Raw genomic sequence first — 101,278 nt, forward strand, 5'->3', positions numbered from 1 at the left:
TCTTCATCAGCTATGCTCAATAATTGCTGGGCACTGGGGATATAGAAATAAAATTCAGGGTCTGGGAATGTAGCTCAGTGGTAGAGTGCTTGCCTCAGTTGTACAAGACTTAGGTTCCATCTCCACCACTATAATAATAATAATAATAAATTCATCATAATCCTTGTGATCAGGAAATCTACCCTTGGCCTTGGAAATAAGACCTAAAATACTGAGCCTGAGAAGTGCTATAGAAGAAGCTCGGGTATGGCCTGGGGTTCCTACATATGATCTCTAGGATAGTGAGTTCCTGTCTTATGTTTGTCCCAAATGTCCTTGGTCTTCTGGCGGAAGAAAGTCTTCTCCTTTATTACCCCTAGTCACTGACCCCAGGAATGGTGTTCTCTTTCTACATGTTGCCTTTGCCGGAAAACTTTTCTTATCGGCTCCTGGGTCTCCTTTTGGTCTTTTTCTTCTCTGCTCTAGTTTCCCCCTCCCCACCCCCAAAATTGCTCTGGAGCCCACTCAGTTGGCCCCCTTCCCCCCTGCCTTAGTCAGCTCCTCACCCTGACAATAACTGCACTTAAAGATTCATTGATTGGGGCTGGGGATGTGGCTCAAGCGGTAGCGAGCTCGCCTGGCATGCGTGCGGCCCGGGTTCGATCCTCAGCACCACATACCAACAAAGATGTTGTGTCATTGTGTCCGCCGAGAACTAAAAAATAAATATTAAAAAAAAAAAAACTCTCTCTCTCTCTCTCTCTCTCTCTCTCTCTCTCTCTCTCTCTCCCTCCTCTCTCACTCTCTCTTAAAGAAAAAAAAAAAAAAAGATTCATTGATTCTGGGCTGGGGATGTGGCTCAAGTGGTAGGTAGCGCGCTCGCCTGGCATGCGTTCGGCCGGGTTCCATCCTCAGCACCACATACAAAACAAAGATATGTTGTGTCCGCCCATAACTAAAAAATAAATATTAAAATTCTCTCCCTCTCTCACTCTCTCTTAAAAAAAAATTCATTGATTCATTTGCATGTAAAAGATAATCCTTTTGGCCCCAGAGCAATTCATTTCTTGTTTTACAACTTTAAAATTATTTAAGACCCCTGAATTTGCATTTTAACAGAGACCTGCTGGGTTCCACTTTTGAGGGGTGGAGTCATCCCAAATTGTGACATTTGCATTAGGGGTGAAGAAATGTCACCTAGGAGATTGTTCTGGCATACCTACGAAACATTGTAGATGCAAATGGATGTTCTTGGTTGGTGGGGGAGGGTCAGCACACAGGCTCCTACAGCCCCAAGCCCTGATCTTGAGCCTTCGCATATCATTGTCTTCAGATTGCTTTTTTCTGTGGACCTTGGTTTCTCTCTATAAAATGGGACCACCAGCCTCCCCAGAACCTGTTCTCTCCACAGGAGGAGCTGAATGTACCTGTGTGCCAGCCTTGGGAGACAGAGAGCATGGGTCACAGAGCAGAGTTGTTCACTCCATGTATCATGGCCTCCCTGTGTATCCTGCAGCAGCTTTCATGACCCTTCTGTGAGCAGAGGAACCAAGCATCACCTTCTAAAGTGCAGTTCCAAGCTGGACACACAGGATGGAGACTCCTGATGACTGGTGGTGAAGCACAAGGTAGAAAACCTGATATGTTAGAAGGAGGAAGGGGAGCAAGGAGGAAAGGTGAGGGAGAGAGCGTCCCTCCCATCCTCCTTCCTGTCATTTCCTCCTAAGTCTCCTTCTTCATTCTTCTGCATTGCTGCTCAGGGTCACCTCTTTGACGACGTGCTCACCTACTTCCCTTCCAGGCTCCTAAAGAATTTCTCTTTAAACTGGGAGTGGTGGGGTAGGCCTGTAATCCCGGTGACTTGGAGAAGCTGAGGCAGGAAGATAACAAGTTCAAAGCCATTCTCAGCAAAAACAAGGTACTAAGCAACACAGTGAGAACCTGTCTCTAAATAACATGCAAAGTAGGGCTGGGGATATGACTCAGTGGTCAAGTACCTCTGAGTTTAATCCCCAGTACCCTCCACACACACACCAAAAAAAAAAAAAAAAAAAAAAAAAAATATATATATATATATATAGATAGATAGATAGATAGATAGATAGATAGATTAAATACCATCTATTGTTTTTAGCATTTTCATGCATGTGGCCTTTCTCCTGAAATGTAGTGGTTTTAACTTCAGCTGCAAATAAGAATCACTAGGGAAGTTTAAAACAAAAATTGGTCTGGGGTTGTAGCTCAGTGGTAGAGCACTTGCATAGAACATGTGAGGCACTGGGTTTGATCCTCAGTACCACCCAAAAATAAATAAATAATCTAAAGGTATTGTGTCCATCTACAGCTAAAAATATTTAAACAAATAAAAAAAAAAATCCCAGAGCTGCTGGGTGCTGTGGCCCATGTCTGTAATCCCAGCAATTTAGGAGGCTAAAACTGGAGGATTGCAAGTTTGAGGCCAGCCTGGAAAATCTAGGGAGACCCTCAGCAATTTAACGAGAACCTGTCTCAAAATAAAAATAAATAGGTCATGGGGCGTGGTGGCGCACACCTGTAATTCCAGTGGTTTGGAAGTTTGAGGCACCAGAATTGGGAGTTTGAAGCTAGCCTCAGCAATTTAGTGAAGCCCTAAACAACTCAGCAAGATTCTGTCTCCAAATAAAATACAAAAAAAAAAAAAAAAAAAAAATGGTTGGGGATGTGGCTTAGTGGTTAAGTGCCCCTGGATTCAATGTCTCTGGCACCAAAAAAAAAAAAAAAAAAAAAAAGTAAATAAAAATAAAACAAAATAAATAAATAAGGTCTGGGGATGTAGCTCAGTGGCAGAGTGCTTGCCTAACATGAGCGAGGCTCTGGATTCAATTCCCAGTACTGCAAAAGAATTTAAAAGTTAAAAAAAAAAATCCTAGAACCCAAGCCCCATCTGATTTAAGTCCAATGTAAGGCTGTCACCTGTGGCTGAAGTATTCCCCAGGCGCAATGAAGGCTTAAGGGCAGGACCTTGCCCAGTAGTTCAGCATTTGAGAAGATTTTAAGACTATATGGGGCAGGCGTGGTAGTTCACACCAGCAATTCCAGCTACTCAAGAGTCTGTGGCAGGAGGATCAAAAATTTGAGGTCAGCCTTGGCAAGTTAGTGAGATGTAGCTCAGTCTAGGTGATAGATCAACCCTTATGCCCTGCCCCTTTTAATTCCTCACTTCCTACTGCCCAAAAGACTGTGGATTGGAGGGTGGATTAAAAGGTCCTTTACAAAGCAAGTGTCTGAGGCCTGAGAAGATCATCTGGACAATGGCCAGGGGAAGGACACACAGAAGTGCCCAGTGGGAAGTGGTGGAGGTGAGGTGTGGTGGGATTCCCGTTGCTCAGTCTTTGGAGCAGCAGGTGGGCACTCCTGAGAAGGGTATGTAATACAAACATGGCCACCTAGGCCCCCGGCCCCAAAACTAAGTTCCTGGTGAAGGAGATTGTGGTCCCTCGGGGTCCATGCTGTAGAATCCCCTCCCCCTCTGAATGATGCTTTCTAGGGCTGGGGCTGTAACTCAGTGGGAGTACGCTTGCCTAGCTTGTGCAAGGTTCTGGGTTCCATCCCCAGCATCCAAAGTCAAATACTGTGTTTTCATTAGTTTAATTTTGCAGTAATAGGATTGAACCCAGCGTTGCTCCACCGCTGAGCTACATCCTGTTATGCTCAAATTCGGGACCCCCAAAAGACCACCAGAGATCAAGATCGATGTAAACAGCAAAGAGGTGTTTATTGCGAGCTAGCTCGGTCCTCCACGCACACAGCAACTGGTGACGCTGAGAGGCCCAAGCCCAGGGTTTGCAGCAGTCTTATACACTCTTTGGGGAAGGCAGGGACCCCCACATACATCATAGCATCTCTTAGCAAATCATCACACACCGTGGGAAAATCATAAAACAACTCTAAAACCTGATTAGCACATTCACTGGCAGGAACAAGTTGGGTAGGGGTGATTGGTTACTACAAGAGGGGGATTCGCTTGAACTGATTGGTTTAAGCCACGAGGGGAGTACTTGCTGAACTACATGGTTTCCCAACACGTTATCAACCACCATAAACTACTGGGAGGGTCATCTGGCATCCCAGGTATTTCCCTGTCTCATGCTGATTGGTGGCTGCTAAGGGGTTGCTATGGATCCTCACCTAGCCTGACTGAGTCAGGGATACCTGTTGCAGCAGATCTCTCCTGTTATTTGTAGATAAACAACTTAGCAGGGTGAGAATGTGCCTAGGAGTGCTCTGTGGGTCTTTCCAAGGACAAAGGTCATGTCCCTTCCTTGGACAGGCTTTGCTCTGAGATAGAGGCTGGTTTTTCAATCCCACCGTTTTTGAGTTGGGGACTCTCTCAATTGTCCAGGCTGGCCTTGAATTTAAGATCCTCCTGTCTCAGGCTCCCAGGTTGCTGGGATTATAGGCATGCATCTCCATGCCTGGCCTTCCTGTGCTGTATTTATTTTTCACATACTATTTAGTCTCTTTTCTCTCCCTAGGAGGCTTTAATTTAAGCAAAGGGCAGGTTTAGTTTGATGGTCCCTGATAAGCCATCTACTGTGCAACCTGAATGCAGATTATTAACTTCTCTGAGCTTCAGGTTCCTCAACTGTCAGATGGGGACCAAACTCCTGCCCACCTGGTAGGGCAACAGTGAAGATTACAGGAGATAATTTGTGTCTGTGTTAAGTCCACCATAAAGGCTGGGGGGGGGGGAGGGGGATATCAGTCATTACTATTGTTTTTACCTGGTGTCATGGCTTGGTACCTGCAGAACTGACCCTTGAGGCCTTGCTTTCCACATCTTACACAATAGGGACAATAAGAGGTCTTCATAGAATTGGAAAGACTTAGGAGGTAAAGGGCAGAGTACAAAAGAGGCAGTCAAGAAGCACTCACTGGGGGCTGGGGATGTGGCTCAAGCGGTAGCCTGCGGCCCAGTTGGATCCTCAGCACCACATACAAACAAAGTTGTGTTGGCCAAAAACTAAAAAAAATAAATAAATAAAAATAAATTCTCTCTCTCTCTCTAAAAAAAAAAAAAGAAGAAGAAGAAGCACTCACTGGCTCCTCCACTCCCCTTACTCCCCCATCTCCCAGTCATTTCTCCCCAGGCCTCTTCTCTCCCTCTCTCCCCCCCACCCTCACTCTCTCCCTCCCTCCCTCCCCTCAGCCTCCTCCCTTGATCTTCTTGAATAGTCATTGATTTGGAGGCACTGGATGGAGCTTTTTGGTTTAAAGCAGAGGTAGAGAGATGTAGAACAGAGATAAGAAAATGCACTTTAGGGATAAAGCACCTGCTTAAATCAGAGGAACAAAGACCTGGCAAAGAACTCTTCTGAGTCCCCTGTCAGAAGACTGTTCCATCAGTGGCAGGAACAGAAGCCTGAAAGAGGAAAGGAACTATGCAGCTTCCTTCATCCACTCATTCATCTGCTGAACAAACACTGGTCTCATAGTTATAAAGTGTCACTCATGATTGTTTGGTGGAGACAGCTTCTGCCACCCAAGAAGCTTCTAGGTGTAGAAACAGAGTATCTGGGTCATTTCAGGACAGCATGGCCTGTGCTAAAATAGGGGGCTGGGGGTGTAGCTGAGTGGTAGAGCACTGTGCTAGCCATTGCCATGCCTGGGGTTCCATCCCCAGCTCCTCAAGAACCCCACAGCTACTGTTAACAGATGGTAGTGACCACCCCCTCTGCCTCCTCCTCAACAAAGGCCACAGACCCCCTGAGGCTATTTTTTGTCTTTGGATTCAGACCCCATTTTGAAGACTACAGGACACAAGTATTTTTTTTAAGAGAGAATTTTTAATATTTATTTTTCAGTTTTCGGCAGACACAACATCTTTATTTTATTTTATGTGGTGCTGACAATCGAACCCAGCGCCCTACGCATGCCAGGCGAGCACATTACCGCTTGAGTCACATCCCCAAGCCTCGAGGACACAAATATTGGCATGACTGATGCTGAATCCCTGGCCTAGCCAGGATGTGAAAGGAAAAAGCCTCTCAGCCAGGTGCGGTGGAACAACCCTGTAATCCCAGCTACTCTGGAGGCTGAGGCTGGAGGATCACAAGTTCAAAGTCAGCCTTAGCAACTAGGTGAGACCCTTTCTAAAATAAAAACAATAAGATAAAAAGGGGCTGGGAGTGTAGCTCAGTGATAGAGTACCTGCTCAGTAAGCACAAGGCCCTGGGTTTCATCCCCAGTATTTAATTTGAAATTTCAAAGTTTGCTCCCAACAAAAAAAGGACAATAAAAGCAAACATTTATTGAGCATCTTTGTATGCCAACAATGTGCAAGATACTGGAATTTAGCAGGAAACAGATAATAAGAAAAACAGTAGAATATCGTTGTGGGTGGCATGGCCCCTGAAGATTGTCTGCCTGAGTTAAAATATGTCACCTAATTTATTTAGGGCATGCTTAGCAGGCATAATGCCCTGGGTTCAATCCCTGGCACTTCCCACCAACCAAAAAAAATTTTTTTGGTACCAGGGATTGAACGCCGGGGCACTGAACCACTGAGCCACATCCCTAGTCCTTTTCATATATTTTATTTAGAGAAAGGGTCTCTCTGAATTGCTAAGCCTGGCTTTGAACTCATGATTTTTCTGCCTCAGCCTCCCCAGCCACTGGGATTACAGGCGTGTGCCACTGTGCTTGGCCCCACCCACCAACATTTTTACTTCACTGGAGGCTCACTTTTGCATCTGTCAAATAGTAGAATCACTTATGACACAGAGTTGTCCTGAGGCTGAGGACTATATAAAATAATGTTCAGAAAGCTTTTTTTTTGTACTGGTATTGAACCCAGGGATGCTTTAATTTTAAGAGAGGGTCTCATGAAGTTGCTTAGGGCCTTGCCAACTTGCTGAGGCTAGCTTCAAACTTGTGATCCTCCTATCTTAGCCTCCCATCACTGGAAGTTCAGCTCTGCACCACCATGCCCAGCACGGAGCAATTTTGAACAAATATTTAGTGAATATTGCATTTTAATGGGGGAAACTAGATATTGAGCAGAAAAATTTCCTTCTCTCCTTCCCTTCTTCCCTCTTACTTTCTAGCTGTTCAATCTGATCTCAAACTCCTGGGCTTAAGTGATCCTCCTGCCTCAGTCCCCTAAGTGCCGAGATTGTAGTCATATGCCACTATATTCATAAACAAATAATGTCAGGAATGACAGTAGTTGCATCCCTTAGTCTTGTGTTTCAGAGTTTGATTCTTAGAATGATGAAGTAATTTCTCTGTAGACATTCTGTACTTCTTGGTTCGTGATGGTCTGTTGGGCTCTGCTGGGGTGTAACGCCTGTGGTTTGTGTATGACACCATTCGTTTCTCCATTCTGCTCAGAGGCCACTTTACTGGCAAACACAACTGCCTGAAAAACAGGAAGAAGGTACTCCAACTGTTCACACTATGGTGAAGAGTCAGAGCACGGGTTCAACCCGTGCCCATCAGCCTTCATGCCAACAATTCTGGGCTTTCTAGACACAGCAATTTTCAAGTCTTAGCTGAATGTTCTACTATCTCCCTCTAGGTCCCCAACAACTCATGTTCATGTCACCACACTTGATTCCCCCCCCCCCCTTTTTTTTCTTTCCAGAGCAGGAGGTGGAACACAAGGTCTTGTGCATGCTAGGTAAATGGTCTACCATTAGCTACACACTGGCCCCTATTGACTTCCCCCTCCCCATTTTAGGCTGACCTCCGAATATAGAAGGTAAAGCTTTAGCCCTCACTCAGCTCTGTGTCCTACTCTTGATCACCACACATGTTATTTGTCCTTTCATCATCCCAATATTTATGTCTTCATTTTCTTAACTCTATATTCAGTGCTTATATTAGAAGGTTGAGCTGAGTAGTTGATTATCCCTTTTTCTTTTCTGCACAACACTTTGTATTTCATGGAATTAATCATTATATATAAATATATATTATTTTTTCTTTATATATTCTTTTTTTTTTTTTTTTGATACTGGGGATTGAACTCAGGGGCACTTGACCACTGAGCTATATCCTCAGCTCTGTTTTTCATTTTATTTAGAGACAGGGTCTCACCGAGTTGCTCAGTGCTTGCTTTTGCTGAGGCTGGCTTTGAACTTGTTATCCTTCTACTTTAGCCTCCCAAGCCATTGAGATTAAAGGCATGCAACATTGTGCCCAGCTCTTTATATAATCTTATATAAAAGTTATGTATATTACTTTTTCTTTTCTTTCTTTTTTTTTTTTTTGTTTTGTTTGTGGTTCTGGGAGTAGAACCCAGGGCTTCACGTAAGTTAGGCAGGTTCTCTGCTACTGAGCCACATCTCAGCACTTGATATAATTAATTTTCATACATTGTGCTAAATTCTTCAAATGGCCTTTAAATCTGGACCTCATGTATTTTGGTTCTAAGTGGTCTTCTTGAAATTTTTTGTAATTTCTTTTGTTCTTTCTTTTTTTTTTTTTAGTAGTAGTTGGACACACTATCTTTATTTTATTTATTTATTTTTTTATGGGGTGCTGAGGATTGAACCCAGTACCTCGCACGTGCTAGGCGAGCGCTCTACTGCTGAGTCCCAGCCCCAGCCCCAGCACCTTGAAGTATTTCTTTGATGATTTTCTTTACTGTTTTCTCCTTCTGAAATATGGAATTTTCGAATATTGAATTTCTCGAAATCATCTTTAAAAAAATACTTTTAGTTGTAGATGGCACAATACCTTTATTCTATTTATTTATATTTGTGTGGTGCTGAGGATCAAACCTGGTGCCTCACACATGCTAGACAAATACTCTACCACTGAGCTACAACCCCAGTCCCCGAAATCATCCCCTTTTTTTTAATATTTATTTTTCAGTTTTAGGTAGACACAATATCTTTATTTTTAATTTTTATGTGGTGCTGAGGAGTGCCTCATGAACGCTAGGTGAGTGCTCTACCACTGAGTCACAACCCCAGCCCTGAAATCATCCTTTTAAAATATCTTTTCTTATGCTGGAGGTGCACACCTGTAATCCTAGCAGTTTGGGAAGTTGAGACAGGAGGATCCCAAGTTCAAGGCCAGCCTTAGCAACTTATAAGTTGTAATCTCATTTTTTTTTTTTTAGAGAAAGTGAGAGAGGAGAGAGAGAGAGAATTTTTTAAATATTTATTATTTTTTAGTTCTCAGCGGACACAACATCTTTGTTGGTATGTGGTGCTGAGGATCGAACCCGGGCCGCACACATGCCGGGCGAGCGCGCTACCGCTTGAGCCACATCCCCAGCCCCAATAATCTCAAATTTTTAAAAAATTAAATAAAAAGGGTTGGGAATATAGCTCAGCAGCAGAATTCCCCTGGCTTCAATCCCCAGTACTGAAAATATAAATAAATAAATAAATAAATAAACAAACAAACAAACAAATAAATAAATAAATAAAATTGATTTTTGTATTGGTTTTGGAGAGAAACTAAATTTAACCCATGGGTCCCATCTGCCATTTTCTTCTTCTTTTTTCTTCCTTCTTCCTTCTTATTTTTTTCCCCAGCCCTGGTGATGGAACCCAGAGGTGCTCTACTGCTGAGCTACATCCCCAGTCCTTTTTGCTTTGTATTTTGAGACAGGGTCTTAATAAATCACTGAGGTTGGCCTTGAACTTGCAATCCTCGAGTGTGCCACCGTTCCCAGCTTCCTTTGCCATCTTTAACAGTCCACTCACCTGTGACTACGTCCTGATTCATAGGGTTTATACATAGTCCTTACGGGTTTGGTTATCCCACTGCCTGGTCCCTAGACGATGAGCAACACATTAGAGGCGGAGAGTCTCCAAAAGTAGCAAGTTAACCACTCGGGAAGGTATGAAAAAAATCATAGAAGACGTATATACAAGCAGAGCAATCTACAGCCATTAGAACAGAGCCTAGAGAACTAAAGAGCTCCACAGCATCCTAAATTTAGTGGCAGTGAAATAGAAGTAAAAAGTGTTATAATAGATTATCTCATGTCAACAACAAAAGGTCAGATTATGTTTACCATTCCCTAAGAAGTGAGGAAGAATACACTTCAGAAAAACTTGTGTGAGGGGATCATGAACTGTAATTGAATTTCATGCATATATGAATTCAATGGGATGAACCTAATTACTATGTATAACTACAAAGCTCTAATTTTTAAAAGGTTAAAAAAAAAAAGCTGGGCAAGGTATCACACACCTGTAATCTCAAGTGACTCAGGAGGCTAAGGCAGGAGGATTGCAAGTGTGAGGCCAGCTTCAGTACTTTAGTGAGGCCTTAAGCAACTCAGCAAGATGCTGTCTCAAAATAAAAAAATAAAAAAGGGCTGGGGATATGGCTTAGTGGCTAAGCACCCTTAGGTTTAATCCCTGGTACAAAAATAGATAAATAAATAAATAAATAAATAAATAAAAGTTAAAAAAAAAAAAAAGGATGCCCAAGGATGATAACAAATGGTTAGATATCTTTTTATATCTCAATGCTTAGGTTTACATGGTAATAAAATAAATAAATACCATATATAGAAAAAGACAGACTTATGTGAGGAATATTACTTATACTGTATAGTTTTAAAAATATTTTCAGGCTGGATTACATTTGTAATCCCAGGTACTCAGGATGCTGAGGCAGGAAGATCACAAGCTCAAGGCCAGCTTCAGCAACTTAGCAAATCCTGTCTCAAAATAAAATATAACTTCATATTTTATATATTCACATACTGAAAAACTTAGTTGGAAAAAAAAACTTAGTAAGAGGCACTTGGTACTTTCCTTTTGTTACAAATAAAGACATTAAGACTCATGAATGTTAAGGAATTTTTTCAAAAATCACATAGTAGTTCTGTGAAACAGCTAACTTTCCTGTTTCCTAAAAACATTTCCATAATTAAAAGCACAAGCTCTCAGTATTTGGAAAAATCCTTTTGTGCCATGTGGCTGTTCCCATGGCCCACCTTGGCTCACTGTGATCTCCTGCAAGGATCTGCTCTCAGGTGACTAGGTAACCTGCTAGAGGCCAGTGAAGACATTTGAAGACTTTGAAGACCTCTCCTCTCAGGCTACCAGGGAAGGCAGGATGGTGGAATCTACCTGGGACAACTGCACACTCTACTTGCTACCAGCTGTGTGATCTTAGGCAAGTTAACCAAGTAGCCCACAGGTGCTTCAGCATACTTACCACTCAAGCCAGGGAAGCAAGAGTAATAAGATGAATGCAAGGATCAAATGAATATGTAGTAGATATATAATTCTCAATAAGCTTTAACCATTATCCTCTCCATTTCCTTAACTGTGGAGATCAGAGACTCTCATTGTGTGGGAAAGGAATTCTTTTTTTTTTTAATGGATCTTTTTAAAAATTTTATTTACTTATTTACATACGGGTGCTGAGGACCAAACCCAGGGCCTCACACATGCCAGGCAAGTGCTCTACAACTGAGCCACAACTCCAGCCCCCTTTCATTTGATTTATATAAAAATGGTATAGAAGTCTGATGTTGTGGTGCATGTTGGGAATCCCAGTGATTCCTGGGATGCTGAGGCAGGAGAATTGCAAGTTCAAGGTCAGCCCCAGCAATTTAGTAAAACCCTATCTTAAATATGAAAAAGGATCTGGGGTTGTAGCTCAGTAGTAAAGAACCTCTGAGTTCAATCCCTACTACCAAAAAAAAAAAAAAAAAAAAAGTATAGAAGTTGGGCATGGTGGCACAGTCCTGTCATCCCAGTGAAACAGAAGGATTTCAAATTCCAAGCCAGCATCAGTAATTTAGTAAGACCCTCAACATTTAGACATTTTCTGTCTAAAAAGAAAAAAATAAAAAGGTCTGGGGAGCTGGGTGTGGTGGCGCAAGCTTATAATCCCAGCCTTATAAATATGATCATGAATTCAAAGCCACCTTAGCAACTTAGTGAGGTCCTAAGAAACTTAGCAAAACTCTGCCTCAAAAAAATTTTTTAAATTATTTATTTGGTACCAGGGATTAAACACCTACCTCTTTGGGGGAGCTGGGGATATAGCTCAGTGGTAGAATGTGTGCTTAGAATCAAAGAGGCCCTTTGTTCAATCTGGCATCAAAAACAAGACAAAAAAAGTACTGATTTTATCAGTACATATTGTATACATGTATTGAAATGTCACACTGTATTTCATAAATATATACAATCACTACTTTTTTTTTTTTTTTTTTTTTTTTTTTTTGGTACCAGGGATTTAACTCAAGGGAACTCAGCTACTAAGCCACATTCCCAGCCCCATTTTTTTTTTTTTAAAGAGAGAGAGATAATTTTAATATTTATTTTTTTAGTTTTCGGCAGACACAACATCTTTGTTTGTATGTGGTGCTGAGGATCGAACCCGGGCCACACGCATGCCAGGCGAGCGCGCTACCGCTTGAGCCACATCCCCAGCCCCCATCCCCATTTTTTTTTTTTTTTAATTTTTTATTGATTATTTAAAGCATTACATAGCTCATGATATATCATCTTTCATACATTAGACTCAAATTGTGTTTTGAACTCCCATTTTCACCCCAAATATAGATTGCAGAATCACATCTGTTACATATTCACATTTTTACATAATGCCATATTAGTGTCTGTTGTATTCTGCTACCTTTCCTAACCCCTCCCATTTTTTAATTTTATTTAGAGACAGGGTCTCACCAAGTTGCTTAGCACCTCCTTTTTTGTTGAGGTTGGCTTTGAACTTGTGATCCCCTGCCTCAGCTTCCCCAGCTACCGGGATTACAGGAGTGCACTGTGCCTGCCATACAATTACTACATGTTAATCAAAAATCTGAAAAAGGGGGCTGGGGATGTGGCTCAAGCGGTAGCGCGCTCGCCTGGCATGCGCGCGGCCCGGGTTCGAACCTCAGCACCACATACAAACAAAGATGTTGTGTCCGCCAAAACCTGAAAAATAAGTATTAAAATTCTCTCTCTCCTCTCTCTCTCTTAAAAAAAAAAAATCTGAAAAAGGGTTAGAGGTGTAGTTGGTAGAGCATGTGCCTAGTTTGCATGAGGTCTTGGGTTTTATCTCCAGCACCACAAAAATAAAATTTAAATATGTTTAAGGAGATGGAAATGTGTTTTTTTTTTACAGTAACTAATGTTTATTGGGCACTTTATATGTCGAGTACTGGGCTAAGTTCTTAGCAGACCCTATTCTTTATCTAATTTTCATATCCATAAGTGGTAGAGCTGTTGGCATATTTTACATTGATTTAAAAATGATTTTAAAAATCAGGATCAGGGGCTGGGGATGTGGCTCAAGCGGTAGCGTGCTCGCCTGTCATGCGTGCGACCCGGGTTCGATCCTCAGCACCACATACCAACAAAGATGTTGTGTCCACCGAGAACTAAAAAAATAAAAAATAAATATTAAAAATTCTCTCTGTCTCTCTCTTTCTCTCTCCTCTCTCACTCTCTCTTAAAAAAAAAATCAGGATCAGACGTAGATAGTAACATGAAAAATTCATTTGGTTGTTGTAGAGGCCAGAAGGGTGTCTGTGGTTTGGGTTTGCAAGCCTACATGGGGATGTGGAAATGTTAATTACTCTGATTTTATCATTGCACATTATATGTACATATTGAATGATCACACTTGAACCTCATAAATTTATACAGTTAAAATAATCGTTCAATAGAAAAATAAAATAAAAATAGTAATAGTATTTAAATCTTCAAACCTATAGATAATTCCTATATTCTGCTATAGGTTGTGTATAGCAACAGCATATGGTGTCAGTGGGAAGAAAAAGATGTTTCAGTGAAAATACCTTTTAGATATTTGTGTGGCCAGCAACTATCTTTAATTCTGAAAACCTCTCTGGTCTTCAGTTTTGGGGTTATAACCCACCTGTCTTTTAAGTTTCTGGGTGTGTCAATTGTCTTCAATAATTGTCAAAAACAGAGCCCTGTTTCACATTTTACAGTCTCTGCACTTGGCAGAATATTCTTCCAGAATGGCCTCATGTTTTACACGTGTGGCTCACTGTCGTCAGGTGCCACACCTTTCCTGCTAAACAATGCCCAGGGTATGCGTGGGAGGAGGCCCCTTGGAAGTGATTTCAGCCACAAAAGGCCTCCTTGGAGCAGGCTTTCACCACAGAGCCCAAGAGGTTGAATCTGGACAAGCTGTCTCTGCCCAAGCAGGCCCTACAGAGCCTGTGGTCAGCCTCTGGGATCTGGCCCTGCTGAGATTCACTGATTCTGACCTGTTTTCAGGTATGTGAGCCTAACCCTCCTCTCTGTCTCCACCTCAAGACCTGGGTCCTCCACTCCGCCAGCCCAAGTAGCTTCTGCCTGACTGACCATAACTCCAGCCTGTGGACTCAGCTGGCCTCTTACATTCCCTAGTCAAGGCCTGACCTGGGGTTCCCAGAGCTAGCCTTTTGAGATATGAAATTTAGCTTCACCTTTTAACCAAAGCTTTTCAAAAGAAAGGCTTTATATTCAGCTTTGATGAAGTATTTTAAAAAATTCAAATTATTTATTTCATATTTATAAAAAATGTATTTTGCATTTGGTACTGGGGGTTGAACCCAGGGCCTTATACATGCTAAGTTAGTGCTCTATCACTGAACAACATTCCCAGCCTATTGTTTTTTAAACTGGTGTTTCTTTTCTTTCTTTCTTTTTTCTTTTTTTTTTTAGAGAGAGAGAGAGAGAGAGAGAGAGAGAGAATTTTTAACATTTTTTTTTTTTTTAGTTCTCGGCGGACACAACATCTTTGTTTGTATGTGGTGCTGAGGATCGAACCTGGGCTGCACGAACGCCAGGCGAGCGCGCTACCGCTTGAGCCACATCCCCAGCCCTGGTGTTTATTTTCAATAACCTTATTTCCATTTTGATTAAGTGTCTTCAGAAGGAGACCACTCAGTGGATGTTCCCATGCACTAAGTGGCCTAAGCCACTGAGACTAGTCTTCAGTGGCCAGCTTCAGTAGGCAAGTGCTGGATAGGAATAGAGGGTGCCTGCACTCCTTCAGACCAGTCTGCACCTTCAGATTGAGTAGCAGTGACCTTGGGAGCAGTCCGCCATCCACTTACCATGAAATTCCTCCTCTGTTCTATTTTCTTGTCTTTTTTTTTTTTGGGGGGGGGGTACTGGGGATTGAACCCAGGGGTGCTTTACACTGAGCCACATCGCCAGTCCTTTTTGAGACAGGGTCTTTCTTTTTTTTTTTTTTTTTTTAAAGAGAGAGTGAGAGAGGAGAGAGAGAGAGAGAGAGAGAGAGAGAGAGAGAGAGAGAGAGAATTTTTAATATTTATTTTTTAGTTCTCGGTGGACACAACATCTTTGTTTGTATGTGGTGCTGAGGATCGAACCCAGGCCGCACGCATGCCAGGTGAGCGCGCTACCGCTTGAGCCACATCCCCAGCCCCAAGACAGGGTCTTTCTTATGTTGCTCAGGCTGGCCTCAAACTTGAGATACTCCTGCCTCAACCTCCTTCAGCTGGGATTACACACAAGCGTGGACCAAGGCACTTGGCATGCATTTATCATTTAAATCTCACAGTGGGAAGGCTGGGGGTGTGGCTCGGTGGTGCGCTTGTATTCCATGTATTAGGTCCTGGATTCAATCTCCAGCCTAAGGAAGGAAGGAAGGAAGGAAGGAAGAAAATAAACCTCACCAAAGAATATATGTAGCCTGGTACAGTGGCGCACGCCTGTAATCCCAGTGGCTGGGAGGCTGAAGCAGGAGGATCATGAGTTCCAAGCAGCCTTAGCAACTTGACAGGACCCTAAGCAACTCAGTGAGATCTTGTCTCTAAATGGTATAAAAAGGGGTTAGGGATGTAGCTCAGTGGTTAAGTACCCCTGGGTTCAATTTCCAGTACCAAAAAAGAATCTATGTGGTAGGTACTTTTTATCCCCATTTTCAGATCAGGAAACAGATGTGTAGAGAGTTTAGCCAGGCATGGTGGTCCATGCCTGTAATCCCAACAATTTGGAAGGCTGAGGCAAGAGAATAGGAAATTCAAGGCCAGCCTCTTAGCAAGGCCCTAAACAACTTAGAGAGGCCCTGTCTCAAAACATAAAATAAAAAGGACTGGGGATGTGGCTCAGTGGTAAAGTGCTCCTGGGTTCAATCCTCAGTTAAAAAAAAAGGCGAGGGGGCTGGGGTTATGGCTCAGTGGTAGAGCGCTGGCCTTGCACATGCAGTGCCCTGGGTTCGATCCTCAGCACCACATATAAATAAATAAAGTAAAGGTATTGTGTCCAACTACAACTACAAAAACAAAACAAAACAAAAAAACGTGTAGAGAGTTTAAATATCATGGCCAAGGTAAGGTGAGGTGCAAAGGAAAGCGACTGCAGCCCTCCTCAGGGCTTGATCTACTCCCCCCCCACGCCCCCACCCCCACTCCTCCCTTGGAGGTACTGTTCTTGACTTTCCCTACACCTAACTCTCTAGCTTCACACCTCTCCACACTTTCCACCTTCCTGTCTCCACAGCACTGATTTTCCACTAACCATTTACATTTTATTACCTCTACTCTTTTATCCTCTGCCCAGTAAATTGCTCCACAATCCAAGATCACTTTTTTTTTTTTTTTTTTTAATGCTGGGGATGGAATCCAGGGCCTTGAACATGCTAAGCATGCTCTCTCCACCAAGCTACACCCCCAACCCCTGCAATCACATTCTGAGAAAGGATACACTTGCCAAAGTTCACAGATTCTGGAGTGCCTCTTTCTGACACTTGCTGTCCATACCTTAGGAAGACACAGAACACATAAGCCCATAGGCTCATGCAGACACACACACACACACACACACACACACACCCTCACCGCAAACACAAATGTGTATAACCCTCCCTACAAACACATAAACATCAACACAAATATAAATACAACCTCCCACATAAATTCACATGCATACACAGAAACATTTATATACATAGCTCCCCACATAAATGGCACATGAAAACATTCAGCACATAAATATGCACATAGATACCCCCACAGACACAAAAATGCACAGACACAAGCCTAACTCACCCCTTATGAAGACACAGAGAAACCTACACAAATAAGTGTAAACCCCACGCCTGCCCCTCCCAGAACCCTCAGCCCTCAGGGCAGCTCTTCTCCAGCCTCTCCTCAGAGGCCTGTGCTACTAGGGGCTGGAGGGAAGTGAAACCTGCCCTGACAGAAAGTGAGACAGCTGGTGCTTTTCTGGTGCTTCTGACACAGCTGTTGGGAGCACTAAGCAAACAGCTAGTTTCTGGGGCTGCCCTGAGGTAACTGTGGAGCACTGGGGTTTGTTTATCTGGCACCCTTCTCTGACCTTCCCTAGGTGGGCGTTCAACTTTCTGTGGAGAAGGAATCCGTCTCTCCACAAAGGGTTTGTGAAAAACACTGTGGGTTCAAGGACACTGACTCCCAGCCACAGAGGCACATGGTCCCTTCCTTTCTTCTTAGTCTGAAAACTTTTCAGAGTTTTCGTGTACCTTCTTTTAAAATTGAAAGATGAAGGCAAGAAGATGAAGTAGGTATATCAATTAAGGGATTATTTTTCCTTACAGTAGACCAGGCTAATCTTTACTTTTTTTTTTTTTTTGTACTGGGGACTGCTGAGCCCAGGTGTGCTTTACCACTGAGCCACATCCCCAGCCCTTTTTTTATATTTTATTTAGAGACATGGTCTGACTAAATTGCTCAGTGCCTCCCTAATCTTCTGAAGCTGGCTTTGAACCTGCAATTCTCCTGCCTCAGCCTCTCAAATTGCTGGGATTACAGGCTGCACTACTGCATCTGTCATACCCAGGCTGATCTTGACCAGCGTTAGTAATAAATTTTGTCTGGTAGGCCAGGAAAAGTATCTAGATGCTGGGACACAAATGTTTGGTGGCCTCTGTTATGTATCACCAGAGAAGAGGGAGAAGGACCTGGAACCACTGAATGGAGGATGTAGCATTTGTGGTACCAGTGGGACAGTGATATGGGATTACTGACCTTTTGCCCTGGAAGTTTTGCTGTTGGCAATTACTGTATTCTAAGAAGAGATCTGAGGACTTGATGAAGTTGAGGGTTTTTCAAAAGTCTAACTCTAGGGGCTGGGGATGTGGCTCAAGCGGTAGCGCGCTCGCCTGGCATGCGTGCGGCCCGGGTTCGATCCTCAGCACCACATACAAACAAAGATGTTGTGTCCGCCGAAAACTAAAAAATAAATATTAAAAAATTCTCTCTCTCTCTCCTCTCTCACTAACTCTTAAAAAAAAAAAAGTCTAACTCTAGGGCTGAGGATGTAGCTCAGTTGGTAGAGTGCTTGCCTTGCATGCACAAGTCCCTGGGTTTGATACCCAGCACCTAAAAAAAAAAAAAAAGTCCAACTCTGCACCTGTGTGGTGATACATGCCTGTAATCTGTAATCCCAGTTACTCAGGAGGCTGAGGCAGAAGGATTGCAAATTCAAGGCCATCTTTTGCAACCTTTGGGTAAACCTGCTTCAAAATAAAATAAAAAGGGCTGGGATATAGTTCAGTAGTAGAGCATCCATGGGTTCAATCCCCAGGACCTCCAGAAAAAAGACAAAATCCAACTCTGATTCAAAGGGATTAGTCCCTACCATAATTATGATGTTGGTAAGACTAATTCTCTCTTAAAATTTCCTCTTGCTATCTGATATACCATAGAATAATGAATGGCAGAACTGATAAAAAGCTTGGATGTAATATACTGTAATGATTCCAAACTGGGAATTGGGAATTAAACTCAAGGGTACTTTACTACTGAGAAACATCCCCACCCCTTTTTTTGGGCTGGGGATATAGCTCAGTTGGTAGAGTGCTTGCCTTGCATGTACAAGGTCCTGGGTTTTATCACCAGCATCACAAAAAAAAAAAAAAAAGAGAAAGAAATACCCCCACCCCTTTATTTAATTTTTATTTTGAGACAGGATCTTGCTAAGTTGCCCAGGATGCCCTAGAACTTGTAATCTTTCTGCCTCAGCCTCCCAATTTGTTGGAATTATGTGTGTGTGATTGTGTCCCTCTCCCTTATTTATTTAATATATTTCTTTGAATTGACTTACTTTATTTTTCTTTTTAATTTTTTTGGTACTGGGGATTGAACCTGGGGGCACTTTACTGTCAAGCTATATCACCAGTCATTTTTATTTTTATTTTTATTTTTTTATTTTGAGACAGAGTATCCCTAAATTGCTGAGGTTGGCCTTGAACTTTCAATCTTCCTGCCTTAGCTTCCCAAGTCACTGGGAGTATAGGTGTGTACCACTGCACCCAGCTAAATTTTTAATAATTTAACCAAAACAGTAATAGTCATACTATTATGAGCTTAATATGCTAATACACATTTTTAAACTACATGTCTGGTTTGGGGTGCATCTTTTTTTTTTTTTTTAATATTTTTTTATTTTTTAGTTCTCGGCGGACACAACATTGGTATGTGGTGCTGAGGATCAAACCCGGGCCGCACGCATGCCAGGCGAGCGCGATACCGCTTGAGCCACATCCCCAGCCCTGGGGTGCATCTTAATGGTAGATTATATGCTTAGCATGTGTGAGGCTCTGGTTTCAATCCCCAGCACCACCAACAAAAACCCCACCTATCTATCAAAATAATTTATATCCATTTGTGAACTGCTTAAAAAATCATCATGCAGCCAGGTGTGGTAGTGCACACCTGTAATCCCAGTGGCTCAGGAGGCTGAGACAGGAGGATCAAAAGTTCAAAAGCCAGCCTTAGCAATGATGAAGTGCTAAGCAACTAGGTGAGACCCTGTCTCGAAATAAAATAGAAAATAGGGCTGGTGATGTGGCTCAGTGGTTGAGTGCCTCTGAGTTCAATCCCCAGTACCAAAAAATTTAAATAAATAAAATAAACCATATCATGCATCCTGATGATGTAGTCATCTTACTTGGGGAATCACTGATCTGGTCTAACATCACCATTTTTGAGTTGTTTGTTTGTTTGGGTTTTTTTTTTTTTTTTTTTTTTTTTTTTTTTTTTTTGGTGCTGGAGATTGAACCCAGGGCCTTGTGCATGTGAGGCAAGCACTCTAAACTAGCTATATCCCCAGCCCCACATCACCCTTTTTGCAGGTGAGGACACTGATGTCCATAGACATTAGTAATTTGTCTGCAGTCTCACAGTTAAATACTTAGATACTACTTTAAATCTGTTCCTAAAGTCTCCTAATTTACAATCTTTTTTTTTTTTTTCTCTTTTCAATGCTAGGTTCAGATCTAGGCTTTCACACAGGCTAGGTAAGCGCTCTACCACTGAACTACACCCCCAGTCCTCTGTATTATTATTTTTTTAGTGGTACTTGAGATTGAACCCAGGGGTACTGTACACAGTTACATCCCCAGTCTGCCCCACTCTTTTTTCTTTTGAGGCAGGGTCTCAGTGAACTCCCAAGGCCTCAAACTTTGATCATTTTTTTACAAAATCCTTTTCCCACTTGGTCGACACATTATCCTTTCTTATCCTTTTAAGAATATTAATTTTAGTTCTGTATTTTTCCCCCTCATTTCCCTGAATCACCTCTGTTTCCCCTTGGGTTCTTTTTTTTTTTTTTAAGAGAGAGAGAGAGAATTTATTTATTTATTTATTTATTTTTCGGCGGACACAACATCTTTGTATGTGGTGCTGAGAATCGAACCCGGGCCACACGCATGCCAGGCGAGCACACTACTGCTTGAGCCACATCCCCACCCCCTCCCCTTGGGTTCTTTATGTGTTTCTTTTCTTTTTTTGGTACTTGGGATTTAACCTAGGGGCACCTAACACTAAGCCACATCCCCATCCCACCCCCCCTTTTTTAAATATTTTTTTAGTTGTAGATGGACACAATTTCTTTAGTTATCTCTTTATTTTTATGTGGTGCTGAGGATCCGAACCCAGTGCCTCACTCATGCAAGGCAAGTGCTCTGCCACTGAGCCCCAGCCCCAGCACCCCACCCCTTTTTTATATTTTTCTTAGAGATAGAATCTTGATGCTTAGGGCATCACTAAGTTTTTGAGGTTGACCTTGAACTCATGATCCTCCTGCCTCAACCTCCCAAGTCACTGGGATTACAGGCATGTGCCACTGTGCCTGGCATCTCGGTGTGTTTCTTACTCATGTTAGAGATTTTCTTCAAATGTCTTGTGATTCTTTCTTCCCTAAAGTGGATCTCTAAAAATTGGATTGCAGTGTCTTTCTGTATTGCCTTCCTTCCTTCCTTTTCTTTGTAAGAGGGATTGACCCAGGGTCTGACGATCTATTTTTTTCTGAGGATTAGAGGTGAGCGCCACTGTACCCAGCATGCAGTATCTTTCTTTATTTGGGAGCAGGCTTATCCCCCAAAGCTTCAATGTAAAGAGACCTCATGATGACCTTTTATTAGGAAAGCCCCTACATGTCTGTATCTAGAGGTCTTTTTCTTCTGTGGTCTCAGAGAAGAATTAGTCAATATCCTACTCTGGGTAATCTGAGAATGGGTGGGAAAAAGAAAATCAGAGTTCAATATTTATTTTTTTATTTAGGAAGCTAGGGATTGAACCCAGGGCCTTGAACATAGAGTTGGATCTTTAGATCTGCAGATTTTCATTTGCTTATTTCCCTTTGTAGTCCTATTGAATGTCCTCTGAGCAGTTTCTCTTCCAGGCATCCCAATGCTGGTGGGTGATTCATCTGGGTGGCCAGCCCTGCTCGCCCTGGTTTTGGCTCTGGAAATATCCTTTGTCAGGTCCAACATATTTATGGATGAAGCACGAAGTCGGCTATTAGTGAAAGAGAAGAGAATCCGATTTGGGTCAGAGGTGTTGATGAATGGCCAAGAGAAGAAGGCCAATAGGAACCTCATGGCCATCAAAAAGAGGGAGATCATGGAGGCCATGGAGACCCACAAGTTTCCTCCCAGTATGCACTTCTTCAAGGCCAAGCATCTCATTGAGGACAGCCGGGTGTTTCATGTAATAAAGAAGATGCCTAAAGGTATAGTTTGGAGGACTGGGGCTGTAGTTCAGCGATAGATTGTTTGCCTTGAATGTGTGAGACACTGGGTTCGACCCTCAGCACTACATAAAAATAAATAAATAAATAAATAAATAAATAAATAAGATATCCTGTCCATCTACAACTAAAAAAATAAAAAATAAAAAAGGTAAAATTTGGAGAGGGATAGTTTTGGGGTGCTGGGACGTGAGAAGAAACTAAAATTGGAATTATCACTGTCATGAAAGTTGTCATTATCCTAAATGGAGTAGCAACTACAGTTCTCTTTGCTCTTATTGCCAACCTAAGAAGCAAGGATTCAACGGTGGTTATTGGTTCATCCTTGAATCAAAATTTTGCTTCCTCACAGACTCAGCCTCAGAGTAGGCTGGGATATTCCTGGTCTTCCCTAACACAGCATCCAGGGCCCAGAGAACTTTATTATTCCCTTCATAACTTTCCTCATGACAGTTTCTTCTAACCTTTCTCCAGGGACTATCACCAAATGGGATGCAATATGATACAGCATCCTGGAGTAGTGTAACTCCTTCCTATGATAAGAAAAATCATTTTAAAAAAAGAGAACAAAATCATGGCATTTGCAGGTAAATGGATGGTGTTGGAGAAGATAATGTTAAGTGAAGTTAGGCAATCCCCAAAAAACAAATGTCGAATGTTTTCTCTGTTATAAGGAGGCTAACTCATAGTGGGGTAGGGAGGGGGAGCATGGGAGGAATAGATGAATTCTAGATAGGGAAGAGAGGTGGGAGGGAAAGGGAGGAGGCAGGGGATTAGCAAGGATGGTGGACTGTGATAGACATTATTAGCCAAAGTAAATATATGAGGACTGGTGTCAACATACTTTATATACAACCAGAGATATGAAAAAATTGTGCTGTATACGTGTAATAAGAATTGTAATGTATTCCACTGTCATTTATTTTTTTAAACCAATTAATCAATCAATCAATACAATCATATTACAAAGATAAGAAAAAAAAAGAAAAGTCATTTTAAGTTTGCACATCTAAATAACTATTTAGCTACTTGTTGGAATGGAGATGTTCCTCAGTGGTATAATGCTTTCCTAGCATGCAGGAGGCCCTGGTTTGAATCCCCAGCACCTTCAAAACAAAACAAAACAAAACAAAACTCCCCAAAACCAACAAACAAAAAACCAAAATAGCTTCTTGCAGCTTATGAGGACTTTCCTATACCTCTTTTTTAAATGCTATAAAGAGAGGGGTTTTGTTTTTGTTTTGTTTTTTGTTTTTGGTACTAGGGATTGAACCCAGGAGCACTCAGCCACTGAGCCACATCTCCAGTCCTTTTTTGTATTTTATTTAGAGACAGGTCTCACTGACTTGTTTAGGGCATTGCTAAGTTGCTGAGACTGGCTTTGAACTTGTGATCCTCCTGTCTCAGCCTCCTGAACCACCGGGATTATAGGTCTGTACCTTGAACCCAGGAATTTGAGGCCAGTCTTTGCAACATAGAGAGACCCCCATCTCAAATAATAATAATTACTGAAGTCAATAAAGTAGCATCCCCAGCTTGTGGGGAATGTAAGGGTTAGAGAGGGTGTCATACCAGAGCTCACAGGGCTGGGACACCTGCTGAGAGGCTAATGTCAGGATCAGGTGCTAGATGGAGCAAGGAGAACAGGGGACAGTATGTAATATTTCTTGAGGAACACCAGAGTAAAACTCATGTTTGGTCTGAAGGACAAATGTAAGGTCTCAAATGGTAAAGCCTGCAGGCCAGAAGCCGCACAGATAGTGGCCCAAAGCAATGATTGAAATATCAGTGCAGGGAGAAGGGTTGGGGATCAGGACATGAGAATCAAGGACAAGTCTGGAAACAGGTCTGGGTTCCTGATGTTCAATTTCATTATATCCCTTCTTGGGGTGTTGAGTAACAAGGTCTCAAATTACTCTCAGGCTTCAACTGAGAAAGAAAAGCTGACAGAGACCCAACTTGAACCCCAGTCTTCTGATTCCAAGTCTGATGCCTGATACCCTCCCACCCTACCATGCTGCCTCTGTTGAATGAGACCACCCATGACATCTAACTAGTGCAGGAGGAAACCAAGGAAGCCCCACTCTTTTTTTTTTTTTTTTTAATGGTGTGGGAGATGGAACCAAGGCCTCAGACTTCCCAGGAAGTGCTGAACCATCAAGCATTAAGCTACATCCACAGCCCTTTTAATTTTTTATTTTGAGACAGCGTCTCATTAGGTTGCTCAGGCTGGTCTCAGACTTGCAATCCTCCTGGCTCAGCCTCCTGAGTAGCTAGGATTATGGGCCTGCACCACCGTGCTGAGTGTGAAGCACTACTCATAGCAAAGAAAACTATGGCCCTCCTGAGAAGACAAAGGCAAGAAGTAGGACAGTGGGGTCTTGGAATGGGAACAGGAAAGGTACATTACATTCAAGTCTGAGGAATTTGGCCAGAAAGATAGAAATTCACATGCTTCACACTTCTTCTTGTCCTTCTACACTGCCTTTACAGTCTCCTAATCCCTAGTATCTGGACTTCACCTCCTTTGTCCCTTCTCTGTTCTTCCCTTTCCAGGGGCTGCCTTACACCTCCATGAATTTGGCATGGCGAGTATGGAATGGCTGGTAAAAAACGTCACCTACAGGCCTCACTGCTATTTCTGTATCACCCCAGAGGGGATTCTGCAGTTCAGATTTGCTCAGTCAGCTCCCCAAAACCTTAAGGCAAGAGAATGTTCAAACTGGGTTTTGCTGGAGGATCACAGAAAAAAGCTAAAGGACACCGTTGAGTTTGATAAAAGGTGAGTGGTGGTTCAGAAAGCATGTGTCACAGACCTATCCTAGGCAATGAGCAGTATGTAGTTATGAAATCCTTGGTACCACCCATGAATAAAAATCTGAGCTCAGAGGGCTGGGGATATAGCTCAGTTGGTAGAATGCTTGCCTTGCATGCACAAGACCCTGGGTTCAATCCCCAGTACACACATATACACACAAAAGAAAGAAAGAAAAAAAAAAGTACTATCTCACAGTTATGGAGAGCCTGGAGTCCAAGGTCAAGGTGCACACAGGGTTAGTTTCTCCTGAGGCCTCTCTAATAGGTGTGCAGGTGGTTGCCTTTTCTCTGTATCCTCATGTGACTTTTCCTCTGTGAATGCACATCTGTGGTATCTCCTCCTCTTTTTCATAAGGACATCAGTCCTATTGGATCAGGTTCCTACCCTCACAACTTCAGTTAACCTCAATTACCTCCTTAAAAGGACCATTTTGACTGGGCATGATGACACACACCTGTAATCCCAATGGCTCCGGAGGCTGAAACTGGAGGGTTGCAAGTTCAAAGCCAGTCTCAGCAATTTAGCGAGGTCTTAAGCAACTTAATGAGACCCTGTCTCAAAATTCAAAAAATAAAAAATAAAAAGGGCTGAGCACGCCTAGGTTAAGCACGCCTAGGTTCAACCCCTAGTACCAATAAATAAATAAATAGACCTTCCTCTAAATATAGTCACATTGAAGGTTAGGACTTCAATATGTGCACTTGAGGGAGTGGTGTGACAAATACACTCACTTGTCCAAACCCAAAGAATAGAGACACAAGGTACAGCCAAAACAGCAAGGCTTTAGTGATGGTCTTGCAAGATTGGGTGTCTGGTGCACCCAAAGCAGTTACCATCAGCATTGTATCCTATAGAGCATGAGGTCCTTCCCCTGGTTCCTCATTGGCTGAGTACTATGGGGTGTACCATCTTCCCAAATGTCACCTAGGTTTTACTGTCTCCTATTAGGTTATTTAGAGAAATATACCTTTGATCGGTCCCACCTCCCTTTTGTTTCCTTGTGGGAAAATATTCTTGGGGCAGGAATATTTTGACATATGTGGAGCTCTTACTTCTTGACCTAAGTTACTATTTCTTAACAGAGAGATTTCTATTTTTTTTAAAGAGGGGGGCGGTATTTTAGTATTTATTTTTTAGTTATCGGCGGACAGAACATCTTTATATGTGGTGCTGAGGATCGAACCCTGGCCGCACGCATGCCAGGTAAGCACGCTACCGTTTGAGCCACATCCCCAGCCCCAAGAGATTTCTATTTTTTGATGGTTGGGCAACCCCTCCCCCACTTCCTGTTTGTCAAAGGGCAGTTCAAGTGCTTGGACTTTGGATCTGCCACATGCATGGGCTATGGTACTATTGTGTGAGTTAGCTGCGTATAACTTTCCATTCAGTTCTATTTCCCTTCCAGCTGCTGTTCTTACATCCCAATTTTATATCTAAGGCTAAATAAGTGTATTCTGAAAATGGACCACTGGATTTTGTATTTCTCACAGTGGGGACACAATTCATTTCATGATATAACCCGCCCCCTCCTCCCCCCCACACACACACACGAAGAGAGCTTGGTCTAAGATGTGGATAAAATGGGGTCAGGTTGGCCAAATATGTGGAAGAACAGAAGAGTCTTACTAGTGTGCACTCCATCTTGAACTTAGAGTAAGCAACCAATTACCTCTTCACTGGACCTGGGCTTATATCAGAAAGACCAGGCATTGTAGTACATGCCTGTAATCCTAGCTACTCAGGAGGCTGAGGAGGATTGCAAATTTGAGATCAACTTCAGCAATTTAGGAAGACTTTATCTTAAAATAAAATTAAAAGGACTGGAATGTAGCTCAGTGGTAGTGTTCGCCTAGCATGTATGAAGCCCTAGGTTTAATTTCCAGAACTGCAAAAACAAAAACAAAATCCCCAGATGCTTCCCTTTGCCTGTTCCAGGTCTCTGCTCACTAGGGTGTATCCTGGTTTATTCTTGGACTCGATGGCCTGAATCTTCCTTAACTCCTCTTCTTTTTCTTTTTTGCAGTGTTAGTAATGGAACCTAGGGTTTTGTGCGTGCTAGCCAAGTGCTATATCCCAACTTTTATTTCCCCTTCTTTATCCTGTAGCTTGCTGAGGGCTTTCACTATGGTGACCAAGAACCCCGAGAAGATTTATCCCAATGAAGATTCCCTTCGGACAAAGTTTCAAAACATCTTTCTCTCCATCTCTGGCCTTGTCCGTCATGCTCCAGTGTTCAAGGATTATATCTTCCAGGGGCTGAAGGAGTTCCACGCGGATAATGTGTTCTTCTTGGAGATCAGAACCATGTTATGGCCGGTGAGCCCAATTCTCTCCTCTTTCTTTTCTTTGCCTTGACCCTCAGATCTTGCCTGGTGGGAGACTGACTGCTTATGAATGTATAACCCAGATCTCTGTTGCAAAAGGATATGTCCTTTCCAGGGACAATTGTGCTCAAGGAAGAGCAAAATGGACTGGGCTAGCCCCAGAAAAATGGTGAACAGAATTGTCTCTGTCCTTTTACCTCCCTTTTCTCATGACTCCCCACATTTCACTTCTACCATGATATTCAATGCCTTCTGGGGTCTTGGGATCCCTGGTCTTGGCATCTGAGCAGTGCTCATGCACTTGTATCTTTCTTGTTCTGGTCCATTACGTATCCAAATATAGTCCCTTAGGAGGGATGATGCTCTTGGTATGGGGACAGCTGATAAATCTGATACATGTATCTTGTTGCATGTGATATTAGGAATGGGTAAGTCCCTGTGGGACCTTTTTGTGGAGTGTGGTTACATTGGGTGGGGGGTGGGGTGCTAGGGAATAAACCTAGAGGTCTTCTAACTATTAAACTATATCCCCAGCTCTTTTTAGCTTTTATTACAAGACAAGTTCTTTCTAAGTTGCCCAGACTGGCCTTGAATTTGTAATCCTCCTGTCTCAGCCTCCTGAGTTGCTGGGGTTACAGGCATGAGCCACTATGCCAAGCAACATGTTTACTTTTTTTTTTTTTTTTTTTTTTTTTTTAAGTACTGTGGATTGACCAGGGCCACTTACCAACAAGCTACATCCTCAGCCTTTTTGTTTTTGAGAAAGGGTCTTGCTAAGTTGCTGAGGCTGGTCTTGAACTTGTGATCCACCTGCCTCAGTCTCCCGAGTTGCTGGAGTAACAAGCACAATCATGCTCAGCACTATCTTGTTTCTTGACTGTCCCATTATAGCTATATCCTCCCTGGTTTCCCCTAAAATCATTCTGCATCCAACCTTCTTTCTCTCTCTGGTGCTAAATGTTGAACCCAGTGTCATGCACATGCTAAGCACATGCTTTACCACTGCGAGCTACACCTTTAGCTCCTAACTTCTTTAATCTCCCTGAAATATGTTTTTTGTGTGTATGACTCCCAGTGTTGGTGGGCTAAATGTTCAACTCCTTGGCATGTATGAGACCCTCTCACAATTCAGAATATATTTACTAGCTGGGGTTGTAACTCTGTGATAGAGTGCTTACCTAGCACACGCGAAGCCCTAGGTTGTATCCTCAGCACTGCATGAAAATAAATAAAATACAGGTATTGTGACAATTCATAGTATATTCACTTATCTCAACCTTGCTCAGTATCAGGGATTGTGCTTGGTGCCAGGTGTAAAAAGGCATATGTATAGGGTAGTTACATGCTCTTAAGAACAACAGTTTCTGGGTGGGAGGCCCACATAAAGGAGCAGATATTCTTGTAGATATTGTGAATTTATCAGTATATATATAAGTTGTAGGTGGACACAATACTTTTATTTTTATGTGGTGCTGAGTATTGAACCCAGTGCCTCACGCGTGCCATGCGAGCACTCTACCATTGAGTCCCAGCCCTAGCCCTTATTAGCTATTCTTGTAGATGTAAATATCCACTTATAGAGTATGGAGAGAAGACAAAGAAAGAAATAGTATTACCTGGTGGGAAGGGAGAAAAGACCAAATGTGCATTATAGAGGAAGGAGAAAGCTCTAGTGTATTCTGGAAGGTGAGGATGGGTCCCCTGAGCTGAAGGGTAAATGCAGGGAAGGGATTCTACCAGTGGGTATAGGGTTGGAACTGTAGCTCAATGGCAGAGCGCTTGCCTAGCATGTTCAAGGCCCCGGGTTCTATCCCCAACACCATAAAAGCAAAACAAATAACAAAGGTATAGATTCCATTGACATTTATTTGGAGTCTATTTGGAAGTATAAGGAGCTTGTCATGACTATGTCATAAGAACCTAGGGGTACTCATTGAAATTAAGACTGGGAGCCAGGTGTGGTAGAGCCTGTCTGTAATCCCAGCAACTCAGGAGGCTGGGGAAGGAAGATCACAGGTTTAAAGCCAGGCTGAGCAACTTGGAGAGCTCTTGTCTCAAAACAAAAAATAACAAGGCCTGGGGATGTAGCTCTGTGATGGAGTGCCCCTGGGTTCAATCCCTAATACTGTAAGCAAACAAACAGAAAAGAGTCCATTGGATTTGGAAATCAGCAGATCATTGAGCAGTTTCAATGATGTGGTAAGAAAAGCCAATATCTGGGAGTGGAAAAATGAAATGCAGGTGATAAGTTGGAGCCAGATTTGGTTGATTACATACCGTGACTATGTGACTGTGATTTGAGGGAAAGAAAGTTGAGGTAGCTAGACAGGAACACAGGATCCAAGAGATTTCTATTTAGGGTGAAAGAGACTTTGCACACAGAGGGAAGAAGCTTGGAGAAGTTAAAAATGGAAGTGAAAAAGAGCTGGGGATGTGACTTGGTGGTAGAACATTGGACTGGCATGTGCCCTGGATATTTCTCCCCATATTTTTTAATTGGTACATTATAGTCCTACATAATGGTGGGATTCATGGTTATGTATTTGTATATGCACACAATTTAACAATATAATTTGTGTGCCCTGGACTTGATCCCCAGCACCAAAACCCAAACCAAAACATCATGTGAGGAAGAAAGTAAGAGATGTAATGTACCCATGGGGACAAAAGAAGAGGTCGCCCCAGTGCCCAAGGAGTGAGACTATCCTTGAATCAGAGAAAGATCTGGAAGACTTGAAAGGCTGGTGTGGGATAGATGCAGGCATTAGAGGAATTGGAGGGCTTGCTGAGGGAGAAGACCCTTCTCTGTCTCTCCTGTGTTTTTATCATGGGTGTGGTAGGCACATACACTGGATGAAGAAGGGCAGGAAGGGGAGAATGGTGGATGCCTCCTGGGAGACAGGATGAGTTACTGATCCCAGATTGTTAACAGAAATAAGATTCCCTGGAGATGCTGAGGGCCAACCCAGGTTGGAGACAAGATTCTGTAGAAGTCCACACTAAAAAATCTGCCTTTAGAGTCTTGCATTTTGTCCAGAAGCAAAAGATGACTGAGATTTCGGGTATGTGAGATATCTGAATTTCAGACCTTAGAATTATAGACCTGAGCTGGGGGAAGCTGACATTCCAAGTTGAGGAGAGCAGCCCTATGTAAGCAAATACCACTAGGAAATTCTGTTGGTGAGTATAGTGAAGAGAACTTTCCTGAGAATTTGTGGGGCAGGAGAAATAGGGTGTTGGCATGGGCAGGATTCCTGACAGTTCTAGCTGATAGACTCAGAGTTGAGCTGGTTTTAAAGGATTTCGGAGGCTTAGGGAAAGTGATCTTTGGATAGAGTCTCCTCTCCATCATCAGTAGTTTTGAGGTGCCAGGAATTGAACCCAGGACCTGATGTATGCTAGAAAGTGCTCTACCACTCAGCTACACCCACACCCCAAGTCTCCTCTGGGTTGTATCCAAAGTAGTATGCGTTTTCATTCAAAGCCTTGGTGACTGTACTTTGAGCTCATGGAAGGGTCCACAGGGTGGCAGTATTGTGGTTTTGTTACCACATTCTATGGACTAGTTAGGCTCAGAAATTTTATGGTAAGTGTACCCAGAAGTCATGGGGCTCCAGAGGCCTGATTCATGTGGACCAAATTCATAAGAGATGGATGTATAAATAAGAAATCAGAATGCTGTTTTCAGAGAAAACTGTCAAGCAGACCACACATTTATGCTTCCTAATCAGGAAATCCTCTCCTTAAAGCCAAAATTATAGTCAGAGCCCTGTCACTCGGTTCTGAGAATTTAAGGGATTCAATAACAGTGTTCTTTAAGTTAAAAAAAAAAAAATCTGATGAACCTTTTCCCTAGGGGGGAATAACTACTACAATAATTTGAATTATTTTTATTATTATTATTATTATTATTATTTTAACTAAGGATTGAACCCAGCATGCTTTACCACTAAGCTACATCCCCAGTACTACTACTTTTCTTTTTTTGGTATCGGTGATTGAACCTGGGGTGCTTAACCACTGAGCCATATCCCCAGCCCTTTTTTTTTTTTCCTCACTAAATTGCTTAGGGCTTTGCTAAATTGCTGAGCCTGGCTTTGAATTTGCAATCCTCCTGCCTCACCTCTGGGTGGGATTACAGGCATGTACCACAGTTGGTTTTTTTTTTTTTTTTTTTGGTTGTTGTTGTTTGTTTGTTTTTGTTTTTAATTTTGAACCAGGGTCCCGCTAAATTGCCCAGGTTGACCTTGATGCCTCCTTCATCAGCCTCTTGAGCCCCTGGAATTACATAAATTGACTAGTACATTGTATTTGCATGTATCCATATACATATATAAAATGAAATAAACGTTTATAGAAACACTGTAATGTTCAGTGGCTGATGTTTATTATTTCTTTCTCCTTCTCCTTCTTCTTCTTCTTTTTTTTTTTTTTTTTTTGGTACCAGGGATTGAACTTGGGGGCACTTAACCACAGAGCCACATCCCTGGCCCTATTTTTTGTATTTTATTTAGAGAAGAGTCTCACTGAATTGCTAAATGCCTCACTATTGCTGAGGCTGACTTTGAACTCCTGATACTCCTGCCTCAGCCTCCCGAGCTGCTAGGTTTACAGGTGTGAGCCACCACACCCGGCTTGTATTGTTTGTTTTTTAAAAGATATGATTAGGGTTCATAAATTGACTTTTATCCCATTTTGAGTTAGTGTTCTAGGACACTAGACAGTGAAGGATACACCTGCCCCCAAGAACCAGTGGTTGGAATTTTTTAAATGTTTTAATTTGTTTTAATTAGTTATACATGACAGTAAAATACATTTATATACTTTGATATATCATACATAGATGGGATATAATTTCTCATTTTTCTGAGTGTACATGTTGTAGAATCATATTGGTCATGCAGTCACATATATACATAAAGTAATAATGTCTGTTTCGTTCTACTATCCTTCCTATTCCCACATCCCCTCCCTTCTCCTTCACTTCCTCTACCTAATCTAAAGTAATGCTATTCTTCTTTAGTGTCTCCCCCCATTGTGAATTAGCATCCCCATATTAGAGAAAACATTTGGCCTTTGGTTTTGGGGGATTGGCTTATTTTGCTTAGGATTATGATATTCTCCAACTCCATCCATTCACCTGCAAATGCCATAATTTCATTCTTCTTTAAAACTGAGTAATATTCCATTGAATATACATACCACAAATTCTTTATCCATTCATCTATTGAAGGATACCTTGGTTGGTCAGTTATTGGAATTTGAGGGTCCCATCTCCCTTTCCCTTAATTGGAGGCAATTATTTAATTAATTAAGTCTCAATTTTCATTTTTATGTGCATCCTGGGTTGACTTCTCCTTTTCTTTTGATTTGTTAATGTCCTCAGTAAGGTTTGAGGAAGGTGAGCTCTGGAGAGTCCCTTCTCCCTACTTGGGTCTCTTGTTTGTTTTATAGTTCTATTCTCTGGATGCAGATTTTTATTTGTTTTGAGACTTCCTGGTTTTTGTTTGTTTTTGTGATACTAGGGATTGAACCTGTGGCCTGGCATATATTATATAAGTGCTCTACCACTGAGCTCTATTTCTGAATTCTTGAAAAGTGAGAGGAGCATCTTACCTTTGACTTTTTTCACTGGGTTTATGAGCAGAGTAGATAAGAACCAGGCACAGGGGCTGGGGATGTGGCTCAAGCGGTAGTGTGCTCGCCTGGCATGCATGCGGCCCGGGTTCAATCCTCAGTACCACATACCAACAAAGATGTTGTGTCCGCTGAAAACTAAAAAATAAATATTAAAAAATTATCTCTCTAAAAAAAAAAAAAAAAAAAGGAACCAGGCACAAATAATGCTTTTTTTTATTATTTTTTTTATTTTTTTTAGTACTGGGGACTGAACTGAGGGCTCTCTACCACTGAGCTACTACATTCCCAGCCCCATTTTTTGAGTTTTTAATACAGGGTTTCACTATGTTGCCAAAGCTGGTCTTGGACTTGCAAACCTCCTGCCTCAGTCTCCGGAATCACTAGGATTACAGGTATGCACCAGAGCACTGAGCAAAAATAATTCTCTGGGGTTGATTCATCTTCTCAAGAAAAGGATTTCTGGTGACTTATGCCTATAAGCCCAGTGACTTGGGAGGCTGAGGCATGAGAATCACAAGGTTCAAAACCAACCTGGGCAATTTAGGAAGAGCTTGTCTCAAAATAAAAAAGGCTGGGAACGTAACTCTACTGGAGTAGAGCATTTGTCTAGCTTGCATAAAGCCCTGGGTTCAATCCCTAGTACTGCCTAAAAAGAGCCAAAAAAAAAAAAAAAAGAGAAATTCTGAGAGATGAATTGGCATTGGGGCTGGCCTAGGTATATGGAAGAAACTGCACTTCAAAGAAGAGTTGATTCCCATGCTTGGAAACTTTCCTCTCTCCTTGCAGGGTCTCCTCTCCACCTAGGTCCTTCATTTTCTCTGGGCACAGTGCTTTTACCCACTTCTGAGACTGTCACATTTGACTTCTCCCTCCTTAGCCTCCCTGTAATGTTTATGTCCAGCATCCTGTAGGTGTCTTCTTATTTATGTCATAACACGTAAGCCCCAGTTTCTCAACTTGATTGTGACTTATCTCAGACTGGCTAATGCCTGGTATATTCAGCAGGTAGCAAGTGACGTAAGTGTGCTTGTTTTGGTGTCCTCAAATTTTGCAATACAGGGGCTGTGTGTGGCTCAGTGGTAGAGCAGAGCGCCTGCTTAGTATGCTATAGAAATTGGATTGGAGGATTTCAATCCCTAACACCACAAAAAAGCAAAACCAAAACCAAAAAACCTACATATGAATAATTTGAAAATGCTGCCTAAATTCTGTTTTTAGACCCTGACCTCCAGGATCCTAATTCTGTGCTGCCTGGTAGGGTGAGGAAGCTGCAAAGTTAACTAGCCCCACTCTTTCTGCCCCCTCCTGGTGATTCTAATGCAGATGGCCTGATTCAGACCACATTTTGAGAAAGAATAGGGCAACTTGGCCTTTACAAAGCATTTATTTTACCTGCAACATCTTATTTGAGCCTTGCAACCCAGTTTTGGAGAAGATGGTAATTCATTTTACAGATGTGGAAACTGAGGCACAGAAAGGTCAAAGAACTTGATTAAGGTCACATTGGTTGTCAGGAGTGACTAGATAGAAGCCAGTGCTCCTCATTGTGTCAGGCTCTAGGATCATCATGGCAGCCTAAGAGAGCATCTGGTTTCAGTGTTAGGACTTTCTGAGGAAAACATATCCCCTAGGATGGGCTGAGCTGATGCTTGACCTAGACTGGAACTGGCCCCTGGAGGGGAGTAGCTTCCTGTGATGCAACTCCTGATAGCCTTCTTGGTATGGGGCCTGGAGAAGAGAGACTTTAACACTTGCAGAAGCTGAGGGAAGCAGAGAGGGAGAAAATGGCTGAGAGGGTATGGGCCTTGGTTTGGTTGAAGGCTGTTACTTTTATGGTGAGCAAGATAGGGGTGTTTTGGGGGGATGCTGAGAAATTAGATTGGAGGGCCAGAGAGAAATGTCAGAGTAATGGTTTTCCTGTTCCATCCTCCCCACACCTTCTGTGGTGAGTTATTTCTGCTTCCTGAGCCAGTGGTGGAGAGCGATGGGGGCAGGCCTGGCTCCCATCTTCTCTCCTTACTCTGCCCAGTCCCCAGCAGCCCCTGGCCAGCCTTTCCAGAAGGTGGAGGGCTTCTGGGATTTCAGCTTCTTGTTGAGGCTGAGGGGGATGGGATTTGGCCGTTTATTCTAGCCTGACCCAGGAACAAAGGCCTCTTGCAACGGAGAGTCCAGGCCTTAATGCCCCCCCCCTCCCATTAGCCAGAGTAAGGGGGGTGGGGGGGCATCCGCACATTAACAACTAAAAACAGTCTGCACTGGAATTCTTTTGCTAAGCTTCGTTACCTCCCCCTTCTAGGTCGAGGGCTGATTCAGGGCCAGGGGATGATGTTGATGGACTATCCTGGCTGCTGGGCTCCCATTGTGTTACTAATGCTTGATAACAAAGGCTACTTGCCTCTAGCAACAGTCGCTGGGCGGGTCTTATCTTCTGGGCTCCAGTCCCTGCCCCCACAGCCAGAATCTGAGGCCCAGATTGGGTCCTGTGGAGCTCTTGGAAGATCAAGAAACTACCAACAGGCAACTGCCCTTCCCTTCTGATGGGAGAGTTTAGGAGAGAGACATGGCAGGGGCCAGAGAACCCATGGTGGTCCTTCCCAGACATTTTCTTTTTTTGGTAGTGCTGGGGATTGAACCCAGGGCCTGATGAATGCTGGGCAAGCACTCTACCAATTGAGCTATATCCCCAGGCCCCCAGACATTTTCTTGACTATCACTTATATAACAAGCCCCAGTAATGCCCCCAGTCTTGTGCTTTTCTTGGATTCTTAGCAAAAACTCTTCACTAAAAACTCTACCTGGCTCCCCACACTGAACAATTTGTCCCATTATTGATGTCACCAATGTCATGAATATTTACTCTATTAACTGCTCCCCTCTATAATTGTGCTACTTACTTATCTGTGAAATTCAAGAAAAAGTAGGTCTTAACTCAAGCTGAACATTATATATGTATTGCCTGAGAAGGTGAGGGGGAAACAAACAGGTTGTAACAGTCCCTGCCCCCAGATACTCTGATTTGATTGGCTGGAGTGGAACTCAGGCATTTCCCCCTCCTTGGGTATTGCCCATGTGTCCGCAAGGGTGAGACTTTGTTCTCTCTCTCTCTCTTTTTTTTTTTTTTGTGGTGCTGGGGGATCGAAGGCAAGCACTCTACCAACTGAGCTATATCCCCAACCCCCAAGGGTGAGACTTTGAGACCCCCTAGACTATCACTATAATAATAGTGACAGTTCCATAATTTTTCAATTCTTTAATTAAACTGTAGTTAAAAACTGGGACTGATGGTAGAGTGCTTACCTAGCATGCCTGAGTCCCTGAGTTTCATCACTACCAGCATAAAAACAAACAAACAAACAAACAAACAAACAAAAAAACACCCCAAACTGCTATATCCAGGTAATATGGCTTGAATATGGCTATGGGACACTGAGTGGCACACCCCTGTAATCCCAGCAACTCAGGAAGCTGAAGCTGGAGGATCACAAATTTGAGACCAGGTTCAGCAACTTAGCAAGCCCTATCTCAAAATAAAAAAATAATAAAGATCTAGTAGCGGGCCTGGGGATGTGGCTCAAGCGGTAGAGCGCTCGCCTGGCATGCGTGCGGCCCGGGTTCGATCCTCAGCACCACATACCAACAAAGATGTTGTGTCCGCCAAAATCTAAAAATAAAACATTAAAATTCTTTCTCTCTCTCTCTCTCTCTCTCTCTCCCTAAAAAAAAAAAATAAAAAAATAAAAAAAAAAAAAAAGATCTAGTAGCTCAGGGATAGAGTGCTCCTGGGTTCAATACCCAATTTTCAAAGCAAAACAAAAACAGTACAGTGAACTTATCTCCAAACAATTGGTGGAGAAGGTCCTGGAGATTGAACCTGGGGCCTTGCAAATGCTGTGCATATGATCTACTGCAGAGCTACACCCCCACCCCCCTATGAGTAGCACAGTAGCTTTCTGTATGACTTTGTCTTAAGATAAAAGATTGACACTACCTACTTGTACTTAGAAACAGTAAAATTCTTAGATATTAACTCATCTTCCCAGAATAACTGCAGGTTTACAGTGTTTTTCTAGATCTGGTGATAAGATTTATAATCATGAAAACATTATTATCAAATAGTTATAATTTCTCCCAGCTACTTGGGAGGTTGAGGCAGGAGGATATCTGAATGCTTTACAAATATTAACTCACAAACATTTGATCTTACAATAATCCTCTCAGGCATGACACTGAATTCAGATTCTCCCTGAATCCAGAAGGCCCACCAGAAGCCTCAAACTTGCTGAGTCCTTCTTCAGATGCCTGCCTTCGTGAGCAGAGTCAATCCACACTGGCTGTGTGGCAGGTCTCCCCAACCAGAGGACCTCCCTCTCCTTGCAGTCAAACCTGCAATTTCTGTGCCAGAGGTCAGGGCTACAGAGGTACAGGGCCCTGGCAACCCTAGAGGAAATTTACTGGGGCGGCAGGAAACTTAGAAAATGCTCTGAAAGGTGTTTCAGCATCTGCAACCCAGGGAGCCACATCCTGCCTTCTTGGACTCCGTGCTGTGGGAACAAGCATTGTGCATGGAATCTGGGAAGGTAGGGGTCCCAGCTTCTCCAGTGATAAGCACAGGAATGTCAGGATGGATGATTTGGAACCACTACCATTTCAAGTCCCTGTCAGGCTCCTGGTTGCATCATTTGCTTATCTCTGCATACTTGATTAATAATTGTCATTTTTTTTTTCTTTCTTTTGCCTCCCATCTATTCTGCTAGCACAGCCCCTCCCTGCACTCCTCCAGCATTCATCTGTTCATCCATTCCCTAAGACATGTGCAAGGCGGCACTCTACCGCTGAGCCACAACCCCAGCCCCAGACTTTTAATTTTTTATTTTGAGAGAGGATCTTGCTAAATTGCTTAAAGCCTCACCAAATTTCTGGGGTTGTCTTTGAACTTGCAATCCTCCTGCCTCAGCTTACTGAATCAATGGAATTATATGCATGTGTCACTGCACCTGGTGGGGTGTGCCCTTGAAAAGGATTGTGGAGCACTAGTCACTTTTTGTTTTCTTCCTGGCTACCAGGAGCTTCCTTGTCTTGAGCTCTTGCCATGACTCACCAGGGAATTTGAGAAGGTTGAAGTCCCAGCTTCTCCAGTGATAAACACTGTATGATAAAAGACCCACCACAGTCCCAGAAGCAAAAAGGAAGAGACCATGAGCTGAAATCTCCAAAATTGTGATTCCAAACAAACCTTTCTTTTCTTTTCTCTCTCCTGCTCCACTACTGGGGATTTAACCCTGGTGCATTTTACCACTGAGCTGCATCCCCAGTCCTTTTTTATATTTTATTTAGAGACAGGATCTCACAAAGTTGCTGAGAGCCTTGCAAAATTGCTGAGGCTGGCCCTGAACTTGCAATCCTCCTGCCTCAAACTCCCAAATTGCTGGGATTACAGGCATGCGCCACTGTGCCTGGCAGTCTTTCATCTCAGGTTTTCATTATTATCTCAGGTATTTGTTATGGTAGCACAAAAGTAGTAGACTAGGGCTTGGTAATTTTAAATTTCCTGTGGCCAGTATTCTTAAGATAATATTGATTTATGAAGTACTAACTTGAATGCTACAGGAGAGAAGGTGGGCTGATTAAAACTACATGAACTTCACCCTCAGGAGTTTCTAATCCAGTTGGGGTTCATGGGCAGGTGGCTCAGATAATGTCAGAGCTGTGAAGGCATAGGACAAAATTCTATTCTTCCCTGCTGCAAAACAAGTAACAATTTTGAGTTGGATTATGTTTCTCAAACTTTCTGGCTCCAGAACCATTTTACATTCTTAAAACATTTTAAGGATCTTAGAAAAGTTCGATTTGTGTGGATTATATCTGTTGTTATATTCTATATTAGATATTAAAATTTGAGAAAATCTTCAAAAATTCAAGACTGCACAAGCACAGGAGACATTACCTCTTAGAATGATATCATCACACCTGATGCAACTTCAGGAAAATTCTACTGTACTTTCATGAGAGAATGACAATGAAAAAGATAGATAACATCTTAAAATTACTATGAAAAGAGGGTTGTAGGGCTGGGGATGTGGCTCAGTGGTTGACTGCCTGTGAATTCAACCCTCTGTACACCCCTGCCAAAAAAAAAAAAAAAAAAAAAAAAAAAAAAGAATCAGCCCTTACATATTATTTCACTCTACAGTCTCTGCAAAAACTCGTACCTCTTGTCTTGACCCTCAACTGCCCATGAACCCCTTGGCAGAGTTTCGACCTAGCCAAGCAACAGGGAAGGGTAGGAACTGCAGGGAATGAACACTCCCACTGCCCAGTTCTCACAGCAACCAGGCTACCCAGGAGATTTCAGCTGCCATTTAATACCAGCCTTCCAAGTGGACATTGTAGGGACCTTTTGTTTCTGCAGTGCTGTGGGTGAAACCGGGCTTCATGCATGCTAGCCAAGTGCTCTACCACTAAATTACCCCACCTCCCACCCCAGCGAGTTTCCTTATAAACTTTTCCATTATGCAGTTCTTCTGCATTTTTTTTTCTTTGTCTTACTCATACCCTTTTCTTACTGTGCCCTAACCATGTCACAGTTGGTCTTCCCAGTGGCTGGCTCGACCAGGAGGTAGGAAGTAGTAGGGAGGATAGGGGCTGGATAGTGGGGAGATGACATGAATTTTAGGATTATAATTTCTGGCCTGTATCCCCTCTTCAGCAGACCTGTTCTTCATTCATCACAACCGTCTGTCCTTGTTGAGCACCCACACCATCTGCCAGGCACTGTTCTGGGTGTGGTATAGGCATACCCCTCAGCCTCAGAGCATCCAAGGGTGTTATCCCAGTGGGGTTAGGACTATTCATATAGCAATAAAGAACAAGTCAGAGGCCATAGGAGACATTGGACAAGCCAGGCACTGTGGCACAATCCTGTAATTCCAGCAACTCAAGAGGCTGAGGCAGAAGGATTGCAAGTTCAAGCCTCAGCAATTTAGTGAGGCCCTGTCTCGAAATAAAAAATAAAAAGGGCTGGAATGTAGCTCAGTGGTCAAGAAAAGTTGTTTTAGTCAGCTTTTTTACTGCTGGGACTAAAAGACATAATAAGAAGAATTTTTAAAATTTTTCAATTTGTTTTCATTAGTTATACATGACAGCAGAATGCATTCATGCACTTTGTTATATCATACATAGATGGGATATAATTTCCCATTCCTCTGAGTGTATATGTTACAGAATCATATTGGTCATGTGGTTATATATATATATATATATATATATATATATATATATATATATATATATATACACACACACAATATTATGTCTGTTTCATTTTGCTATCTTTCCTATCCCCATATTCCCTCCCCTTCCCTCCTATCACTTCCCTCTACCTAATCTAAGGTAACACTATTCTTCCTTAGTGCCCCCCTGCCTTATTTTGAATTAGCATCTGCATATTAGAGAAAACATTAGGCCTTTGGTTTTGTGGGATTGGCTTATTTTGCTTAGCATGACATTCTCCAAATCCCATCATTTACTGGCAAATACCATAATTTTACTCTTCTTTAAAGCTGAGTATTATTCCATTGAGTATATATACCACATTTTCTTTATCCATTCACCTATTGAGGGACACTTAGGTTGGTTCCATAGTCTAGCTATTGTGAATTGAGCTGCTATAAACATTGATGTGGCTGTGTCACTATAGTATGCTGATTTTAAGTTCTTTGGGTATAAACCAAGGAGTGGGATAGCTGGGTCAGATGGTGGCTCCATTGCCAATTTTCTAAGGACTCTCTATACTATTTTCCATAGTAACAGACTGCACCAATTTGCAGTCCCACCAACAATGTACCTTTTTCATCACATCCTCACCAACATTTATAGTTGCATGTATTCTTTTTTTTTTTTTAAGTAGCAGATGGACATAATACCTTGATTATTTTTATGTGGTGTCAGGGATCGAACCCAGTACCTCATGCGTGCTAGGCAAGCGCTCTACTACTGAGCCACAACCCTGGCCCCAGTTTGTTGAATAGGCTATATTTTCTCCAGTGAATGTTTTTGGCACCTTTTTCTACTATGACAAAACCATATTTATGTGGGTTTGTCTCTGTATCCTCTATTCTGTACCATTGATCTACAAGTCTATTTTGGTGTCAATATCATGCCGTTTTTGTTACTATATCTCTGTAGTATAATTTAAGGTTTGGTATTGTGATGCCTCCTGCTTCACTTTTCTTGCTTAGGATTGCTTTAGCTATTCTGGGTCTCTTATTTTTCCAAATAAATTTTATGATTGCTTTTTCTATTTTTTTGAAGAATGTCATTGGGATTTTAATAGATCTGTATAATACTTTTGGTAGTATGGCCATTTTGGTAATATTAATTTTGCCTATTCAGGAGCATGGGAGATCTTTCCATCTTCTGAGGTTTCCTTCAATTTCTTTCTTTAGTGTTCTGTAGTTTTCATTGTAGAGATCTTTCATCTCTTTTGTTAGATTGAGTCCCAGGTTTGTTTTTTTTTGTATTTTTGAGGCTATTTTGAATGGAGTAGTTTTCCTAATTTCTCTTTCAGTGGATTCATTGTTGATGTATAGGAATGCATTTGATTTATGGGTGTTGATTTTATATCCTGCTACTTTGCTGAATTCATTTATTAGTTCTGGAAGTTTTCTGGTGGAATTTTTGTATCTTCTAGATATAGAATCATGTCATCAGCAAATAGTGATAGTTTGAGTTCTTCTTTACCTATTTGTATCCCTTTAATTTCTTTCCTTTGTCTAATTACTCTGGCTAGAGTTTCAAGGATGATGTTGAATAGAAGTGGTGAAAGAGGATATCCTTGTCTTGTTCCAGTTTTTAGCGGTAATGCTTTAAGTTTTTCTACATTTAGAATGATGTTGGTCTTGGGTTTAGGATATATAGCTTTTACAATGTTGAGGTATGTTTCTGCTATCCCTAGTTTTTCTAATGTTTTGAACATAAAGATGTGCTGTATTTTGTCAAATGTTTTTTCTGCATTAAGATGATCATGATTCTTGTTTTTAAGTCCATTAATATGATAAATTATGTTTATTGATTTCTGTATGTTGAACCAACGCTGCATCTCTGGGATGAATCCCACTTGATTGTGGTGCACTATCTTTTTAATATGTTTTTGTATGCAATTTGCCAGAATTTTATTGAGAATTTTTGCATCTATGTTCATCAGGGATATTGGTCTGAAGTTTTCTTTCCTTGATGTGTCTTTTTCTGGTTTTGGTATCAGAGTGATATTATTCCTTTTCTATTTTGTGGAATACTTTGAGGAGTATTGGTGTTAATTCATCTTTGAAAGTCTTGTAGAACTTGACTAAGAATGCATCTGGTCCTGGGCTTTTCTTGGTTGGTAGATTTTTGATGGCATTTTCTATTTCATTACTTGAAATTGATCTATTTAAATCATGTATCACCTCCTCATTCAGTTTGGATAGGTGATATATATCTCTAGAAATTTGTCGATGTCTTCAATATTTTCTATTTTATTAGAGTATAAGTTTTCAAAATAGTTTTTAATTATCTTCTGTATTTCAGATGTACCAGTTGTGATATTTCCTTCATCATTTTGTGTTTTAGTAATTTGAGTTTTCTCTCTTTTTCTCTTCGTTAGCATGGCCAATAATAACAATTTAAGGAGAAAAAGTTTATTTGGGGGCTCATGTTTCAAGCAGTCTCAGTCCATAGTCAACTGGCTCCATTTCTTAAGGACTCAATGGGAGGCTGAACATCATGGTGGAAGAGTGTGGTAGAGGAAAGTGGCTCAAGACATGAAGATCAGGAAGGAGAGAGACTCCACTCTCCACATACAAAATATTTATACCCCAAAGGCATACCTCCAATGCCTACCTCTTCTAGCCACACCCTCCCTGCTTAGTTACTACTCAGTTAATCCCTATCAGGGGATTAATTTACAGATTGGTTTAAGGCTCTCATCACCCAATCATTTCTCTGCTAAACCTTCTTGCATTGTCTACACACGAGCTTTTGGGGGACACCATACATCTAAACCATAACAAAAGGAACACACAGTACAACCCAGTTTTAGAGATGACAGGTGGTTGGGAATGAAGTTTTGCTGTGCACCCCTCTGATGTCTACTTGGAACCATGTTTTGTTCACAGGTATATGAACTGAATGGGGAGATCCACGACCAGTTGTGGGTAGTGAGGGCTTACCAAGAAGTGGCTGACGAGTTTAAAAGGACTCATCCTGAATTTATGGGATTCAGACTCATTTTTTCGGATTACAGGTGAGAGAATATGGCTGACCCTGCTAGAGTTGGGAGGACAGGATAGAGGCACTGTGCTAGGAGGGGAGCAGAGAGGAGGAGTAAGGTTGGAGGCTGGGGGTCATCAACCCAGTGACTGATGCCACAGGGCTGTGGGTTTGGTGTGTGCATTTTTTTGTGAGTGCAGAAGTGAAGATCTACTTTGAAATCCCTCTAGTTGGGGTCTTCACCAACAAACTGAAATGAAAAACTGTGGCATTTTTCCAGATGATTCTAAACTATGAGACCACACTGGCCAGGGTGATGATAGGTATAATATTTTTACCTGAATGTTAGGATAATTGGCCCACATTTTTGCTTCCATTTGTTTATTTGTTTTGGTACCAGGGATTGAACCCAGGTGTGCTTAACCACTAAGCCACATACCCAGCCCTTTTTTATATTTTATTTAGAGACAAGGTCTTGCTGAGTTGCTTAGGGCCTCAGTAAATTGCTAAGGTTGGCTTTGAACTTGGATCCTCCTGCCTCAGCCTCCGGAGCCACTAGGATCACAGGTGTGCGACACCACACTCAGTCTTTTTTTCCATTTATTGCTGGGGTTTTGCCTAATGTCAGCTGCCTGCTGTGTGTGGCCATGTATGAGGTCTTGATAGGTCACAGGCCCTGTGTGACACTGGCTCAGGTCTGTATGTGGAGACCCCACAATAGCCATGTGTGCAGGATCTAGGGAGGTAGTGAAGAAAGACCCACTGCTTCCCCAGTTGTACGTGGAATGCTTTATAGCTCTATTTTGCCGAATGAAGAGCTCTGCCCTTAAATTGAAGAGCAGCTGATCTTATGTGGTGTGACCTGTCCCTAGCCAGAACCATGCAGAAGGCAGGCAAATAGATGTCACTCTGAGTCAGGGCAGGGTAAGGGGCACCAGTGGGATTGGGCAGGCAGTTCTCCATCTGCTCCACCCACCCATGAGGCTGGGCTGTGGAGAGCCATCAGACTTACCAAAAGCCAACTCCCTAGTCCTGTCCCCAAGTTCTCCTCTTTCCTGTTGGGAACTGCAGGAGCTGAGCCCCTTGCCTGTGTGCTAGTCCTTCCCCCAACCGCAAGAAGAAACTCACAGGATGAACCAACATGATTGCTCCTTGACACCAGTGGTCCCCTCCCAGGGCCAGTGGTAGGAAGGGGTGAGGGCTGACCTGAGGGTCAGTACCCTCCATCTTCCCTCAGGCTCTGCAAGACACCATGGATGGGAGTTAGGCAGGACTTCTTACCACCCACAGGACAGAGGATTAGAACAAGTAACCCAGTAGCTGGGCAGAGACCTTTGTGCCATTGTGACTATACCAGTCTTTTGTCACTTAGTACTTTTGTTGTGTGTCTGCTTGCCTCACCTGTCCCATGGACTTGAAGGGAGAAGGTACAGAGGGAAGTAAGACAGCTTGGGTCTATGCTTTCTGGAGTGCCCAGGGTTTTGCTGACTTAATCAGCAAATGGCCAAATGGTTACCTGGTCCAGTTCCTCCATCAGGGATTTGGGTGGATTGTGGCATTTTGCAGGCGTCCAGTGGACAGAGGACCTCCACGTTTCATGACCCACCCTGCAGGGATGTAGAGCGTACCTGGAACAGGCCCAATTTTGCCTCATGCAAACAAGTGAAATTTTTCCCATGGGTCCCCTTATCCACCTACTTCTCAGAGGCTGTGGGTCTCCCTGGAGCCAACAGGGCTCCTGGTCAGGAATGATTTGGTTGGGCTGGGGTCATGTGTGTGGTTTTGTCAGGGGCTGCTGAATACTTTGACCTAAGCAAGCTCCAGGCAATGATTCTGTTAATGCTGCCATTTCCCAGCTTCTCTCTGTCTCTCTCTCAGGACCAAAAGCTTGGCTCTCATTGCACATTCTGTCCGAACTGCCATCAAACTTCGAGAAGTATTCCCTGACATCATAGCAGGGTTTGACCTGGTAACCAATTCTGTGAAGAGAAGGGGGGAATGTGGGGTTGCCTGTGGCAGGCCAAGTAGGCTGTTCTTTGTAAAGGGGACACCTTGTACAGAGCAGTGCTCACCAACACCCTTGGGCTGTGGCTGCTGACCCAGCCGAGCTGGCAGGGTTTAGCACTGACCCTCTCTCAGAGGCTGTGGGTGATGGCAGCCATGGGAGAAAAGAAAGCAGAAAAGCCACATGGCTAAAAAAGAAAGTTCTAGAATAAGAAAGGAATTCAGGGAGTTTAGACAACTATGGGCTTGTTCTACATTCCCCTACCTTCCACCCTTTTATTTAGACCAGTGGTTCACCTATGCTGGGTTTTTACAACGGTCACCTCCTATTGTAGTACACAGAAGGGAGCAATTTGAGATGGGGCTAGTAGCCCTGGGCAAGTTTTCCAGGATGGTGGGGCACAGTGGCCCATGCCTTTAATCCCATTGGCTCAGGAGGCTGAGGTAGGAGGATCACAAATTCAAAGCCAGCCTCAGCAATTTAGTGAGGCACTTAGCAACTCAGTGAGACACTGTCTCTAAATAAAATATAAAAAAAAGGTCTGGGGATATTCTCTGGTTGAGAACCCGTGGGTTCAATCCTCAGTTCCAAAAAAGAAAAAAGAAAAAAAAAAATTCTCCAGGATGTGGAATTTGTCCCTTCCATCTCCCTTGCCTCAGCCTCTGGAGTTGCTGGGATTACAGGTGTGCACCACCAGCCTGGCCCTACCAGTCATCCTTAAGATTTTGTATGACTTAGGTCTCAAGAAGCAGTGGTAGGGTAAGAGGAAGGCTGTTCCTAGGCTGCAGTGTATACTGCCAGCAAAGTCAGTCCTGTGCCAAGCCACATGTCCCCTCATGTCTGTCCTGCAGGTGGGGCGTGAAGACACCGGCTACAGTTTATATCACTACAAGGAGGCTCTGATGATTCCAGTCACATATGGTGTTCAACTACCTTACTTCTTCCACGCTGGGGAGACAGGTGAGCTGTAGTGAACACCAGTAGGGAAAAGAGGAGGTGGTCAACAGGAGAGATCCTCATCAGCTCTTGGGGTCCTGTGGCATGCAGGGGTATCATCTCTATGCCTCGTGGCAGAGGCCACAGGCACTGTCAGACCCTTGCCCATTTTCATAATCCTGACAGCTGACTGTGGAAAGGGGATAAAGTACTCAATGACAATATATTATCAGGTACTTCATGTATATTATTTCTATTTCTCACCCCAATCTTCCTGGGAAGTGTTTCTATTTTTACTTTATAGACTAGTGTTACTGGTCCATAGTTAAAAGAGTTGGTGAGTGCTGGGCATGGTGGCACACACCTATAATCCCAGCGGCTTGAGAGGTTGAGGCAGGAGGATTGCTAGTTCAAAGCCAGCCTTGGCAATCTTAGGGAGGCCCTAAGCAACTTAGAGAGACCTTATCTCTAAATAAAATATAAAAAAGGGCTGGTGGGCTGGGGTTGTGGCTGAGCAGTAGAGTACTCACCTAGCACATGTGAGGCCCTGGGTTTGAGTCTCAGCACCACATAAAATAAATAAAGAAAATAAAGGTATTGTGTCCAACTACAACTAAAAAATAAATATTAAAAAAAAAAAAAAAAGGCTGGGGATGTGGCTTAGAGGTTAAGCACCCGTGGGTTCAATCACCAGTACCAAAAAAAAAAAAAAAAAAAAAAAGATCTGTGAGTAGTAAAACCTGAATTTGAATCCTTTCTGGTGATTTCCATCTTATAAATGAGTTATGATTGAGAAGTTAACTGACATACTCAAAGTCACACTAAAACTGACACTACTGGGACTAGAACCAGGGCTGCTCTGTCCTCTTAGGGTATTGTCCACACTCATCCATGCCAAAGAGGAAAATCACCCTAAGAAGCCATAACTGCTATTCTTTCTGAAATATCTTTAGCCTAGCTATGTCTTTGTTCCCCAAAGCTCAATCCATGGGCTCACTCAGACAACTTTAAGTGCCTCCTATATTGTAGTTCTTAAAGTGTGTAAACCCTAAGACATATCATGGCTGCAATTTCAGATCAAAAGGTAGATTAGGGGAGGCTGTCCCTATGGGGCCTAGAGGAGAGAAGATCTCTGCAGCACCTCCCGGCCCTACGCACAGGAGATCAAGAAGATGGGGGGGGGGGTAGCTTGACCTCACAACCAAACTTAAACCTTGCTTTATCATAGAGAAAGTATCCCTGTGCATTCATCTCTTCTTCCTGACATTTGAGTCAATTTAGATCCAATTTAGATCAAAGTCTGCTCTGGGAGATTTCAAGAATTGTTGGTGAGGAATGGGGTAGGGGTATGGGGTTGTTAACCTTGAAGAGCTTATAGCCTAGTTGGGAAAATTATACTTACCTATGTGAAAAAATTTTTGGCAGTATAAAAACAGTGTAATACAGATCTAATCTAGTATGTATGGTCCTTGGAGACAATTTTGCCATGACTTGGGTTTAATTCCCAAAAGTAATGTCCTCATTTAAAAGAAGAAAGTAAATATTTTATTTTATTTGGGGACTGGGGATTGAACTCAGGGGCTCTCAACCACTGAGCCACACCCCCAGCCCTATTTTATATTTTATTTAGAGATGGAGTCTCACTGAGTTGCTTAGGGCCTTGCTAATTTGCTGAGGTTGGCTTTGAACTCACAATCCTCCTGCCTTAGCTTCCCAAACCACTGGAATAAGAGGTGTGCATCACCATGCCCAGGGAATTTTTCTACTTTATATGTGGATTAGTTAGGGAGCCTTTGGGTGCAAGAATGGAACACATACATCCAATGGATTGAGCCTATTTATTTATTTATTTATTTGAGAGAGAGAGAATTAATATTTATTTTTAGTTTTCGGCAGACACAACATCTTTGTTTGTATGTGGTGCTGAGGATCAAACCCGGGCCACACGCATGCCAGGCGAGTGCGCTACCACTTGAGCCACGTCCCCAGTCCAGCTCATTTATTTATTATCACAAAATAAACAATCTCTGTTGTGCTCATTAAATTGATGATTTTTGCCCTGCTTCGATGTTGGATGGTGAAGTCACATTCAGGTGTGACCACATCCAGTGAAGCAAAATATGAAACATTTTCATCCAGAGCAGATGCTCCTGCAGCCTCCTCCCCAACTATGCCCAGTGTATTTTTTAACATCTTTAATTTTTTTAAATTTATTTTTTATGTGGTGCTGAGGATTGAACCAGTGCCTCACACGTTCGAGTGCTCTGCCACTAAGCCACTACCCCAGCCCCAGTGTATCTATTTTTATTAGGGAGAAATTCCAGAAACTCCCTACCAGAGCCAGGCGTGGTAGTATGTGCCTGTAATCCCAGCAGCTGGGGAGGCTGAGGCAGGAGGAACACAAGTTCAAAGCCAGCAATTCAGCAAGGCCCTAAGCAAGTTAGCGAGACCCTGCTTTAAAATGAAAACTAAAAAAGTAGGCTGGGGATGTGGCTCAATGGTTAAGCACCTCTGGGTTCAATCCCCAGTACCAACCAACAAACTCCCACCCAGGCCAGCATTAGGACTCTCCTAGCTGCCAGGAAGGATGGGAGTCTGGATCTGTCATTTCACCCTGCAAAGAGGACCATGGCAGCAAGGAGAGTGCAGTGGGCATAGTTGGGGAGGAGGCTGCAGGAGCATCTGCTCTGGCTTTGTTAGTGGTGGCCATTGGAGTCTAGCAGTTGATGATGTCTCATGAACACTGTTAAATCGATAAAGGATCCAGGCACAGTGGTGCACACCTGTAATCCCAGCGACTCAGGAGGCTGAAACAGGAAGATTGCAAGTTCCAGGCCAGCCTTAGCAAATTAGTGAGGCCCTCCACACTTAGTCAAACCTTCTCTCGAAATAAAATATAAAAAGAGTTGGGAATGTAGCTTGGGGCAGGCACCCCTGGGTTAAATCCCCAGTACACACACACACACACACACACACACACGAACATCTCTAAATAAATAAATAAAATAAATGGATAAAATTTAAAAAGGGAAGAGGGGCAGAGGTTGTGGCTCAGTGGTAGAGGCCCTGGGTTCGACCCCTAGCACCACATAGAAATAAATAAATAAATAAACAAACAAACAAACAAATAAATAAAGATATTGTGTCCAACTACAACTAAAAAATAAATATTAAAAGAAAAAGAAAAAAAAAAGGGATGAGGATATAACTCAGTAGTAGACACACACATACATACACAATCTACAGAAGAAAGTGAATGCATATAGATAATTATACTGACATTATAAATAAAGAGTGTTCAGTATATTGTTGTGTCCTGTCCGGCAGGACACATCAGCATGGGCAGCGAACCTAGATGGGGAGGAATGAAGGGACAAGAGACACGAAAGGTGACAACAAGACAGGAGTCTGATCAAGCTGCAAACTTTTACTGTTCACACAGGGGTATTTATATGCTGGGGATGGGGAAGCTCTCTAATCAGCAATTGCTGGATGTGGGTGGTAAAACTGCCAGGTGCAAGATGTCTGATGATCCTGATAACCGCAGGATGTTCCAGAGAGATAGGTAGCTGCAGGATGCCTCCCGGGCAGGATGTCTCCCAGCGGGCTGTCAGGCTAATCTTTGAAGGAGAATTTCCTTCTTGTTGTAAAGATCATAAAGATCATTGTTGTAAGGGTTTTGCTACATACTAGTTGAACATCCTTGATCAATTTATAAAACCTATATAAGGGGCTAGGGGTGTAGCTCAGTGGTAGAGCACTTGGCTAGCATGCATGAGGCCCTGGTTTCAATCCCTAGCACCACAAAAAGCACCCAAACAATAACAACAATAGAAACCTATGCAACTTTCAACTTTCTCATCTGGTTAGTAAATAAAATAATATAGTAAGAGAGAGAACAGGCATACCATACCTCCCTTTAGCATAGTTACAAGAAAAATATATGGTGTGTATGTTAATTTCTCCTTGTTGCCTGGGAGAGTTGGAGTGTTTACCTGTAGATGATCTATGGGTCAGATCCATCTATCCCTGTCAAAACTATCCTTTTTTCCCCCAGACTGGTATGGTACTTCCATAGACAGAAACCTTATAGATGCTGTAATTCTGAATGCTACCAGAATTGGACATGGATTTGCTTTGACCAAACACCCAGTAGTCAAGGCTTATACTCAGAATAAGGACATCCCCCTAGAAGTGTGTCCCATCTCCAACCAGGTAGGCACAACCCTTGGGGCTAATCTTATGATCTTCTTGCCCCACCTCAACCTCTGTTTTTACTTTTTCTCTATAATTTCTCTCTCCTTTACTCGTTCTTCCACTCTCCCTTATCCATTAATAAAGTTATTTAGGAATGGCCTTTTGCCTAAACCACTCATAATAAGGAGGCAACAGTAAGGGTCCTAATGGATGGGGGAATTTGAGCAAAGCTATGCCCAGAGTGAAAGGGAACATCAGGCAAGAAGTTAAAGGGGCCATGGGATATTGCTGCTTCCAGCTGTTTCTTGGGGCTGTTTGTACATCTGTCTTGCTGTATTTGAGAGACTTCTCTGAGCAAGACTCAACAGTGAGTCAGACATTGGTGCTGCTGATAAAACTCTGGGAACAGTAGGAAGAGCATGGGAACTAGTTCAGAATGGGGATGGGGATAATAAAGGAGCTGAGTGAGCTCACAGCCTCACTTCCCTCATGATGAGTCTTTTTACAGATCTGCAGATCAACATTTGCCTTTCTCCCATGCCTCTTATTGAACAGGTCATGAAACTCGTGTCTGATATGAGAAACCACCCAGCAGCTGCTCTGATGGCCTACGGGCATCCCATGGTGATCAGCTCTGATGACCCAGCTGTCTTTGGTGCTAAAGGCTTGTCCTATGATTTCTATGAGGCCTTCATGGGCATCGGGGGGAAGAGGGCTGACCTGAGGACACTCAAAAAGCTGGTCACAAACTCTATCAAGTGAGTGTCCTGTGTATTTCCCTGAACCTGCCTCTCCCTACAGCTGTTTTTCTTTTCCTGTTTTGTAGTACAGGGTAGGGAACCCAGGACCTTGCCCATGCTAGGTGAGCACTCTACCACTGAGTTGCACCCCATCCCACCATTTGTTTGCCTTTTCTTAGAGATTTGAGACAGACACCTCAGTGGTTTCTGTAGTTCTCCACATTGTCACTGATTTGTTCTTGCTTTCAGACTGGGGGGATGTGTCCTCTGCAAGAATCTAAGGTCCCCTCATGTTTCCTGTCCTATTCCCATTTCCTTCCCTTGAGCTGACCTGTGCTCTTCTTCTTGCAGGTATAGCTCCGTGTCAAAGACACAGAAGGACCTTTTTATGAAAGTCTGGAAGCTCAAATGGAATCAGTTCATAGATTATCTGGCTAGGAGGCCAAGGTGAAGAGAAGACGGCCATTTATTATCTCTGCATCCCTCCACTGGCTTCTTCACCTTCTTTCAATGATTCTTGAACCCACTCCAGGAGAGCCTCCCCCTGTATTTCACAGCAAAACTGATATTGTGAAAGTCATTGCTGGCCTGATATTGCTTGATTAGAAACACTTGACCAGAGGTCCAAACTCATGTTTTTCAAATATTCTTTTAATCACAGTGACATCAGCTCTCTTTTTTTGTCCTCTTTGCTGGCCATTGCTCCGGGTTTCCTTTTCCAAAGTCTCTTCTCTATATGGTTGGATTTCAGGACTCAATCCGGGTCTATTCTTCTAATCCTAATTGTGTTACCTTCATTCCTGCCTTTCTTTTTTTTCCCCCTCTCCTCCCTCTGAATTCATTTCTAGCTAGTCTCATCTATTCCTTTGATTTTTAAATACCATGGATTTGCTGCTGATTCCAGAATTCATCGATCCGCTTGGAAAGCTCACTAGGATCTCAGAAGCCTATCATGTGCCATGCTGAACTCTCAACCTTCTGGACCCTTTTTGAATTCTTTCCCTTGTCTTTCTGACCTTGGTAAACGGGTATTTCCACCTATTCTCCCCAGTTGCTCAAAGCAGAAATTTTCAGGGAGATTCTTGATCCTGCTCTCTTTCCCACTTCCCACATCCAAATGTATCTCTAATCCCTCTGTGTCTTTTCTCCGTTAGCTGAAACAGCCACTGTTACCCCCTTGCCTGAGGTTTCACAATAGCCTCCCAATTGATCCCCCTTTTGTTACCAGCAGCCTAGCTCAGGGGACCCTGCCTGGATCCTGGCTGGCTGGTTTCTGCACCCTCCCACATAATAGGCAAAGGTTGGGAAAAAGAAAAGTAAACTTTATGTAGTTTGAGCAAACTGGGAAGAAGCAGCTAGATTGCTTTGTACCATTAGGTAACGCTTTTCTTCTCTTTGTGCTTTCTGATTCATTTTTCACAGTTTAATTTTTATAACTGTTAAAAAATTAAAACAAATCAGGATACTTTGTTGTTTACAACCCAGTGCACCGAGAATAAAACCCAAATGTTGCAGCAAGGCACAGAGCATCCTGTCTAATCTGGATCCCTTCCAGCATCATCCTACCCAGAAACCCCTAGTACACCAGAATCAGGCCACACTGGTCCTTTGTTCCCCAAGTGTCCCAAGCTGTACCCCCTGCCAGGGCATTTTCTTATTCTCTCTGCTTGGAACATGCTCTTTACATTCTTGTCTAATTCACTCCTGTTTACCCTTCAAGTTTCAGGCTCATGTCACTGTCTCAGGAGGTTTTCTCAGTCCCCTAAACTGTTATTCTGCCTTGAGGTACTTTGCTCTTTTCCATCACAATTCCTGCCACCATTTGTAATTGCATATTTATTTGTTTACTGTCTCACCTCACCAGGCTGTAAGCTCTATGTGAGCCAGCACTGATGACTGTTTCTCACAAGCTACACATACTCAGAGCAAGCTTATTTATGTTCCCAAACCTAGTTAGTAGGTTAGCACTTAATAAAGGTTGTGTTGAATGCACAGAGGCATCTGTATCTGTGTTGTTAGTTTTTCGTGTGTGTGTGTGTGTGTGTGTGTGTGTGTGTGTGTGTGGTGCTGGGGATTGAACCCAGGGCCTCATACATGCTAAGCACTTTAGCACTGAGTCATATTCCCCAAACCCCTCTGTATCTGCTGAGTTGATTGCTGAGATAGGAGGGAATATAGTCGTCTCTCCACCAAAAGGCCTCCTGTGATCAGATTCTGGCTCCTAGCCTGGTCTGTACAGAAAGAAGGCAAGAAGCCAACTATTTTCTCAGTCAACTACAGGATATGAAGGAGAATCAAGAATTCTTATCCTGGGCGCCGCGGTGCCCCACCTGTAATCCCAGTGACTCTGAGGCTGAGGCAGGAGGATTGCAAGTTTCAGGCCAGCCTAGGCAATTTAGTGAGGCCCTATGCAGCTTAGCAAGACTCTATCTTAAAATAAAAAATAAAAAGGGCTGGGGATGTAGCTCAGTGATAAATTGCCCCTGGGTTCAATCCTCAGTGTGTGTGTGTCTGTGGGGGGAGAATTCCTTTAAAGTCCCTCGAGTTGGGAGGCTGAGGCAGGAGTATTACAAGTTGGAGGCCAGCCTCAGAAACTTAGGCTGTAAGCAACTTGGCAAGACCTTGTCTCAAAATAAAAAATGAAAAAGGCTGGAAATGTGGCTCAGTGGTTAAGCACTCCTGGGTTTAATCCCTGGTTAAAAAAAAAAAAAGTCCCATGTAGATTTAAATCTCTTTCCATCTATCATCCATCCCCTGCATCTGAGGGCAGCATCCAGCCCTCTTTTCATTTGTAGTTTATTGCTGTTTGGCTTATGGTACTGGGAAAAAAGCCTTGCTGCCCACAGGTCCCCAACCACAAACTATATCCAGGTGTAACTTGACCTCTAAGATCCTGTCTAATTCATTGCCTTAACCAATCCTGTAGATGCACTTAGGTCCAAACTCAGCTGATTTACATTAATAACTGGTGAAAAAGGGACTTAGCAGAATGGGCTTTTGGAGCAGGTTGCCATGACTACAGGGGTCTCCAGCAGAGGTGGGAGGTCTCTATCCTGGACTCGGTGTCTAATTTGGCAGGATGGACTAGCAAGTCTTTACTTCATGTTCAGTTCTTTTTTCTTTTCCTTTCTTTCTTCCTTTCCTTTTCACTCTCTTCTCCCAAATTCTTTTTTTCTTTTCTTTCTTTCTTTTTTTCTTTTGCAGTATTGGGGATGGAAACAGAAGCACTCTACCACTGAGCTCCATTCCCAGCCCTTTGTAGTTTTTATTTTGAGACAGGGTCTGGTTAAGTTGCCCAAGCTGGCTTTAAATTTGTGATTCTCCTGCCTTAGCTTCCCAAGTGGCTGGGACTACAGGTGTATATCACTGTGCCTGGCTCAGATAGTGATTTTTTTTAGTTCCAACATTTTTATAGGTTGCCACTTTATTGTAAGGAAGAACTTTTTCACTGTGTGGCTCATGGATTCTGATTTTACTCAATGGGCTAAAATCCATTAATATTGGGTTCAGGGTGTATGTAGCTCAGCGTTGTAGTACTTGCCTAGCATATGTGAGGCCCTGGGTTCAATCCCTAGCACCACAATAAATAAAATAAAATAAATTCCATTAGTACTGTAACCCCAGCAACTCGGGCTAAGGCAAGAGGGTCACAAGGTCATCCTGGGCAATTTAGCCAAACCATCTCAAAAATAATAATTAAAAAAATGTCTGGGGATATAATACTTAGGGGAAATACTCAGGAGAAAAGCACTCCTAGGTTCAATCCCCAGTAACACCCTCCCCCCTAAAAATTAAAACCCACTAATATCATTCATTTGGATGTTTACACTATCTCATCTTTAGTCATAGGATTACTGTTAGGCTGGCTCCTGATAAATTCCTGTGATTTTGGTTTCTGCAAAATCAGATATTGAATTTGGATACTGTACTACTGAGCTTCACCCCCAACCCTTTTTACCTTATCTTGAGACAAGGTCTTGCTAAGTTGCCTAGGCTGGCCTCCAGGCTGGGATCCTCCTGCCTCAGCCTCCCTGGTAGCTAGGATTACAGGTTTGTGCCATCATGCTTTGCTAAATTCCTATAATATTTTGAGCACTTCCTTTTTTTTTCACTCACATGACGCAGGAGCAGGAGGATTGCTTGAATCCAGGGGTTTGGGGCCAGCTTGGGCAACATGAGAAGACTCTGAGCCTCCATCCCCCACAAAAAGTCTTTCAAATATATATAAACCTAGGGGCATGGTGTCACAAAATCTGAATATAACCTGTTCTGGGTTCATTCTTCACTTGGTACAAGGAAAACACGGAGGACGTAGGTTGAGTTGAAAAGTCTAGCTAAAATGAGGTAAAATTGGTAGGCTCTAAGCAACTCAGTGAGACCCTGTCTCTAAATAAAATACAAAATAGGGTTGGGGATGTGGCTTAGTGGTTGAGTGCCCCTGAGTTCTATCTCTGGTACCCACCTCCAAAAAAAAAAAAAAAAAAGATAGGATCTGATTTATAGACTGATAGAAATCCTAAAAGGCTAACTATATCCTACTTTCAAGAAAAGTTGCTCCAGATTTCCTCAAGAAGATGTACCTGCTTAACTTTTAAAAGTCATCAAAATAGGATTTTGTCACTGGCCTTAGCCAGGCAAGTGCTGTACCACTGAGCTACACCCCCAGTTCCTAAATATTATTTTCACACAGAGTATCTTTCACTTTTTTTTTGGTACTGGGGATTGAACCCAGGGCGCTTAACCACAGAGCGACATCCCCAATTCCATTTTATTTTTATTATTTAGTTTTGAGACAGGATCTCCCTAAGTTGCTTAGGGCCTTCCTAAATTGCTGAGGGTGGCTTTGAACTTGCAATCCTCTTGCCTCAGGCTCCAGGGTCGCTGGTATTACAGGCATGTGCCACCATACTACAATGTTACTTTTAATAGCAGTCATTCTAAAAAAATGACCTCCTCTGTCCTTGCTCTATGTGAGAGGCGTATTATTTAAACATCTAAGGGCTGGAAGAGCTCTGAGGTACCTGGAGTATAGTACGTGGAGGGGAACAATTTTGGTTCTGCTTTGCCCTGAGAACACCCATATATCCTTTAATGCTCACCCATAATGGTGCCACCAGACAGAGCTACCTGGACCCAGTCTTCCAAAGGGCCTTTTCTGAGGAACTGTTCAGAGACCAGATGACCTGTCCTGATTCAGCCAGACCTCCCTGAGGCTAAGCCAGCTCTGCCTTGGGGAAGGGTGGAGTAAGGAGTTGTTTACATTTGTAGAGTGTGTGAACTAACAAAGGCCTAAACCCAGGGGTGCTTTACCAACTGAGCTCCATCCCTAGCCCTTTTTAATTAATTTATTTTTTGGAGACAGCTTCTCTGGCTAAATCGCCAAGGCTGGCCTCCAACTTTCTTTCTTTTTTTTAATTTTTAAAATACCTTTATTCTATTTATTAATTTGTATGTGGTGCTGAGGATCGAACCCAGGGCCTCACATGTGCTAGGCAAGCACTCTACCTCGGAGCCATGTGGCCCCAGCCCCTGGCCTCCAACTTTCCATCCTTGGGAGTAGCTGGGATTACAGCCTGCACCCCTGACCTAAATAAAGATCCTCTTATCTAACCTTCTGTTTACAGAAGGCTGAGTTGAGGCCCAGGGAGGGTCAGTAATTCTCCTAAGGTTGCACAGTGGGTGATAGGAGGTTTCCAAATGTTGAGCTCAGCTGGAGTTTTCTCTCACTGTTTTATTTTTATTTTTTTTAAAGAGAGTGAGAGAGGAGGGGGAGAGAGAGAGAGAGAGAGAGAGAGAGAGAGAGAGAGAGAGAATTTTTTAATATTTATTTTTTAGTTCTCGGCGGACACAACATCTTTGTTTGTATGTGGTGCTGAGGATCGAACCCGGGCCGCACGCATGCCAGGCGAGCGCGCTACCGCTTGAGCCACATCCCCAGCCCTCTCTCACTGTTTTAAATGAGTGTTTTTTTCCCTCCAACTGCCAGTAAGCAGGATAGTTTTCTGGTTTAGAAAGTGATTTTTTTTTTTTTTTAGGCAGCTTGAGTCCCTAACCTGCCCTGGGATAAGGCGCGCCTCCTCTCCCTTGCTCCTTACCCTGAGGCCAGAATGCGTCAGCCCTACTAGGAATAGCGATTTTCCTGGCTGAGCAGGCTGACCCCTTCTTTGACCTCTGGCTCTCCTCCGACCAAGTCCCAGCCCCGGAAGCAGCCTCGGTTTCCTGTCCCCTCCCTCCCCAGGGAGGAAAGGCTCTGGAAGCCCTAAGAACCCTCCCTTTGTCCACCGTCCCTGGACAGGGCGCGCTCTCACCCAGCCCCGCCGGCCCAACCCCGTGTCTCCCCTCAGCTTGCAGACAGCTGTGGCCCTCTGAGACCCCGGCAACTGCCACTAAGCGGGAAATGGCCCGAGACAGAAGCATGTGGACAGCAAATGGCGATTAGTGTGAGGATGGCAGGAAGGACCTTCGCGGAGAGAGCCTCCTCGGGTCACCTGTGGCTGGCGACGAAGGGCAGCGGGTTGCTGCTGACCCCTGGCGGCCACGTGTGGCACCACAGGAATGTCCCCCAACCCGCCGCCCCGCCCTCAGAGGTTTCCTGTCAGGAGTGTCCTCTACTTGTCTCCTCCCATTACTGCCCTAGTTAACGCTATTGTTTACTTTTTACTTTTTACTTTTTAATTTTTTTTTTATTTTTGCGATACTGGGGATGGAACCCAGGGTCTCACACATGCTAAGCAAGTATCACTAAGATACATCCCCAGGCCATTACTCTTTTTTTTTTTTTTTTTAAAGAGAGAGTGAGAGAGGGGGGAGAGAGAGAGAGAGAGAGAGAGAGAGAGAGAGAGAGAATTTTTTAATACTTTATTTTTTAGTTCTCGGCGGACACAACATCTTTGTTGGTATGTGGTGCTGAGGATCGAACCCGGGCCGCACGCATGCCAGGCGAGCGCGCTACCACTTGAGCCACATCCCCAGCCCCATTACTCTTAAATAACAGTAATTTCCCATAGCAAAACATCCGTGCTGTAGCATATTTGTAAAATTCAGAAAGTACAGGTGAAAACACAGATCGCAATTAATTCCCCCAGTGTTCATACTTTGGTTTATGTACTTGCCCCAGATTGCATGCCAGGTCCTTCAGGGTCTCATTCGACCCCTGCCCCAGCCACCTCATTTGGCTCACATGCTTACTTTCGAGGCTGGTCTCCCCTTCAGGTAACAAGGACCACTCTTGTCTTTGGGCCATCCTGCATCTGTATCCACTTAGAATAGAACCCATAGCACAGGATTGGAGAGTAAAGCCATAATAATGTTAAATTTTTAATTATATTTATGTTAATATATCATTATTGTTGTTGTTGTTGTTTGCCCTGCTGGAAATTGAATCTGGGGCCTGGATATGCTAGAAACATATTTTACTGCTGATCTATGTCCCCAGCCCTTATTGTATTTAAAAAAAAAAAAAGTTGTGTGGGCTGGGGCTGTAGCACAGTGGCAAAGCGCTTGCCTAGCATGCATGAGGCACTGGGTTCAATCCTCAGCACTGCATAAAAATTAACAAATAAAATAAAGGCATTCTGTCCATCTACAACTACAAAAAAAAATTTTTTTTTTAAATGTCGTGACTTCCGAAATTAGTGATTTTCAATTTGACTAAGAATAAGTGAAGCTAGAGGGTTATTTAGATGCATCTGTAGTAACAATTTCATCTCATGCAAACATTCAGCTTCTGTGGTTTTATCAGGGCCTCACAATGGGTCTGTTGAACATAGCACAAGGAGAGAGAAGCAACATGCCCTACAATAAAGGGTAATAGTTTACTGTGCACAGGGGTGTATTTTGTTGCCCCAGTCTTTTGTCCCACCATGGTGGTTCGTCTCACCCCTGGAAGACCTTCTGCTAAGCTCCACGTCTCAATGTTCCCAACATCTCCCAACTGTACTAAGATGTGGACTAAACCTTTAACACATGGGTCTTTGGGGAACACTTAAGATCCAGACTACAATAGGGGGTCACTCTGAGTCAGGGCATACGGAAGAGTACCAGTGAGATTGGGTCATTCTCCCTCTGCTCTGCCCAACCATGAAGATGGCCTCTGAAGAACCATCAGATTTATCAGGGGCCAACTCAACTCCCTGCCCTGTTCTCCTGTGGGGACATGGCAGCCTGCAGGGAGTCCCATGTCTATGTGGTGGTCCTACTCCCAATATAGGAGGAAATTCATAGGATGGGCCTAAGATGGTTGCTCTCAGAGGCTCCCTGGAACCAGCAGACCCCTCCCAGGGCCATTGGCAGAAAGGGGTAAAGGCTAAACTGAGAGAATCAGTATTTCTCATGTTCCTTTACACTTCTCGGGAGATGCTGTGGTCACAGCCATATTGGAAGATCTTGGTTCTGCCCTGACCTGCAAGTGCCCTGCAGCCTGGGGAAAGTCTGGGAATTTACAATGTCTAGGAGGGGTAGAACAGCCACCAGGTGTTGAATAGGGAGGTCAAGAACCTAACCAGGAGGGTTCATTTGGAAGTCACATGCTTTCACAAAACTTACAATTCTGTATTCTGGGGTTTTCTTCCTCTTCCTCCCTTGAGTTTTAAATTTTTTCTTGATCAGTTTTCCCTTGCCTCTTCCTTTCTCTCTTCCTTTTCAGCCTTCCCTTCTTCCACCCATTCCTCTCCTTTCTTTTCTTTTTGTTGTTGTTGTTGTTGTTATTGTTTTATTTGTACTGGGGATTGAGCTCAGGGGCACTTACCCACTGAGCCACATCCCCAGCCCTATTTTCTTTAGAGACAGGGTCTCACTGAGTTGCTTAGTGATTCAATAAGTTGTTGAGGCTGGCTTTGAATTTGGGATCATCCTGCCTCAGCCTCCTGAGCCATAAGGATTACAGGCATGGGCCACCTACAAATAATGCTCTTCTTTCCTTTTTATTGCCCTTTTTTCCTCCTTAGAAATCAAACTGTATTCAATAAAGACACACGAGAGAGAGTAGCCCTGAGACTGCCACGGATCAGGGAAGCAAGCCTGGCTGGAGAAACACTACCTGAACCTGGCCAATCTCTCTGCAGGAGTCCAGTGAGGGTCTCTGACCGTTATGCTGTGCCAGCACTTCATGCATCTTGGGCCAGCTGGCCTCTCTCAGGTTTCAGTTCTCTGGAGAAGTTGGTAAGGGGATCTGGGAGAGGACAGACAAATGAAGGTAACAAGGGTGGCAAAGGTAAGAAGAGTTGGGCAGGTTTGGGGACAAGGGGAATATGAGCACAGGGCTCCTAGAATAGCTCTCTGAGGGGAACGCATCAGGGTGACCCTGAGCTCTTGATTTACTTCTACAGATGGGTGGGGGGATCTGAAAGTCATCCTTGCACCCTTTGCTGGGGGCAAGTAGTGTTGGGGTCAAGGGTAGATGGGCTCAGTAACACAGCACTTTGCTGGGCAAGGTAGCACATGACTATCATTCCAGCAACTGAGAGACTGAGGCTGGAGGATTGAAAGTTTGAGACCAGCCTGGACAGCTAGGTGAGACCCTGTCTCAAAATGAAAAAAGAAAGAAAGAAAATAAAAAGAGATGTAACTCAGTGGGACAGTGGGGGTGGTGTCACATGCCTGTAATCCCAGCTAGTCAGGAGGCAGAGGCAGAAGGATCACAAGTTGAGGCCAGACTGGGCAAGTCAGGGAGATCCTTTCACAAAATAGAATAAAATAGAACAAAATAAAATAAATAACTAGGAATGTAGCTCAGTGGTAGAGTCCTTGCCTAACATGTATGAATCTCTGAGGGGTCCCCAGCATTGCAAAAATAAATAAATAATGCCCATTGCTTTCCTGCTTCAAACTAAATCCACTGAAGAATTGAATAACACATGCAGAATAGATGGGGGGAAATGTCAGCTTCATTACTACTTTTTTTGTTGTTGTTGTTGCAGCGCTGGGGGTGGAACTTGGGGCCTCCTGCATGCCAGGTAAGTGCTCTGTCATTAAACTACACCACCCTGAGGTCTTTGACTGTGGCTCAGCAGTAGAGCACTTGCCTCACACGTACAAGACCCTGGGTTCGATCCTCAGCACCACATAAAAATAAATAAGTGAAATAAAGGTGTGTCCAACTACAACTAAAAAAAAAAAAAAAATACTACACCACCCTGCACCCTGGCCCTTCATCTTCATTACTGTTAAAGGCTTATTGGAGTGTTGGAGAACCTAGCATTTAGGAGACAAAATGGGCATTGCTAATGCTACCACTGCATTACACTTAACCTGTGGTCATTGGCACAGGTGTAACCCCAGCCTTCCTGGCAGATCACCCAGGTGACAACGGGCGGGCTCCCTGGAGAGAAGACTAAGCCACATTTGCTGTGTTCTTTCTTTGATGCTCACCTGTCAGGTTCTTCATGTTTCCTCTTCCCTGATGGAGAGAGGCCAGGAGCACTGTGAACAGAGAGAGTTTCCTTATTCAGGGAAACACAGGGGTAGAGAATGAGTATTTCTCCCCTAAAGAGGTGATCTCCACCCCTTCTCAGAATTCTCCCTCTGCAGGACTGAGTGGGACATGGGAGTGGGAGTGGGCAAGTCGTGTGTATGAAAGAATATGTGAGCAAGAGAGAGACAGGGAGGGAGACATCCCTGCAAACCCTTTACTGACCCTGACCAGGCCAAATCCACCAACTTCCCTGTTATCTATTCTCCATTCTCCTATAATCACAGCATCTCTGCTATTCCTGTAGTAGGAACCCATGATTGTTCTGACCTTGATCTAGAGTGAGTTCCTGCCCTTTGACAGCTCTGAGCCCTGAACAAGTTCTTTGAGTGGTAATCTTATGTGACCACCAACAGTGACTCTTTGTATCCATGTCTGCTCCCTGTTCAGCCTCTTGAACCCCTGGGGCCACCTTACCACTCTTCTAGCCTTTCTGTAATACATACACACACACACACACACACACACACACACACACATGCACACATATGTGCATAGATAGTAAAATATATATACTATATAGTAAAAAAATATATATATGTATATACACATATGAATGTATATATACATATATAGTAAAGTGGGATGTGTGACTTGAGTTTTATAGATATCAGAAATTAAGATTAGAATAAAAGAACCTGTGATTGCCTGGTTTATGACTACCAGGTGACCTACAAGTATTCAGTGAACTGCCATTGATGAAAGAGGTGTGGCCTGTGAATTTATTGTTATTCAATAAATTCTGACATCATGGAAAGACATGTTTGGTATATATTAATGACATAATATGCTCATGAGTGTGACAGAGCAAAATAGGAGCCGGGTACTTAATAAGTTTGTGGAGGCGCAATATCATGCTTATAGTGTTCTCTCCTGATTTGTTTATGTCAGTGTAGCATATCTTTCTTTCTTATGAAAGCCAATATCTTTGAAGGTTTGCAGTTTGCAAGTTTGAATCCAGATTCAACAACTTAGCAAGACACTGTCTCAAAATAAAAAACAAAAGGGCTAGGATGTAGTTCCGTGATAGAGTGCTCCTGGGTTCCTGGGTTCCTTCCTCAATACTGGGGGGAAAAAGTGATTAAGTTTGATCAAGTTGCAAAGCTGCACAGTGGTACATGTCCATAATCCTAGACACTCAGAAGACTGAGGCAGGAGGACTGCAAGTTTGAGGCTAGCCAGCCTCAGCAATTTAGCAAGATCCCCCATCTCATGTGTACATGTTTTAAAAAGGAAGATCCTTTTCTTTTTAAGTATTGGGGATTGAACCCAGGGCCTTACATAAGCATCCCTAACCCCAGGGAAGCTTTACCAGTAAGCTAGCCCTTTGCAACAGGGTGCAACAGTTGCCAAGGTTGGCCTCAAACTTGCAATCTTTCTGCATTAGTGTCCCGAGTCATTACAGCTGTGTGCTATCATGATAGGCCATATTAAATTTTTTGTTTGTGTTTTTGTTGTGCATCAAACACAGGGCCTTACACATGCAAGGCAAGTGTTTACCTCTGAGTTATATCTTCAGTTTGTGGGCATACTTTAAACGTAGCACCCCAAGAACCTTCCAATTAATAATTCCATTTCTAAGTAGTTCAACTGCAGGAAAAGAGGTTAAGAACATTCCACTCTTGGAAAGCTGTGTCCTGTGGCAGGACCAGTATGATGGAATATTGTGGGTTTGGCTAATGTGAGTCAGTCTTCCAGATCCTGCTCAACTGTGTTTGTGCTGACTTAGATTTTGTCCTTCAAAGCTGAGGACCAAAGAATATTGCTGATTTCTTGGTTATTGGAGTTTCTGTCCATTCCCCAATCCTTTCCTCCCTATATTGTTGACTCACTCATTCTTAGCATGACTATTCCAGGGTCAAAGGGTCTGGAAGGCGACATTCTATAAATTTCAACTAGTGGGAAAGGAGACTACTTTCTTGCAGCAGGATCCTACTCTCCCCCCTGCCCATCATTGCCCGACTAAGCTCTGGAAGTACTCAACTTCCTCTTGGCTCTCAAATGACCAAAGTCCATTATTTCCTTATTTGGAGCTTAAGTGGTGAAGCACTCCTGGTCTGCAGCTGTGCTCAAAAGGTATTTGCTGAAAGTAGTTATCTGACTTTTTTCCCTCCCTCTTTGCCCTTGCTGAGGATTGGGTGCATGCTAGGCCAGCACTCTATTATGGAGCTACAGCCCCAGCTCAAGGGGCAGTTCTTTTCCACCTTGTGTTCAACACGACCGTTCTACAAAGTATGAGCTGTGGGCGATTATTCACTTACACCGTAAGCTGGGTGTTAGCTTACTGCTTGCAGGAAGTAGAACTTAAAATATTTACTGAAAAAAAAAATGAAAAATTTGGCATCGGACCTTCATTCTTTGATTGGCTGGGGTTCAGAGGACTTGAACCCTAAAAGGTCTGCATGCCCAACCCCACGTTGAAATCCAGGTTAAGTTCCCTCTTCCTAACGCTGTCCGCCCCGCCCTCCCGCGAACGTCACCCAGGTTTCAGGACGCGGGGACAGGCACGTTCCAGAGACTCAGTAGTTACTCAGAGGCAGTACAGGTGTCTGCCCACCACGGCCGTGCCCACCGTGCCCCCGACTGCAGGCCCCAAGTCTTTTGTCTACGAGGTGACAGGCTATTGCTCTTCTTCCCCTCTCAGCTGCCACAGGGTCAGTGAGGCGACCGCGGGGCGCGCCCTCCGGTGCTCCTGGGGCCAGCCTCGGTGCGCTCGGAGCTCGGACATCGCGGACATCGGACTACAACTCCCGAGAGGCCTCGCGCCGGAGGCCGCGGCTGGGCTGCACCGCGGCGGCGGCGCGGGCTGCACAGGCAGCACGTGCACACGGCGGGCGGCCGATGGCTGCGCTCGGCGGGGTGGCGGCGCTCCGCGCGGCGCTCGGGCTCAGCGGACGGGTGGCGCGCGCGGCTTCGGGGCTCTCACCCCGGAGGGGTTATGCCCTAGGCCCCGCTGAGGTGAGAAGGCCCGGTTCCGTGCGCGGGGCGAGAGGCGGGAGGGCGGGCCCAGCGGCCACCCAGTGACCCTGGCCTCCTGGGAAAAGGCCTGGGTGAGACAGCTGTCTCCAGTGCACTTCCATCTTCCCGGAGGCCCGGGGCCCCGGCGCGCCCTGTCCCTTGCCTCACAGGCCATCTGCAACGCCTTTGGCCTCGAGGAGAAGTTACTGCAAGCAGAGATCTACCAAAACAAGCCCCAGACCTTGGGATGGTTTCTTGGCCCCTGGATGCGCGCAGCTCCTCGCAGCCCCGGGTTTCTGGGCAGTTTCTAAAGTCTTACTTTCCTCTGTCTGGGAATGATTCCTGCTCTTCCTCTTTGATTTTCACCCTGAGAACGTTTTGGGTGTGGTTTTAAAGCAGATTTGAAAGAGATCTGGGCAATTGCGGTGGATGCCCTCTTGAGTCACACCTATCGTGCACAGCGCAGAAGTGATTGTCGGGTTGGTGCAGCTTTTTGCTTTGATCCCATTCGCTGTGGGCTTTGCTTGTAGGGAGCAACTGTTACGTGCAGAGTTCAGGGAAGGTGAGTGAGATTATAGATGATGAGTGCGAGCAAGAGAACTGGGATAGGTAGAGTCCATGATTTGTTCCAGGTTCTCTCGAGGTATGTGCATTTCTCAACAACTTGGAGGAAGGTGTGCTGCTGGTGATAGTGAGGAAGCCTGAGATTGGAGTTAAGTGTTTATGTACCTTTTCCAAGGTCAAAAGCTGGTAGACTATGCTAAGAAGTTTAAACTAGGTTTGTTAATTACATAATGCTCACCTATTTTACTTTTTTTTTTTTTGGTACCGGGGAATGAATCCAGGGGCCCTTTTACCACTGATCCACATTCCTAGCCCTTTTAAAAATTTTAAAAAAGAATTCTGAGACAGGATCTCACTAAATTGCTTAGGGCCCTTCTGAGTTGCTGAGGCTGGTCTCAGACTTTGATCCTCCTGTCTCAGCCTCCTGGATCACTGGGATTATAGGCATGTGCCATCATGCCCAACACTTTTGCCTTTTCTTTAGAGCAATATCATATGTCTTCTAAACCCACAGTTTCTGTATGTAATAAGATAATGTCCCACATTTACACAGTGTAGTCACAGTAATCCTTTTATTTTATCTTTTTTATTTTTTTTGGTACTGGGGATTGAGCCCAGGGGCATTTTACTGCTGAGGTACATCCTCAGCCCTTTTTATTTTTTATATTAAGGCAGGATTTCACTAAATTGCCTAGGGCCTAGCTAAATTGTCCGAAGCTGGCCTCAAACTTATGATCTTCCTGCCTCAGCCTCCTGAGTTGCTAGAATTATGAGTGAGGACCACTATGCCCAGCTGCTTTTTGTTTTAAAATCATTTAAAACACATAGGGCTTGGGATGTACTGAAGCACATTTGTCTAGTGTGGGCAAAGCCCTGGGTTTGATCTCCACAAAAAACAAAACAAAATCCCCCAAACACATAGTGCTTACTTTTTTGCCAGGCATCATTCTAAGTACCTAACAATTATTAAATTCATATAATCTTTGTAACAACTCTGAAAGGTAAGCTATTGTTATTCCCATTTTACAGATGGAGGAACTGAGACACAGAGGTTAAGCAACTTGCCCAAGGGCACACAGCTGGTAAGTGGCAGTATCTGAAAAATCAGGTAGTCTGGTGCTAAAATCCAAGCTCTTAACAATGTTACCATTGTTATTTTACTTGGCCAAGGTCACAGAGCTAGAAGTGGCCAAGCTAAAAGTATGGAATGTGTTGATAAAAGGACTTTGTAAATCATAAAGATAAAAATATAAGGAGATCTTCCCATAATTTATAGTTATTGTATTGGCTCTAGCATCTTTGCAGGTCCTGAGATATCTCCAAGTGACTTTGTTGGTAAAGTAAACAAAGGGAAGAAAGGGATGTAGCATAGCATCGAGTTTATGAGTATTAGCTTTAGAATCAATTCTGCTGGGCAGTGTAGTGGTGCACACTTGTATCCCAGTGACCCTGGGAGATTGAGGCAGGAGGATCCTAAGTTCGAGGCCAGCCTCAGCCATTTGGTGAGATCCTGCCTTAAAAACAGATAAATTAATTAATTAAAAAGAGCTGGTGATGTAATTCATTGGTCAAGTACCCCTAGATTCAATCCCCATATTGGGGTTGGGGGGTGGGGAAGGAATCCTTCCTGCACTGTTTATTAACTATTTAGCTTAAGGCAAATTACTTGGTGTTCTAAGTATCATCAGGAGGTGTCAGTAAGTGTCTGTGTAATGGGAATAGTACTTACCATGCAGTGTTTTTTTTTTTTTTTTTTTTTTTTTTTTTTTGAGAATAAATAAGATCTACAGGTAGTAGTTGCCTAGTGACTAGCATAATGACCTTCCAGTTGTGGAAGTAGTTGTAGTAGTAAGGATTGTTATTACCCTTGAACCATACCAAACCAATATAAGTAAGAAATAAAACCACAAAAGAGTATCTTATAGTCCTTTCATTTCAAATTAATGTTATGTGTCACACATCTTTTGTTTTTAAATATTTTTTTAGTTGTTGAAGGATCTTTATTTTATTTGCTTATTTATATGAGGTGCTGGGAATCGAACACAGTGCCTCACATATACAAGGCAAGCGTTCTACTGCCGAGCTACAACTCCAGCTCCAGTATCACATACCTTATCACCACAAAAATGAACTTCAGTTAGAGAATCTGGCCTAATACTTAAGACTAGTTTAAAAAAGATCAAGTGATACAGAAGAAAAATCAGAATACAGAGATAGGAGAGGATAGAAGAAAAAGTCTATCCCTTTCTCCTCTCTCTCTCTATTTTTTGGCGGCACTGGGGATTGAACCCAGGGGTGCTCTACCACTGAGCTACATCTCAACATCTCAACCCCAGCTCTCTCTCTCTTTTTTTTCATTCAGGATCTTGCTAATTTGCCAAGACTGACCTCAAGTTTGCAGTCCTTCTACCTCAGTTTCCTGAATGGCTGGGATTATAGGCCTGCCCCACTATGTCTGAGAGTTACTAACTCTTCCCTCTGGAAGGGATAGGGTGATCAGGAAGAACCTAATGGGAGAGGTCTGTCTTAGTTCTCTCTAGTCTTTTGTCCTTTGGGTCACTCAGCATGCAGTCAACCTTCCTAGGGTACCTTCTAGGGTATAAGCACTATATCCATGGGTGGTAGAAGGGCAGACCAAATCCTCTCTTTGTTCAGACCCATGTAATGATTCTCTTTGAGAAGGATAAGTAAAGTAGTGTAGTAGTAAGGATTTCCATTGTCTGAAAAGAACAATGGTTCCTTTTCCCCGAAAAAGAATGCACATAGAGTTTTAAGGGGGTTTGGGGGTTTACCTTGAAATCTACTCACTGGCCCCAAGTTAGGATCCCATTCTGGTGAAATTTGTCAGATTCAGGGAGCCTGAGGGCTGTTGGATTCATGAATATATACCGAGTATAGAGAAGACCTGGAATGCATAGCTGGGGAATGGCAGGAGATAAGGGAAGTAGCATTTTCGGGACAAAGAGAAACCTCCTTGAACCCTTGCATATTCTGAGGTGCTACCCTTGATCAGTGCACAGAGTCCTGATTTAGCTGCTACTTCATTTTGAAGTAGAATCCTGAATCCACACTTGTGAACTGGGTGGTCCTTGTCTCATTCTTGCTGAAGTTTTTTTTTTTTTTTTTTAATGCTGGGGATTGATCTCAGGGACTCGCACATAGTAGGCTCTACTATCTGAGCTTCATCCCCAGCCCTGAAATTGGTTTTTATTCGTCTAGTCAGATTCTTCAGTGACTACATATTAAGCACCCTATATACCCTAAGCACATTTTGCTAGGTAATGCCATTTGGAGACAATGACACTTCCTTAAAGTGATGGTACACATAGTTGGGCATAGTGGTGCATGTCTAAGATCCCAGCACCTCAGGAGGCTGAGGGAGGAGGATCATGAGTTCAAGGCCAGCTCTAGAAATGTAGCAAGACCCTGTCTCAAACTAAAAAAAAAAAAAAAAAATTAAAGGGCTGGGGTTGTAGCTCAGTGGTAAATAGCCCCTGGGTTTAGTCCCCAGTACCCGTCCCACATCTGTCTCCCATCCCCCAAAAAAGTGATGGTACAGTGAATGAATAAAACTGCCATTGTTGTGTGTCTGGTTTGGTGTCTCCTACTGTAAGTCTCCTGGGCTGGAGCACAAATAAGATCAGTGTTTGAGACTTTGGGTACTGTTTAGGCATTTGTTGCATGGCACGAGGGGGCTTCATTTCTCTCTGACAGCTGTTTTCTGGTGTCACAGGTGCCATTAATTTGAGTTACTACCTCCTGTTTTTTAGTGTCCCTGCCTCCAGCTTGGTGTTGGAGCTGTCCTTGTCCAAGCCTGGGAGGAGCTAAAGGCGGCTCCTCTAGGTGTCACCCTCTCAGTGGGAGGGGGACAGGATCATTACTTTGCAGTTACTCTTCTTCCTATTTTACTTGACCCAGAAATGTGTCCTTAGACTTTCTTGACCTCAAATCCTCTTGATTTTCCTCTCACCCTGCCTGCTGCTTCTCAGTCTTTTGCTGGCAGCATTTACATGGTCTGTCTTTAAATGACATTGTTCTTCCTAGTTCCCTAAGAGCAGAGACTGTCCCCATTTGCATCTCCAGGACATTCTTTCCAGTGCTGATATTTTCACACCTGTCCCACAAGTCCAGAGTAGAAGTGTCTTTTGTTTTCTTCCAACTTCCTTGTTTTTCCTTGATTTCAATGAGAGATCAGCATCAGCAGATTAGTATCCATTCTTCCAGATTCTTAACGTGCCCCCCCACCCCCCACCCCTGCCAAAAAAAGGCATTGGGGTTCCTGCCGCTCTTCCCTGTGGTCCTGCATCTGAATGGCTAACAAGTGGCTGCTCTAAGTCCTATGCAGGATCTGCCTGTTCTTTCCATATAAAGCCGCCATCTGTCTTAGATTGCAGTTGATCCCGACTGGCCTCCACCCGCTGCATTCCCTCTAGTCCATTCAACCCATTTTCTCTGCAACCAAAATTTTTCTACAACATAGGTCTGATGACGTCACTTTCCTGTTTTAGAGTTCTTAAATTGGCCTAGGAGACCTGTGATGGCCAATCCTTCCAGCTCCTATTGGTTAGGTACCCCTGGAGCAGGCTCTCCATTTTTTGGTACTGGGGATTGAACCCAGGGTACTTAACCACTGAGCCACATCCCCAGCCCATTTTTAATATTTTATTTAGAGATGGGGCCTTGCTAAGTTACTGAGGCTGGCTTTGAACCTGTGATCCTCCTGCCTCAGCCTCTTGAGCTGCTGGGTTTAAAGGCGTGCTCCATTGTGCTTGGCATGGTGCAGGCTCCTTTAACCTAACACATTCCCTCATCTCTTTTTTTTTTTTTTTGTACTAGTGATTGAACCCAGGAGTACTTAACCACTGAGCCACATCCCCACCCCTTTTTTGTATTTTACTTAGAGAGACAGGGTCTTACTGTGTTGCTTAGGACCTTGCTAAATTGCTGAGGCTGGCTTTGAATTCGCTTCAGCCTCCTGAGCCACTGGGATTACAGGCATGCACCACCATGCCTGGCTCCCCTCATCTATTTAGTTGTAGTTGGGTACAATATTTTATTTATTTATATCTGGTGCTGAGGATCGAACCCAGGGCCTCACACATGCTAGGTAAGCACCCTACAGCTGAGCCACAACCCCAGCCCCTCCCCTCATCTCTCTCTTTTTTTTAAAAGTAATTTTATTTTATTTTTGAGAATTTTAATATTTACTTTTTAGTTTTCGGCGGACACAACATCTTTGTATGTGGTGCTGAGGATCGAACCCGGGCGCACACATGCCAGGCGCTTGAGCTGCATCCCCAGCCCCCTCCCCTCATCTCTTAAAGTAACATTCAGGGTTGATTGTTCTGTGGTTCCTTGTCTCAGCATTTTATCCACTGAACTGTAGGTAGGGACCTTGTCTATGCTGTCTCTTGCATATCTAGTCTGGTGTCCCTGGGGCTTGGAGTTCAGGCTCTAGGAGAGTTTTGTTATGTGCATGCATTTATTTAACTCTCTCATTACCTACTTCAGTATTACCATCTAAGAAACTACCTGTGTTTAATTCTTATTTACTCAGAACTTAAAGCTTATTTGCATTTGCAAAATGCTGCAGTTTTTAAAAAATATTTATTTTTTAGTTATATATAGACACAATATCTTTATTTTATTTTATTTTTTATGTGGTGCTGAGGATCGAACCTGGCGCCTCACGCATGGTAGGCTAGTGCTCTACCTTTGATCCACAACCCCAGCTCCAAAATGCTACAGTTTTATTGGTTTGTTTTCTAGACTCATTTGTTCTGTTACTCCAGCTGGGAAATATGGGACTAGAAGACTAGATATCTGTGTTTTTAGTTGCTTTTTTTTTTTTTTTTTTTTTTTTAAAGAGAGAGAGGAAAGTGGGGGGGGGGAGAGAGAGAGAATTTATTTATTTATTTATTTTAGTTCTCGGCGGACACAACATCTTTGTTGGTATGTGGTGCTGAGGATCGAACCCGGGCCGCACGCATGCCAGGCGAGCGCGCTACCGCTTGAGCCACATCCCCAGCCCTTTAGTTGCTTTTCACAGACTGAGTCCTGGACACAGAGTAGATGCATGCAGTAAGAATGGCATGACCTAGCTGACACCAACAAAAGAAAAGTAGCAGATAGGTTAGACTTTTTTGACAATTGAAAACATCCATGTGTTAGTAGGCATTTTATAAAATAAGAAATGGAATGCATTTTCAAAAAAGAAAATATTCAACTTCCTGAGTTCAGAAAATGCAGATGGAGATGAGGAACTTTTTGTTTTTATATTTAGAATAAAAAATGTCGTCATTAACTGATACACGTGAAAGTCAATATTGTAAGGATGAATGTGTTGTCAGTGGCCATGTAAGTTGATACGTGTTTTTGGAGAACAGTTTGTCAGTAGGTGTTACATAATTACAGTGTTTGTACTCTTCAGTTTATTACTTGTGCTTATTACTAGTGCTTTAAAGATTTACCCTAGCTAGGCGCAAAGCACACGCCTGTGATCCCAGCAACTCTGGAGGCTGAGGCAGGGGGATCATAGGTTCAAAGCTAGTTTCAGCAAGTAGTGAGACCATTAGCAACTTAGTGAAATCCTGTCTGAAAAATAAATGGAGCTGTTAAGTGACCTTGGGTTCAATTCCTGGTACCAAAAAAAAAAAAAAAGAATGTACCCTAAAAAGGGCTTGGGCTTGGGTGTAGCTTAGTGGTAAAGTACTTGCCTGGTGTGAGCAAGGCCTTGGGTTCTATCCCCAGCACTGGGGGGAAAAATGATTGGTGGGGGGTGGATATAATCTTAGTGGGTTATTCACTCAGATGTTATGTAGCTAGAAATGATATCTAGAAAGTAGAGTTAAGTGTACTGGTATGGAAAGATAGCTAAGAGATACCAGCTTAAAAAAGGCAAGATGAGCAGGATATGGTGGCACACACCTGTAATGCCTTGCCAATTTAGTGAGACCCTGTCTCAAAATAAAATGGAAAAAGGGGAGCTGGGCCTGGTGGTGTACCCCTGGAATCTCAGTGGCTCAGGAGGGTGAGGCAGAGAAAAAAAAGAAAGAAAAGTAAGATGGAAAACAAAGTGCAGTGTGATTTCATTTGTGTCTAGGCATGCATGGGTATATGTAGCTAATATAGAAAAGATGTATGTGCTATGTATCCATAGATGGTCTCTGAAAGATACACAAGAGGGAAGAGAACCAGGTAGAAGAAGGAGACAAGAAACTTCTACAGCATTTCTGTGTTGTCTGTATCCATTGAGTTGTTTCATTTGTTTAACTTTGTATGTGATAAAAAATTTCTGATAAAATAAAATTTTCAATGATGCTTATGAAGGCTATTATAACTAGCAAAAATATTTATAATATATTAAGCAAAAAAGAACAAAATGCAAAATTACACATATAATTGCAATTTATGTCTCTAGCTATAGGACAAACAGTAAGTAAGGGACAAGCTGGGCATGGTGATGCATGCCTATAATCCCAGCGAACCTCAGCAATGAGGAGGCGCTAAGCAACTCAGTGAGACCCTGTTTCTAAATGAAATACAAAATAGGGCTGGGGGTGTGACTTAGTGTTGAGTGCCTGAGGTCAATCCCTGGTACCAAAAAAAAAAAAAAAAAGGAAAGAAAGAAAGGAAAAGAAAAGGACAAAAAAAGACAGGGATATGGTGTTTTGTTTTGTTTTGTTTTTTGTGATACTGGGATTTAACCAAGGGCTGCTTTACCACTGACCTATGCCCCCCAGACATTTTTTTTTTTTAATTTTTATTTTATTTTGACACAGGGTCTTGCTGAGTTGCCAAGGCTGGCCCTGCACTTGAAATCTTGCCTCAGTTGCTCAGCCACTGCTCCCTGCATAAATGTATGAATTGGTTACGTTATAGTGCTAGAATTATATTTGCTTTGAATTCCTCTATTTTCTAATTTAAAAGTTGTTTTATATTAATTATGCAGAATTTTTTTTTTTCAATATTGGGGATAGAACCTAGGAAGACTCCACTGAGCTACATTCCCAGCCATTGTATTCTGTTATTTGTTTTACTTAGGTAGGTAAATATATTAGATCTTGGTGATTTAACCCAGGGGCAATTTACCACTGAGCTGCATCTCCAGCCCCCTTTTTTTTTATAATTTATTTTTTAGTTTTCGGCAGACACAATATCTTTGTATGTGGTGCTGAGGATCGAACCCGGGCCGCAAGCATGCCAGGCAAGCGCGCTACCGCTTGAGCCACATCCCCAGCCCCCCCTTTTTTTTTAAGTTTTATTGTTTTAGTTGTAGTTGGGCACAATACCTTTATTTTATTTATCCATTTTCACGTGGTGCTGAGGATCGAACCCAGGGCCTTGCACATACTAAGCAAGCGCTCTACCGCTCTACCCAGCCCCTCCAGCCCTTTTTTAATTTTTTATTTTGAGACGATTTATTTTTATTTTATTTTGAGTTGATTAGGGCCTCCCTAAATTGCTGAGGTTGACCTTGAGCTTGGGATCCTGTGTCTCAGCCTCCTGAGCCACTGAAATTATAAGCATGTACCACTGCACCTGGCTCTTTTATTTTTTTATTTTGAAAGTAGTCTTGCTAAGTTATCCAAACTGGTCTTGAACTGAGATCCTCCTGCTTCAACCTCCAGTGCTGCTGGGATTACAAAAATCCCAGCAAAAAAAGTAATTTTTGCTGCAAAAAAGTAATTTTAATTAAATATTTATGTGCTTAAAAAAAGCCACACACACAAAAAAAGGAATAATTGTTTGTTATAATTGATTTTAACTAATCAGAAATCCCATGCCTGGCATAGGTCAGTTGTAGAGTGCTTGTTTAACATGCCCAAGGCCCTGGGTTTGAAATATAGTGCTAGGAGAAAAAAAATCCTTTTTTTTTTTCTTTGTGATGTAGTTGTTCAAAGGCTCTGAGTGACTGACCTGGGATGACATTGAGCCTCTCTGTAAGGGTTGTTTCTTTTTCCTTCCTCCCCTTCTGCTTCTTGATTCCTGTGGTGGTAATTCTCCTTTCTTTTCTCTGCAGAGCCCACCCACTTTTGGGTTCCTGTTGGACATCGATGGAGTGCTGGTGCGGGGTCATAGAGTGATCCCTGCTGCTCTAGAAGCGTTTCGCAGGCTGGTGAACTCCCAGGGGCAGCTGCGGGTGCCTGTGGTTTTTGTCACGAATGCTGGGAATATCTTACAACATAGCAAAGCCCAGGAACTGTCTGCCCTGCTGGGGTGCAAGGTAAAGCAGCAGCAGCCAAGGTGTGGAAGCCAAGGACCGTGTTCCTAATGGAACCCCACTCTGGCACTATCTCCCTTTCCCTGGGTTGGGGTACAGTGTCAATAAACCTAGTTTATGGTCATTTGGGTCAGTGGAAATCTTTCAATCCTATGGGAAAATAACTTGACGTTTATGCCTTGCCCCATGAGTAAAGACTCATTAGCTCCTTTACATACATACACACCACATACATGGTGAATGAGCACCAAAATCTTACCTTTGTAGTTGGCAGTTTTAGTTTATCCTCTTTGTATCCAACTTTCCCCTCTTTGGTGCATCAGAGTTCTCTTACAGTTTTAGCTGCTAGAAGGCAAGGATCACATTTGTCTAAAACTCTACATGCCAGGAGGGAGTGCGCAGTAACAGCCCTTGTTTTTCAGAAATAAGAGGTGGACTGCATGAGCACTTGCCTCCAAAAGTAGTCTGTCTTCACTCACTAGTGATTCCATGCTCCATCCTGTCATGGACACAATCTTGTGTGTTGAGGATGAATTTAGGGGCTGGGGTGTCGCTTAGTGATAGCTACTTGCCTAGCAAGTGTGAGGCCCTGGGTTCAAGTCCCAGCATTGAATAAAATATGGTGGCGGTGGTGGTGGTGATGGTGAATTTAGTTTTTGGAAGGAATCCTTTGGAACTAAGGCACTAACAAAAGTGGCTGATTGGATGGGTGATACTACTTGAGATTGAACACAGAGGTAAAGGAATAAAACTGGTTCCCTATTGTGGTTTTCAGAGAGGGCTTCAAAAGTGTTCTTAATAAAGGCTGCAGTAAAGGTTAGAGTTAGTTTAAATATTAAAAAGCCAAGTCTTGGGCAGGGGGCATGACTCAGTGGTAGAATGCTTGCCTAGCATGTACAGGACCCTGGGTTCAATCCTCTACACAAAGTCTTTTAGTAGAACCAAAAACAAAAGTCAAAGTCTAGGGTAGATTTCTGTGATAGTGACAAAGAGCATCTGAGCAAACCTGTGGTTTCCTAGAGTGGGATTGTGAAATCTAAAGGGTTGATAGGGAGTACAGCCCAACAGAATTGGTGAGTAGTCAGACCTCACATTTGATGACTTTTTTGTTGTATCTGGTGTATCAGAAGCCAAATTAGGCTGTTTGGGTAAGTGTTAGAAGTGTCAGGTGCCAAACAGGGCTTTTCCACCTTTCATTTCCTGTACAATTTTTTCCTTCCCAGGTAAAAGAATCTGCTACCTATGTCTCCATTATTTTCCCTCAACTATGTCTTCCTCTGCTCTCCTTTCCTGTCCCTACAGGTGGATCCAGACCAAGTTATTCTTTCTCACAGCCCCATGAAGCTCTTCTCCCAGTACCATGACAAGCGGATGCTAGTGTCTGGGCAGGGACCTGTGATGGAGAATGCCCAAGCGTATCCTTTTGCTCTAATTGGAGAGGGGTATGCCTCCTTCAGTCAAGTGGGAACAATAATGAGGAGTGCTGGGTTCAGGATGCCAGGGTACACAGGCAGTATGGTAGCCTCTCAGGGAGTTAGAACAAGTTCTATGTATGGTCAGTCTTCATGCCTGGCAGTTCTTGAAAGGCAGTCTACATAATCAGTATCTTCTGCAAAGTTCAAACTACATAGTCCTGGGCCTTACCCCTGGATGAGGAGTCTTACTTCAGTAGGTTGAAGGTCAGATTCAGGAATTTTATTTATGTATTTACTTTTATCCTGGAGATTGAACCTAGGGCCTTGAGTATGTTAGGTAAATGCTATACCACTGAGTTACATCTCTAGCCCAGGAATATGTACTTTAAAAAACCAAATAGCTCTCTGGGTTATTCTATAACTAGGTTTGGGAAGCATGGCCTGGCTCTCTTCCTTGGGTACTCAGCCAGAATAGGATGTGGTTACTGTCCTCAAGAGCTGCTTCATTTATTCTGGGTCCTCTGGGTATCAAGCTGTGCTGTGTGCTCCAGAGGGAAAGGGGACCAGGGCAAAGAAATTGGGATTGTGACTTAATCAAAGGGTTTGTACTTGAGGCAAGAATAACACACCCAAGAACAGCAAAGGAATATTTTAGATGGCATATGATGTGTTGGAAGTGTAGCTCAGTGGTGGAGCACTTGCCTAGCTTCTGTAAGGCCTTACCTTTGAGTTTCAGCATCACACACACACACACACACACACACACACACACACACACACGTTGGCGTATGACTGAAGACTGCAAAGAGTGGGATGGGTTTTAGGTGTCAGGCATCAAAGGGAAGGGACTGTCCCTGCAGCTGGAATGACAATGACTGTGGCTTCATGGAGCATTAGGGCTTTGCCCAGGAGGTAGTTAGGGTTTTCTAGCTATTATAGGTAAGAGGTTAGAATGGGATGGGGTGAGGAAGAAGAGGGAATAGGAAGAGGGGACCTGGGGTAGGAAACCTTGGGAGCAAACTTGGGGCAGAGGGGGAGTTAATGCAGGCAGTATTGCTGATGGGATAACTTGGTGAAGTTGTCATTTTGGGGAAATTGATTTCACGAGTCCCTTGAAACCATGTCTAGTTAAGACTAAGTTGGAACTAAGAATGGGAAGATGGAAGCCAGTCTTGAAGGAGATAATGCTGGAGCTGACTTAGCTTATCTAAGACTATGCCTGGCTCCCCAGTCTCTGTGTCTCCTCTGAATGCGGCATTTCTGGCAGCACCGTTCCTGCAGCGCTGTCTGTGTGGGCTCTGAGTATGTGTGAGCTCCTTGAGGACAGAGATTAATTTGCCTTTCATCTGGGGTGTGCCCAGTGGCTGTTGAGCGATTGCCCTGGCATTGCTCACCTCCAACCACTCTGCCAGTATCCTCACAGCCTGCCTGCTGGCACCTGCAGGATGTATGACAAGAATGCCTGTGTGGTGTGATCAAGACTGGATCTGGGTTCTGCTCACTTTTGATCTGATGCATTCTGAAAGGCATCTTCCCTAGAACTGTCCAGCTTTGCTTTCCTGATCTTGCTCCAGACTGGGCTTCCAGAATGTTGTTACTGTGGATGAGCTGCGGATGGCCTTCCCAGTTCTGGACATGGTGGATCTTGAGCGGCGGCCGAAGACCACGGTAATAAGGAATTCAGGTTGGGTCATTTCACCCTCTGTAACACTCCCAGAGTCTCAATGTTCAGTTCTATCCTGTTCCCTGTGTTGGCTCCTGTCACTGACCTCACTGCCTTCCTGCTGAGAACTGCAGTTTGTTCCTGCTTCTGCACTATGGCCTCCTTGGAGGTAGCATCTGGCTTTCTTAAAGTTCCCTGGAGAGATGAGAGTGGCCCAGAGAAGCAGAAGGAGCCAAGCTCTGATCTTTCTGTATTGTTTGTAATTAGCTGGGATCCCCATTCCTAGCCTTAGCATCTCCTCCACCAATAGTTTCATATTTACGAGCAGGCTTTCCCAGTGTTGCTTGGGAGAATCATTAACCTCTGTTAAATCACTCAACTGCTGTTTCTTTATCCTGAAACATGGTACAGAGTTGCCTTTGTGAGGAGCAGATTGCTCATGAAAGAAACACTGGCAATCCTGCTTATCCAGACATGTGCCTTTGGGTTTGGCTCATATTCAAACAGTGGCATCAAGTGGCATCTTTCTTTCTTCTTTTCACTCTCCACTCCTGCAGTGCTGGGGATTGAACCCAGGGCCATGTGCATGCTAGGCAAGTACTCTACTCCTGAACCCGTAATTTCCTGTCTCTTGTGATCTAGGCTTCTCACTGATCCTCTCCAATATGGCTGCCTGTCTCTTGAGGTGCCCCTTGATCCACTTTCTCATGTGAACTTTACATATATCATATAATTTATGTCTGAAGTCACACCATTCTCAAAATTAGATGAAATTCAGTTAAAAGCAGTTTTATTTATTTATTTATTTATTTATTTATTTATTTATTTATTTATAAGTCCTTCTTCCAGAGTTTTCTAACTGTAGACACTTCCTTCCCTTGGAGAGTTTTCTCCTTGAACCATGCCAGTTCTGTGGAGAACCAGAATGTAGAGTGGGGACTGATCTCAGAGTAGCTTAGAGCCTGAGTCCCACAGAAGGGAAGTAACTCGCTCCTGGTCACCTAGCTCTTTGGTGGCAGAGCAATGGTCTCTGGAAGGAATGGACTCCAAGAGCTTGGTAAAGTGAAAGATCCTACCTCCCAAACTGACATCAAGACAATGGTCTGCCTGACCTGAAGGCTCCTTTTTCTCTACCGGCTGCCTTTGTCTTTAGTTACCTGGTGTAGTGTCTTGCCTGGCCCCTGTCTTGCTTCCTATCCTAGCTGGGGAAAGATGGCTGACCACCCCTCCTCCTCACTGACTTCATTTGTGGTATTCTTCAGCCTGTGCTGGGACCAACCTGGTCGTCATCTTTTCTCCTTTTTCTGTGAATCTTCTTCCTTAGTCCTATGCCGCTTTTCCTTGGCTTGGGCTGGACTGTGGGAAGGCCTCTGATCTGTGTGCAATGTGTCATTCCTCTCACCCACCCCTGAAGACTGGTGTGTGATTCTCCAGGAGTGGCCAGTGACTGTTGGTTGATGGGCCTCTTTGTCTCTTGGCAGCCCCTTCTGAGGAATGACTTCCCGGCCATTGAAGGTAAAAGAGGTCCTCCTCCCAAGTGGGTGTGGGGTCTTTTCTTTCTCCTGTCAGGACCTCAGGCTATTTTACTGTGACTGTTTACTTTCAGCCTGCTGTAGCGACAGGAAGGCATTGGGCAACAGGGCACCCGGGTTCTGGTCCTGGGTCTGCCATTCTGTACCCCTGAGACTTCTGTTAATTTTTCCTTCCTCATGCCACTCACTTTATGCTGAAAAATTGTAAGCTTAGGGAGTGTTAGAGTGCAAAGGCACCCAGAGGCAATCCGTTTCTCAGTTCTTCCGTTGTATAGGAAAAATATTGGAACATTCCCTTTGGAATCCTGAAATAAAAATCATAGAAAATTTAACTGTCATATACATATATTAAATATTAGTTAAGTTTATTATAAAGCTCTAAATGTAATAGGGGAAAATAAAAGGAAAACATTTTAGTAACAAGATTGTAATGTATTTCAATATTAATATTATTATCCAAGAAGTAAAATGCTTGCACTAAACATAGAGTCATGTGAGTGTTCCTGCTACAGATACAGACTGATGTAAGAGTATTGATAGGTGTGAAATGTATAGGTGTGTGTCATTGGGGCAGCATTGACATTGGTGATTTTCCAAAATAGAGAATAGCTCTTGATAAAGTTGTATTTTTACACGATAATTATATTTTTGGAAATAGCAGTATTTATTAAAGCAGTACGAAAATACTTTATGATTATTTGTAAAATGGAATTGGCTCTTTTACTGTGAACAAGTTGTTCACTTCCATGAATATCAGGTGGGACATTTCGATGCTATTAGGACTCTACTCCTGAGCCCATGATTTATTAGGACATGGGACAATTTAATTGTGTAGGACTATCCTTATCTGCTAAGTATGTCATTGTGACAAAATATATGCTCCAATTTTATTTTGCTGAACCCAGGGCTTCACATATGCTAGGCAAGCACTCTACCACTGAGCCACATCCCTAGCACCCATATCCTTCAATGTCTAAAACACCTCCCTCGGGAAGGCACTGCCCCTTTGAGAATCACTGGTCTTGAAGCTCCTAGCAGCACATTTACAAAGTGCTTGTTTTGGCCTCTGCCGGGTTACGTGTTGACTATATCTCATTTTTATCCTAATAACAGCACTATAGGTAGGTGTTGCTATTCTGTAACTGAGGAAACTAAGGCTTAGAGAAAGTAAGTAACTGCCTTAGTCCTATGGGCAAATTTGCAGAGTCAGGTTCGAGTTCAGGGCTCTGTTAGTCCAGTCCCCTGCTCTTGGCCATTAGGTTGTTTTGCCTGCTGGGGCTCAGCTAGAAGGGAAAGCTGAGGGAGGGAAAGCTCCCTGCAGAGTGCACTTGGGGTACGGTGTACTTGAGATTTATTGCTTTTATAAAAACCTCTTCTGTAAAGTACCAGTGGACACCAGTTAGAGAATGTTAGAGTGCAGAGGATCCTTTCTGGGTCCTGGGCTTTGTTCACCAAGGGTGAATGGGTAAGTGGCTTGGTCAGGTCTGGTTCAGAGAACTCTGCCCTCACCCATGTCTGTGCGCTGTGGTGAAGAGCTTTGAGTGGGTGGCACCAGCTGGCCTCTGTTGCCTCCTGAAGGCTGTCTGCCTACCTGCCCATCACAAAGGGCAGACGGAGTACCCTACCCTCCTCACCCCTGTGCTTTTGCTCTTGAAGGGGTGCTCCTCCTTGGAGAGCCAATCCGCTGGGAGACAAGCCTGCAGCTGATCATGGATGTCCTCCTCAGCAATGGGAACCCTGGGACTGGACTGGCAACAGCCCCCTATCCCCATCTCCCTGTCTTGGCCAGCAACGTGGATCTTCTTTGGATGGCTGAAGCCAAGATGCCCAGGTGAGGACTGAGGGCCCTCAGTCTAGCTGCTGCCTGAGCAGTCCTGTGGGCACTTTGCCACCCACCATTCTGATGTTCTGGGTGGTCAGAACCTGCCTAGCCAGGCCCTGTAGTTGCTATAGTAACTTGGCCTTTGGAAGGCCATTCAAGGATCACTTCACATGTTAAATATTAAACTAAAAGTGCAGATTACTAGGCATGATGGTGTATTGAAATGATTTTGAACATATTCTCCTGCTCTCATAATCTTTTTTGCCCTATTTTTTTTATTGGTGCATTATAGTTGTACATAATGATGGGATTTGTTGTTACATTTTTGTATATGTACACAATAGAACAATATAATCTGGTTTCCTTGTCTAGGGGACAAGGACCAATTTTTGAGGTATTATTAGTGCAAATTATTCAACTGCTCCTCCTTCCTTGCCTCTGCCCAGTAGCGTTGGTTCTTTCACTTCTTTGTTTGCTTTTACCCTTGAGATGTAGGGGCAGAGAAGCCAGAGTTCTTCTGATGGTCACAGAGACCAGACAGTGGAGACAAAGTGGATAAGGTACATGGGTATTGAGGAAGCCCATGCTCCCTGCTCAGCCATGATGACCTTTTTTTTTTTTTTTTTTTTTTTTTTTTTTTAAAGATAGAGTGAGAGAGAGGGGGACAGAGAGGGACAGAGAGAGAGAGAATTTTTAATATTTATTTATTTTTTCTTAGTTCTCGGCGAACACAACATCTTTGTTTGTATGTGGTGCTGAGGATCGAACCCGGGCCGCACGCACGCCAGGCGAGCGCGCTACCGCTTGAGCCACATCCCCAGCCCCCCCATGATGACCTTAATATGTGCTCTGTCCTTTTCTGAGGCTGACAGGTGGCCCTTTTTCTGACCCACAAAGTGCTTGAGTGCAAAAACAGTTGATTCTGCTGTGCGCTGTTTGGCTGGCTCTTATCTGCAAGGCCAGTCTGCCATTCACTCCCAGTGGTTGGTCAACAGGGGTGGTCAGAGCCCCTGACTGCCTCAATTCCACGACTCATATCCCCAAAGAGACAGGGATGTACGGTGTAATCTGTAACTTGAGGTTTGGCATTGTCTCTAAAGTGTTATTCCTAGGGTTTGGATGTGCTGACACTAGTTTGAGCCAGGGGTTGGTTATGTAGTTGTGAACTCAGTAACAAGGGGCAAATTTCAGTTTATGAATCAAATTCAAGATTAATTTTTCATTCAAATTATCCAGAGTTGCAATAAAATTTTCACTCAATGGTTTACAAATTAAAAACAGAATTCCTTATATAAATAAGTGACACTGAAATGTAATTAATGTGTAACATGATATCAGTTAGGATTTTGTTTTGGATGAAAACCCAAAACATATCTTAAACAAGATAGAACTTTTTTTTTTTTTCCCCTCCTCACATGAAATAAGTCATGCAGTTCAGGACCTGCATCTTGTCAGTGACCTTCTGTCTCCCTGCTGTGCGGTCCTAAGTCCTTCACTATATATCCAAAGTGGCTGCCCAAATACCAGCCATCATATTAGCATTCCAAGCGGCAGGGAGGAGTAGAGGAGGAAGAGAAGAACAACACCCCCTCTTCAATTTTAAGGATACTTAAGTTTAGCTTGGCACTTTAGTTTAAATGAACTGTTTAATGCTACTTTAGCTTTTTGGCTACATCTAGCTGTAAGGGAGGCAGGGGATTTTACTTTTTATACCTAGTGGCAATACGCTCAGCTGAAAGTTGATACCAAGAGAAAAGGGTCTGCACAAATCTAAAGTACACTTTATCTAAAGCACACTTTATCTAAAGCACACTTTATTTATTTTTGGGTACTGGGGATTGAACCCAGGGATGCTTAACCACTGAGCCACATCCCCAGCCCCCCTTTTTTTCAAATAATTTAAATTTTGAGACAAGGTCTCACTAAGTTGCTTAGAGCCTCGTTAACTTGCTTGCTGACAGTGACCTTGAACTTGTGATCCTCCTGTCTCAGCCTCCCAAGTTGCTGGGATTAAAGGTGTGCACCACCACATCTGGCTAAAGCAGACTTTAAACTTAGGTTTCTGGAGTCAGACAATCTGGCTTGTAATTTTAGCTCTGCCACTATGAGCACCTTCTCTCTTGTTGGGCCTCAGTTTCCTCATGGGTAAAATGAGGATAATAGTATCTAGCCCAAAGGGTATTTTCGAGTGTTAAATGTGAGATGATGTCCCCAGTGCTAGAAGATTGCTCAGTTAATGTTCGCTCCTGCTAGAAATATTTTAACCTTTCTTTATCACCCTCAGGGCCCTGGAGTAAAAGGTTGGTATAGTGGGTACTGCATAGGGCCTGGCAGGTGGCCTGGAAGACTGAGCTGCTGAACCTTCTTCTTGGACAGGTTTGGCCATGGTACCTTTCTACTTTGCCTGGAAACCATCTACCAGAAAGTGACAGGCAAGGAAATGAGGTACGAGGGTCTGATGGGCAAGCCCAGCATCCTCACTTACCAGTATGCGGAAGACCTGATCAGGCAGCAGGCGGAGAGGCGGGGCTGGGCTGCCCCCATCCAGAAGCTCTATGCTGTAGGGTAAGCTCCACATGTCCGCCTCATCCCTTTCACAATTTTCCCTCCTCTTTTTCTCTGCTCTCGTCGCCCTTGTTTCCCTGTATCTGAGTCACACTTGTACCCGCAAAGTTGTTGTCCACCTTGAGACACTGAACTTGGGTTTTCTCCTCTTTTCCTTTTCCGGTTTGGCTGCCCCTGCCAGAGATAACCCTATGTCTGATGTCTACGGTGCCAACTTGTTCCACCAGTACCTACAGATGGAGAAGCGTGGCAGGGCAGAGGAACTAGTGGCTGGTGGCCTGTGGAAGCAGCGACCCTCAGCAACCCAGAGCTGCACCTCCATCCTGGTGTGCACTGGAGTGTACAGTCCCCAGAACCCAGGGTCCATGAGGCCCGCCCACGGAGGAGCGGAGCCTCCATTCCATGGGCACCGGGACTTCAACTTCAGTCCGGGGCTCATGGAGGCATCTCATGTGGTGAATGATGTGAACGAGGCTGTGCAGCTGGTTTTCCACCAGGAAGGCTGGACTTTGTAGTGATGGGTGTTCATCAGAGGCAAGGGGGAGGGAGGGAGGGAGCTTGGGCCACAGGTGAGTCCTGTTCACTGGGTTCTGGTCAGGTCACTGGGTGTCAAGTCATGGCCTGGTCCTCTTGCCACTTTGCCTGCTGCTGGGATGTAACTGGTCAAGAACCATGGTATACTAGGGGTGCAGTCAGTGTGCATGAGCCCTGGGTTCCTTCTCAAGCACTACAAAAACAAAACAATAACAACGAGAAGAAGACAGTGACTTATTTTTCCTGCTGAGCAGTAGCCACAGAAATGTACCAGGGGAGCATTTCATGTAGAACCATTGAGATTTCTGAGCCCAATTCCCATGTGCCTCTCCTGGCAATCTGACCTCTGACTGCTCCTTTTACCTCTGTGCCTCACTTTCCTCCTCCTTTTAGTAGGGACTTCTGAAAAATGGGGAGGCAGTGTGGAGTAATGTGGAAGTTTCTGCAGAGCCTTTGCTCTCACTGAAGGAACCACTGTGTTTCAGCAAGGTGTGTAACTAACACATTCTAGTTTTTACTGTACTTTAGTTTATTGCCCAGAGACTTTGGGGCTTTTTTTTTTTTTTAATTAAAGTCATCCTAATAAATATTCATTATACCATCTCTTGTGACACCTGTCTGGAATGTGCTGAAGTCCTGTGGGGAAGGGGGAGTGGGTGAGTGGTATACACTAGTCTCTCTGAAGGCAGCGAGATCTGTGGCATTTCACTTCATAACACGCTCTGGTCTCCTTTCCTACCTCTGTTCTTCTTCCCACCCGCAAACCCACACCCAGCCTGGGCTGTGAAGCCTGAGTCTGTCTAGGAATGAGCTATGCCTGGCTTTGGCATAGGGTCAGCACGTTCCTTGGCATGGAAAAGAAGAGGGATCTTGTTTATGGTCTGTTCTAAAGAAGGGAATTTTCCTGTGGAGATTCCCCAGAGCATGTTTCTTCTTATAGTTCTTTATTTAGGAGTCCGTGCCTCCCGTACCTCAGCATCTGTCATATCCTCTGGTGCTGTAGTTTGGAAGCTGAATGTCCCTCAAAGTCCCATGTGTTTAAAGTCATGGTCTCCAGGATGGTACTTTTGGGAGGTGGTGCGACCTTTGGGAGGTGTTCAGCTCATGTGTTAGAGGCTTCGTTCCCTGTGCAGCCATGTTCAGATGTGGGGCGTTTGGGAAATGAGGACTTTGATCTCATCTGTTGGTTAATCCATTGATGGTTCGTAATTTTTTTTTTTTTTGAGTAGTGGGGATTGAATTCAGGGGTGCTCAACCACTGAGTCACAGGCCAGCCCTTTTTATTTTTTATTTTGAGACGAGGTCTCACTAAGTTGCTGACGGCCTCACTAAGTTCCTGAGGCTGGCCTCAAACTTGTGCTCTTCCTGCCTCAGCCTCCTGAACTGCTGGAAATACAGACATGCACCACCATGCCTGGACTAGAATTTAATGGACTATTAGAAAATGGTGGAAACTATAATAGGAGTTGGGACCTATTTGGAGGAAGTAACTGGGTGCCCGCCTGAGGGTATATCCTGTCCCTGGCTCCTGCATCTCTCTGTCTCTTACTTTGTTTCCCAGATGCCATGCAACTCTGTTCCAGCATGTGTTGCCTGCCATGTTGTTCTGTCTCCCCAAAGGCCCATACTAGTCAGGGACTGAAACATCAGAAACTATAAGCAAAAATAAATCTGACCTCTCAATTGATTTTCTTAGGTATTTTCTCCCAGTGATGGAAACTGACTAACATACCCCTGATCAGGGTAGTGGAACCCCAGCTCCTTCCTCTTCTCTCATTTCCAAGCGATGAGATGAACAGATTTTGCTCTGCCAAGTGCTTCTGCCATATTGTACTGCTTAAGAGAGTGGGGCCATGCTATCATGGACCAAATCCACAACCGTGATCCAAAATAAGCCTTTTTCTTGACAAGTTTATATATATCAGCTATTTGCCACTACCCAGCCTGGCCTTTCCTTCTTCCTTAAGACACTCTTGGCTATATCTGACTGACTTCTTGACACCTTTGATGACCTCATAATTGTTTGGAGGTGAGGGAGCAAAGATTGAGAGAGGATGGCCGTGGAAGAGAATCGAAAGTGGGCATCCTGAGAGCTGAATCAAGAGCACATTTCATGCTCACTCCATGTCGTACCAGCACTTACCACCGTCCCCACCCATAGTCCTAGCGCCTTGCCCCTGGGTTGTTGTAACCTTCTTGTTTCATCTCCTTCCTCTGTCTCTCTCCCTCCCCTCCATTCACTGCTGTCCATACATCAGTCACGTTATAAACTAGTTCTGTTCTCTGGTCAAATCCCTCCTGTGACTCCCTGTGTCACTGAGTAAAAGCCCCAAATTTCTTATCATGGCACAAATGCCTCTCCGTCCTGTTGCTCCATCTTGGATCTCACCAACTATTTCCCCCTCCATCACTTTATGCCTGAACAATGGCCCCCTTGCTGTTCCATGCAATCTGTTCTCTCAGGGCCTCTGTACCTGCAGTTCCCATCCACACCCGGTTCACTGCATCTTTCCTTGTTTTCTTGGTAGCCCTGAGGATTGAACCCAGAGGCACTCTATCTGAGTTACATCCCTAGCTCTTTTTATTTTATTTTTGAGACAGGGCTAAATTGCTGAATCTGGCCTCAAACTTGTGGTCCTCCTGCCTCAGCCTCCTGAGTTACTAAGGAATTACGGATGTGTGCTACTGTGCCTGGCCCTTTTTTTCCTTCTTTTTTTTTTTTATTTTATTTTTTTTAAAAATTTTCACTCACTTTATTATTTATTTATTTTAGCTTTGGACCTTAATGTGAATTCACCAGTTTCATGCTGAGAAATCTTGTAAATTAAGCTTATTTCCCTAGATCCCAGCCATTTTTTTAAGAGAGAGAGAGAGAGAGAGAGAGAGAGAGAGAGAGAGAGAATTTTTATTATTTTAGTTTTTAGTTTTCGGTGGACACAACATCTTTGTGTGTATGTGGTGCTGAGGATCGAACCCCGGGCCGCACGCATGCCAGGCGAGCGCGCTACCACTTGAGCCACATCCCCAGCCCCCTTTTTTTAATTTTAATATTTATTTTTTAGTTGTAGTTGAACACAATACCTTTATTTTATTTATTTTTATGTGGTGCTAAGGATTGAACCAGGGCCTTTTACGTGCTAGGCAAGCGCTCTACCACTGAGCCACAACTTCAGCCCTCCCCATCACTTCTTAAAGATCTGGTGGATAGATCACCTCATCGATCTCTGAGAGTTCTTCTAAAGAATAGTATCCTGGGCTGGGGCTCAGCTGTGGAGTGCTCACCTTGCATGTGTGCGGCCCTGGGTTTGATCCTCAGCACCACATAAAAATAAATAAATAAATAATGTATTTCGTCCAACTACAACAACAACAAAATATTAAAAAAAAAAAACGAGGGTGGGGCTGGGGTGTGGCTCAGAGGAAGAGTGCTTGCCTAGCATGCATGAGGTACTGGGTTGGATCCTCAGTACCACATAAATATAAAGATATTGTGTCCACCTATAACTAAAAAAAATATATTAAAAAAAATAGTATCCTGTATGCCCCACCTTATCCTGCTTAATTTTCTTCGTGGTAATTATCACCCCATGGCCTATATGTACTTGCTTATTCTACTTCTTCTACTAAAATAGAGATACCACAGACTTGGTCTGTACTGACTCACTGTGATATCCCTCATACCTAATACCTGGCATTTGGCAGGACTCAGTAAATTGGGTTGAATAGATGGCCCCTTATACAGTCCTTACAAATATACCTTTCTTTTTTCCTTCTCCCTTGGTGAATATGGCAAAAGGGAAAAGACTGCTGGGCGTGGTGGCGCACACCTGTAATCCCAGCGGCTTGGGAGGCTGAGACAGGAGGATCATGAGTTCAAAACCAGCTTCAGCAACTGAGCAAGGCACTAAGCAACTCAGTGAGACCCTGTCTCTAAATAAAATACAAAGTAATGCTGGGGATATGGCTCAGTGGTTGGGTGCCCCTGAGTTCAATATCTAGTACCAAAAACAACAACAACAACAAACGGAAAAGACTTAGACCTGGAATGGAATCTCTGTTCTGCTCTGCTCTTTAGCTGTATGATCTTGCACAATCTCCTCTTTTTTTTTTTTTTTTTTTGTACCAGGCATTAAACCGAGGGCCACTTAATCAGTGAACCTCATCCCCAGTCCTTTTTATGTTTTGTTTTGAGACAGGGTCTCACTAAGTTGCTTAGGTTCTCCCTAAGTTGCTGAGGCTGGCTTTGAACTCACAATCCTCCTGCCTCAGCCTCCAGAGTCCTCCTTCTCTTCTTTAAGCTTTCATTTGTAGAGTTGGCATTGGCAGTATCTGTCAGGATTGTTTTAGAAGTTAACCAGCTATTTTAAGTGCAGTTTTCATCATTCAGGCTATTTTTTTTTTAGGCAATAGGAAATTTAGGGGGTAGGCATTTCAGGGCTGGGAGAATAGCTCAAGGGTGTTCCCAGGGACTCAGGGTATTGTCCCACCATCTTGTGTCTGTTTCCTGAGGTCAAGATGGCACATGTTATAGTTTGGATCTGAAATGTCCCCCAGAGTCTTATGTGTTGAGGGCCTGGTCTCCAGCCTGCAGTGCCACGGGGAGGCGGTGTAGCCTCCTGGGAGTGGGGTGTGCCCTTGAAGGGGGATATTGGGACCCACTTTGAGGTAAGCAGTTTCATTGCCTTGTATCGTACTGTATTGCCATAATGTATTGCCCCACCACAGTCCCAAAGCAATGGGAACAAGGGAACTTGGACTGAAACCTCTGAAGCCCTGAGCTAAAATAAACTGCTTACCTCAGGTATTTCATCACAGCAACGGGAAGCTAACACAGTAGGATTCCGCTTTTTGGTTTTTTTGTTTGTTTGTTTGCTTTGTTTTGGAGGAGGGGGGCCCTGGGGATAGGACCCAGGGCCTTGCACATGCTAGGCAAGTGCCCTACCACTGAACTACATCCCCAGCCCCCAGGACGATTCTACTTTGAAGCCTTGTCTGTGTCCCAGAAAGGAAGGAGGAAAGAGCAAAGAGAGCATGTGGAACTTGACTCCTTTTTAAGAACTTTGTCAGAAGTTGTCCCCTGTCCCCCAGAAATTCCAGTTCTGTCTGGGTGGCTACAGTGTAGTCACACAGGCACCATTAGCTGCAAGGAGGCAGGGATAGAGCACAATGGTGCTCAAACAGAATTAGGGTCTTTATTTTTTTGGAGGGGAGAGGTACCAGGGATGCTCTACCACTGAGCTCTATCACCTTTAAGTTTTATATATTTTTATTTTGAGACAAGTTCTTGCTAAGTTGAAGAGGCTGGCCTCAATACTTGAGAACCTTCTGTCTCAGTCTCCCGAGTCCTTAGGATTATAGGCATGTGCCGCCATGCTCAGCTTGTGGTTTTTCTTTCTTTAATGTCTGTTGTATTCCAGGCAAGCACTGGACCACTGAGCTACATTCCCAACCCTAGGATTCTGTTTGTAAGGAAGGATGGCAAGATGGATATTGAGTAGGTACCTAGCAGCACCAGCTACAGCACCTGGTTCTCCAGGTAGCACTTACCTGTGATTATTTAAAATGCTCTGAGGACATGGGTCAAGTTCTGGCCTTCCAAAGCACCTTGTTTAACTGAGCTGCTGGGTTAGGTAATAGTGTTGCTAGCTGACATTTCCATAGCAGTTAACATTTTTCAAAGAAGTTTAAAACTGGTATCATTCATCCATACTGTGCTGGAGCTTCACCAACCCCTGGTGGAGAGAAATAATTCTTATCTATTCCAATTATATAAATGAAGCACAAAGGCAGGGACCACTCATTCTTTCATTTCAAAAACAGTGAAGGTCTAGGGCTGGGGATATAGCTCAGTGGCAGAGTGCTTGCCTAGCATGTGTGAGGCCCTGGGTCGCTCTATTCCAAGCACTGCAAAAAATAAAGCAAAACAAAACAAAACATTGAAGGTTTATAAGGTTGGGGCTGGGGATGTGGCTCAAGCGGTAGTGTGCTGGCCTGGCATGCGTGCGGCCTGGGTTCGATCCTCAGCACCACAGACAAACAAAGATGTTGTGTCCGCCGAAAAACTAATAAACAAATAAAATTCTCTTTTAAAATAAATAAATAAAGTGCCAGGCACTCTATGTGCCATAGCTACGACCAATCACTGGCAGCAGCACCCACCCTTGTGGAGTCCTCCTTTGAGTGGTGACAGCCAAAGTCATAGTATAGGTTAGTCTCCTAATCCTGAGATTAACGTTCTGTCCGAGACACTGCTCCAGATATTCCTTCCACTGCCTAGCCACCCCTACCCTTCTCCAAGCATTGCTTTATGTTCTAGAGAAACTGCTAATGTGGATACAGACCCGTGAAGCTCTCTTTGGGTCTCACAGGTCACGTTTACCAAATAGAATGGCCGCTGAGTGTGGGAGAGCTGGAAAATGAAGTCTGGCCCTGTGCAGAGAAACAAGAGCCCTTAGTTCAGATGGAGTGACAGAATGACAGCATCTCTGTGTCTGTCTACCTCTGGCTCAGTCCCTTTGGCTGGGTGTCAATTTGGTTCTTTGGTCATTTCTCCCCCTTTCTTACTCGTTTGGGTTTCCTAAAGATGTCCCAGGCTATTCCGGCTTGAGCACAGAACAGCGTGTGCACTGCAACCTGATTGGTGGAACTCTACGGGAGAGGGCAGGGCCACAACTCAGCTCTAGTTCCAATCCTGTCCCTTAGGGACTTTGTATAAACTGGAACCTAAACTCAGGACCAGCTGTCTTTTTGTTCAGTCTCAATCTAATGAAATGTCATTTTTTGTGTTTTGATGGAGCCAAGTGAATAAAAAATAAAGTCTGTATCTCAATTTGAATAGGACATAGTCCATATTTTAATTAATTCCCCCCCTTTTTAAAAAATAATATGAAGATTTGGGCTAGGCATGGTGGTACATGCCTGTAATCCCAGTGGTTTGGGAGGCTGAGGGAGGAGGATTGTGAGTTCAAAGCCAGCCTCAGTAACTTAGTGAGGCCCTAAGCAACTCAGTGAGATCCTGTGTCTAAATAAAATATAAAAAAGGGCTGGGGATGTGGTTAAGCACCCCTAGGTTCAACCCCCAGCTACCCCCTCCCCCCCAAAAATAAAGTATGGAAGATTGAACTCAGGGATGCTCTACTACTGAGCCCCCCAGCCCAATTTTTAATTTTCTAAAAATTTTGAGAAAGGGTCTCAGTTGTTCAGGTTGGCCTCAAACTTGCAGTCCTCCTGCATCAGCGTCTTGAGTAGCTGGGGCTACAGACATGTACCACCATACCCAGCTCCATATTTTTATTTTTAATCTAATTAATTTATTTTCAAACCCAGAGCCTTGAGCATGCTAGGCAAGTGCTCTACCACTGAGTTATATCCCCATTCTGAGCCTATATTTTTAATAAAATTATTAACCTGGGACAGTTATAGTGAACTAATAGGATTCCCTTAGGTCTCTTCAGTCATTACCTTGAATTCTGACCACTGCGACTCTTCCTGGGCCCTTCCTCTGCTGGCAGCCCTCCTGAACTCCTGAGGACGCCTCCTCTAGGCTGCCTGAGGCAGGTGCAGGGAGCACACTGGTAATCAGGACGCCCTGCAGAGCTAGGGTTGCTGTAGCAACGGGATGCTGCCTTGAGGGCGGAATTTTAAAATATCTCAGCGATAATTTTTTTTAACATCATTCTGTCACTTCCCCAGTGTTTTGTGGTGCCACTGAGGTGGGCCATGCTGGGACGCCTGTTTTTCTGCCTGGGCTCTTGGCAGCTTCTGGGGGCTGGCGGTAGGAAGATGTCTCAGAGTGTGAACTCCTCGGAAACTCACAGAGCCTCAGCTTTTGTTTCCTGGATCTTCCAGCTCGTGATTCTAAAGCCTTGTGTCATTTTCTCTTTGGGGGGAGGGAAAGAACAAGGGCCTTCACTTGAAACTCTTCCTCCTCCCACTCTGTAGCCTGCCGCCTGGCATTCCTGGGACCTTGCTCCTTCTTCCCTTCTTGTCTCCTGCTTCCTTTGTGCATTCTGACTTCCTCTTTTTAACAAATGACTGTTCACAGCTGCCAAGGCTTCATAGAAGACTCTGGCCTTGCCCTCTCAGAGTGCAAACATTTTTATGAAGTTACAGCAATTAAGATAATGTCCCATTGACAGATGGAGAAACAAACCAATAGAGCAAGACAGAGCACTTAGAAACAGATCATGTATGAAAAATGTGACTTCACAGAATAATTCTGTGTGTGCTTGTGTGGCGCTGGGGATCAAACCCAGCCAAGTGCTCTGCCACTAAATTAATCTTCAATTCCTGCTCATTTTGTAGTGTGACTTGGGTCAGGTGACTACCCTTGGCCTTTCCTCTGCTAGTGGTGACTTGGATCCAAGCCCTTTCCATTTTGTGATGCTGTCATCTTCCACACATGGCTTTCAAGGTCCCTGAGGAAGAGAGAGTGGAGGACCATGAAGGGTTTTTTGGCCAGAACAGGTGGTAGTGTACATCACTTGTGTCCATATTCATTGACTGGGTACATGATTCTAATGCAACTACAAAAAGGATGGAAAATATGTTCCTCCTCTGTGTGTAGGGAGAGGACATGGGATTGGACTGTCTCATCCACTCTCTGGCCTTATTTCTATTTAGTAGGATAAAGAAATTCCACCTTGCTAAGTTTTTATTTAAAATTCCTGAATAGCTATCTAGTGTTAGTTGTTCCTCTGTATTTCTTGAATCGATCATAAATGTTTTTCTTTTCTTTTGCTACCCTGGGTTGAACAAAGGGGTGCTTAACCACTGGGCCACATCCCCAGCCCTCTTTTGTATTTTATTTAGAGACAGGAAGTCACTGAGTTGCTTAGGGCCTTGCTAAATTGCTGAGGGTGGCTTTGAACTTGTGATCCTCCTGCCTAAGGCTCCCGAGTCTCTGGGATTACATGCATGTGCCAAAGAACCCAGCTGTTTTTATTTTTCACTCTGTTAATATAGTAAATTACATTAACAGATCCCGCCCCCCCCCCTTTAACTCTTATTCTAATCCTTGGAATAAATGCAAATTGCTATTGGGTATGGGTGGCGAATTCCTGTAATCCCAAAAATTTGGGAGGCTGAGGCAGAGGGATTACAAATTTAAGGCTAGCCTGGGCAATTTAGTGAGAACTTTATCTCAAAATTCAAAATGGCTGTAACTCAGTGTGGTAGAACACCCCTGGCTTTAATCCCCAGTGCCACCCCCCCAATTGGTCGTTACATGTTTTTGGCTGCTACTAGTTAGTATTTTATTTAGGATCTCTTTGTGTTCATAAGGGAGATCTATGTCTTAGTCCATTAAGGAAATTATAATAATACTACCTTAGATAGCTTTTATAAAGAAACAGACCTTTTTAAAATTTTTTTAGTTGTTGATGTACTTTTATTTTATTGTATTGTATTTTTATTTATATGTGGTGCTGAAGATTGAACCCAGTACCTCACACATGCTAGGCAAAAACGTTCTGCCACTGAGCCACAACCCCAGCCCCTGGACCCTTTTTTTTTTTTTTTAAACCATGTTTCTGGAGATTGGGAAATCCAAGACCAAGGCACTGGCAAACTTGATGTCTGGAGAGGAGCTGCTTCCTGGTTCCTGGCCTGCTTGATATGGAGAGGTCTGCTCTGTTCTCTGGATCCTTGCACTCTGGACCTGTAATGGCAGTGGGAGCTCTGAGGATCTCAGAATGACCTTCAGGATCATTTGTCCATTGCTTTGGAGATTAGGTCCTGGATTCTGTGGAAATGTGCAGGTGTGACTGTGCACTGGGGATTAAAGCCAGGGGCTCACTGTTTTAGAGGTTAGTCCATGGAAGGAAGGCTAGCTCCATTCATTGGGGTTCCAGGTGAGGCATGGTGGTTGAAGAGTATGGCAGAGAGAAGCAGCTCACATGATGATCAGAAAGCAGAGAGAGAGAGAGAGAGACTTCCTCTTTGGATATAAAATATATACCCCATAGCCCCCCCCCCCCAATGAACTACTTCCTCTAGCCACACCCCACCTGCCTCTAGTTACTCAGTTAATCCCATAGGGGATTATCACTGATTAGGTTAAGGCTATAACCTAAACATTTCTCCTTCAAACCTTGTGTTTCTCACATGTGAGCTTGTGGGGGACACCACATCTAAACCATAACAATCACTGTGACAGAATACCTGAGAAAAACAATTTACAAAGGAAAAGCTTTCGGAGGCTTCAATCTGTGGTCACTTGGCCCTTTTGCTTTGTTTTTGTTTTATGTATTTTTGGTTTTTGGTATCAGGGATTGAACCCAGGGGTGCTTAACCACTGAGCCACATCCCCAGCCCTTTTATTTTTTTATTTTGTGATAGGTTCTTGCTAAGTTGCTTAGGGCCTCACCAAATTGCTGAGGCTGGCTTTGAACTTTTGAAGCTCCTGCCTCAGCCTCCTGAACAGCTGGGATTACAGACATGTACCACTGTTGCTTTGGGCCTGTGATGGGCCAATACATGATGGAAATGCATGTCAGAGGAAAACTATTCATTTCATGGTAGCCAGGAAGCAAAGAAGGAAATAAGAAGGGGTCAGAGCCCCAATTCCCCTTCAGGGGCATACTTCTTCCACTAGGCCTACCTTCCTAAAGGTTCTACCACCTCCCAATAGTGCCACGGGCTGGTGAACACGCCTTCAACACATGGGGGATACATCAGATCCAAGTGACATCCTTGATCTCTGTATCGAGGAAACTTGTTTACACCCTTAGTGTTCTCTCCCAGTCTTTCACATTCCTTAAAATATAGATTGGCTAATAATTTTCCAAATCTTTCTTTGAGTTCCTTTTTGTTTAACAGTTCCATCATTTTTTTTTTTTTTTTTTGTGGTGCTGGGGAATTGAAGCTATGTAGGCTGTGCATGCAAGGCAGGCACTCTACCAAGTGAGTTATATCCCCAGCCCCCAGTTCCATCTTTTTAAAAAGATATTTTTGTTATACTGTACTGAGGATTGAACCCAGGGCCTCACACATGATAGGCAAGTGCTTTACCATTCAGCTGTATCTCCAGCCCAACAATTCCATCTTTAAGTTAAATAGTCAAGGAGAGTTAGGCCACTCTTTCAACACTTTGCTTAAAGATTTCCTCACCCAAATAATCTATTTTAATTGTCTAAAATTTCACTGTCAAGCTGGGTATAGTGGTGCATACCTGTAATCCTAGCTACTTAGAAGGGTGAGGCTAGCCTGGGCAACTTTTTAAAATTTTTTAAAAATTTTTTTAGTTGTAGTTGGACACAATACCTTTATTTTTATGTGGGGCTGAGGACTGAACCCAGGGCCTCGCACATGCTAGGTGAGCGCTTAACCACTGAGCCACAACCACAGCCCCTAGCCTGGGCAACTTAATGAGACCCTGTCTCAAAATAAGAAGGGCTGAAGATGTTGCTCAGTGATAGAACATTTGTCTAGCATTTGTAAGACCCCGGCTTCAATCCCTAGCAACATATATATAAACTAACTCTCTCTTTCTCTCTCTCCCTTCTGCAAAAGACTAGGAAATGAACACAATACAGTTGTGTTCTTTGTCACTTTATAACAAGGATGACCTTCCCTTCCCCTCATTTCTTTCTTTTTTTTTTTTACTGAGGATTGAACCCAGAGGCCCTCAACCACTGAGTCACATCCCCAGATCTTTTGTGTGTGTGTGTGTGGTGCTGGGGATTGAACCCAGGGCCTTGTGCATGTAAGGCAAACACTCTACCAACTGAGCTATATCCCCAGCCCTCCAGACCTTTTTATGTCTTATTTAGACACAGGATCTCACTAAGTTGCTTAGGGCCTCTGAGGCTGGCTTTGAACTTGAGATCCTCCTGCCTCAGCCTCTGGAGCTGCTGGGATTACAGGCACGTGCCACTGTGCCTGGCCCTTCCCTCATTTTCAGTACATGTTCCTTATTTCCAGGTGCAACCTCTTCGGAATGGCCTTTATTTACACATTCTTTTTAGGATTACTTGGATATTCCCTAAGAGAAGTGCAGTTTCTCTAACACTTCCTTTCTTTCTGAGCCCAAACCAGAATCCTTAGCACCATACGTTTTACATCCACCTCAAAACTCTTCCAGCTTCTACTCAAGACCCAATTCTAGAGCTGCTTCTACATGTTTTTCCCTTTAGTATTTGTTATAGTAGCAACTCAACTTCTTGGTATTGATTTTTCTTTTTCTGTGTGTGTGTGTGTGTATGTGTGTGTTGCTAGGAATTGAACCTAGGGTCTCTTGCATGTTAGGAAAGTACACCAAGTTATACTGCCAATCCCTTCTGGTACCAGCTTCTGTCTTGGTCTGTTGAGGCTGCTGTACAGGACACCATAGGCTGGCTGTCTTAAAACAACAGAATCTTACTTTCACAGTCTGGAGGCTGGGAAGTCCCTTATCAAGGTACTTGCAGACTTAGAGTCTGGTGAGGGCCTGCTTCCTCGCTCAGAGATGGTTTCATACAGTTAAAGGGGCAAGCACTCTTCCTGGAGTCTTTTAGAAGGCCCCAAATCTCATTCGAGAGATCTCTTACCTCAAGACCCAATATCACCTCCCAAATGCCCCACCTTCAAATACCATCTCACTGGGAATTCAGTGTCAACATGAATTTTAGGGAGATGTAAACATATACGAGTAGCAGCCTATGTAGTTTAGTTTTTTTTTAATTGTCTGATTTTATTGATTATATTATCCTCATAGACTAAATGACAAGGGTTGGGAGGGTAGCTTAGTTGTAGCATGGTTACCCAGCATGATAAAGGTCTTGGGTTCCAATCCAGCATTGCAGAAATAGAGATAACTCACAGCCTTGTCTATTTCTGAACAATATAGGGGTGGGATCATCAGTTCTTTCAGTATTGGTAGAATAAACAAAAGCATCTAGACCTGGAAAATTTTTAGCAAAGACTTTAAATTACCAATTCAGTTTCTTAAATAATTTAATGTATTAAGATTTTTTAGGGGCTGGGGATGTGGCTCAAGCGGTAGTGCGCTCGCCTGGCATGCATGCGGCCCGGGTTCGATCCTCAGCACCACATACCAACAAAGATGTTGTGTCCGCCGAGAACTAAAAAATAAATATTAAAAATTCTCTCTCTCTCTCTCTCTGTCTCTCACTCTCTCTAAAAAAAAAAAAATAGCAGCCTTATTGCTAACATTTTAAAAAAAAGAAAAAAAAGATTTTTTACTTTTCTTCAGACAGTTTAGATATTTAGTCACATTTTCTGAGGAGATTTTTCATATTCTGTAAGTTTTCAAATACATCAGTGTAACATTTTTTATTTTGTAATTTGAAAAAAAACCTCACGGGGGCAGTGGTCCTGTAATCCCAGTGACACTGGAGGTTGAGGCAGGAAGATCGCAAGTTCAAGACAAACCCCAACAACTTAGTGAGGCCCTAGGCAACTATCTCAAAATAAAATATAAAATATAAAAAGGGATGGGGATGTGGTTCACTGATTCAGTGCCCCTAAGTTCAATAACTAGTACAAAAAAAATCAGTATTATCATATCTGTCATTTAATAGGACATATATTGTGAATGCTGATTATTTAACTTTTGTGTGTGTGTGTGTGTGTGTGTGTGTGCATGTGTGAGTGCATGCATACATGTGTTGTGTGTGTGTGTGTGTGTGTGTGTGTTGGGGAATGAACTCAGGGTCTTGCATTGCTAAGATACACTATCACTAAGCTATATTCCCAACTCAGTTTTAGCTTTCTACCACACATTGTGTTCTGACTTCTGTTATTTCTGCTGAGAAATCTGCTGTCCACATAATTGTTTTTTTACTTTGTAGTTACTCTTATGATCTTTTTCTTGTCTAAGTGTTCTATGGTTTTACATCAAAATATCTAGGAGCATATTTATTTTGATTTATGCTATTTAGGATTTATTGTGATTTCCTAAAATTGTGGATTGAAGAAGTTTTTTACCAATTTTGGAAAATTCTCAGCCAAATTTTCTTTACTTTCTTCTCATTATTTTTATTTTCTTCCTCTGGAACTTCTATTACACATATTTTGAGTGACTTTTGGACAAGAATCTCCCATGTTTTTTGCCTCTCATTTGTGATATTTTTAATTTCTAGCTCTCTGTACTTTATTCCAGAGAATATCTTCAGATATTTTATTACAGTTATTAACTATTCAGTTGTGTCTAATATACTGTTTAACCGACACATTAAACTTTTTTCAGTTACTGTATACTTGACATATACTTGAAATTTGAAGGTGTGTGTGTGTGTATGTGTGTGTGTGTGTGTGTGTGTGTGTGTGACACCCCAGGTAGATTAAATTTTTTTTTATCTTCTTTTCTTAATATATCACTAGTGGGGTTAAACCTAGGGCCTGGCATATCCTAAGCAAGCACTCTACTACTGAACTATACCCCCATCCCTTTTTATTTTTATTTTGAGACAGGGTCTCACTGGCCTTTAACTTGGGCTCCTCCTGCTTCAGTCTCCTGAGTAGCTGGGATTACAGGTGTGTGCTGCTATACCCAGCTTGCTGTGTTGTTTTTGACAATTTCATAGGACATAAATTGCTGCACAGTCTGATCCACTCATATTGGGCCACTTTGATGAGGCTGACCCAGGAAGGTTCTTTTAGCTGTTTCATGATTCTCTTGGTTAAACTTCTAGCTGGTCTTCCTTTTCCTTTTCACTTGCGTGGCCATCAGGGAGTACCAATCCTCTAAAGTACTCAAAGACAAGATCTCAATTGTTTTTAACAGTTCCCATAGGCTTGTATCCCCCCACCCCCATACTCTTTTCCAGATGAAGTCCCTTAGGTGGAGCTGCAGAACTTTTTTTTTTTTTTGGCATTGGGATTGAACTCAGGGGCACTTAACCACCGAGGCACATACCCAGCTTTTTTTTTTTTTTTTAATTTAGAGACAGGGTCTCCAGAGTTGCTTAGAGCCTTGGTAAGTTGCTGAGGCTGGCTTTGAACTTGTGATCTTCCTGTCTCAGCCTCCCGTGCTGCTGGGATTACAGGTGTGTGCCACCGTGTCTGGATAGAACTCTCTTTTTTTATACTTGCCTCTACTCCTGGATAGGAACTTGGCACCATTGCTCTGAAGTCAGGAACAGTGGCTATTTTTCTTGGGGTGATACATCTTCTCTGTGAGTGGAAGTTGCTGGGAAAAAGGGATGGTAGCCCTTGATCTTCTCAATTAGCCTCTGGCTGCATGGAATCTCTGCCCATCAGTAAGCTAGTCTGAATGATTTAGCCTAGTACTGAGGAACTACCCTGCCGGACTCTATAAATAGGGATTGGGTAGGGAAGAAACCTAGCTTGGTGCAGTGTTGCACTCCTGTAATCCCAGCGGCTCAAGAGCCTGAGGCAGGAGGATCGCAAGTTCAAAGCCAGCCTCGATAAAAGTGAGGTGCTAAGCAACTCAAGAGACCCTGTCTCTAAATAAGATATAAAATAGGGCTGGGGTGTAGCACAGTGGTCAAGTGCCTGGTCAATCCCTGGTCCCACCCCAGACTCCCCCAAAAGAGAGGGAACCTAATGACCTTTTTGGCTGTTCTTTCTAGAATAGTTTCTGCAACAGGCAGCAGAGGGTGGAGAATGAGAAATGCTGGTAGTCAGCACCTCAGTGGAGGAAACTGGTGTTTTAGACTAGGAGCCCATGGAGAGGGAGCCCTTCTTGACCACACCTTTCAGAATAGAGCTTCTGTCACAGTGAGCTGAAGGAAGGGGGGAGCAAGTTGTACCTCATGTGGCCAGACATGCTCTTATTTGCTGAAATTTACTGAAGTTTTTACTAAAATTATTTTTTAAATAAGTGTTTTCCTGGGGCTGGAGTGTAGCTCAGCAGTAGAGCACTTGCCTCCCACTCATGAGGCACTGGGTTCGATCCTCAGCACCACATAAAAATAAATAAATAAAATAAAGGTATTGTGTCCATCTACAACTAAAAAATACTCTAAATAAATAAATAAATAAGTTTGTCCATTTGCCACATGCCCTAGAACAATTTTCAGGAACTGTATTTTTTTTCTTATTTTGAAATGTAGTCCTGCTAGGTTGCCCAGGCTGGTCTTGAATCCCTGGGCTCAACTGATCCTCCTGCTTCAGCCTCTTGAGTAGCTGGAACTACAGGTGTGTGTCACTGTGCCTGATTCTCTAATATTCAGAAACTTTAAATGGTCTCTCTTTATTTTTTCGACCAGTTATGGTTGTTTCTGCCATTATCCTTTTCTTCTTTTTTTAATTTGTTCTTTTTAGATATACATGATAGTACAGTGTACTTTGACATATCATAAATATACATGGAGTGTAACTTCCCATTCTTGTGTCCGTACGTGATGTGGTGTTCCACTGGTGATGTATTCCTAGGTGAACAGAGGAAAGCTGTGTTCAGTTCATTCTTCTGTCTTTCCTACGTCCATCCCTTCTCCCTTCCCTGCTTCATTCCCCTTTGTCTAATCCACTTAACTTCTATTCTCTGCCCTCCTCCCCATTTGTGTTAGCACCTGCATATCAGAGAAAACATTCAGTATTCAGTTTTTGGGGACTGGTTTACTTCACTTAGCATGATAGTCTCCAGTTCCATCCATTTACTGGCAAATGCCATCATTTCATTCTTTATGGCTGAGTAATATTCCATGGTGTGTGTGTGTGTGTGTGTGTGTGTGTGTGTGTATCTCACATTTTCTTTATCCATTCATCTGTTGAAGGGAACCTCAGTTGGTTCTATAGCCTAGCTATTGTGAATTGAGTTCTATAAAATTGATGTGGCTGTGCCACTGTAGTGTGCTGCTTTTAAGTCCTTTGGGTATATACGTAGGAGTGGAATAACTGGGTCATATGGTGTTTTCATTCCAAGATTTCTGAGGCATCTGCATACTGCTTTCCAGAGGGGTTGCACCAATTTTCAGTCCTACCAGCAATGTATGAGTGTACCTTTTCCTCACATCCTCACCCACATTTATTATTATTTGTATTCTTGATAATTGCCATTCTCACTAGAGAGGGAATCTCAGAGTAGTTTTAATTTGCATTTCTGTAATTGCTAGTGATGTTGAATATTTTTCATATATTTGTTGACCATTTGTATTTCTTCTTCTGTGAAGTGCCTATTCAATTTTTACTATTCTTATTCTTTTTCGCAGTATTCCCCCAAACCCCCCGCCCCAGCTTTTTTTGTGGCATTACTAGAGATTACTCTACCATTGAAATGCATACCCAGGCCTTTTTTCATGTTATTTTTAAATTTTATTTTTTGGTTGTAGATGGACAAAATGCCTTTATTTTATTTATTTATTTTATGCTGAGGATTGAGCCCAGTACCTCACATATGCTAGGCAAGTGCTCTATCACTGAGCCACCACCCCAACCCCCCAGCCATTTTTGATTTTATTTTTTATTTTGAGACAGGGTCTCACTAAGTACCCAGACTGGCTTTTGAATTTGCAATCCTGCTGACTCAGCCTACCCAGTAGTTGACATCACAGGTGTGTTCTATACTTGATCATGTGATCATGGTGAACCTATTGATATGATAACTTCATCTTCTGAAGTTCTTGGACAATGAATCCTCCTGTCTGTTTCATCAGTTGTCTTTCATTCATGATGGTTTTTTTTTGTGTGTGTGTGATTTGTAATTTGGGATTGTGAATTCCCTTTTACTGGTATTTTTTCTATTGGAACCCTGTAAGGCCTGTGTTGCGGGTATGTCCCTTC

The 101,278-nt window shown here is 43.4% G+C and overlaps 2 protein-coding genes across 5 annotated transcripts; both read left to right on the forward strand.

The window, feature by feature from the left end:
• Positions 1–13,944: 13,944 nt before the first annotated feature.
• Positions 13,945–51,307, forward strand: ADA2 (adenosine deaminase 2; the record flags this gene model as incomplete). Its single annotated transcript, XM_081311436.1, is given in 11 exon segments — positions 13,945–14,010; positions 14,012–14,198; positions 21,597–21,926; positions 24,501–24,726; positions 26,868–27,078; positions 42,878–43,005; positions 44,850–44,940; positions 45,828–45,936; positions 49,970–50,127; positions 50,665–50,867; positions 51,201–51,307. Coding segments are annotated over 11 exon segments (1,809 nt in total). The 3' UTR covers positions 51,301–51,307.
• Positions 51,308–64,088: 12,781 nt separating this feature from the next.
• Positions 64,089–84,204, forward strand: HDHD5 (haloacid dehalogenase like hydrolase domain containing 5). Of its 4 annotated transcripts, none has more exons than XM_081311139.1 (8): positions 64,089–64,275; positions 73,862–74,065; positions 75,365–75,504; positions 77,052–77,161; positions 78,575–78,655; positions 80,329–80,503; positions 82,871–83,059; positions 83,241–84,204. In XM_081311139.1, the coding sequence occupies exons 1-8, from the start codon at positions 64,159–64,161 to the stop codon at positions 83,572–83,574; spliced, it is 1,350 nt and encodes a 449-aa protein (XP_081167265.1). In that variant the 5' UTR covers positions 64,089–64,158; the 3' UTR covers positions 83,575–84,204. The 4 variants fall into 4 exon arrangements, with proteins under 4 accessions (XP_081167265.1, XP_081167267.1, XP_081167266.1 ...); XM_081311141.1 differs by having other exon boundaries at positions 64,091–64,275; positions 77,052–77,145; positions 78,622–78,655; XM_081311140.1 differs by having other exon boundaries at positions 64,091–64,275; positions 75,365–75,477.
• Positions 84,205–101,278: the final 17,074 nt, after the last annotated feature.

The sequence above is a fragment of the Spermophilus citellus genome (assembly GCF_964194105.1).
Source record: "Spermophilus citellus genome assembly, chromosome: 10".
In the NCBI taxonomy this organism is placed as follows: domain Eukaryota; kingdom Metazoa; phylum Chordata; class Mammalia; order Rodentia; family Sciuridae; genus Spermophilus; species Spermophilus citellus.

Coding starts and splice junctions, on each gene's coding strand:
- HDHD5 (XM_081311139.1), top strand. CDS start 64,159: ATGGCTGCGCTCGGCGGGGTGGCGGCGCTCCGCGCGGCGCTCGGGCTC. Junction 75,505..77,051: donor TTTGCTCTAATTGGAGAGGG/GTATGCCTCCTT, acceptor ATCTTGCTCCAG/ACTGGGCTTCCAGAATGTTG. Junction 83,060..83,240: donor CAGAAGCTCTATGCTGTAGG/GTAAGCTCCACA, acceptor TGCCCCTGCCAG/AGATAACCCTATGTCTGATG.